General features: G+C 43.4%; 2 protein-coding genes across 3 annotated transcripts; one reads left to right on the top strand and one right to left on the bottom strand.

Annotated features, from left to right (window-relative positions):
* Positions 1–23471: 23471 nt before the first annotated feature.
* On the bottom strand, positions 23472–24473 carry LOC141259230 (testis-specific serine/threonine-protein kinase 1-like). Its single transcript, XM_073674841.1, has one exon. It carries the CDS (start codon positions 24471–24473, stop codon positions 23472–23474), a length of 1002 nt encoding a protein of 333 aa, XP_073530942.1.
* Positions 24474–31075: 6602 nt separating this feature from the next.
* On the top strand, positions 31076–122819 carry DGCR2 (DiGeorge syndrome critical region gene 2). 2 transcript variants are annotated; one of them, XM_073674785.1, is made up of 11 exons: positions 31076–31402; positions 54042–54074; positions 62616–62738; positions 87080–87205; positions 88102–88321; positions 96324–96400; positions 96523–96693; positions 104080–104283; positions 109751–109903; positions 111708–111944; positions 119424–122819. In XM_073674785.1, the coding sequence occupies exons 1-11, from the start codon at positions 31324–31326 to the stop codon at positions 119681–119683; spliced, it is 1683 nt and encodes a 560-aa protein (XP_073530886.1). In that variant the 5' UTR covers positions 31076–31323; the 3' UTR covers positions 119684–122819. The 2 variants fall into 2 exon arrangements, with proteins under 2 accessions (XP_073530886.1, XP_073530894.1); XM_073674793.1 differs by lacking the exon at positions 54042–54074 and having other exon boundaries at positions 31078–31402.
* The last annotated feature ends 20053 nt before the right edge of the window (positions 122820–142872 follow it).

Genomic DNA, 142872 nt, shown 5'->3' with positions numbered 1-142872 from the left:
AAAGTAGAGAAGAAGTTAGCTGATTTTAGGGCTGCTAAAGGCTCCTCTATCCTAGGTAATGGTTACGCGTCTTTATGGGTGATACGGTTGACCTTTCTATAGTCCACACACATTCTCATGGTACCATCTTTCTTTTTTACCAGAACCAAGGGGGCTGCCCAGGGGCTACAGCTATCTCTAATGACCGCAGCTTCTTTCATTTCTCTCAGCATGCCCTTTGCGTTCTGATAATGTGCAGGGGGTACAGGCCTGTGTCTCTCTTTTATTGGTGGGTGGCTCCCCGTGGGGATATGGTGTTCTATCCCTCTTACTCTGCCGAAGTCTAGCGGGTGCTTACTAAAGATTCTCTCGTACTCCTGTACCACCCGGTAGACTCCTTGTTTTTGGTGCAGGGGAGTGGAGTCAGCACCCACATGGAGTTCCTGGCACCAGTCCTCCTTGTGTTTCTGTGAGCCATTACTCTCCACCGGGGAAGATGGAGGCAAGGGTTCCACGATCCTGATAGCATTGTGTTGGACGGCAAACAATTTAGCTAGTGTAGCGTACCGGGGCAAGTATACTTCCCTTTCCCCGATGTTTAAGATCCAGACGGGCACCCTTCCATGGTGGACATCAACCACCCCCCTGGCTGTCAAAATGGTGGGCCTGCTGTCCGAGTACACGCGTTCTACCATGGCTTGGTAGTCTCCTCCTCTTAACCCGATTGCAGTCCGACACCAGATCATCATTTCACTTTTGGGAGGCATGGCAATGGGGAACGGGTCACTCATCCTCACGCTACCGATCTCACCACCAGACAGTTCTACCTGTTGCCGCCTCATCAGGGCTCTAATCTCTTTCTGGAGGACCCTCTGTTGGCTGGAGCTCACATTCATCGCCACCTGCTGCAAAATCATAATTACTTCTGAAAGACAGTTTTCAATCACGTTAGTACCCACAGTTATTTTAGGGTGACTCTCACGGCGATCAATGTCCACAATGATCACTCCCTGTGCCGGCAGTTCAACCTTACCAACCTTGATGGTCATCTCTCTGAACCCCACTTGCGGCACAGGTTGGCCATTGCTGGCGATGATGCTTAAGTCATCGTCTGGATAACGGGTTATATCCGCGTCATTCCAGTACCGCTTGAAAAGTACGTAGGGAATGGTAGTCACTTGAGACCCGGTGTCCAGCAGTGCACTCATGGGGATACCATTCAGCACTACGGGTAAGACAGGGCGTCCACCCACGTACTTATCACGCCAATTAGACGGGCCTGGTGACCTTATGCCTGGGGGTCGGCCCTCTGCCCCAGGTCGGGCCCATTTAAAGTACAGTACCTTGCTAGGTGTCCTGGCTGACTGCAACGGCGGCAAATCGGATGTCCATCCTCAGTGTAACGGTCGGCGGGCCTCCCTCTGAACGACGGGATCCTCCTCTGTCGACGCCACGGGACAATCTCCGGACTGGAAGCCAACTTGATGGGTCCTGATGGGTCCACCTGTAACGACTGTACGGTCCTGGTCAATGCAGCAACACTTCTGGTTAGTTCCTGGACCTGATGGTGCAGGTCTGCAGGCGGGGATGGGCTTGAGACCTGCGCATCAGACCCAACAAGGTCTGCAGGGTAGGGCGCCGCCCCCTGGTGGTAAGTAATGGCAGGGCGCCGGGAAGCTACAGCGCCACTTGGTGGGGGTTCTCGGAGCACCCGGATGGCCCTATCCTTGAACTGCGCAAAAGTCAAATCGGGGTTCTGTAGGGCCATGAGGCGCAGCTGGGTCCTGTGGGCGCTGGACAGCAGACCCTCTATGAACTGGTCAGTTAACAGCTTATCGGTGTCCTGCACGCTACCAAGGTCAGCTTGTTTGATAGCTCTCAGGGCTTCTTGCAGGTTCAAGGCATAGTCTCTGATACTATCCTGGGCTCGCTGCTTACAACCATAGAACCGCATTTTTATTTCTGCTGAGGTACGGGTATCAAAGGTACTCCGCAACCTGGCCAGAATGTCCTTTACAGTCCTTTTCTCCTCATCTGACCATGATTTCTGTAGCATCGGCGTCTCTGCCCCGTACTAGGCAGAGACGCCGTCCCTCTCACCTTCCCGCTCCTGGCGCGGCGTCCTCCAGCGCTTCTCTCCCCGCTGCTTCCGGCACGCGCTCCTTCCCCGGCAGTGTGCTTAGGGCGCGCGCGCGCTCCCCCTCTCTTAAAGGGACCGCGCGCGCCGTCCTAAGGAGTCCCCAGCCAATTGCCGGAGGACCTCCCATATTTAAGGCACCTCCTCCAAAATGGAGGTGCCCGAGGAATGTTGTTGCAAAGCCTTCACTCTGCTTCAGCCCTCAGGTCCCGTTACCAGTTACCTGCCAGTTACCTGCCAGTCACCTGCCAGTTTCCTGCTTGATACCTGCCTGATACTCTATCTGCTTTCATTCCTGCGGTCCGACAGTCTGCCTACCAGCCCTGCCAGTCTGTCTATGGATCAGTCTGCCCGCTCACCTGGGAGCGTTCACCTGCTACCTGTCTGCTAGCCTACCTGGAGGCTCCGCCGTCATGTGCCGTGACCACCTGCCTGTCCAGAGACTCTTGCCCGCTCACCTGGGAGCGTTCACCTGCTACCTGTCTGCTAGCCTGCCTGGAGGCTCCGCCGTCACGTGCCGTGACCACCTGCCTGTCCAGAGACTCTTGCCCGCTCACCTGGGAGCGTTCACCTGCTACCTGTCTGCTAGCCTACCTGGAGGCTCCGACGTCACGTGCCGTGACCACCTGCCTAGAGACTCTTGCCCGCTCACCTGGGAGCGCTCATCTGCTACCTGCCTGCTAGCCTACCTGGAGGCTCTGCCGTCACTTGCCGTGACCACCTGCCTGTCTAGAAACTCATACCCTGCTGTCACTTGCCGTGACCACCCGCCTGTCAAGAGACTGTCCCCGTCACTTGCTGTGACCTCCTGCCCTTCTACCCAGAGACTGTCCCTGTCACTTGCCGTGACTACCTGCCCGCCTTCCCTGGGAGCCACCCGCTTCCTTACAAGGACTGCCCCCTTTGTATAGTAGCTCAGAGTTTCCACCTCCCAGACCCGTTACAATTTCACTTCCCGCTGGGCTGCACCGGTGAGCTGCCCCATCAGAATGCTCACCTTCTGTTCCTCTGTCAGGGGATAAACTTTAAATAGACTGTGCAGTCTTTCCTTAAAGTCAGTCAATGTATGGGATTCCCCTGAGTATTGGGGCAGCCAGGCTGCTCCGGGGATGTAGGGTATAGAGAACGGCATCACCGCTGCTGCAGCCACACTGGTGGTAGAGGGTCCCTCCGCGTCGGTCATCCTCTTCCCCCCTAGTTAACCGTGGCCTACCTTCCGTTGATCCTCTTCCGTAGGCCGTGGCTGCGCTGGTGCTGCTCCGTGCGAGGACCTTGCGTCGCGTCCTGGTGACGTCAGGGTCGCTCTCTCTCCTTCCAGGACCTTGCGCTGCATCGGTGCGTAGGGCGGGGCTTCAGGTCTCGCGCGGTTTGGACGTCCACGCCCCTCTTCTTCTCGCGCAGCGTCTTGCAGATGGTGTCCGATGGCGGGAAAACGGCTGAAGATGGCGGGAAACTGCCGAAGATGGCGGGAGACGGCCGAAGATGGCGGGAAACGGCTCTGGATAACGGGAAACCTCCCTCTCAAGGTACGCAGACAGTCTTTTCAGGCACGTAGTACCCGTTTGTGGTGGGTTGGTCACAATCCTGCCGACTACGCCAAAAAGCTGACTCGCCCCCTGGGCCGTGGGGTACTCAGGGCCGGGCCTCTGGATGCAGATGGGGAGTAGTAGTGGTGACCCGGTCCCGTGCTCAGGGTTTCAGGCTTAAAGGGGAACCGTCTTTTGATATATATATAGGGGAAGTTCCGACTACGCCACCCGTGGATTGCGGTCAGGGATAACTGCCGCTGCAGTGCAGACCGCTGGGGCAGATGTAAGTGTGCAGCACTGAATAATATAACTCCCCACGGGAGGAGTGTGGCCCTAGGGCAGTATAGAAGGATGATGCAGGGGATGATTCCGACCGCAATAGCCAGGAAACGGAGGCCTCTTAAACAGTTCAGGGTCTTTATTTGAACAGGTGAAACGACCCAAAAACAGTCCTGGCTAGAAGGGGGGGCCTGGATGTCTGAGAATAAGTGGGAAGCCCTTCTGGTCAGGGTGAGGGTGTAGGCCTACCGTGCTCTCTGCGCTCTTTCTGGCTATTTCCCTCCTCGTGGTGTAATAGCCAACGTTCCTGAGCTCGCCGCGTCTTCTCGCCCGTATGTCTTGCAACTTGGGTCCCTTTCTACTCTTGGCCTGGTGCAGCTCTGCTGGTCCCTTCTGCTGTGGCGGAACCTCCGTGCTTCTTAGGCCAAGGGACATACAATCCCCTGCGGTCTGGTTATTTGCTGTAGGACTTGGAATCCTAACAGCCTCAGACACCAAAGTCCGGTAGTCCAGTTTCTCTCTCAGCCAGGACAGGCTCACGTCGCCTTCCGTCCCTGGCTCGTGGCTCCTCTACTGCCACACGACCTCCTCAGCTTCAGCTGAACTGGCTCTCCCTTCTCTGGGACGCCTCTCACTTCAGAAACAGGTCGTCCAGTTCTCTCTAACCCTGCCCCAGTTCCAGCTTTTATAGGGGCAGCCTGCTCCCCCTACTGGCCTGGGACAGGAGGTGCTGCATGCTAATGGTCCCTAACCAGAGAACCTCCCCCTTGCTCTCAGACACAGCTTTATTATACATTTGTGGCATCCAGGCCAGGGTGACACACCTTCATGGTAAAATAGCTGCTAGGAAGCCACTGCTAAGGACTGGCAACAAGCAGAAGAGACTTGTTTGGGCTAAACAACACAAGGAATGGACATTAGACCAGTAGAAATCTGGGCTTTGGTCTGATGAGTCCAAATTTGAGATCTTTGGTTCCAACCACCGTGTCTTTGTGCGACACAGAAAAGGTGAATGGATGGACTCTACATGCCTGGATCCCACTGTGAAGCATGGAGGAGGAGGTGTGATGGTGTGGGGGTGCTTTTCTGGTGACACTGTTGGGGATTTAGTCAAAATTGAAGGCATACTGAACCAGCATGGCTACCACAGCATTTTGCAGCGGCATGCTTTTCCATCCGGTTTGCGTTTAGTTGGACCATCATTTGTTTTTCAACAGGACAATGACCCCAAACACACCTCCAGGCTGTGTAAGGGCTATTTGACCAAGAAGGTGAGTGATGGGGTGCTACGCCAGATGACCTGGCCTCCACAGTCACCAGACCTGAACCCAATCGAGATGGTTTGGGTGAGCTGGACCGCAGAGTGAAGGCAAAAGGGCCAACAAGTGCTAAGCATCTCTGGGAACTCCTTCAAGATTGTTGAAAGACCATTTCCAGTGACTACCTCTTGAAGCTCATCAAGAGAATGCCAAGAGTGTGCAAAGCAGTCATCAAAGCAAAAGGTGGCTACTTTGAAAAACCTAGAATACAAGACATATTTTCAGTTGTTTCACACTTTTTTGTTAAGTATATAATTCCACATGTGTTAATTCATAGTTTTGATGCCTTCAGTGTGAATGTACAATTTTCATAGTCATGAAATTACAGAAAAATCTATAAATGAGAAGGTGTGTCCAAACTTTTGGTCTGTACTGTATGTGGTGAGACGTGCCTTCCCTGTGCTCCCGTGGCACTTATCCTGAAAGGACAATTTTGAGGCAGAGGAGTGGGCCAGCGATAGACTCACCAGCTGCCAGTGGGCAGAGGCAGAGAGATGTGACTGGAGATGTGGCTGTGCGGCTGGAGCAGTTTGCCCATAGGCTTGCATTCTCCAGTCCCCTGCTCAAGAGGTCAGTGTCTGCTACACAGGGGATGCGGGGAACACCTGGTGAGGGGTACCGATTTATGGCATTAGGAGGATGAGGAGTCTGAGTCCACTGAACTAGGAGCAATAATGGGCATAATGAATCTACTGCAGCATCTAAAGGGAAAAGTTGTATCCTTGAAGAGATTTCCCAAAGGCCCCCGCCTTCCCTGCAAGATGTCCTCAATAGAACATAATATATTGGTGACAGTGAAATGAAAAAATGACTACCAATAAGAAGAAATTCCAGCTCAGCTCATTAAAATTGTATAATCTTTATTGATAATATGAAAACAGAATTGTAAAAAAACAGGGCAAAGACCTCAAGAAAGAAGGGAAGAAAAAAAAGACTACAATACCTACATGATAAAAAATAGAATAAATATGATTGTTTCCAATATAGATCCCGCAATATGGTCAATTCAAAAATGCTAAGTCTGGAACAGACTAGAGAAATGTAAACAGTCTGCACCAAAAAATAAATCAATATGTAGAAAACCAGTGTATCCCTAAAGTCACATAATGGCAGGTAATAGTATAATCTTGCTGGGCTGATATATGGGAAAAACTATGCTGAACTGAACACATAAAGCATGGGTCATCACAGAACAGATCAAATATGAACTAGTAAGAACCCAAATTAATCAATAAATTCCATAAGTAAGGAAAGTATAGTACTAGTGATGATCTGTAGGGGTCTTTGCCCTGTTTTTTATATTTCTGTTTTTATATTATCAATAAAGATTATACAATTTTAATGAGCTGAGCTGGAATCTCTTCTTATTGGTACAGTCATTTTTTCATTTCACTGTCGCCAATATATTGTTTTCTATGATTAATTGAAGTGTCTAGCATTTCCTTTTTTGGACGTATTGTAATAATGCAGCTAATAAATGCAAATTTACTCTTAATACAGCTGGAAGATGCTCTCCCGCCAGTCCGCAGAGATATACTGATTCACACACATGCAGTCGCACTGTTGATTGCCAAGGCTGATGACTTGGAAAACCATCAGAGACACAATTACATTAGACTGGTGGGGGTCCCTGAAAAGGCAGAGGAGAGAGCTCACTAGGTCACCACGAGACCGGGCCCTGTGGATGGAGGACCCCCCAGGCCTATTTTGATCAAAATCCTGCACTACAAGAACTGAGACATCATATTAAAGAAAGCAAGAGCAGGACATTATGCTCAGGGGACAGAAAGTCTTTTTTCCAGACTTTTCAGTGGAGAGCCAGTGCAAATGGTCTCAGTTTCTAAACAGAAAGAGGAGGAAGAAGATACTGGGCCAGCAATACTTGACGATTTACCTAGCCAAGCTCAGGGTGGTTGCCCTTGGCATTACCACATTCTTTGACTTCTAATGCACTTAGATGGCTGGACAGTCATGAACAACAAATCTGGTGAGAGGAGCCAGACGGGCCTGAGACAGCTCTAATGCTCTATGACGCTGAAAGATCCTTCTCACTACCAGTTATCTACAGCCGGTCTAGGCGTTGCAGGACTGGGGCCTCACTTAACCACTTCGCGCCAGAGCCTGTTTTTGCCTTCGTGACCGGGCCAATTTTTTCAATTCTGACCACTGTCACTTTATGAAGTAATTACTCTGGAAAGCTTCAACGGATTCCCCTGATTCTGAGTGTTTTTTTGTGACATATTGTACTTCATGATAGTGGTAAAATTTCTTCTATATCACTTGCGTTTATTTGTGAAAAAAATCGGAAATTTGGCGAAAATTTTGAAAATGTTGCAATTTTCAAACTTTGAATTTTCATGCCTTTAAATCAGAGAGATATGTCACACAAATAGTTAATAAATAACATTTCCCACATGTCTACTTTACATCAGCACAATTTTGGAACCAAAATTTTTTTTTGTTAGGGAGCTATAAGGGTTAAAAGTTGACCAGCGATTTCTCATTTTTCCAACAAAATTTACAAAACATTTTTTTAGGGACCACATCATATTTGAAGTCACTTTGAGGGGTCTTTATGACAGAAAATACCAAAAAGTGACACCATTCTAAAAACTGCACCCCTCAAGATGCTCAAAACCACATTCAAGAACTTTATTGACCCTTCAGGTGCTTCCCAGGAATTTTTGGAATGTGGAAGAAAAAAATTAACATTTAACTTTTTTCACAAAAATGTTACTTTAGACCCAATTTTTTTTATTTTCGCAGGGGTAACAGGAAAAAATGAACACGAAAATTTTTTGTGCAATTTCTCTTGAGCGCGCTGATACCCTATATGTGAGGGAAAACCACTGTTTGGGCGCACTGCAGGGTTCGGAAGGGAAGGAGCGCCGTTAGACTTTTTGAATGTAAAATTTGTTTGAATAATTAGCAGACGCCATGTTGCGTTTGGAGAGCTCCTGATGTGCCTAAACAGTGGAAACCCCCAACAAGTGACACCATTTTGGAAACTAGACCCCTTAGGGAACTTGTCTAGATGTGTGGTGAGCACCTTGCACCCCCAGGTGCTTCACAGAAGTTTAAAATATTGAGCCATAAAAATAAAATTTTCACATTTTTCCCACAAAAAATGTTTTTTCATCCCCTAATTTTGCATTATCATAAGGGTAACAGGAGAAATTGCACCATTAAATTTGCTGTGCAATTTCTCCTGAGTAAGCCGATACCCCATATGTGGGGGAAAACCACTATTTGGGTACACTGCAGGGTTTGGAAGGGAAGGAGAGCCATTTGACTTTTTGAATGTAAAATTTGTTTGAATAATTAGCGGTCGCCATGTCGCATTTGGGGAGCCCCTAATGTGCCTAAACAGTGGAAACCCACCCCCACAAGTGACACCATTTTGTAAACTAGACCCCTTAGGGAACTTATCTAGATGTGTGGTGAGCACATTGGGAGACATAATAAACAAATCAGTAGCAGGTGAAGAATTGGTTTTATTTAATTTTTACGCCGTTCCTCGTGCGGTATAAGTGATGAGATTACTTTATTCTTCGGGTCGGTGCGATTACAGAGATACCAGATTTATAATGGGTTTTTATGAATGACAGCTGTCACACACTAAAAGACACTTTTTTTTGCAAAATCTAGTTTTTGCATCGCCAAATTTTGAGAGCTATAATTTTTCCATATTTTGGCCGACAGAGTCATGTGATGGCTTGTTTTTTGCGGGACGAGTTGACATTTTTATTGGTACCATTTTTGGGTACGTGGCATTTTTTGATCGCTTTCTATTCCGTTTTTTGGGAGGTAAAATTAACAAAAACCAACAATTCAGGAATTGTTTTTTGAGTTTTTTTCTTATGACGTTCTGCGTGTGGTAAAAGTGATCAGGCAGCGTTATTCTTCGGGTCAGTACGTTTACAGTGATACTACACTTACTATATATTTTTTTATGTTTTGGCGCTTTTACACAATAAAAATATTTTTTGCATCACTTTATTCTGAGCGCTATAACTTTTTTATTTTTCGGCTGATGGAGCTGTATGGCGGCTTTTTTTTTGCGGAACAAGATGACGTTTTCAGTGGTACCATTTTTATTTCCATTTTGCTTTTTGATCGCATTTTTTTCCACGTTTTGTTTTGCGATATGAGGAAAAAGCATAGTTTTTTGCTCCGTTTTTTATTTATTTTTATTACGGTGTGCACAGACGGAGTTAATTAGTGTGACAGTTTTATAGCTCGGGTTGTTTCGGATGCAGCGATACCAAATATGTGTATTTTTTTTGTTTTTGCATAAATATACGGATTTATCGGTTTAATATTTTATTTATTTATTTTTATTTATTTTTTGATTTTTTTTAACAGTTTCAAAACATTTTTTTTACTTTTTTTTTTAAATTTTTACTTAGTCCCTGTATGGGACATTAATTTTTATTTTTCTGATCACTGATCTCATGTAATGTAATAGACATGTATTACATTACATGAGATCTTTGCTGACTGTTTCACAGTCAGTGTGTCCTGCCAGGCTTCAGCTGCAGGCTGAGCCTAGCAGGACACCATATATGGCAGATCTGGAGGTGGTCATGTGACCTCCAGCTGCCATAGCAACGCCAGGTCCTGGAAGGTATCAGGGGTCGTCGGAGAGTTAAGTATACGACCCCCTCTCCTCTTGCTATCTTCTATATGCCGCAATCACTATAGATCGCGGCATATAGAAAATAGCAAAGGGTTAACATCACTGGGACCTGATCCAATCAGGTCCTGATGATGTTCCCTGTAAGAGCTATCGCTCTGCACCGCACCCGCAGCGCTTGCAGGACCCGCGGCGCCCTGAGCGCTGCGGGACCACCTACCGTTTTTAAACGTCGGCGCTGCACAGAGCCCAGGCAGCGCCGACGTTTATCTACAGTGGGCCGTCGCGAAGTGGTTAAAATTGTATAATCTTTATTGATAATATGAAAACAGAAATGTAAAAAAACAGGGCAAAGACCTCAAGAAAGAAGGGAAGAAAAAAAGACTACAATACATACATGATAAAAAATAGAATAAACATGATTGTTTCCAATATAGATCCCGCAATATGGTCAATTCAAACATGCTAAGTCTGGAACAGAGTAGAGAAATTTAAACAGTCTGCACCAAAAAAATAAATCAATATGTAGAAAACCAGTGTATCCCTAAAGTCACATAATGGCAGGTAATAGTATAATCTTGCTGAGCTGATATATGGGACAAACTATGCTGAACTGAACACATGAAGCATGGGTCACCACAGAACAGATCAAATATGAAATAGTAAGAACCCAAATTAATCAATAAATTCTATAAGTAAGGAAAGTATAGTACTAGTGATGATCTGTAGGGGTCTTTGCCCTGTTTTTTATATTTCTGCTTTTATATTATCAATAAAGATTATACAATTTTAATGAGCTGAGCTGGAATCTCTTCTTATTGGTACAGTCATTTTTTCATTTCACTGTCGCCAATATATTGTTTTCTATGATTAATTGAAGTGTCTAGCATTTCCTTTTTTGGACGTATTGTAATAATATGTCCTCAATGCAGCTAATAAATGCAAATTTACTCTTAATACAGCTGGAAGATGCTCTCCCGCCAGTCCGCAGAGATATACTGATTCACACACATGCAGTCGCACTGTTGATTGCCAAGGCTGATGACTTGGAAAACCATCAGAGACACAATTATATTAGACTGGTAGGGGTCCCTGAAAAGGCAGAGGAGAGAGCTCACTAGGTCACCATGAGACCGGGCCCTGTGGGTGGAGGGCCCCCCAGGCCTATTTTGATCAAAATCCTGCACTACAAGAACTGAGACATCATATTAAAGAAAGCAAGAGCAGGACATTATGCTCGGGGGACAGAAAGTCTTTTTTCCAGACTTTTCAGTGGAGAGCCAGTGCAAATGGTCTCAGTTTCTAAACAGAAAGAGGAGGAAGAGGATGCTGGGCCTGCAATACTTGACGATTTACCTAGCCAAGCTCAGGGTGGTTCCCCTTGGCATTATCACATTCTTTGACTTCTAATGCACTTATGCTTAGTAAACCACATACACTGTCAGGTGGGAGCCGTTATACTGAGTACTGAGTTTGCCGAGAGATGCTACTGCGTACGAGCGGGCGCCAATTTGGTAGAGGAAAAAGAAATTTGCCTGCAACAATATGGCCCCCGCTGCTCGAGCTTGCACAGTAGCATTTCTCAGTTGTCGAGAGATGCTACTGGGCATGCACTGGCCGCCGCGGCCATTTTGGGGGAATGTAAATTTCAATATGACACACAAATTAAACAGTCAGTATTTAAAATAGTAAGCAGGTCATTGAAAGCACAGTGACCTGTCAGAAGGCACAGATAGGCATACATGAATATGACTCGCCCCCTGGGCCGAGGGGCTCCCGGAACCGGGCTTCTGGCGGTTGTAGTCTCCGTGGCGGCGACCCGGTCCTGTGGCTCAGGGTGGTCAAACCAGTGGCAGTCTATTTATGGGATTTTTATGGTTAATTGTCCGACTACGCCACCTGTGTATTGCGGTCAGTGCGGACCGCCGCTGCAAGGCAAACCGCTGGGGCTGATGGTGTATGCAGCTAAGGTAGTGTGACTCCCCACGGGAAGAGTAGAGCCCCAGGGCAGTGTAGTAGATGGTGGGGGTGATAGTGCACGGGCGTCCCAGCACTAGTAGTGCTGGTGCGGCGATGAAGCACAGAGACGTGGGGTTGCAGTTCAAGTTCTTTACTCACAGTTCTTTATATTCCAAGTCACTCCGCCGACAATGACTGCCCAAGCCGTGCTGCGTCCACCAGGCAGGGGGCTCGGTCAACCCCCAGGTAATTCCAGAGTGTGGCACAGGACTCCCTTCTATTCCTTTCTCTGGCCGTGCCCCACCAGTGACACTACTTTTGTCCAGCTGCCTCAGGTCTTCTCTTGGGAGGCTGGGTGTCCACTTCCCTGACCCTATGTGGTGTGCCTTTCTAGTAGGTGTAGTGAGGGGTCGCACCAAGATATGATCATGACCGCCGGTTCTTGGCTGAGGATTAGTCGCCTCTACCAACTTGGGATCCGGTACCCTGTTCTGCCAACCCGTCACCCGCAATCTCCTGGGCCTTTTGGGTTCCTTCTATCTTCGTGTCTCTGGGCCTCTCTTAGTGTTCTGTTCCTTCTTACTTCCCTTTCTGTTCCTCTCAGTTTCTGTCCTCTCTGCTGGTTCTGGCCTCCTCTCCAGGCCTGCCTCGTGGAGCTGGGCCCAGACTGAGCCACAGCTCCCTGTCAGCCCTCTCTGGCTGAACTCCTTCTCTCTCTTCTCCTGACTGAACTGACTTCTTCTTCCAGTGCTGGCTGGGCCACACAGGCTAGGCCTGCCTCCGGAGCAGAGCTCCACAGAGGCCCTGCTCTGTCACTTCCTCTCTCAGACTGAACACTGATCTAAGATGGTGCCCACCTTATATACCTCCCTCTCTGTGTATTAGCCCAGGTGACTTGCAACCAATGGGCTCCTACCTATGCCCAGAAACCCAACCCCTATCTGCTCCTACATCACTGGGTTTTCCTCCCCCCCTCCCCACTCCAGCCAGGGACAGATTCTGTCGTGCCTGCGTTACTGTCTAATGGGAGCACCGTTGAGCTGTCCCCCGGAAATGGGGTGTGTGTGATGCATGCAGCCTACCGAGTCCCGGTCCACACACCATCCTTACCCGGGAGTGGGATATCACACCTCTGGTTGAGGTGCAATACCCCTGTAGCGAACGAACCCTCGGGGTGCTACAAATACATAATGAGAGCACCAGAGCACATGCATATCATTATGTCAGAAATGAAAGTAAAGACTGTAAAACAATCACTGGACAGATTTCATCACCCAAGGTATCATTTTGCTCAGTGTAATGTCGCCCACCTGACAGTGTATGTAGTTTAGTAAGCACAATCCTGCTGACCGATGCGCTTTAATTCTACTATGCAAAATTTATACTATTGTGACTGGTATTTATGGTCCAAATCTCTGTGTCACTAACATCAACTTCTACATTAGTGTGGCGTGTCTTCCCGCCAAGACACTAACAGAATGGTATATGGTGTTTCTTCATTCGCAGGTGCATGCACCTAATGGTTAAAGCTTGGCTTGAGCCCCATCCCTTACTGGTAAGGGCAGGTTTACAATATAAAGAGGGGGGGAGTTATAGGTTTACAATTGGAAGATGGGAGGGTGGGTTTGGAATGCCTCTGTATAAAAATTTAAATTCTTATCAGAGCCGGGAGAACGGTAAACTCACAGGGATCATCTTCTTTGATCGACATTCTTATAGATGAGTACTATGATTGACTTCTTGGAATATTCATTGGTTAAGCAACAATTCTAAAAGATTTGCATTCCTTGATTATATTAAAAGATTCAACCCCGCAATAATAGGGTCAGGAGACCCATCTAACAAACGACACTATCAATCAGATACACAGATCCTAGATGGGGGTATACCTTATATTCATTTCATTCTAACTGCTCAAGTGGGGCTAGCCTAATTGTATGTAAAAGTATCCCATTTACGCATATTGACTCATTTAAAGACCCTGACGGTAAATTTGTTGGGGTTAGATGTAAAATCCAGCACTTTGAATGTATAATTGTTGTAATCTATAGAGATAGGCAAACCCAAACAGTAAAGTTCGGGGTTTTCAGGGTCTGTACCGAACACCTAGTGTTTAGGCACGTACCCCGAACATGAACTCCCTCAGGCTCGATTGATCCCACTTACTGCACTACCGTGTGAGAAAGTTTTCACGCAGCGCCTGTGCCGTGAGTTCACTGGGTTCATCAATTGATGAATTGCTGTGAACTCTTTCACGGCAGCTCAGCACTACACACTGCCTGTGTGAGGGATATGGTTGTTGTTTATTTTTGTTTTTTTGTTACAGGTGACAATGGCTTCTGGGATTAGGTTTTAGGCGAGTATAAATTTGCTTTTCTATTTATTTATTTTTTTACAGGGGACAATGGCTTCAGGGAATAGGCGTTTTGTGATATGTGATTAAATAAATGAGTCAAACCGTGTGGACTTTTATTTCAAATAAAGCATTTTTACATGTCGTGTGTTTATTTCCAAACGTTTACTATGGGGTTAGTAATGGGGGCATCTAATAGACGTCTCTCCATTACTAACCTAGGTTTCATGTCAGCTGCCAATACAAGGCTGAAATGAACCTCAACCCTATTCCCCACTTGCCACCACGCCAGTGCAAGTGGGAAGAGCAAGGCTAAGCGCCAGATTTGGCGCATCTTATTGATGTGCCATTTCTGGGGCAGCTGAGGGGTGATGTTATTAGCCTCGGAGGGGCCTAGTATCCATGGTCCCTTTCTGGCTATTAATAACAGCCCACAGATGTCTGGTTAGCCTTTGCTGGTTAGATTTTATAGGGGGACCCTACGTCAATATTTTTCTGGGGTCCCCCTGTAAACTAGCCAGTAAACGCTAATCAAGCAGCTGTAAGTAGTTATTAAGGGAGAAACTTGGGGAATTATTTGATGTCAATTCTGGTTTGGTTCCCAAAAATGTGGTTTGGGACGATGTGAAGGCCTTTCTAAGGGGGGTACTGATCAGAGAGAGTAAACTGGTGAAAAATAATTTGCAGAAAAGAGGTGTTGAATTGGAAAGTAAGGCCTGAGAAGCCGAAACATTGTTCACCCAGGATAATAATCTATTGAATAGAATGGTTTGTAAAGAGGCACAAAAACAACTAAAATTATTTTTCAGCAATCTGACAACAAAAGGATGTTTTTAAGGCCACGGTCCCACTATCAGTGTTTGGTCAGTAATCGGCCATGAGTGGGTGATAAATGCAGAATTGGTTCATCTGTTTCTATTATACCTTTTCTCTGATTGTTCATCACCAGGTTTTGGCTCCCACTCCTGAGAAAAAATACTGACCGAATACTGACAGTGGGGCCACAGACTAAAACAGCAGTTTTATGAGGAGGAAGAAACTACTGGATGCTTCCTAGCCAAAATGGCCAAGCCCAGAGAGAGAATGCTATTATACACCGGTTAAAAGATAGACAGGGAAGGATTAACACCCAAACTCTTGAAATTTTACAGACTCTACATAGGTTTTTATACTAATTTGTATTCATCTGGGATGAAGTACTCGGTAGAAGCGCTGTGGAGATTAATAGCGCTATAGAGATGAGTAAAATAAATACATTTGCTCCTGTGCACTGAAAAGTTGATAATTGTGAAATCAGTGTGGGTTTCCCATTCTCAGAGCACAGGTGATAACTTATCTGAAGTGGAATACTGTACCCCTTTAAACTCCCAGCTTGACAGATAGAATCATTGACTTAACCTAATCCCTTGCAATTTTACATAACTCACAGAAAAGGCTTCAATGGTAATTTTGGGTTGTGGACACCCTATGATGTATAACTACGCTGCACTAACATGTCTGTATAGCTGAGGGAGCAATGCGGTCATGGTGGTAAATTGTATAGTGCGTAGACCAGTAGCAGCATCTTGGTTGGACTTACCCTTAAAGGGGTATTCCCACCTCAAGGGTCCAAATATGCAGTTGGTGTAATAATGATAATATTAGGAAATAGCTCCAATTAGAAATGTAGTATAGTTCATCTGATTAGCTATTTCACTTACCCCATGTGCAGGGCATTGCAGTAGCTTAGGTATCTATGGTTATGACTACTAATAGCAAACTGTCACTATATGAGTGGTCAGAATCATTGATACCTAAGCTACTGCAATGGCCTGCACATGGGTTAAGCGATATCGCAAATCTGAAGAACTACTCTATACTTAATATTAGCAAATACTTCCAATTAGAAATTATTACACCTATTACATATTGGGATAGAATCTTGGAGATGTGAATCCCCCTTTAAGCCATGATAGAGAACACCAGGTGGTCCTGCTTTGGTAAATAATGAGATTTGTTGTTTGGTTGATCATGTGACATCGCTACACTTTAGGGTTTGCCTTTGTTCTTTTCAGTTTCCATTTTACCCATACTAAAATATAATTCTCCTAACCAGGGTCAGGTATTATGGATATTGTGGCTTTAGGAAGCGGTATTGGGAAATTAAACTTTCCATTAAAGGATTTGTGTAGCGCCGGCGTCCCTGCCCTCTGCTAGGCAGGGACGCTGTTCCCCTCACCTCCCTGCTCCGTGCCCGGCGTCCTCCTCCCGCTCTGCTGGCAGCGCGCGCTCCTTCCCGGCCACTGTGCTTAGGGCGCGCGCGCGCGCTCTCCCTCCCTCTTAAAGGGGCCGCGCGCGCCGTCCTAAGGAGTCCCCGGCCAATGGCCGGAGGACTTCACCATATATAAGGCACCTCCTCCAAATTGGAGGTGCCCGAGCAATGTTGTTGCACTGTTCACTACTCTGCTTCAGCCCTCAGGTCCCGTTGCCAGTTACCTGCCAGTTACCTGCCAGATTCCTGCCTGATTATCTGCTACCTGCCTGCTAGTCTGAGGTCCGACGGTCTGCCTTACTACTCCTGTCAGTCTGTCTAAGGACCAGCCTGCCCGCTCACCTGGGAGCGCACATCAGCCACCTGCCTGCTTGCCTGAGGTCCGACGGTCTGCCTTCCAACTCCTGTCAGTCTGTCTATGGACCAGCTTGCCCGCTCACCTGGGAGCACACACCTGCTACCTGCCTGCTAGTCTACCTGGAGGCTCCGCCGTCACGTGCTGTGACCACCTGCCTGTCCAGTGACTCCTGCTCGCTCACCTGGGAGCGCTCATCTGCTGCCTGTCTGCTAGCCTACCTGGAGGCTCTGCCGTCACGTGCTGTGACCACCCGCCTGTCCAGAGACTTCTGCCCGCTCACCTGGGAGCGCTCATCTGCCGCCTGTCTGTTGGTCTTCCTGGAGGCTCCGCCGTCACATGCTGTGACCACCCGTTCATCCAGAGACTCTCGCTTGCTCACCTGGGAGCTCACGTCTATCATCAGCCGCCACAGGTCGTACCAACCCTTTACCTAGAGACTGCCCCGGTCACTTGCCGTGACCATCTGCCCGTTCATCCAGAGACTGCCCCGGTCACTTGCCGTGACCATCTGCCCGTTCATCCAGAGACTGCCCCGGTCACTTGCCGTGACCATCTGCCCGTTCATTCAGAGACTGCCCCGGTCACTTGCCGTGACCATCTGCCCGTTCATCCAGAGACTGCCCCGGTCACTTGCCGTGACCATCAGCCCGTTCATCCAGAGACTGCCCCGGTCACTTGCCGTGACCTCCAGCCCGTTCACTCAGAGACTGTCCCGGACACCTGCTGTAACCTACTGCCCGTCTTCCCTGGTTGCCACCCGCTCCCTTACAAGGACTGCCCCCTTGTATAGTAGCTCAGAGGTTCCGCCTCCCAGACCCGTTACAGTTTGCTCGGGCCATGGAACCCGGTGGCACCCAAGCTCCCTCGCTCTCGGACCTGTGTCATGAACTGTCCCGTCAAAGGTCCCAACAGGAGTCCATCCTGGGTCACCTGCGGAATGTCAATACTCGCCTGGACACTCTGACTGCTCCACCAGCAACCTCCGCCAGTGCCGTGTCTCGCAATCCGGCAGCCCCGCTGCCCACTAATACCATGGTATCCTACCCCGGACCCCGGCTTTCTGCACCTCCTCGCTTCGGAGGCGACTCCGCCCAGGCTCGGGGCTTCATAAATCAGTGCACCCTGCACTTTGAACTATTGTCCCACCAGTTTAACTCCGACCGGGCCAAAATTGCATTCATCCTGTCCCATCTCACCGGGGAGGCCCTGGCCTGGCTAAATCCTCTATGGGAGAGAGGAGACCCCCTGGTGTCCAACTTGCCTGCTTTTCTCACGGCTTTCCGGAAAGTCTTCGACGAACCCGGACGGAAGACCTCATCCGCATCATCACTGCTACGCCTCCGTCAGGGAAGTCTCACCGTGGGCCAATATGCCATACGGTTCCGTACCCTTGCCTCGGAGCTGGCCTGGGATAACGACGCTCTGGTATCCGTCTTCTGGGAGGGTCTGTCCGGCCGTATTAAAGATGAACTTGCCGGTCGGGACATTCCTACCACTCTCGATGACCTAATAACTCTTGCCACCCGGATTGACCTACGGTTCCAGGAGCGTGCCAAAGAGGTCACCCGTGAGAGGAGGTTACCACGTCTAGCTCCTACTTTTCAGAAACCCGTCACTCCCTCCGTCTCTACCCAGGTACACTCTCCTGAGCCTATGCAGGTCGACCAGACCAAGATGGTCAAAACCCGTCAGGACTTACGCCGTGCCGAGGGGAGCTGCTTCTACTGTGGCAGTAAGGAGCACCGGATCCGTGCCTGCCCGGAGAGGTCGGGAAACGCCTGTGTCTAGGTTCGCTCAGAGAGGTCGACCTAGACAAGAATAAATCCTCTCCATCTCTGCTGCTGTCAGTCTCAATCATCTGCGGGGAGAACCGTTATTTCGAACTTGCCCAACTTGACTCTGGAGCAGCCGGGAATCTTATTTCACAGTCCCTGGTAGAGAAATACCGCATCCCCACCAAACCTCTGGCTGTACCCTTGTCTGTTGCTGCCGTGGATGGGGGCCTCTTACCACGCCCCATCCAACTCATCACCGAATCCATTACTCTGCAGGTGGGAATGCTGCATTCTGAGAGTATCTCCTTTCATGTTCTGCCTGGACTCTCTCACGCCCTCTTGCTAGGCCTACCTTGGCTCCAGAGACATGCACCCGTGCTTGACTGGCAGAACGGAGAAGTCCTTCGCTGGGGACAGGACTGCCATAAGACCTGTCTGGTTCCCGTCCATCCCGTCCGTCCTTCTCCTACCCCAGCTAATCTACCTGGACTTCCGATTCCTTATTGGTCTTATGCTGATGTCTTTAATAAAAAGAAAGCAGAGACACTACCTCCTCATAGACCATACGACTGCCCTATCGACCTGTTACCTGGTACTACTCCTCCCCGTGGGCGTATTTATCCTTTATCCGCTGCTGAGACCCGGTCGATGTCCGAATATATTGAGGAGAATCTGGCCAGGGGATTCATCCGGAAATCTACCTCCCCGGCGGGAGCAGGCTTCTTTTTCGTCAAAAAGAAGGACGGCTCTCTCCGTCCCTGTATAGACTATAGAGGCCTTAACCAGATCACGGTGAAGAATAAGTACCCCCTTCCGCTCATTCCGGAGTTATTTGATCGTCTGAGGGAGGCTAGAATCTTCACCAAACTGGACCTCCGTGGGGCGTACAACCTGGTTCGTATCTGTCAGGGGGATGAATGGAAGACGGCATTCAACACCCGGGACGGCCACTATGAATATCTGGTAATGCCCTTTGGTCTCTGTAACGCTCCTGCCGTCTTTCAAGAGTTGGTCAATGACATCTTCCGGGACCTTCTCTACTCCTGCGTAGTGGTGTACCTGGATGACATCTTGGTCTTCTCTCCGGATCTCCAGACTCACCGGAGGGACGTTCGTCAGGTCCTGCTCAGGCTCAGGCAGAATCACCTCTTCGCTAAATACGAGAAGTGCCTCTTTGAGCAGACCTCGCTTCCGTTTTTGGGCTACATTATTTCTCAGACCGGCCTACGAATGGATCCAGAGAAACTGTCTGCCATCGAGAAATGGCCTCGACCGGAGGGGTTGAAGGCCATTCAGCGATTCCTGGGCTTCGCCAACTACTACCGCCTCTTCATACCACACTTCTCTTCCCGGACTGCCCCAATTTCCGCGCTCACCCGTAAGGGTACTAATCCCAAAGAGTGGCCGCCCGAAGCAGAGGAGGCCTTTCTTTCCCTAAAACAGGCCTTCTCTTCCGCCCCGGTGCTGCATCGCCCGGACGGCAACAAGCAGTTCTTCCTGGAAGTTGACGCCTCCTCCTCTGGAGCCGGAGCGGTACTTACTCAAAAATCATCTTCCGGGAGAATGGTAACTTGTGGCTTCTTCTCCAAACTCTTCTCCTCTTCTGAGCGCAACTATTCCATAGGAGACCGAGAGTTATTGGCCATCAAACTGGCATTGGAGGAGTGGCGTTACCTACTCGAGGGGGCTCTTCACCCGGTAATAATTTACACTGACCACAAGAACTTGGCTTACCTCCAGCATGCCCAGAGACTTAACCCGCGCCAAGCCCGGTGGTCCTTGTTTTTTGCTCGCTTTGATTTTGTTCTTCATTTTCACCCGGCTGACAAAAATGTCAAAGCAGATGCCTTGTCCCGATCCTTTCTGGTGTCCGATCTCGAGGAAGAACCTAAACATATCATCGATCCCGCCAGAGTAATGCAGGTGGCTCCCGTGAGCCTAAATCGTCTCCCTCCCGGTAAGACGTTCGTATCAGTACCTGATCGGGAGAAGATCCTACACTGTGGTCACTCGTCTAAACTAGCTGGCCACGCCGGTCAGAAAAAGACCCTCCAGCTTATTGCCCGGCACTACTGGTGGCCTACCCTGCACAAGGACGTAATAGACTTTGTTTCTGCCTGTGTGTCCTGCGCCCGCAACAAAGTCCCGAGACACCTGCCAGCCGGTCGCCTTCTTCCGCTTCCTGTGCCTGCTGCCCCCTGGCAGCATATTGCTATGGACTTCATAACTGATCTCCCCGTCTCTGCCGGTTGTACGGTCATTTGGGTGGTCGCTGACCGCTTTTCCAAGATGGCTCATTTCGTTCCCCTGCCAGGCCTCCCGTCTGCACCCGAGCTGGCTAAAGACTTTATCCGCCACATCTTCCGTCTTCATGGCCTGCCCCTCCACATCGTGTCGGATCGTGGGGTACAGTTCACCTCACGTTTCTGGAGAGCCACTTGTAAACTGCTAGACGTCACCCTGGACTTCTCTTCCGCTTACCACCCACAGTCCAAGGGTCAAGTGGAGCGGATCAATCAGAACCTGACCAGTTACCTCCGGCACTTCGTTAATGCCCATCATTCTGACTGGGTGGATCTCCTACCATGGGCCGAGTTCTCCTATAACAATCACGAGAGCGAATCCTCCTCCAAATCCCCGTTTTTTGTAGTCTTCGGTCAGCATCCTCGGATTCCTTTTCCTGTCTCCACCTCTGTGGACAACCCGGCTGCGGAATCTCTCGTTAACAAATTTTCCTCCATTTGGGAGAGTACCCGATCCGCACTCCTTCAGTCGTCCGAACGGATGAAAAGACACGCTGACAAAAAACGCCTGGATCCTCCACAATTTCGTCCTGGAGATAAAGTCTGGCTCTCATCTAAATATGTCCGACTCAAGATACCTTCTTACAAGTTAGGGCCTCGGTTCATCGGTCCTCTGGAGGTCATCAGTCAGATCAACCCGGTGGCCTATAAATTAAAACTCCCGGCCAACTTACGGATCCCTAACTCCTTCCATGTATCTCTCCTCAAACCTGTGGTACTTAACTCTTTTTCCAAGTCTACAGGTACGCCTCCTGCTCCGGTTTCTGCTGAGGACGAGTTTGAGGTAGAGAACATTCTTGCCACCAAAAGGGTAAGAGGAAAGACCTTTTTTCTAGTAGATTGGAGGGGGTTTGGTCCTGAGGAGAGAACGTGGGAGCCCCGGGAGAACATCTATGCCCCTCTTATCCTAGCTAAATTTCTGTCTGGCCTAAAAAAGGGGGGGCCTAAAGGGGGGGGTACTGTAGCGCCGGCGTCCCTGCCCTCTGCTAGGCAGGGACGCTGTTCCCCTCACCTCCCTGCTCCGTGCCCGGCGTCCTCCTCCCGCTCTGCTGGTAGCGCGCGCTCCTTCCCGGCCACTGTGCTTAGGGCGCGCGCGCTCTCCCTCCCTCTTAAAGGGGCCGCGTGCGCCGTCCTAAGGAGTCCCCGGCCAATGGCCGGAGGACTTCACCATATATAAGGCACCTCCTCCAAAATGGAGGTGCCCGAGCAATGTTGTTGCACTGTTCACTACTCTGCTTCAGCCCTCAGGTCCCGTTGCCAGTTACCTGCCAGTTACCTGCCAGATTCCTGCCTGATTATCTGCTACCTGCCTGCTAGTCTGAGGTCCGACGGTCTGCCTTACTACTCCTGTCAGTCTGTCTAAGGACCAGCCTGCCCGCTCACCTGGGAGCGCACATCAGCCACCTGCCTGCTAGTCTACCTGGAGGCTCCGCCGTCACGTGCTGTGACCACCTGCCTGTCCAGTGACTGCTGCTCGCTCACCTGGGAGCGCTCATCTGCTGCCTGTCTGCTAGCCTACCTGGAGGCTCTGCCGTCACGTGCTGTGACCACCCGCCTGTCCAGAGACTTCTGCCCGCTCACCTGGGAGCGCTCATCTGCCGCCTGTCTGTTGGTCTTCCTGGAGGCTCCGCCGTCACATGCTGTGACCACCTGTTCATCCAGAGACTCTCGCTTGCTCACCTGGGAGCTCACGTCTATCATCAGCCGCCACAGGTCGTACCAACCCTTTACCTAGAGACTGCCCCGGTCACTTGCCGTGACAATCTGCCCGTTCATCCAGAGACTGCCCCGGTCACTTGCCGTGACCATCTGCCCGTTCATCCAGAGACTGCCCCGGTCACTTGCCGTGACCATCTGCCCGTTCATTCAGAGACTGCCCCGGTCACTTGCCGTGACCATCTGCCCGTTCATCCAGAGACTGCCCCGGTCACTTGCCGTGACCATCAGCCCGTTCATCCAGAGACTGCCCCGGTCACTTGCCGTGACCTCCAGCCCGTTCACTCAGAGACTGTCCCGGTCACCTGCTGTGACCTCCTGCCCGTCTTCCCTGGTTGCCACCCGCTCCCTTACAAGGACTGCCCCCTTGTATAGTAGCTCAGAGGTTCCGCCTCCCAGACCCGTTACAATTTGTATCAAGATCGGATTGGTGATGACCTTCTGATCGCTGTTGTTCCACTGCTTGGATGTCACCATTTCAGAAAAGGAGGCTCTGTAGTGCCCACCTAAATGGAGCGATGGTTGAGAATGTGCACCACCTTTTGTATTCATTGTCTATGGGAGATAGCCAAATACAGTTCCATAGACATTGAATTGAATGACCGCTGCATTCAGAGTGGGCACTATAGAGCCCATCTCTGGATCGAGGGTGGTCCCAGCAATTTATCATCTGATCCTAAGAACAGGTGATATCTTGCTATCTGGTTTGTTCCCCTTTGGAAAACAACAACAAATAAACTAATCATTCAGAAAACACATTTTTTGTTTGAATTTTTTATTAAGCTACATGGCATTGACCAGATAACACTATAGGATTCAAACTGAAGTGTTCCTACATTGCTGCATTTTGCATTTGATGTGCTTGTGTCTGATGCTGTCATATCTTCATCTTCTTGCCGAAGATTTTCTTGGACATTTGCCACCACAGAGATTTTGGCATTGTTAGAGAGTCATCAGAAGCTTTATCTGGGTTTTTGGAATCTTGTTTGAAAACAGTCTGGTCCGCAGGCTTCACATCCCTTTTACATACTGGGGTACTGCCTGATGCTTTAGCTTTTGAGGTGGGTTGGAGCCATTTATGGTTCAATATGTCATCAATGGTAAGACGTAGCCTTACATTTGGCTGAAGCATTTGGTAAATGATGTCTTTACATTCACTTGAAAAGCGTTTAGAGCTTGGGAAATCTATGTGCTGTTCCTTCTGTACAAGCAACATCTTCTTTATGTTGGAATCATCATAAGGCATTGAACCCGAGACCATTATAAACAGTATCACACCAAGGCTCCAGATATCACAGACCTTGGGCTCATATGGTATTCTTTGCAAGACCTCTGGAGCAGCATAAGCTGCTGTGCCACAAAATGTTTGACTGAGGATTGACTTATGGTTCTTGTCTATACGTTTAGCAAAGCCAAAGTCTGAAAGTTTAATGTTGAACTCTTCATCCAATAGAATATTCTCACACTTAAGATCCCTGTGGACAATACCTAAATCATGGCAATACTTTACAGCTGTGGCAAGTTGATGAAACAGTTTGCGTGCCACATCTTCTGGCAATGGTCCTCTGTTCTTAATGAAGTCAAACAAATCACCTTTGGCACCCAACTCCATTACAATGTAGACTTTACCTGTGGAAGTCTCAAAGATTTCATATGTCTTTACGATATAATGATGGTTCATGACGGTCAAGATCTCTATTTCACGAGGAATGAACTTCCACAAAAAATCTGGTGGAGCCTTTGTAAGATCAATAATCTTCACAGCAACACAGCATTTCATGTGTTCGGAGAATGCTGCCATAACTTTGCCATATGAGCCTTGCCCTAAACCCATGCCAACTGTATATCCTTTCTTTTTCAGTATAGCAGCGTCATCCATGATGAGGGTGGGCTGAGATGTTATCACACTGCATTGTAATTGCTGATTTTCCTACTGCTTGTATGTGTTCTACAGTATAGTGATGTCACAATTCTCTGTACTTGGATGATTTCACAATGCTGGCAAAAAGTAAACTGTAACACAAACATATTGGGTGACATGGTGGCTCAGTGGTTAGCACCCTAGCCTTGCAGCACTGAGGTGAAAGTAAACAGTAACACAATCAATATTGGGTGACACGGCTCAGTGGTTAGCACTGTTGCCTTGCAGCACTGGAGTACTTTTATCTATATAGAGTATAAATAAAACCACAATAGGGAAGAGAGTGGGCTGCACCTAACAAAAACTGCTTAAGCTAATTAAAGTCAAATACATGAGTATAATGGAATCAGCGCCATATTTTTATTGAAGACACTAAAAATGACAAAACATGATAAAATACAGTACAGACCAAAAGTTTGGACACACCTTCTCATTTAAAATTTTTTCTGTATTTTCATGACTTTGAAAATTGTACATTCACACTGAAGGCATCAAAACTATGAATTAACACATGTGGAATTATATACTTAACAAAAAAGTATGAAACAACTGAAAATATGTCTTATATTCTAGGTTCTTCAAAGTAGCCAACTTCTGCTTTGATGACTGCTTTGCACACTCTTTGCATTCTTTTGATGAGCTTCAAGAGGTAGTCACCGGAAATGGTTTTCACTTCACAGGTGTGCCCTGTCAGGTTTAATAAGTGGGATTTCTTGCCTTATAAATGGGGTTGGGACCATCACTTGTGTTGTGCAGAAGTCTGGTGGATACACAGCTGATAGTCCTACTGAATAGACTGTTAGAATTTGTATTATGGCAAGAAAAAAGCAGCTAAGTAAAGAAAAACGAGTGGCCATCATTACTTTAAGAAATGAAGGTCAGTCAGTCTGAAAAATTGGGAAAACTTTGAAAGTGTCCCCAAGTGCAGTTGCAAAAACCAGCAAGCGCTACAAAGAAACTGGATCAAATGAGGACCGCCCCAGGAAAGGAAGACCAAGAGTCACCTCTGCTTCTGAGGATAAGTTTATCCGAGTCACCAGCCTCAGAAATCGCAGGTTATCAGCAGCTCAGATTAGAGACCAGGTCAAAGCCACACAGAGTTCTAGCAGCAGACACATCTCTACAACAACTGTTAAGAGGAGACTTTGTGCAGCAGGCCTTCATGGTAAAATAGCTGCTAGGAAACCACTGCTAAGGACAGGCAACAAGCAGAAGAGACTTGTTTGGGCTAAAGAACACAAGGAATGGACATTAGACCAGTGGAAATCTGTGCTTTGGTCTGATGAGTCCAAATTTGAGATCTTTGGTTCCAACCACCTTGTCCACCCGTCCTTGTGCGACTCAGAAAAGGTGAACGGATGGACTCTACATGCCTGGTTCCCACCGTGAAGCATGGAGGAGGAGGTGTGATGGTGTGGGGGTGCTTTGCTGGTGACACTGTTGGGGATTTATTCAAAATTGAAGGCATACTGAACCAGCATGGCTACCACAGCATCTTGCAGCGGCATGCTATTCCATCTGGTTTGCGTTTAGTTGGACCAGCATTTATTTTTCAACAGGACAATGACCCCAAACACACCTCCAGGCTGTGTTAGGGCTATTTCACCAAGAAGGAGAGTGATAGAGTGCTACGCCAGATGACCTGGCCTCCACAGTCACCAGACCTGAACCCAATCAAGATGGTTTGGGGTGAGCTGGACCGCAGAGTGAAGGCAAAAAGGTCAACAAGTGCTAAGCATCTCTGGGAACTCCTTCAAGATTGTTGGAAGACCATTTCCTGTGACTACCTTTTGAAGCTCATCAAGAGAATGCCAAGAGTGTGCAAAGCAGTCATCAAAGCAAAAGGTGGCTTCTTTGAAGAACCAAGAATATAAGACATTTTTTCAGTTGTTTCACACTTTTTTTGTTAAGCATATATTTCCACATGTGTTAATTCATAGTTTTGATGCCTTCAGTGTGAATGTAAAATTTTCATAGTCATGAAAATATAGAAAAATCTTAAAATGAGAAAGTGTGTCCAAACTTTTGGTCTGTACTGTATTTCATCATGTTTTGTAACTTTTGGTGTCTTAAATAAAAATAATAAATTTGGTGCTGATTCAAGTATACACATGTATTTGACTTTAATTAGCTTAAGCAGTTTTAATGTGTGCTTCAAATAGGCACAGATTATTAATTGATGTACATTTTGGGATATTTCCTTCTTCTCTCAGTTTAAAGAGAGTGGGCTGGGTTGGTTGTATGTATGCTAGGATAACCCTAGAAATCTCTAAGTAAATTCCCTACCTAACCGCGGAGGTTAGCATCCTACATAAGATACACAAAATATAGCACCCCCGCTCATCGCTGTCTTTCTCTAATGACCCAAGTTCCCCTAGCAGTCAGATAGAAGGCATGTCACCAGTCTACCCCCCTAAAGGCTGCTCAATAGAAAATAAGTTAGTATTATGTGCAGATGTTATATATACTAATATAGCAATTGTACACTAAGAGGAAATGTAAATATATTGATAATGCCACTTAACTATTGTAAATCAGGACAGAAAATACGGCTGTATCGATAATGGTATCACATACAACTATAGAACTGCTTGCTGCAGAGACTGACAATCATACAAATACTACGGAGAAAGTTGCTAGCTGGCTATTGTAACCATCATAATAAAGGGGCAAATGTATCCACAGTATAGCTCCCAACCGTCCGAGATTCAGCGACCTGTCCCAATTTGGGGGAGATGTCCTGGGACGTCAGGGTTGTATTTCGACTTCCACTCACTCTGTGCAATGTCTTCATTGCTCCTCATTGTGGGGCAGTGTTGGCATATCTGCTCTTTATATACTTACATTCAATTAAATAAACAATCCCTCTCATTTCTTGAGATCTGAGCTCACCGAGAATTGAACCTGCAACCTGCGTAATTAGAAGCAGCAGCAAAAGCTATGACCCACAGCCTGCACTGATAGATGTAGGAGAATTTTCTCCACTTGAATGTGCAGTGTATTCTCCTACGTTACAGGCAGATAGTACTGATACATCTGTACATACCAGTGCATTTCTGTACACCTGTATTCTAAAGGGGAACTATAAGGCTATGTTGACACATGTTGGTGTTTTTCAGCGTCCAAATCTGCAGCAAAACCCAACTCTGGGGGCAGTTTTTGCTGCGTTTTTGTGTGTTTTTCACTGTCCTTTTTTCTATTTATGCATGTACATAAAGTTCTGTGAAAAAAAAAAATCATTCTGGTTTTGGCATGGTGGGGGAGGTGAATTGTTCAGAAATAGTTTAGACACTGGCAATTCATTGAGTTTGTATGACACTTTACTTTCACACTATGGGGTCTGCCATTCAATTGCACAGGCATTCTTAAATTTCACACCTCCCTGGGCCACAGGTATTGTTCAATATATATATGGATACAGAAGTGCACAGCAAATATGGAGTCCAATAATATTAAAGAAGGTGCTAACCCATGTGATATAACCAAGAATGCAAGTAAAAGAGAAAAGAACCACATGCACGGAGCAGCACACTTCTATATATAAAAGGTATCATTTTATTCCAGAAACCTCATAGACAAAACATTTAAAAAGTATATAGACACAAAAGGGGTCTGGCCCTCATGACTGCTGAAGTTAATAGATGGTCACCAAAACAGCTAGTGCAATAAATAGACAATGTTCTGTATATCAAGCAATAAATACATGCGTATATAACATATCAAAATACACAGATAGAATTTACAGAAGAGAGTCCATGAACACTGTGAAGGATGAACCAAAAAAGCAATAGCCACAACGTGATTTTTTTGGCCACCTAATCATCAAGGTTTGTGCAATATAAGAGCCCAATGTCTAACATAAATAAACGGGTAATATCAAATCCTTAATGCTCCTGCAAAATGGCACAATAGTCTTACAAGGTATTCTTATATAAAATCCCAATAATGCAAAAGGTCTCTTATTATCAATATACAGGGATAAATGTCTGAAATAAATATTATCTATAGCCTATATTCAGCGTAAGGTATCACTTGATCCGACCCATCTGCATATATCTAGATAAAACACATCCGCATATCTAATATATATATTTGTCTTATCCCGTCTGTCTGTCCTTCTGTCCAGGGAATCCCGCGTGGCTGATTGGTCCGGCCGCGGCCAATCAGCGACGCGGGATTTCAGAAAAAAGATGGCGGCCGTTAGCGGCTCATCTGCCGCTAGGACCGCTTATCTCCCGACGGTAAGTGTGAATTGAGGACTGGGGAGCGGCGCCGCCGGTCAGGATGCTTCTGCTGCGAGCAGCCGGTCATCTCCCAGCTGCTCGCAGTGGAAGTACCCGCACAAGCAGCGCCGCTCCCGGGCCCACACTAATACGACGCTGATTGGTCGCTGCCGACGGCCGCAACCAATCAGCTATATTAGCGCCAAGTCTAAACACCGCTCTGCTGATTGGTCGCAGCCGCTGGCCGCGACCAATCAGCGATATTGGCGCCAACTTTAAACACCGCTCTGCACAGAGGTCAGCGGCGATGCCGAAGTACCCTGACCGGCGGCGCCGCTGACCTCCATGCGGCTACCGTCGAGAGATCAGTGGCTAGGGCCGCTTATCTCCCGACGGCAAGTGTGAAGGGATGACCGGGGAGCGGCGCCGCCGGTCGGGATACTTCTGCTGCAAGCAGCCGGTCATCTCCCGCAGCGCCGCTCCCCGGTCTTCACTAATACAATTCCCTGATCGGTCGCGATATTGGCGCCAAATTTAAACACGCTCTCCAGCCCTCACTAACACGGTTCGCTGATTGGTCGCGGCCGCCGGCCTCGACCAATCAGCGATATTGGCGCCAAATTTAAACACCACTCTGCTGATTGCGCCCGGTGTACTGCATACATATTCTAGAATACCCGATGTGTTTGAATCGGGCCACCATCTAGTACAGGATATAATACCCAGCAGAAAGAGATGTAGACGGGTGAGCCCCGTCAGTGTGGCTAGTGCTAAAGTATACCAGTCATGTGGAAAGGATGAAGGACCAGAACCCCATGCCCCACACCTATTGCCGCGTCTCCGCGCAGCTTCCCCTGACGAAGCTTCTGTAAATACTTTATTTGAAATACAACAGACCCATTATTTAATCATTTAAATGAACCAATATACTCACCCCAGTTCTTATGGTAATCCAAGGGCTTAAGCAATGTCCCACCAACTTTATTTAGCTCCAAAAAGAATTCATTGATATACAAAAAAGCATGTAAAAATGTATGTAAATCCGCATGTGTTTTTTTTTCTGCCAGGGAGAGACAAAAACGCTCAGGAAATTTCTGCTTCAAATCCTAAACGTGTGCACATACCCTAAGGGTATGTGCAGACGATCAGTAAACGCTGCGGATTGGACGCAGCACACTTGCGCTGCGTGCAGGCCGCAGCGACCAGATGTTACAGCATAGTGGATGGGATTTGTACAAATCCCATGCCCACTATGCGTTCCCGTGCTCCTGAGGATCACCCGCGGAGATGGACATGCAGCGCGTCTTCATAGACGCTGGTCTCCGCAAGAGAAGTTCTACCAGTGCAATGTATAGGATGCGGTGAAGCCCACCTTCAATGAACACATGCGGCTTCACTTGCGTGCAGCACTTTGAACGCAGCATCAAGTATACAGTGTTCAAAACGGTACCATTCCTGACGGTGTGCACATACCCTAACTCTGAGGCCGTGTTCACATGTAGCATTTTGCTTTTTCATCAGGTAATAGGCAGCCTGCTTGCATTGGTGAGATAATCGTGAAACAAGGGCTTTTAGCAATGCTGGTTCACAATTATCTCGCAGTGTAAATGCCTCGTCACCCGCTAATCCAGATGGAAGAACTTCACAATTGCAACTTAGCAACTTTTTAAAAAGTCATAACTGATAAATTGTTGAAAACATCTGCATAAAAAAACAACATATACAAAATGGAGAATGACGAACTAGTAGAAAATAGGTGCAAAGACTTTCACACAAAATAAAATAACAGCCCAAAATTAGGAAAAACTTGACGAAAAAAAGATGCAAAATCAATAACGAATGGGCCTCCTAACTGTATGTGGAATAGGAGCCGAGCAATGAACGGGATCCGGGCGGCTTTCTTCACTCACGTTTGTTGCTATAATGGGGTAGAGTTATCAAATCCGTCTAAAAAGACTGTTTCCCATATTAACCAATCACAACACAGCTTTTATTTTAACAGAGTGATGTAGAAAATGAAAGCAGTGTGGTGATTGGTTGCCCTGGGAATCAAACACTTTCTTTCGGGCAGCTTTGATAAATCTATGTATTTTGTGGAAACTATGTTACTGCATGAGACGCTGAGGTGACTTCCTGTTATGGGGCCGCCATTTTCCGGTTGGCTGATACTTTGGAGCTGATGCTTCAGCCATGACAGCAGTCACAGTCAGATTTCTTCAGTAGGCAGCCGTCCCCTCTGGCTCCATTTCTATACACGACAAGGTCGTTATAATAATCGCACGGCCATTAGCCCCGCCCACACTCCGGTGAGTCCTGGCGTCACGTGACCCACCGTAGAGCCCGCCCCCGGAGCGCTGTGATTGGCTGGGTTGTGTTCTGTTTGTTGTGAGGGGACGGAGGCCGCCATCTTGTTCCCGGAGATCGGAGCAGCGGTGCGTTACCCGTTACCGAGTAGGATTAGGGGACGTGTGTCCTCCAGGAAGATTAGCGTGCTGATATAAGGTTGCGGTGACGGTGCAGAAGCTTCCCTCCTGCGGCGAGTGTCCGGTTTTCGTTGCTCTGGAGGGAGGATGAACGGAGGATAAATGGTGCCCAAACCGGACAGCGGCACCTTCCTCGTCCTCTTTCTGCTTGTGCTGACCCTGACCGAGCCACTGCGTCCAGGTGAGTCCTCGGCGGGGACTCGGCCGTGCACGGCGCTGTGTGACTGGGCAGAGATACTGGACGAGGCCGGGGCTGAGGGATGGCGGCGAGGGCGTGTGCTCGGCCTCACACCGAGCTCTGGTCTGCAGCAGGCACCGGCGGCCTCTGTCACTGGAAGGTCACTGGTGCAGACCGGGCACAGCTGAGCCGCCTCATGGCGGAACCCCCTGCGGACAGCGGCGAGCATCCCCGTACCCCTATCACAAGGTGCTGCCACAGGTGACTGGGCATAGTGGGCACCGCTCTATACACCTGCATGTGGCTGCCCCATGTTATAGGGTTGTCCAGGGTTAGAGCAGGTGATGATATAACCCCCCATAATATAATGGCCCACCTTCCTAATCCTCCATCACTATACCGCTGCTGCCGATCACTGGCTGGGTACGTCATGTGACCGCTGAGGCCAGTGATTGGCTGGATCGTTCATGTGGATGGTGTAAAGGGTTATGCTTAATTGGTAAAAGGTTGCAATTTGCTTGTCATTAAAAATCCTTGCTTTTAGCCTAAGGCCATGTTCACATATGTTGGGTTTTTCAGCATCACAAATCTGCAGCAAAACCTAATCTCTGGCAGGAAATCAGCTGGGTTTTTCTGTGTTTTTTGGTGCAATTTTTCAGCATTTTTTTCACTGTCCTTCTGTCTTTGCATGTCCATAAAGTTCTGTGAAAAAAAAGAACCCCATTCTATTTTGCCATCAAAAACGCTGATGCAAATTTTGGTGTGTTTTTTTTTCACCACCCATTACTTCCTATGGGTGAAAAAAACACTGAAAGAAGTGACATGCTCTTATTTTCCAAAAACCCAATCAAGGCACAAAATACAACCATGATGTGTGAACAGAGAATTCTGGTTTCTCATAGACTTTGCTGGTACTGCAAAACGCAGCTGAAAATTTGCAAAAAAAATCTGCAGCAAAAAACTCCGAAAACCACAACATGTGTGAATATAGCCTAATACTCTCTCCGTTCTTGATATGTTCACATGTTGCAATTTTGCAACGTTTTTTTTTGTGTTTTTTTATGCCCATTTTCAATTGCGTTTTACAGTGCCAGCAAAGTCTCTATTTTTTTTTTCTTGACTGATTTGGAAAACTGCTGCGTTTTTGCAATCTTCAGCATGGCACTTAGTGCAGTGTTTTTCACCCATAGAAAGCAATAAATAGTGCAAAAACGCAGATATTAGGTTTTGCTGCGTTTTTGGTGTAAAAACTTGAGGAAATTTATTAAATATTTTTTTTCTTTTTTATGCACTAAACTTTATTAGCATGCACAAGAGACAAATATACCTGACAAAAACTTCAGCAAAACCTGCTTTTTTGAAGCTGCTTCTTTACTGCCAAGAGAGCAGGTTTTTCTTGCGGGAAAAACGCTGCAAAAACGCAATGTGTGAACATAGCCTTACTTTATAGTCTTAAGGTTCATTGCCTGGGTTACCAGTCATCTCTGCAGTCAATCAGTGATGGCCAAACAGGTGCAGGGTTGGCAAGCTCTAATCCCAGAGTGCCAATGTGGTCCTCCGATGCTGTAGCACTGGCTCATATAGTTGGAATTCAGGCCAGCAGATTAACACCGCTACTGGTCCAAACGTGCAGGAAACCGGGAGTCTGGGGAGAGGTGCGCTCCTGAAGAATGAAAATGAGAAAAACCCCTTCTAAAGAGTGCGTTATTGATGCTGGGACCTGCTTTATCTCCAGAACGATAGTTTCCTTTTGGGGGTTCCTAATATTACTGAGCTGTCGGAGGAGTTTTCTCTGGCAGTGCCACATTCTGCCGGACTGTATGGATGTGTCTTAGACTAAATGCAGAGTGGTCCACAATAATGCTTGTGGGGGAGGGGTGGTGGTAAATGTTTAAAGCCAGGTTTTATTTTTGCTGTCTTGTCGCTATCATATGCTGGACATAAAGGAGTTGTGCAACAATCCCAATTCATCACATAGCCACAGGATGAGGGATTAGTTACTTATTTTCTGGCAATCCTACAGTACATATCAGTGAATTAGGAGGTGTACGAGCATGCACAATGTCGTCACACAGCACTCCGCTTTCTCCATCATCCCCATAGACTTTGAATGGAGAGACAAAGCACATGCTAAACACTCTTCCATCCGTGGACCATGGTTTTCGTCATCAGTGAGGATAAGTTGTGATTGTAGCACAACCTCATTATATAGACCAGCATATTATGGTGACGGATACTCTGTAACTGCCAATGATATGGCTTTGACCCGAGTTGTGCTATGATTATGCCACTAGGACCACGGTAGTCACATGTGGCTCTTGAGCCATTGGTTGTGGAACATTTTTAGGAGTCTTATGATGTGCTTTGATCCACTGATCGTAAAAATGATTGTAAATGGCAGTGAGGCTGTGTGCCCACTATGCGTTTTTGATGCGGATTTTTCCGCAGCGTAAAATCTTGCAAAACGCTTGGTAATCCGTGCCCCATGATCCCCAATGAAAATCTGCATGTTCTGTGCCCATGCTGCAGAATTTTTCCGCAGCGGATTTTCCTTGTGGAAAAATCCGCAGCATGTCCATTATTTGTGCGTTTCTGCTTGCGGATTTGAGGTCACAATGCATTTGAAAAACGCAAGTCAAATCCGCATGTTAAAACGCTTGTAAAATTCGCAAGCTTTTTTACATGCAGAAATTTTCTGCATCGTGGGCACATACCCTAAGGGTTTTTTTTGTATGGAAAGATGTTTCCACCCACTGAATAGTTGTGTACGTGACGCTGGATTATACTATGTCATATCACTGGTCAGTAAACAATTAGACTTCCTTATCAAGATATCTACTGTATAAGTACATTTCCTTGTAGTCTAGGTTCTTAGATGCTGCAATGTAGTATACTAAAACACGGAATACAGGTTCCTTTTCCTTATAGTAATGTCTTCTGAGTTCCCTGTTGGTAAGAGAGTTGTAAAGCAACCATCGAAAAACATCTGATCATTGGTTGAAACGTCAACATCTTAGTTTATGTATGTATATGTTACTGTAAAAATCAGAAGGCCGGTAAAACCTAGGATTTACCGGTCAATCTGGACATTTACCAAGGCCGTCGGTAAAAGCTCAAAATGAAAAGCAAAATTGGACTTTTACCTGTGAAGTCTTGGTAAATGTTAACATTTACCGTCGAGCGTGGTAAAAGTCGGAAATATCAGGTGTGAAGATGGAACATCTGACTTGAACCAAGCGCAGTTGGTAAATGTGCACATTTACCACGACTTCTTGGTAAATGTAGCTGAGAAGGGTGTAATAAAAAGTGTAAGCCATCGCGGGAAAGGTGTCTGGTTAGGCAGATACGGCGATGAAATTGAGGACACAGTGTTCAAAGTTTTTATAAATGTAATAAAGAGTAAATGGGGGAAAATATGGTAATAACAATGAACAAAATCTGCTACCCTGTAAGGTATGTATGTATATATATATTCTATATATACAGATGTCAATCCTGACTATCCTTAACGTATGTACGTTCTATATATACAGATGTCAATCCTGACTATCCTATGATTATTGTTCCGATCATACAAAAAGTGCCCACTTTCCTACATAAATGTTTTCTATTTGCATTTTCCTATTTGTATTTGTTCATTTGCATTTGCATTTTGAAGAATAAAAATATTTCTAACGATTAAGGCCTTCATCAGAGTCGGAAATTGCGTTTAGTTAACTTTTACCACCATCATCTGCTGGTAAGAGTCAGAATTCTGTGACTCAAAGTTACTTTTACCAACACATGCTGGTAAATGTAAAGATTTACCGATTCGCCCAGGTAAAAGTCCAAAATCGTTCATTTATATGGAATACATCTGACTTTTACCAACGCTGTTGAGAAATGTTATGATTTACCAAGACTTCACCGGTAAAAGTCCAATTTTACTTTTCATTTTGAGCTTTTACCGACGGCCTCGGTAAATGTCCAGATTGACTGGTAAATCCTAGGTTTTACCGGCCTTCTGACTTTTACAGTAACATACATAGATATGTTGTGAGGGAAATTGTCTGCCTTTAGTGTTTGTAAACCCAGAAGGAGCCAATTGTTGGAGTGAAAAGTCTCCACTCCATCTTCAGTACAGTCTTGGATTTGGGTTGTCTATTGAGCCTCATTAAAGAAGCATTCCCATCAAAATGTTTATCCTCTTAATATATTGCAATCATCATATTATATAATAGCGCTTTGTACTTACTATTGCTAATTTTGCCTTTCTACCCAGTTATTTCTTCTGTTTTCCATTAGGTCTATGACATCAAGTGATTTAAAACTGACTGGTTGAATCCTTCAAAGCTCTATGTAGAAATAGGAGGTCAGTTTTCTCTGCATAAGTCATGAATAGTGTTGAGCATTCCGATACTGAAATATCGGGTATCGGCCGATATTCGCGGTATCGGAATTCCGATACTTAATTCCGATACTTTTACAATATCGAATACCGGAATCGGAAGTTCCCATAATGCCTGCGCTCTGCAGTGTCTCTGAAGTATGACAAGTGGATGGCAGCGCTCAGCTGAGATCCAGTCTGTCATCAGAATGCCATCCCAAGCGTGAGAGAATTCTCCTGATTGTTTAAAAGCCGGCGGGCTGTAAAAAGCCGCCGGCTTTTAAACAATCACACAGTCCCATACTGCTTCCCCGCAGCCTCCCACCCCGATCCTCCGCTCCCCTCGCCACCTCCCATCCCGATCGTAAGTTAGGACCGGGCGGGGAGCGCAGCACCAAGGAGCGGGGAGCGAAGGACCCGGGCTGGGAAGCCGGCAGTGAAAAGACTTCACCGCCGGCTTTCCCGTTCTGTGCTGCGCTTTCCCGCCGGTTATTTCAAATGAACAGCTGAGGTATCAGGTGATGCCGATCAGCTGTTCATTTGAAGTAGCCGCGGTGCCCTCAGAGGGTTCATGTGAGTTCATGCTTGACTGCATTGCATGAACTCACATGAACTTTCCCACGGCCGCACAGGTCAGCCTCACCTCCCAGACCCATCATGATTGGTGTGTGTGGGTGTCTGTGCGTGTGTCTGCGAGTGTGTGCGATGTCTGCAGGTGTGTGCGTGCAGGCAGACATAGGCCGATGTGACACTACTACTCCCATCGGCCTATGTCTGTCCCCCGTCCACTCGTGCCAGCAGGATCAGCTCGATGGGAGCAGTAGTTCCCATCAGCCTGATCCTGCTATTTAAATTGCCCTACTGTGTCCCCAATAAATTTTAAATACATGTCATTGGTGGCCAGTGGTTGCCTACAATAAATTAGTTCATACATTACCTGTCCCCGCCGATCGCCACCTAAAATAAAGTAAAAAATAAAAAACTACACCTATACTCACCTAGACACCTAATTCCCCGAAGCCATCGATCTCCTGTAATAAAATATAAAATAATAACCCACAACCTTATCCTTACCCCTCCGTAGTAGTCCACGAGTGTCCCACGAAGATCTCCAGTTTAGAGCAGCCACATAGAATGTGACCGCTCTGAACCGCTGCCGCCGCTAGAATGATGGGGCCGTAAAGCAGCCCCGTCATTGTATAAGCGGGTTCGCCGGAGTTTAGGCAGCGCTGCTCCGGTTAGCTCCTTTACGGCCCTGCTGTATCGTGAGAAATTCCCACGGTACAGCAGTGCCGTAAAGGAGGTCTCCGGAGCTGCGCTGCCTGAATGCACTCCGGTGACCTCAGTCAGTGGCTCCCACTGCCGGGAGCGGACGTGTTCCCGGCAGCGTGAGCTTACAGCAGCCATGCACAGCTGTCACCATCTCCAGATGTGACAGCTGTGCATGGGAGATCAGCGCAGGAACGTGGACAGGTAACTATTTTTTTTTAGTAAACTAAGAATTAAATAAAATGGTGTGTTTTATTTCAAATAAATTATTTTTTTCTGGGTGTAGTGTGTTTTTTCTTTTTAACACTTTGTAGGTTAGTAATGGGGGTGTCTTATAGACGCCCATCATTACTAACCTGGGCTTCATGGCAGCTGGCGCTGACATGAACCCCACCACTATTACTCCCTGCCACCGCACCAGGGCAGCGTGGAAGAGCGAGGTTAAGTGCCAGAGTTGGCGCATCCTATGGATGCGCCATTTCTGGGGCAGCTGACGGCTGGTGTTTCTAGCCTGGGAGGGGGCCAATATTCATGGCACCCTTCCTGGGCTATTAATATCAGCCCCCAGCTGTCTGCCTAGCCTTTGCTAGCTATTAAATAGGGGGGACCCCACGTCATTTTTTAGGGGGGTCCCCCATTTTAATAGCTAGTAAAGGCTAGGTATTCTGCTGGGGGCTGATATTAGTAGTCTGGGAAGCTCCGTGGGTATTACCCACTTCCCAGGCTTCAAACATCTGCCCCAGCCGTCTGCTTAACCTCCGCTAGAGCCTAAAATTATGGGGGATCCCACGCCAATTTTTTTAAAAATAAATCCTTTATTTTAACACTAAATGACACTTGAGGGGTTAATAAAGATGCAGTCCCTAAATTATTATTTATTTTTTAATTAATTTTTCCCAAAAATTTTGACGTGGGCTTTGCCATATTTTTGTATGCCAGCCAGGTACAGCATCCAGCTTCTATGTACGACCCATTTTCCGGGGTGGCTGCGGACTGCAATTTGCACCGGGGGGGGGGGGCGCAGAAAGCTTGGGCCTCCCTGCGCTGCAGATTCCATCCCCCAGCTGCCTAGTTGTACCTGGCTGGACACACAAATAGGGAGAAGCCCCACGTATTTTTTTTTTTTAATTATTTCATGAAATTCATGAAATAATAAAGAAAAAAAGGGCTTCCCTATATTGTTGTGTCCGGCCAGGTACAAATAGGCAGCTGGTGGTTGGGGGCAGCCCGTTCCTGCCTGCTGTACCTGGCTGGACACAAATATAGTGCGAAGCCCCACGTCAATTTTTTTTTAATTATTTCAGGAAATTCATGAAATAATAAAAAAAAAATTGATGTGGGGCTTCGCCCTATATTTGTGTCCAGCCAGGTACAGCAGGCAGGAACGGGCTGCCCCCAACCACCAGCTGCCTATTTGTACCTGGTTGGACACAACAATATAGGGAAGCCCTTTTTTTCTTAATTATTTCATGAATTTCATGAAATAATTTAAAAAAAAAATACGTGGGATTTCGCCCTATTTTTGTGTCCAGCCAGGTACATCTAGGCAGCTGGGGGCTGGAATCCGCAGTGCAGGGAGGCCCAAGCTTTCTGGGCCCCACCCGCTGCAAATTGCAGTCCGCAGCCACCCCGGAAAATGGCGCGTTCATAGAAGCGCCATCTTCTGGCGCTGTACCCAACTCATCCAGGGCCCTGGTGCGGTGGCTCACTGGGTAATAAAGGGGTTAAGGCCAGCTTGGCATTATCAGCTGGCCCTAAGCCCGAAATTCATGGGGTCATGCCAATATTAGACATGACCACCATGAATTTCTAGTAAAGTATTTAAAAAAAACACAACACCCAGAAAAAAGTCCTTTAATTGAAATAAACACACAATTCTTTATTGTTCTAAATTAAACTATACTTACCATCACGCCCATTCCAGCTGAAGCCAACGATCTCCTGCAATAAAAGAAAAATAATAAAGCAACCTCATCCTTACCTTTCCATGGTTCCCACGACAGCTTCAGCTCTGCTACATCGAGATGACCGGCTGGACCGCAGCAGAACGCTGCCATCCAGCCTGTCATCCCGCAGACACTGAGAAGCGCAGGCTTGCTTGCGCTCCTCAGTGTCTCTCTGTGACGGCATAAAGATGAGCCGAGGTCATGTCCAATGAACTCGGCTCACCTCATGCACGTCACTGACAGCGTGGCAAAATTCTCCTGCACTCAGCGCTTCAGCGTGAGAATCTTCCCACGCTGTCAGTGACGTGAATGAGGTGAGGTCATGTCCAATGAACTCAGCTCACCTCATGCACGTCACTGACAGCGTGGGAAAATTCTCACGCTGAAGCGCTGAGTGCAGGAGAATTTTCCCACGCTGTCAGTGACGTGCATGAGGTGAGCTGAGTTCATTGGACATGAACTCGGCTCATCTGGATGCCGTCACAGAGAGACACTGAGGAGCGCAAGCATGCCTGCGCTTCTCAGTGTCTGCGGGATGACAGGCTGGATGGAAGCGTTCTGTTGCGGTCCAGCCTGTCATCTCGATATAGCAGAGCTGAAGCTGTCCTGGGAACCATGGAAAGGTAAGGATGAGGTTGCTTTATTATTTTTCTTTTATTGCAGGAGATCGTTGGCTTCAGCTGGAATGGGCGTGATGGTAAGTAGAGTTTAATTTAGAACAATAAAGAATTGTGTGTTTATTTCAATTAAAGGACTTTATTCTGGGTGTTTGTGTTTTTTTTTTTTAACTTTGACTATGGGGTTAGTAATGGGGGTGTCTTATAGACGACTCTCCATTACTAACCTGGGCTTGATGTCAGCTGGTATTATAAGCCGACATCAACCCCAGCCCTATTACCCCACTGCCACCGCTACAGGGCAGTGGGAAGAGCGAGGCTAAGTGCCAGAATTGGCGCATCCTATGAATGCGCCATTTCTGGGGCGGCTGACGGCTGGTGTTTCTAGCCTGGGAGGGGGCCAATATTCATGGCACCCTTCCTGGGCTATTAATATCAGCCCCCAGCTGTCTGCCTAGCCTTTGCTAGCTATTAAATTAGGGGGGACCCCACGTCATTTTTTTGAGGGGGTCCCCCATTTTAATAGCTAGTAAAGGCTAGGTATTCAGCTGGGGGCTCATATTAGTAGCCTGGGAAGCTCCGTGGGTATTACCCCCCCCTTCCCAGGCTTCAAACATCTGCCCCAGCCGTCTGCTTAACCTCCGCTAGAGACTAAAATTACGGGGAACCCCACGCCAATTTTTTTTTAAATAAATCCTTTATTTTAACACTAAATGACAAGTACAGTAATCAACGCTATCACTGTACTTCATATATATGTGACTGACATGTTTCTATCTAATCTATGTGTGATGCTCTATTCTGTTATAAATTGTTGGGTACAGATGCTGAATTGCCGGCCGGCTTTTTTAAAGAGACGGTGCATGAAAACACTATTATTTTTTTAAATAAATCCTTTACACTAAATGACAAGTACAGTAAGCAACACTGTCACTGTACTTCATATATATGTGACTGACATGTTTCTATCTAATCTATGTGTGAAGCTCTATTCTTTCTGTTGTAAATTGTCGGGTACCAGTGTATGCCGCTGCTGAATTGCCGGCTTTTCATGTAATACATTCTACATTATTCTTAGTTGTTTTACTTCATGTAGAATTAACCTACAAGGAAAGAAAGGGTTTATTTTCATTCCGATATTTGTGTCCCATTGACTTGCATTGGTTTCCGGTATCGGAATCGGCGATATCCGATACTTTTTGTGTATCGGTCCGATCCAATCCGATACGATATTTCCTGATATCGGAAGGTATCGCTCAACACTAGTGATGAATAACTGTAAAAGTCTACCGCAGGAGGAGGAGCGGAGCAGCTGGGTCAGGAGTTGGAGGGGAATTCTAAATGCAGGGACAAGAGATTTCCTGTTCCTTTTATAGACCAGGGAAAAGAGAAGAAGTAACTGGGTTGAAAGGCAAAATGAGCAATTGTAACTAAGTACACAGTGCTATATAATATGATGACTGCAATATATTAAGAGGATAAAAACTTTTATGGGAGTGCTTCTTTAACTGGAAACCAAGGGCTTTTTAAAGGGGTTCTCCAGTTCCACTCACTTCTGTTTCGAGCACTCATGCCCGTCCAGCAGCTATCATGCATATATGCTTGTCCTCAGAAAATGAAGCAGGCATCTGCTGTAACAGCGTCATCACCGCTGCTCCCCTTCTGATGCGGAAGTGGCAACAGAGAAGCCATTTTGTTAAAGGGATAGTCTATGCGCACTACAACCTTGCCCCAATATCCTGGCTTAGATTCTTTGATGATAACCAAATGGGCCATACTTGTCTGCTGTCATCCCCATGGGTCCAGCACATTTTTCTTTGGTGTGTGCCGGCATCAGAAGTGATGGTTTCACAGTTGTCCTGTCACAGGACTGCTGTGACCTATCTTTTGGTGCAGCAATTAGACGATGTGAACAGCGCTCAGCTGATGTTTTTTTATTTATGACGTTCTATGGAATTCACCAGACTGGTGAACAGTCAAGTAATCTCTTACTATGCCAGTGCTGACCACGGAGCTGCATGCACTGCATTCATAGGGGATACAGCAAATGAGTGTGGCACATTTTGTTATTTTCACAAAATCCAAGCCAAGGGCCAAGGTGGTGCTCCTAATCTGAGTGAGGAAGAGCAACCTGCAGGAACAATGCTGATAACTGGTATGGCTGGGCAGTCATCTAGAGCTTGATATATTGTTTTTGGTTAAGCCCACCATCAACATTAGATTAAAGTCATCCAAACCCGTTGACAGTCTGTGTATGGGGGCCTATCTACTCTCCATCGACAAGTGATGTTTAATGAGTGGGAGGGGGTAAGAAGTATCCAGCGTGTCTGATTTCTGGTGGCATTTTTTATTTCTGGAAAGTAATAATTGCCAGAAAACATACAGAATTTAGAAAGCCAAGTACTCCTGTGTATCAAGGAGTTGAGAGATTACTGTCTGGCTAAGGTATCGTTAGTCCGACTGCTAATCTAATGTGTGTAGGGGGTTTAAGTGTCAATGCGGTCTATGATTAATTTTGTGATGTTAAAGGAAGTCTGTCACCCCCAAAATGCATTTTAAATGGGCTGTACTGTGTTGTAGGGAATTTAGCCCCTCCAACAACCATAGTAGCTATGTATCTGTTACTGGTACAGTACCTGAGAAAATTACTTAAAGGGAATCTGTCTACGGTTGAGCAAGTATGTTATGTTCCGAGTATGTTCGGGCCGAGCTCCGGGTATTTACAGCTGCTCGGTGATATGGTTGAATCCCTCCCGTGTGCATGATTTGCAACTGTTTGACAGTTTTATTACATGTGAGGAATGTCTAACAGTTGCAAATCATGCATACGGGAGGGATTCAACCATATCACCGAGCTGCTGTAAATACTTGGAGCTCGGCCCGAGCATACTCGGCGAAAGGGTTAATAGAACATACTCGCTCATCACTAAATCTGTCACATCCCCCCCCCCCCCCCTGGATGAACCTAACCTATTAATATGGACATACAGGTTCTAGAAGACTTAAAATAGTCATACCTGTATACCTCATATCTGCTGTCTTTTTCTTGAGAAATCCTCTAATACTTTGTTAATCTGTTTTTCCAGGCTCTGGGGCGTGCGGTGCCTGGAAGGAAACTCCTGCCTCTGGTCTTCTTTCAGGCACCGCACGCCCCAAAGCCTGGAAGAATGCGTTACCATAAAGGATTAAGAGGATGTCTGAAGAACAAGACCACAGATGTGAGGTATGACTATTCTAGAACCTGTATGCCCATATTAATAGGTGAGGTACATCCAAGGGGGTGACAGATTTCCTTTAATTCTTAAAGAAATGAGGATCCTTTGGTATATCCTTGGCGTTGCCATGAGTTTGATGCACTTTTACAGCTCGTCATTTGTATTTTGTTTGTTTTTTCTCTGCTTCCGGATGCTGCTGGCTGCTACACTAGTAAACCCAAAAGTGCAGCGAGCGGCGTCAGGAAAATGCGCACAGCCACTGCGTACACGCAACGGCAGCATCCAGACAGGGCTCGCTCTGGGACGCGAACAGTCTCATTCAGAAGCTGAAGAAGGGCCCCAATATGCAAATGAGGAGGCGTAATGTTGCACCAAACTCTTGGCCACGCCAAGGATGCACTGAAGCCTCCTGATTTGCATATGAATTGTTTTCTCAGGCACTGTATCAGTAATGGCACAATGCTGGTATGGTTGTTAGAGGGGCTAAGTCCCAAACAGCACAGTACAGCCCATTTAAAATGTATATTGGGGGTGATGGACTACCATAAAGATGTTCTCAGTTTAAGAAGCAAAGTAAAGCAGATTGTAGATAGTTTGAACAAGAATCTACCGCGCTTCAATGATTTTTCTTGGTGCCGTGAAATTGTTTTACAGAGGACCTGTCACCAGTTTTATTATATTAAACTGACCACATCACCTAATAATGGCTGCACAGCTGAAAAAAACATCAATTAAAAAATAAAAACTATCTTTGTTGCAGAGATAAGAGCTTGTAAAATTTAGGATATCATTTATAAGCAAAGGGGACGTTACCAGAAATTCTTCTCTCGGGTACATTTACTTTTTTCACTTGAATGATATTGTCAAATATTAAGCAGGAGGTGTTATGCAGGAAAAAATAATATCCCCACAGAAAAGCTTAGAGTACACCTTCCTTCTCCTGTAACATGTGATGATAACCCTGATCTCTGCACCTACTATGTAGTAGAGAGCAGAGCTTAGTGAGATTTGAAACACTTCCAGCTTTTATGTCATGGCAGTCAGTGTGGGGGGGTGGGGATACAGCTGAACTTTCAGCACTGTGATGGTAGAACTGCATTGGTGTTTGTAATTGCACTCAGCCCCCCCCCCCACTGCTTTGTTGTATAATTCCCCCTTTCTCTCACACTGATTGCCCTGAGTTGAAAAAGGTGCTTTTAATCACATTCAGCTTTGCTTTACTTTACATAAATAATGGTCAACATCACAAAGGTGGAAAAGTACATGTCCCCCCCCCCCCCCCCCATCACACCAAAATGAATTTCTGGCAATGACGACTTGGTTTTATCAAATATATCCTTTTTATAAGCGAAGATATCTCCCCAACACAGAGGAGAAATTAAAAAATAGAAACATTTTATTCAGCTCTGCAGCAACTATTACATGATGTGGCCACTGTCACATGCTGAATCTGGTAAAAAGTCTTCTTTAACTCAGAAACCCCTGAAAATGTGAATAATCTTTTTTCAATCTCTCATTTAAGCTTATGTCAAGTATACTTGTGTTGTATGCTACATAATAAATAGGTTTTATTCTTCTGAAGTGGTAACAAATAACTCCTCTTATGTGCTTTTTTTTTTTTTTTTTTTTATACACATGGGTATAGAAGTTTTCTGCTTCTAAGTGGTGTACAGATTGTATTTTAAATGTCAAGGATTTAAAGGGGGTATTCCCATCTCCAAGATCCTATCTCAATATCTAGTAGGTGTAATAGTAATAATATTAGCAAATATCTCCAATTAGAAATGTAGTATAGTATTTTTGATTCACTATGTCTCTTTTCTCATGTGCAGGCATCGCAGGACCTTAGGTATCCATGGTTACGTCTACTGATAAAGTCACAGTTGCTGCTAGCTAGTTGTTAGTGGTCGTAACCATGGATACCTAAAGCCCCCATCTCACATAGCGAGATCGCTGCTGAGTCACGGTTTTGGTTACGCAACAGCGACCTCACCAGCGATGTCGCTATGTGTGACACTTTGCAGCGATCAGGCCCCTGCTGTGAGATCGCTGCAAAATGTCCTGGACCATTTTTTGGGTCTTTGCCCTCCCGCTGGTCAGCACACATCGCTGTGTGTGACCAGCGATCAGGCTGGTAACCATGATAAACAGCGCGTTACTAGGGGCACACGCGCACGGTGAGCGGTAACCTCCCGCTCACCGTAGCAGAGTGGTAACCATGATAAACAGCAGGTTACTAAGTGTGCGTGTGCCCCTAGTAACCCGATGTTTATCATGGTTACCAGCCTGCTTCTGCTTCAGCAGCTGGCCTGTAACCAGGAGCAGGACATCGTGGAAAGATTCTTTCCACGATGTCGCTGCTCCCCTGATCGTTGGTGAGCCTGCCTGTTTGACTGCTCACCAGCGACCACATAGCGACGCAGCAACGATCCCTGACAGGTCGTATCGTTGTTGGGATCGCTGTAGCGTCGCTAAGTGTGATGGGGCCTTAAGGTCCTGTGATGCCTGCACATGAGGAAAGAGAGATAGTGAATCAAAAATACTATACTACATTTCTAATTGAAAGTATTTGCTAATATTATTATTATTACACCTACTACATATTGGGATAGGATATTGGAGATGGGAATACACCTTTAATACTCAAAATTTACCCACTTTAAAAGGGAGACTGGAAAAGCCATTTGTTTCAAGACCCTAGATGGAGCCCAGCCATCTTGCACTCTTGAAGACATTAACTGTTCATTTCTGTCCGAAGTTGGAATAGACTTTACCTTCTTGCAATACTATGTAAAATCACAAATACTAGTAAATGTATCCTATTATTTTTCCTGCCGTTTCCATTAGAGGGGAGCAGGAAACAACATTTTGCCATTGAGGCTGCTGACAGTGGCATCTGCTCCATCACTAGGAATATAAAAACCTGGGCAGTGAGCTGGAAAATTGTACATGCATCCAAGATTTACAGAACAGTTTGCTCACATTGCATTCTGTCTAGCATAAAGTTTGAACAAATTAGACTGGATGAGCATTATGCTGACAGCGAAAGTAAACTGTCAGCGTAATGCTCAGTCAGTCCGATGTGATCTTGGTGCTGCTAGGTCTTCCTGCAGGTTCTATTTCAGCAAGTTTCTGGATTGGAAGATGACTGAATGCAGAGCTTTTAGACATGAATGTGATTGTCAGCTCATACAGGGTTGTCCAGGATTTTTATATTGACGGCCTATCCTTAGTATGGGTCCTAAATATCTGATCGATAGGAGTGACACCTGGCGCTTCTACCAATCAACTGTTCCTGATGTCTGCAGGATGTGCTCAGTTGTTGGGCTGCACAGCATAGCGCCATCAACTGTATAGTCGCCGCAGCAGGGTAGTGCACACCCCCCCCCCACCCACCCACCCACCCTAAGAATTCGAATAGGGGGTGGATGCGTAGCACCCTGCTGCGGCCACAATACAATTTACAGAACACCATGCAATGTGAGCGATCCATGTACAATTTTCTAGTTTACTGACCAGGTTTTAAATTCCTACTGATGGTACTGATAACACTTTCAGTGCACTCAATGGCGACATGTTGTTTCCTCTGCAACTGAGCACTGCCAGCATCGGGAACATCTGATCAGCGGGGTTACCGGGTGTCTCCCTCATCATCAATCTGATATTGATTACCTATCTTACTGACAGGGCATCAGTATGTTGTGACTGGACAATCCCTTAAAACATGTTTTGATACACAGCTTTGGAAAAAGCACCTCTGCAGTTCGTGATGCAATTTTGTTTAGTCAAAGCCAGAAGTGGAAATCTGCATGAATGAGAAGTGGATCATTTGGAATCCACTTTTGGCTTTTGCTTGCACAGTTGCAGTGAACACGCTGTGCATTAGAGATCTTCAGTGCTCATGCACAGCACTACTGTTTAATCTGCTGCGGATTGGCCCTGTGGGAACATATCCTCTGGCTTCCTTTACACACACATGTTTTGGGTTCAGTCATAGTTTGCTTACGCTTATCAAGTCCTATAGAGATTAGTCTATAGGAGAACGCTTTAAAATTGGCCTCAGCTGGAGCATAATGTGTTTGGGGGAAAGAAATGTTACAAATTCAAAAAAACACAGCAAAAAATGAGTTTAAAAGGGAACTCTATCTCAATGACTTACAGCTAACATCTGGCTGAAGTATTTTTTTGTTTACATTTTTTTGTCAAAAAACTGGGAAAATATCACGAAACTGCCACAAAACGTCTTTCTTTAAAATTAAAACTGCCAAAGATGTGGTTAAAACGCTGCAAAGGTACTCTATTGGGCTAAAATGTAAGACCTGTTCACATCTTGTATAGTAGCCTTTGTTGGCAGGACTGCAGCATATAACCACTATATAGGCCAGGGGTCCTCAAACTACGGCCCGCGGGCCACATGCGGCCCGCGGAGGACTTTTATCCGGCCCGCCGGCTATGGGCGGAGGAGAGGGGAGCGGTGTCAGCGCCCGCCCTTCTCCCCCGCTTGCTCAGGGCCTCGGCAGGCGGATACTTACCTCTCCCCGTGCCTCTGCAGATCCGCTGTCTTCCTGCTCTGCGCTTCCTGTGACGTCTCAGGTCAGAGGGTGCGGTGACGTCTTTACACTGCGCCCTCCCGAGTGACGTCACAGGCAGCGCAGAGCGGGAGGAGACCTCCGCGACGGTGGAGTCGAGACCAGAGTAGAGCAGCGGCAGCAAGTGAGAAGTGAGGTGAGTATTGGATTTTTTTTTTTTTTTTTTTTAATGTATGGAGGCATAGGTCATTATATGTGGGGGTGACATCCTGCAAGGGGTATAATATGGGGGGGTGACATCCTGCATGGGGCATTATATGGGGTGGGTGACATGCTGCACGGGGCATTATATGGGGTGGGTGACATGCTGCACGGGGCATTATATGGGGTGGGTGACATGCTGCACGGGGCATTATATGGGGTGGGTGACATGCTGCACGGGGCATTATATGGGGGGGTGACATGCTGCATGGGGCATTATATGGGGGGTGACATGCTGCATGGGGCATTATATGGGGGGTGACATGCTGCATGGGGCATTATATGGGGGGTGACATGCTGCATGGGGCATTATATGGGGGGGTGACATGCTGCATGGGGCATTATAAAGACAGGGGAGTGATATCCTGCATGGGGCATTATATGGGGGGGTGACATGCTGCATGGGGCATTATATGGGTGGGGGGGTGACATGCTGCATGGGGCATTATAAAGACAGGGGAGTGATATCCTGCATGGGGCATTATATGGGGGGGTGACATGCTGCATGGGGCATTATAAAGACAGGGGAGTGATATCCTGCATGGGGCATTATATGGGGGGGTGACATGCTGCATGGGGCATTATATGGGGGGGTGACATGCTGCATGGGGCATTATATGGGGGGGTGACATGCTGCATGGGGCATTATATGGGGGGGTGACATGCTGCACGGGGCATTATATGGGGGGGTGACATGCTGCACGGGGCATTATATGGGGGGGTGACATGCTGCACGGGGCATTATATGGGGGGGTGACATGCTGCACGGGGCATTATATGGGGGGGTGACATGCTGCATGGGGCATTATATGGGGGGTGACATGCTGCATGGGGTATTATATGGGGGGGTGACATGCTGCATGGGGCATTATATGGGGGGGTGACATGCTGCATGGGGCATTATATGGGGGGGTGACATGCTGCATGGGGCATTATATGGGGGGGGTGACATGCTGCATGGGGCATTATATGGGGGGGGTGACATGCTGCATGGGGCATTATATGGGGGGGTGACATGCTGCATGGGGCATTATAAAGACAGGGGAGTGATATCCTGCATGGGGCATTATATGGGGGGGTGACATGCTGCATGGGGCATTATATGGGTGGGGGGGTGACATGCTGCATGGGGCATTATAAAGACAGGGGAGTGATATCCTGCATGGGGCATTATATGGGGGGGTGACATGCTGCATGGGGCATTATATGGGGGGGTGACATGCTGCATGGGGCATTATATGGGGGGGTGACATGCTGCACGGGGCATTATATGGGGGGGTGACATGCTGCACGGGGCATTATATGGGGGGGTGACATGCTGCACGGGGCATTATATGGGGGGGTGACATGCTGCACGGGGCATTATATGGGGGGGTGACATGCTGCACGGGGCATTATATGGGGGGTGACATGCTGCATGGGGCATTATATGGGGGGTGACATGCTGCATGGGGTATTATATGGGGGGGTGACATGCTGCATGGGGCATTATATGGGGGGGTGACATGCTGCATGGGGCATTATATGGGGGGTGACATGCTGCATGGGGCATTATATGGGGGGGGTGACATGCTGCATGGGGCATTATATGGGGGGGTGACATGCTGCATGGGGCATTATATGGGGGGGTGACATGCTGCATGGGGCATTATATGGGGGGGTGACATGCTGCATGGGGCATTATATGGGGGGGGTGACATGCTGCATGGGGCATTATATGGGGGGGTGACATGCTGCATGGGGCATTATAAAGACAGGGGAGTGATATCCTGCATGGGGCATTATATGGGGGGGTGACATGCTGCATGGGGCATTATATGGGTGGGGGGGTGACATGCTGCATGGGGCATTATAAAGACAGGGGAGTGATATCCTGCATGGGGCATTATATGGGGGGGGGGTGACATGCTGCATGGGGCATTATAAAGACAGGGGAGTGATATCCTGCATGGGGCATTATATGGGGGGGTGACATGCTGCATGGGGCATTATATGGGTGGGGGGGTGACATGCTGCATGGGGCATTATATGGGTGGGGGGGTGACATGCTGCATGGGGCATTATAAAGACAGGGGAGTGATATCCTGCATGGGGCATTATATGGGGGGGTGACATGCTGCATGGGGCATTATATGGGGGGGGGTGACATGCTGCATGGGGCATTATAAAGACAGGGGAGTGATATCCTGCATGGGGCATTATATGGGGGGGTGACATGCTGCATGGGGCATTATATGGGTGGGGGGGTGACATGCTGCATGGGACATTATAAAGACAGGGGAGTGATATCCTGCATGGGGCATTATATGGGGGGGGGGGGGTGACATGCTGCATGGGGCATTATATGGGTGGGGGGGTGACATGCTGCATGGGGCATTATAAAGACAGGGGAGTGATATCCTGCATGGGGCATTATATGGGGGGGTGACATGCTGCATGGGGCATTATAAAGACAGGGGAGTGATATCCTGCATGGGGCATTATATGGGGGGGTGACATGCTGCATGGGGCATTATAAAGACAGGGGAGTGACATCCTGCATGGGGCATTATATGGGGGGGAAGGGACATGCTGCATGGGGCATTATAAGGGGGAAACAGCCTGCCTATTGGGGACATTTACCTGCCTATTGGGGACCTATGCTGCCTATTGGGTACAGTTACCTACCTATTGAAATACCGGTTGATTTAACTTTACTTGTTCTTCATTTTAAATATTGTATTTGTTCCTGTATTGTTTTTTTTTACTACAAAATAAGATATGTGCAGTGTGCATAGGAATTTGTTCATAGTTTTTTAAAAAAACTATATTCCGGCCCTCCAATGGTCTGAGGGACCGTGAACTGGCCCCCTGTTTAATAAGTTAGAGGACCGCTGATATAGGCATACAGTAGGACAGGTTGCCTCAGCTCTGTTTCTCGGAGTCGTCGCCCCCCCCCCCCCCCCATCTAGCATTTTGTGTCTGGTTATACATCATTAGTATTAGAAAAGCTCCCCAAATCCTCAGATTGTGGGGATAGTTCCTGCATGCAGTCTTCAGGGTTCTCCAGGTTCAAAGGTCTTCCATAGGAGAGAAGCGGATTCAAGCTCCTTTTTATCACACACAAATATGGACTGTTGAGTATGGAGATCCCCGAATGCTGTGTTGAGATTGTGGTAAACGTACCTGAGACTGCTGTCACAGATAAATGAAATAGATATGTATACAGGTTCTGCCGCTCTTTACATGTCAGAAATTGCCCTTGCCTTGTCAGATCTCCTCGCTCTCGCCCCTGACTCTCATTGATCTTATTGAGTTCTGGTGTCATCGCTCCTGTCAGAAAAATTGTTTGATATCAAAGAACCTGTAGTAAGGAAGATATAGTCAGTAACTTAATGGGGCTGGGGGGTTTGTCTTTGTTCCCTAATATGCCCCCATCATGAGTGTTAGTGGCTAAGAGCTTCCAATGTGCAGCTCCCAGGCGTAGTTTGGGGAGTTTGTACTCTCTGCCTGGCATCCTAGCAGCACAGTCTGTCAGCTGCTGTCCGCCAATCCTCCTGGCAATACAGAGCGGACCAAAGCAGCACTGAGTGACAGACAGCAGCTCCCGTGCTTAGCTCAAATATCTATTAAATACATTTTTTGTTTCAAACTGTATTTATTGGATCGTAAGCACACAATGGCAGCAATCTGCCCAATGCCCCATGTAGGGGGAAGGAAATATATTTACAGAATGACAAAAAAGAAAATTGATCATGACTAACCATAAAACTGCAAGATAATGTCTAATTGTAATCTTAATGTTATCTAATTTACCACACGCTAGATCATGGAGTAGCTATAACTGTGCATATGATAGTAACAATAGTATGTGGTATCCATGGAGTCCAAATCTTCTCAAATTTAGTAATTTTATTTAAGTAAATAGCTGTTTTTCACAGTACATAATTTTCTTTACAAGTTATCACCGTATCCATCAAAATAGAGGTCTGACTCCAGCACTGTGCCCCTGGAGATGAGCCGCCATGACAATAGTTGTAGTAATTTAAAGGTAGTGTGTTTTCAAAATTTGGGAGGTTTATTAGTGATATTCTAGAGGGAAAATATAGCTGTAATGCTTGTGACTACTGAAATTACCTGGGAGACCCTATTCCAAAATCCTTGGGCAATAAGGCGGGTCTGCCATATGTGGCGATGTGTGCCAGTGGCATTACAGCCTCCGAAACAAAGGTCTGATACACCATGCAGATTCTGCTGAGAATAGTAGGGACCATATCAACACAGTGCAAGATTTGTTATGAAGTTTCCATCAGTTTTTTTGCTTGTTAAATATTAATATATAAACCTTTTATTTTTAAAATAAAATTGACTATATTAGCATTTATTTTTATTTCTTTTCTGCAGCGACTGAGATCTTCCAACTTTATTTTTTGGTGTGTATGTCAGAGCACAACACCTATACACCGCGAATACTGGTCAGCTGCCCAATTCACTGCTGTATGTGGAGTCAGGAGCCATCTTATTGCTGCCTATCATTGTGTGAGCTACAATTTCCCTGTCACCGCTGCCTACAACGATGACAGTAGGTCCAAGCACCAGGACCAAGGTGATAAGAACACGTCGGCAGCCTGCTTTTGTACTACTAATGCCAGCCTACTGATTTTTCTCACCGCTGGAAAAAGTTATCTTTGCAGCCCTGCTCCTAGCAGTGACAGCAGGGCTGTCTTCCAGCTACGACAACAGGTCAGTAGCCTGGCATTAGTAGTACATACTAGGCTGCTGACATGTTATCACTGCTGCAGTGTTCAGAGCTCAGCGGTGTAATCATCACTCTGTGCTCCGAACACTGCACACTTCTCAGAAGAGATGACTTTGTCGCTGGCTGTAGTGCTCTGTACATTCAACTTCAATGTACAGAGTTCAGTATCCAGTGATGGTAATCTCTTCTGCTGTGCTTTGCCGGCGCAGCAGTAAAGCCTCATTTAGATGTCCATGCATCAGACGTCTGAAATAGACTTTACTTTACACTGACTGAATAGAGCTTTCTTTAAAAAAAGATAAATCTATTTAAAAAAAAAAAAAATTACAATAAATTTATTTGGTATTGCTGCATCTGTAAAAGTCTGGCCTATCAAAATATAAAAATTACCCCTTACAGTAAATGGCAATAAAATAAATACAATAAACAGAAAAATAATCAAAACTCAAATTATTATTTTTTCCATTCACCACACATCCCTCAAAAATGTAATAAAAAGCGATCAAAGCATTGCATGACCTCGATAATGATATCAATAAAAACGTTAGCTCACCACGCAAAAAACAAACTCCAATACATCTCAATCGACAGGAAATTAAATGTATATGGAGGTTGTGGGCACAAATAATGCCGTTCACTCTGCAATGATGACATACGGATAGTGCTCAGCATGACAGGAGACAGTCCAAAAAATTTGCCTTGGAAGGAAGAAAAAACAAAAGTGTCTTTGATCTTTAATTTAAAATAAAACTGTAGCAGTTCTAGAATAACCGCTGGTGCATATTAGGTGATGGTTGTTTCGCGCTACTCTGCAGAAGCGCCTATATGCACAAGTTTCGTCCCGCAGTTATCCTTGCTACATTTTTATTTTAAATGAAGAAGATGCAAGACCCTTATGGTGAGATTACACATGTCAACACAAACCATGGGAAACAGAATGATTGTTAATAAGATCACGTGGTCAGCAGCACGTTCCCCATTTACATGATGATTTTTTTTTTGCGTAAATGATCTGATCACCAGGGTAGTAAGCATTTTATTACTTTGTCACATAATTGCTGGAATGTTTACATGACCTGATAATTGGGCCAATTATCTGCTTGTATAAATAGGTCATAACTGCTTTCAACTTTTTCTTTTCAAATTTGCAATTGCACTGTAATAAAAAATAAAAAAATATTTGTATGCCCTTCTTATAGTTACGTATTCATCTCCTAATGCAGCTTGAAGCTTTATGGGAGCAGCGTCTTCACTGTACGCGTGTTCCTGAGACTGTCAGTAAGCGCACAGAGCTTGTGTAAGCCGAGGCTGTAATAACCCAAGCACTGGGCACCCAGCCCTACACTGCTTCAACACCTCTTCAGCATCAGCAGGGGAAGGTCATTTTTGGTAGATAATTTTACACAGATAACTATAAAAAGGCTGATCAAAATGAGTGCCAAATAAATGACCCTTTCATTTTACCCCCTCTGAAATGAATATGTTCAAAAATTCTGACTTTATTTTTGGTTTAGGGAATAACTACTTTTGACATATGATCACTTTCATAACACTTTTAAATTACTAACATACCTTGTAGTTTGAGTTGATATCGCTAACCTGGAATCTAAACAAGTAACACTTCTGTTTTATACGTTGTTCTCTAAATTCCCAATGGATCATATCTTTTTTGGTAAGTGTCTTTTAAATTTTAAATTTCAGGTCCTCGAGTAGTTCTCGCAAGACTGCAATCAGGTGAGCATGCCTTAGTGTTGGTAGTGAGTAGATAGTGTATCTATTTTGGTGAATAACTGTCGCTAAAAAAAAATGACATAATTTAACAGTTGCGGCTGCCCAATAAGGCCTCATTCAGACATATGATTTTTGCACATAATTGAAAACGAACTGATTTTTTTTTGGATGGGACTTTGATCAGAGTGTGGTTCGAGCGTCCTCAGTTTTTCTCGTACGTGGAGAAAAAAAAAAAGTTTCTCCACCTTCTTCTTTCTGACATTCTGTGATAATTGGACCACATTCGGATGTCATCTGAATGCGACTTGAATTTTCCACGGACCCATAGACTGGCATTGCCAATTGTGATCTGACCCTCGGAACAAAATTGGACATGTTTCTGCGATTTTTCTTCAAACTGCTTGGTCTGTGAAAGATCACGGACATGTCATGGTCTATGGGGCCATTTACAGGTAAGAGTGCTCAGTGAAAACCACGGATAACACTCTTACACAAAAATCAGACATCTTAATGAGGCCTAACGTTGTATTTGTGTGCCTGTCTTTCTTCCCGCCCCCCAACCAAATTTTTGATTCTGAAGGTAGGGTCCCATGGTGTGGCTTATGCATGCTGCTGAAGATCACTGCCTTGGGTTGGGGTCAAATAAATGTGCGAGTTTGCAAGTAACACTCTAGTGACGCTGCAAACTTGTGTGGCATCTCCCTTACAGGTGGGCTTGACTTTAGCTGCCACGCCCTGGGATTCTACCCTAAAAAGACCACAACAGTGGCTCATATATGCAAACAATATATTTTATTAAAGGAGATTCAAATTCTTTTTCCTTATCCCTTACTAAATATGTATGTAATCTAGTGTAAATGTATTAAAAAAAACGCTTACAGATCGCCCATGTGGACTGAAATGATACTAGCCAGCTCACTTGGTGTTCCTTTCTTAATGTAAGTCTATGGAGCCTCATTTTAAGTCTCATAGACTTAGATTATAAACTCACTGTGTGAGCCGGCAAAGCTAAAAGAGCGGTTATGTGGTCCAGAAGAGGACCTGAGCGGCTCTGGAAATCAGGGAAGATGGTGATTGGTAAGTATCCTAATACGCTTACACTGCATTATATACAGTACAGACCAAAAGTTTGGACACACCTTCTCATTTAAAGATTTTTCTGTATTTTCATGGCTTTGAAAATTGTACATTCACACTGAAGGCATCAAAACTATGAATTAACACATGTGGAATTATATACTTAACAAAAAAGTATGAAACAACTGAAAATATGTCTTATATTCTAGGTTCTTCAAAGTAGCCACCTTTTGCTTTGATGGCTGCTTTGCACACTCTTTGCATTCTCTTGATGAGCTTCAAGAGGTAGTCACCGGAAATGGTCATCACTTCACAGGTGTGCCCTGTCAGGTTTAATAAGTGGGATTTCTTGCCTAATAAATGGGGTTGGGACCATCAGTTGTGTTGTGCAGAAGTCTGGTGGATACACAGCTGATAGTCCTACTGAATAGACTGTTAGCTGCTTTTTTCTTGCCATAATACAAATTCTAAGTAAAGAAAAACGAGTGGCCATCATTACTTTAAGAAATGAAGGTCAGTCAGTGCGAAAAATTGGGCAAACTTTGAAAGTGTCCCCAAGTGCAGTTGCAAAAACCATCAAGTGCTATAAAGAAACTGTCTCACATGAGGACCGCCCCAGGAAAGGAAGACCAAGAGTCACCTCTGCTTCTGAGGATAAGTTTATCCGAGTCACCAGCCTCAGAAATCGCAGGTTAACAGCAGCTCAGATTAGAGACCAGGTCAATGCCACACAGAGTTCTAGCAGCAGACACATCTCTACAACAACTGTTAAGAGGAGACTTTGTGCAGCAGGCCTTCATGGTAAAATAGCTGCTAGGAAACCACTGATAAAGGACAGGCAACAAGCAGAAGAGACTTGTTTGGGCTAAAGAACACAAGGAATGGACATTAGACCAGTGGAAATCTGTGCTTTGGTCTGATGAGTCCAAATTTGAGATCTTTGGTTCCAACCACCGTGTCTTTGTGCGATGCAGAAAAGGTGAACGGATGGACTCTACATGCCTGGTTCCCACCGTGAAGCATGGAGGAGGAGGTGTGATGGTGTGGGGGTGCTTTGCTTGTGACACTGTTGGGGATTTATTCAAAATTGAAGGCATACTGAACCAGCATGGCTACCACAGCATCTTGCAGCGGCATGCTATTCCATCCGGTTTGCATTTAGTTGGACCATCATTTATTTTTCAACAGGACAATGACCCCAAACACACCTCCAGGCTGTGTAAGGCTGAGTTCACACGATGCGTATTTAATGCGTTTCCGCGGTGTTTTTGCAGTTGCGTAATTCCGCGGAAACGCATTAAAAACGCATGGTAGAAGGGCAGCAATGTTCCCCAAATGAAATCCGCATGTGCTGTGCCCATGATGCTTATTTTTCCGCAGCGTAAACGCTGCGGTCAAAAATCCGCGGCATGTCAATTAATTTTGCGGAAACGCTGCTCTTTTGCTGCCATTGACTTGCATTAGACCGCATGGAATCCGCATCACTGTATATGTTGATGCGCTTTTCATGCGGTCTAATGTGCGGATGGTACCCGGGTGCGGATGAGAGGACTCTCATCCAGACCCAGGTACCATTAAAAAAAAAAAAAAGAATAAAATAAAAAATATATATATTCTCACCTTCTGACGGCCCGCGCAGCGCTCCTGCTTGGTTCCCGGCACTTCGGGGTTGAATGAAGAAGGACCTTCGCTGACGTCAGAGTCATGTGACGGGTCACGTGACGCTGACGTCGGAAGGTCCTAAAGTCTTCACTGCCGGCAGCCGGGACCGAGCGAAGCAGGACACCGGGGGCCATCAGAGGGTAAAGTATATATTTATTTTTTATTTTTTGACATTCACACACTATATAAATCCATGCCGGTTGCATGGATTTATATAGTGTAAAGTTGACAAGCACTTTCCAAGTGATGCTAAAATCGCTTGGGAAGCGCTTGTCAACCCGCATGCGGAAATGAAAGTGAAAACCGCTTCATTTCCGCATGTCCCTGGCAGGAAACCGCATGTACAATCCGCATGCGTTTTTTCCTGCCAGAGATGCAGAAACGCTCAGGAAAAAATCCTGAGCATTTCTGCATCGTGTGCACATACCCTAAGGGCTATTTGACCAAGAAGGAGAGTGATGGGGTGCTACGCCAGATGACCTGGCCTCCACAGTCACCAGACCTGAACCCAATCGAGATGGTTTGGGGTGGGCTGGACCGCAGAGTGAAGGCAAAAGGGCCAACAAGTGCTAAGCATCTCTGGGAACTCCTTCAAGATTGTTGGAAGACCATTTCCGGTGACTACCTCTTGAAGATCATCAAGAGAATGCCAAGAGTGTGCAAAGCAGCCATCAAAGCAAAAGGTGGCTACTTTGAAGAACCTAGAATATAAGACATATTTTCAGTTGTTTCACACTTTGTTGTTAAGTATATAATTCCACATGTGTTAATTCATAGTTTTGATGCCTTCAGTGTGAATGTACAATTTTCATAGTCATGAAAATACAGAAAAATCTTTAAATGAGGTGTATCCAAACTTTTGGTCTGTACTGTAAATAACAAGGATGGTTTAGGGGGAAATTTGCAGAGGCTTCTTTTAGGTATTTTTTTTCTTCTGGTAACAGTGCACATATTTGTAGACTGAAAAAGGTGTACTTCTTGGGCTTCCCCCCCCCCCCCCCCCCTTTTTTAGGCCATGTTCACACGTGTTTTTTTTTTCAGCGTTTATTGATACATTTTTTATGCAAATTTTCTGCTGCGTTTTGCAGTACCAGCAAAGTCTATGAAATTCCAGAAATCTCATGCACATCATGGTATTTTTTGTTCAGGATTTTGTGCTTTGTATGTTTTTTTTTGCAAAATAGAGCATGTCACTTCTTTCAGCGTTTTTTCACCCATTGGAAGTAATGGGTGGTGAAACAAACGCTGAAAAAAACGCACCAAAAACACATGTCAGGTTTTTCAGTGTTTTTTGTGCTATAACCAGAATGAGATTTTTTTTTTCACTGAACATTATGTACATGCATATTAGAGACAAAAGGGCAGTGAAAAAACGCACCAAAAAATAATCAAAACAGCAAGAAAAATCCTGAACAACATCCTGGCAAGAGATCAGGTTTTACTGCAGAAAAATGCAGAAAAAACTATAGTGTGTGAACATAGCCTTATATTCTAAGCTACAAGAAATGCTTGTAAAATTATTCTTTATTTTTTTTCTGTGTATGCATGTATGGCACAATACTCCTTGTACAGGTCTTCCTGGTCGATAGATGCTCCTTTTTCACTCTGGCCACGAGATACGGCTCTTGAACAGAGAAGTGTTCTCATTTATGGCTGTGCCCCCAATGTCATAATTGACTTCTGTTTCTCTGTTCCATTTCAGCAAAAGAGAAACCGAAATCCTTTGGATAACTGAGTCAGTATGGTCCTTCTGGTTCCTCTGGGATTTATTTGCAACAGATCGATCATTCACATGATTTCCATTTTACTGTTCTGCAAAGCCGCAGATGGGAATAGATCCTGATTAGTGATGAGCGAGCGTGCTTGGATATCGGGTGTTATCCAAGTATCTTGGGCGTGCTCAAGTAATATGTTCAAGCCCCCGCGGCAGCATGTTTCACAGCTGTTTGAGAGCCGCAACACATGGTGGGATTCCCTAACAAACAGGCAATCCCTGTATGTGTTGTGGCTGCCTAACAGCTGCGAAACATGCAGCTGCGGGGACTCGAATTTATTACTTGAGCATGCTCCTGATACACCATTCCCCTGCACAGCACAGCTCAGACAAGTGTATAGTGGCCAAGGTCGGGTACTTCACATCCGCCTCTATTCAAATGAAAAAGGCTGGATCTGCAGTACCCCGATATAGAGTTGTTGTAGCTGTGGTGTTTCACTCCCCAACTGATCACATCCGGCTACCACAGTCACCAGGAACAGCTGATCAGCTGTCACCCCCCTCTGATATGATATTGATGACCTATATGGAGTGTAAGCCTTCAGTATGAAAGTATTGGACAAGCCCTATAAATATTTGGGAATGGTTCCTCATTTTTGTGATTTTTATTTACTTTGGGACCAGTGCAAAGAACAGTGTCTGAATGTGTGAGACGTGTATTATGGTAACCAGTAACTGATGTGCCCTGCTGATCCATTCAGATCCATGGCTCTGAAACTCCACGTTGCTCTGTGCTATCTCCTATAGTGCCATCGACTTCGATAGAGCGGGAATGTGTGACCTGTTGCTCTATTTAACTCCTGACTTCCCTGTGGTCTTGATGTCAGGAAGGGACATGTTCCCTGGTGTGTGTGTGTGTTGGTTTCAAATTTTGGGACCCACTGATTTAACATAGGATTCCCTTTGCTTTGCATTCTCTTTTGTTTATAGCGTTTGACAGTTGGACTCCATCCGCTCTTTTGGGAAATCCCATGAATATGCGATGTATGTTGCATATCATAGAGAAGATTCCTGAACAGCTTGGTTAGAACTAAAAGTGATTGTGAGGATTGTGATATTGATGATCAATATCAGATCAGTGGAGGTCTAACGCCTGACACCCCAATCGATTTTCATTATGTTTTTACCACTTCAGGAGCGGCTGAATGTTAGTAGTGGGAACAAGGGAAAGCTAATACAGTGCATGGAGCCTTGCTGCTCCTTCTCCATACACTATTTATCTGACTGCTGATAACAGCTGATCGGTGGGGGTCAGGCATCTCCTAACAATGTTGCCGTCACTATGCGGCTGAAAACCTCAGCAGCCCTGTGCTGCTGTGTTTCTTCCACTGTTTCACTGCAAAATCCCTTTATCTTGCAGGGAAAAAGCTGTTTTATGTGCAAGACTGAGCGGACGATCCTAATGTCTTCTCTGCTTTGTGTGTGAACGCAACCTTAGAATAAGTCAATATGTGAGGCCTGGATAACCTTAGCATTGGTCATTTCTATTTTTGAAAAGCATTCGGCTGCAGGGAAAACTACATGTCTGGACCTTTTTTTTTTCCCTCTTATGTGGCATATAATTCCACTATCTTTGCACATTGGGAGCCTGGCATGTTGATGGCCTTTTGCTGGGCATTTAGATCTGAGCAAATTGGCATCATTAGACTGGCTGATTGGAGTGCAGTGTGCAGACACTAGTACAGTTATATCCTTATATTCAATTGTTACATGATATTCTGTTCTGTTTATAAAACTTATTTTATTTATCAGTCTTGTGACAGCTGCTGACCAACTGTCTGCACCTAGTGGATTTGTATGCAGCAAGTTCTAGTTGTCTATAGTGCTTTCTGGCTGGTTACCCACAAACCCATATTTTATAGGGACAAACACTTGATTGTCATGCTGTAAGGATTTCTGAAAATGTCTGGTAGAAATAGTTTTTTCAATATCTGATAGAAAAATATGCGGCTTTAACTACCTCCTGTCCAAAGACAAGCAGACTAAACTTATGTTCACACAAGCATCATGGCAAACCGTAGTAGGTGTAATAATAATATTAGCAAATATCTCCAATTAGAAATGTTGTATAGTTTTTCTGATAAACTACATGGCTAATCTCATGTGCAGGACATTGTAGTAGCTTAGATATCCATGGCTATGACCACTAACATCTAGATAACTGTTCCTATATGGTTGTAACCATGGATATCTAAGCTACTGCAGTGCTCTACACATGGGACAAGCGACATAGCAAATCAGGAGAACTATGCTACATTTCTAATTGGGGGTATTTGCTAATATTATTATTACTTCTAGTACGTACTGGGATAGGATCTCGGAGATGGAAATACCCCTTTAGGCTGTGTGCCCACGTAGCGTTTTACAAGCATTTATGCTGCGGAATTTCCACAGCATAAACGCTTGGTAATCCGCCCCCCCCCCCATGGTCCCCAATGACAAGCCGCACTTTCATTGCCCATGTTGCTGATTTTTCCGGAGCGTTTATGCTGCGCTCAAAAATCCGCAGCATGTCCATTAATTTTGCGGACACGCAGCGTAATCGCCGCCATTGACTTGCATTGGACCGCGTGACATCCGCATCACTGCATTTGCACATGCGGATATCACATGGTTCAATGTGCGGATGGTACCCAAGTGTGGAGGAGAGAAGACTCTCATCCAGACCTGGGTACCATAGAAACTGTAAAAAATAAAGTTTATACTCGCCTTCCGATGTCTTCCCGGTGTTTTGTCTGCTCCGTCCGGTGTCTTGCAATGTTCGCGTTGATGTGAAGGACCTGCCATGATGTCACTGAGTCATGTGACCCATCACATGGCTCAGTGACGTCACCGCAGGTCCTTCACACCCCCGCAAGCAGTGAAAGACAGCGGACGGAGCAGACAAAACACCGGGAAGACATCGGAAGGTGAGTATAAACTTTATTTTTCTTTATTTTTCACCATTCTTATTCTTTTTTTTAACTAACTTGGTCACACTACTATAAATCCATGCCGGTTGCATGGATTTATGTAGTGAGAACAAGTTGTCAATCACTTTCCAAGTGATGCTAAAATCGCTTGGAAAAGCGCTTGATAACCCGCATGCAGAAATGCATGCAAAAACGCTTCACAAACGCTTCTACCTGGCGGGAAAACCGCATGTAAAATCCGCATGCGTTTTTCCTGCCAGGGAGAAGCGTAAAAAATATGCAGCATTTCTGCATCGTGGGCACATAGCCTTAGGGATTCTGTCAGTGGTACACGTTGTACAACCCTTGCTATCAAAAGTGATGGGACGCCTGGTGGTGCCTCTGAACTCAAGCCTTGAAGACAACAGTCTCACTTTATTTGCCGAGTTTGGTATTCCCTGAAAATTCAACCTCCTCTTTAACATAGAAACTTGCTAAATGTGTATTAAGTTATTGTAAGTAATGTAAAGGTTTCTGGAAGTTTAATTGGATCATCATCGATTAAGGCCATGTTCTCATGATGCGATTGTGCTGGTTTCTTTGCCTCAGTTTTCTTGAAATTTTAGTAAAAAAACATAACGATATTACAGCGATTTTGGAAAATAGCAAAAAAGCGCAGATTAATTGCATTATGTGAATGTGTCTTCAATGTATAACAGTGCATCATAATAATTAAAGCCATAAAATATTGGATTGTGTGACTGCTATACTTATATGGCTACAAACTGCTGTGTGACCAATAGATCCAGTCTTCTGGACATCGGTGACTCCTGCCTGTGTGTCATGGATGGAACAAGTTGGCTTATATCACAAATTCAATCTAACTTATTAGGCTTTTTTTTTTTCAAATCTAATCAACTCAGTCAACTTATTGGCATAGCATGCTTGGTTTATTGAGATCAGGAGGCGGTTTGCTTTTCGGGCAAACAGTCCATGAACTACATCAAATTGGTATGGTGAGATTAGTATTGCGGCTGTGCTTGAGGCTTTTTTTATTTTGTTTTAAACCTCTGAACATTATTGTATATTAGATTTTGAATTTATTGTTTACTCTAAATAAGTTATTTTTTCTTATTCTAGAACTGCGCTGCACACATGTGCAGTTTGCATGCCACAGTGGAGCGATCCAGTGTATTCCTCTACAGTGGCAGTGTGATGGTTGGCCAACCTGCGAGGATGAAAGCGATGAGGTTAACTGTCCGGGTAAGTGCACAGACAGCTTCAGGCCAGTCTCCTAGTTTCAGAAATTCAAAATCTTAAATTGTAATTGAGGGCCTACTTGTTTATTGCCTATCTATTTTATTCAATGTTTATGGGGGCTTTTAGGGGACTACCACAGGGAGAGAGATGACAATAACAGGTTGTGATCTTTCTTCCTCCATTAATGAGGTTAATGAGCTAAGCTATATTTTTAAACCAAGTAATAATGATTTATTAGCCTTAAAGGGGTCATCCATTTTCAGTAAAGTAGTCCCGAACTATGTAAAAATAAATGTCTAAAATAAGTCTGCAGGTACTCTCCTTACCAAGGTCCAGTGTCAGATCCCCAATGCTGGTCTAGTCCTGGTGTTTAGGTTTTGAAGTCACGTCAACAGGGCGCATCATCCACTCTAGCCAGTCACTGAGGTCCGCAGTAATGCCTAGATTGACAGCACTCAACATAGTGCACCTCTACTGCCAAAACACCGGGACTGGAGAAGTAGTGGAGAGCCAGTGCTGGATCCAGGGAGGGCAAGGACCTGCTTAGTTTGTTTTAGGTTTTTCACACAGCTTAGGGCCCACAACCCCTTTTAAGCCTCATTCAGACATCCATTTGAAAACAATTATGTTTGGATCAAAAGGCCCTCAGTCATTCTGCACATCACTGTCTGAATGTTGAGGCTTTAAATAATCATCCAATCAGTGGATAGGTGTTAACAGTTCGATTGTTGTGGTTCCTCCTGCTGGGACCCCCACCAGTTGTCAGCACAGGGGACGTCTTGCTTATATAAGTGCCATAAATTTTGAATTGAGTGACAGGACACAGGTATTATTGATTGCTCCATAGAACTTCTGTCGGTAATCTTGGGATTAGAGAAGAATGGGGGACATTTGTAGAATGGAATACCCCTTCCATCTCAAAACTATCAAGCCGACTTTCTAAACCATATACAGTACAGACCAAAAGTTTGGACACACCCCCTCATTTAAATTTTTTTTTCTGTATTTCCATGACTACGAAAATTGTACATTCACACTGAAGGCTTCAAAACTATGAATTAACACATGTGGAATTATATACTTAACAAAAAAGTGTGAAACAACTGAAAATATGTCTTATATTCTAGGTTCTTCAAAGTAGCCACCTTTTGCTTTGATGGCTGCTTTGCACACTCTTGGCATTCTCTTGATGATCTTCAAGAGGTAGTCACCGGAAATGGTCTTCCAACAATCTTGAAGGAGTTCCCAGAGATGCTTAGCACTTGTTGGCCCTTTTGCCTTCACTCTGCGGTCCAGCTCACCCCAAACCATCTCGATTGGGTTCAGGTCTGGTGACTGTGGAGGCCAGGTCATCTGGCGTAGCACCCCATCACTCTCCTTCTTGGTCAAATAGCCCTTACACAGCCTGGAGGTGTGTTTGTGGTCATTGTTCTGTTGAAAAATAAATGATGGTCCAAATAAACGCAAACCGGATCGAATAGCATGCTGCTGCAAGATGCTGTGGTAGCCATGCTGGTTCAGTATGCCTTCAATTTTGACTAAATCCCCAACAGTGTCACCATCAAAGCACCCCCACACCATCACACCTCCTTCAACATGCTTCGCGGTGGGAACCAGGCATGTAGAGTCCATCTGTTCACCTTTTCTGCATCGCACAAAGACACGGTGGTTGGAACCAAAGATCTCAAATTTGGACTCATCAGACCAAAGCAAAGATTTCCACTGGTCTAATGTCCATTCCTTGTGTTCTTTAGCCCAAACAAGTCTCTTCTGCTTGTTGCCTGTCCTTAGCAGTGGTTTCCTAGCAGCTATTTTACCATGAAGGCCTGCTGCACAAAGTCTCCTCTTAACAGTTGTTGAAGAGATGTCTGCTCCTAGAACTCTGTGTGGCATTGACCTGGTCTCTAATCTGAGCTGCTGTTAACCTGCGATTTCTGAGGCTGGTGACTCGGATAAACATCCTCAGAAGCAGAGGTGACTCTTGGTCTTCCTTTCCTGGGGCGGTCCTCATGTGAGCCAGTTTCTTTGTAGCGCTTGATGGTTTTTGCAACTGCACTTGTGGACACTTTCAAAGTTTTCCCAATTTTTCGCACTGACTGACCTTAATTTCTTAAAGTAATGATCGCCACTCGTTTTTCTTTACTTAGCTGCTTTTTTCTTGCCATAATACAAATTCTAGCAGTCTATTCAGTAGGACTATCAGCTGTGTATCCACCAGACTTCTGCACAACACAACTGATGGTCCCAACCCCATTTATAAGGCAAGAAATCCCACTTAATAAACCTGACAGGGCACACCTGTGAAGTGAAGACCATTTCCGGTGTCTACCTCTTGAAGCTCATCAAGAGAATGCCAAGAGTGTGCAAAGCAGTCATCAAAGCAAAAGGTGGCTACTTTGAAGAACCTGGAATATAAGACATATTTTCAGTTGTTTCACACTTTTTTGTTAAGTATATAATTCCACATGTGGTAATTCATAGTTTTGATGCCTTCAGTGTGAATGTACAATTTTCATAGTTATGAAAATACAGAAAAATCTATAAATGAGAAGGTGTGTCCAAACTTTTGGTCTGTACTGTACATCAGTTAGAGAAATTGCAGTGCTCATCCTCCATTGTGTCAGGATAAAGCTTTTTCTTATGTCTAGCCTCAATGTCATACCAGATGATTCTTCCCTTCATTTGTGGAAGGGGATACATTAGATCGTAGTACTTTATGTTCCCTGGATAACATTGTCACCAACACAGCCAATACAGATGATTTAGCAACCCTACGGACTAAAGTGTATGTAAAATTAGGGAATACATTAAAGGTCATGATGAACTCTTAGGTATACACTGAGCAGTACCTACAGTTAGGTTCATATATATTTGGACAGAGACAACATTTTTCTAATTTTGGTTCTAGACATTACCACAATGAATTTTAAGCAAATCAATTCAGATGCAGTTGAAGTTCAGACTTTCAGCTTTCATTTGAGGGTATCCACATTAAAATTGGATGAAGGGTTTAGGAGTTTCAGCTCCTTAACATGTGCCACCCTGTTTTTAAAGGGACCAAAAGTAATTGAACAGATTAAATAATTGTAAATAAAATGTTCATTTCTAGTACTTGGTTGAAACGCCTTTGTTGGCAATGACTGCCTGAAGTCTTGAACTCATGGACATCACCAGTCGCTGTGTTTCCTCCTTTTTGATGCTCTGCCAGTTCTTCACTGCGGTGGTTTTCAGTTGCTGTTTGTTTGTGGGCCTTTCTGTCTGAAGTTTAGTCTTTAACAAGTGAAGTGCATGCTCAATTGGGTTGAGATCAGGTGACTGACTTGGCTATTCAAGAATATTCCACTTCTTTGCTTTAATAAACTCCTGGGTTGCTTTGGCTTTGTTTTGTGTCATTGGTCGTCGTTTCATACTACAGATGGACAATCAGTTTGGCTGCATTCGGCTGGATCTGAGCACAGTATGGCTCTGAATACATCAGAATTCATTCAGCTGCCTCTGTCCTGTGTCACATCATCAATAAACACTAGTGACCCAGTGTCACTGGCAGCCATGCATGCCCAAGCCATCACACTGCCTCCGCCGTGTTTTACAGATGATGTGGTATGCTTTGGATCATGAGCTGTACCACGCCTTTGCCATACTTTTCTCTTTCCATCATTCTGGTAGAGGTTGATCTTGGTTTCATCTGTCCAATGAATGTTCTTCCAGAACTGTGCTGGCTTTTTTAGATGTGTTTTTTTTAAGCAAAGTCCAGTCTAGGCTTTTTATTCTTGATGCTTATGAGTGGCTTGCACAGTGAACCCTCTGTATTTACTTTCATGCAGTCTTCTCTTTATGGTAGATTTGGAAATTGATACGCCTACCTCCTGGAGAGTGTTGTTCACTTGGTTGGCTGTTGTGAAGGGGTTCTCTTCACCATGGAGATTATTCTGCGATCATCCACCACTGTTGTCTTCCGTGGGCGCCCAGGTCTTTTTGCATTGATGAGTTCACCAGTGCTTTCTTTCTTTCTCAGGATGTACCAAACTGTAGATTTTGCCACTCCTAATATTGTAGCAATTTCTCGGATGTTTTTTTTCTGTTTTTGCAGCTTAAGGATGGCTTGTTTCACCTGCATTCACCTGCGCTCCTTTGACCGCATGTTTACTTCACAGCAAAACCTTCCAAATCCAAGCACCACACCTCAAATCAACTCCAGGCCTTTTATCTGCTTAATTGAGAATGACATAACGAAGGGATTGCCCACACCTGTCCATGAAATAGCCTTGGAGTCAATTGTCCAATTACTTTTGGTCCCTTTAAAAACAGGGTGGCACATGTTAAGGAGCTGAAACTCCTAAACCCTTCATCCAATTTTAATGTGGATACCCTCAAATGAAAGCTGAAAGTCTGAACTTCAACTGCATCTGAATTGTTTTGTTTCAAATTCATTGTGGTAATGTCTAGAACCAAAATTAGGAAAATGTTGTCTCTGTCCAAATATATATGGACCTAACTGTATAACTGGTTTTAAGCCGCTCTTTTTATTGAATACGCCACTGGACAGCCCCAGATTGGAAATTTGTCTAAATATAACATAGTAGTAAAAACCCTCAGAAGGGTTCTTAACCCCTTAAGTGACCGGACATATCCCATTTATTTTGAGATTGTGTTTTCGTGACACATTATACTTTATAATAATGGTAACCTTGGGTTGATATGTTTTGCATTTATTTATAAGAATATCAGAATATTTACAAAAATGTAAAAAATAAAAATAAAAATGCAATTTTCAAATTTTGAATGATTATCCCTTTAATTCAGCTAGTCATACCACACAAAAAGATTAATCAATAACATTTCCCTCATGTCTGCTTGACATCGGCACCATTTGTAAAATGTTGTTTTTTTTTTGTTAGCATTTTAGAAGGCTTAAAAATGTAGCAGTAATTTTTCATTTATTTTCAAGGAAATATGCAAAACTTATTTTTATAGGGGCCTGTTCAGTTTTGAAGTGACTTTGGTGGTCCTATATATTGTAAACCACCCAAAAGTCATACCATTTTAAAAACTACACCCCTCCAAGTATTCAAAACTGCTTTCATGTAATTCATTAACCCTTCAGGTGCTTTTTAGGAATTAATGCAAAGTGGCTTTGCATGCACGTGGCTTCTTACTCTCCCATCATTGAACATCTGAAGTCGGGTGTAACCGTGCTGGCTTCAGAGAGGCGCACTGTGCAAGATCGGAGGTCTCTGCACTTCTGATCATGTGCAGTGCGCCTCTCTGAAGCCGGCACGGTTACACCCGACTTTAGACTATCAATGAGGAGAGGGAAGAAGCTGCACGGACGTGTGAGTTAAGTATAGCGCTAGCGATGACGCCGTCACATAGAGGTTATGTTATCACTCCCATAGGTGGCTAACTGGGCCGACTAGTCAGGGGACACAAACGCCCCCTCGACTAGTTCTATTTAATGCTGGAAACAAATCATCCTTTTTAACACCTCTGTATTTAATGTTAGATTGGGTTCACAGGATCTCAAAGGCCCAAGAGACCACTTGACACAAATTCACTTCTCATCAAGTCAAATATCGTCTGCGCCAAAAATCCCACCAATTTTAAAAACCTTCCAAATTTGTATTGCCTTTCGTCTACAACTTTGAAAGCAATTTCAGTTGATCACTATTGCCCTCGGAAAAAAATCATCAAATATAAATGAGGCCTTTCTGCCAAGCTAATTGTATCCAGGAGCAGATCTCTGCATATTCGCTCCAAGAAGGGATGCAATCTGCAGATTGTGCCCTCACCTGACTCTAGCATCGGGCTTTGGCAACATAGTCATTGTTAATACAAATGTGCTGGAACTAATAAGTTAAGTTATTTTACCAGCTAGATTTTTCATAGCAAGATCCTGGAAGACTGCATTGAACCGATAGATTCCAGAAACTCAGTATGTCCACATGATCAGTATTTGCAGCAGAAATATCTGCAACAAATGCTTAAGTGTTTACACAAGAAAAAGCTGCGTAACATGCACACATTTTTGCTGAGTTCCCCCCCCCATTCATTAGAATAGCTGAAAAACGCTGAAAGAATTGACATGCTGTTGATTTGAAACTGCTTCAAACCTGCAAGGAAAAAATAATCAGTGTGTGCATGAGACTTCAGGAATTTCCTTCACTTTGCTGGTAATAGGAAATTCTTCAGTTTTTGTGTCTAAACTGCACAGAAAAAAATGGAACCCAAACGGAGCAAATGGTTAACGTGTGCAAATACCCTAACTTTGGTGAAAATTTTGACATGGACCTTGCAAAATAAACAACATAAAAACACAAAAGACCAGGAACTGCTATTTAGTGATGTTTGGCTCTGTATCCCACGTACATCTCAATCCTAAAATGTCAGAATTCACATATGGATTTCATTACCTCTTTAACCAGGTGACTGTGTCTTGCATAAATACTTAATGTATCTTGGTTTAGAAACGGGTTGTAAATTGATGATGTTGTACCCATACCATGTCCTCTCACCTTTCTATAGGTCTGATGCATGACATGCTGAATATATGTAATCTGTGGTAAGATAAAGGTATTGTTGTCCAGATAGACCATGGAGTTTGTGTTCTCTCCCACCTCCATGCTTCCATGTCACCTGTATAAATGGTCTTACTGTGAGGTGACTTCTAAAGCTTACTCCACGATATGTATACAGTTATGACATTTAATTCTATACTATGCTTATAATTAAAACCTTAATAAAATCTATAGCTCGTATTAATCAATAAAGCGTAAACTTCATTTCCACTGATCCAACTTGTTCTCTCCTCTCGGGTGCAAGATGCAAGAACAGATCACATAGTTTGCGATGAGACGGTTCACATTCATCAGGAACATCAGTTGTTGCTCCCGACCCTTCAAGAAGTCACATCATACTTAGCATTTTCTGATTTATCTCGATCTGTCTCAACAGTTTAACCCCTTTAAAGCCCATGGCGTACTAATACGCGTCTGTGCCCTGGGACTTAAGAGCCTTACCCGTATTAGTACGTCATCGCGCGCGCACACAGGCTGTGCGGGCGCGATCGCCGCCGGGTGTCAGCTCATTGTCACAGTTGACACCCGGTACTATGTGCAGGGAGCGGTCCCGCACCGCTCCCGGCACATTAACCCCCACAATGCTGTGAATGAAATCGATCGCAGAATTGCGGTGGCTAAGGGGAGGTGATCGCGATACTCCCCTCCTCTTCCGGCCTCCAGTACTGTCGCGATACTCCCCTCCTCTTCCGGCCTCCAGTACTGTCTGCCGCGGCTTCCCGGGTGTTGCCATGACGACCCGATGTCGTCATGACAACATCCAGGTCACCAGACAGCAGGAAGATTTTTTGGTCATGCGCAGTGCATGACCAAACAATCTTCTCACTGTGCAGAGCTGACTGCCTGCATAGCACAGGGATTGTGCTCCATCCCTATGCTATGCAGGTGATTAGAATAAAAAAAAGTGAAAGTCCCAGAGTGGAGTGGGACAAAGTAAAGTAAAAAAAAAAAAATTGTAAAAATATTAAAAAAAATAAAAAAAAATCCACCAAAAATAAAAATATAATGTACCCATCAATAAATATTATTATGAAAAACCATAAAAGTACACATATTTGGTATCGCCGCGTCCGTAACGACCTGACCTATAAAACTGTCCCACTAGTTAACCCCTTCAGTGAACACGGTAAAAAAAAAAAATGCAATGCTTTATCATACCGCCAAACAAAAAAATGGAATAACACGCGATCAAAAGGACGAATATAAATAAAAATGTTACTGCTGAAAACGTCATCTTGTCCCGCAAAAAACAAGCCGCCATACAGCTCGATCATCCGAAAAATAAAAAAGTTATAAATAAAGAATAAAGCGATGCAAAAATTTTTTTTTTTCTATAAAATAGCTTTTATTGTGTAAAAGCGCCAAAACATAGAAAAACTATATAAATGTGGTACCGCTGTAAATGTACTGACCCGAAGAATAAAGCTACCTTATCAATTTTACCACACGCGGAGTAGAATAAATTTTTTAAAAAAAATAAAATAAAAAAAAATTCCTGAATTGTTGGTTTTTGTTTATTCTGCCTCCCAAAAGCTGGAATAGAAAGCGATCAAAAAATGTCACGTGCCTGAAAATGGCACCAATAAAAACGTCAACTCATCCCGCAAAAAACGAGCCTCATATGACTCTGTTGGCCAAAATATGGAAAAATGATAGCTCTCAAAATATGGCGATGCCAAAACTAGATTTTACAAAATGTGTCTTTTAGTGTGTGACAGCTGTCAATCATAAAAACCCGATATCATTCTGGTTTCTCTGTAGTCGCACCGACCCGAAAAATAAAGTCGTCTAATCACTTATACCGCACTAGGAACGGCGTAAAAAATAAACGCTAGGGCTGGGGTTGGGGTTAGGGTTGTGCTAATGTTAGGGTAGGGTTAGGGTTGGGGTTAGGGTTGTTTTTTTTTTTTTTTTCAAAGGTAAAAAAAAATAAAAAATGACGATATGGCAACTAGTGTTGAACGCAAGTGCTCGCTATTTGAGATTGCATCGGGTGCTTGGATATGCATTGAGTATCGCGGGTGCTCGAGTCTCCGCCCCATATGCTTAGCGGCCAAAAAAACCTAGCGAGGATTGCCTGCCATGCACGAGCGATCCCCCGCATGTTTTTTTTGGGATGTCTATTAACCTTGAAACATGCAGGCGGGGACTCGAGCATTTCACTTGAGCACCCGTGATACATGGTGCATACCTGAGCACCCGATGCAAACTCAAGTAGCGAGCACTTGCGCTCAAGACTAATGACAACTTATTCAATATGATGACCTAATGTCATCAAATTCTGTGTCGTACCTCTGGATTCAAAATGTTCACTATACCCCTTGATAAAATCCTTGAGGGGTCTAGTTTCCAAAATGGGGTCACTTGTGGGGGGGTTTCAAGTATTTAGGCACATCCGGGGCTCTCCAAACGCGACTTGGCGTCCGCTCTCGATTCCAGCCGATTTTGCATTCAAAAAGTCACACAGTGCTCCTTCCCTTCTGAACTCTGCCGTGTACCCAGACACTGTATTTTCCCCACATATGGGGTATTGGCGTACTCAGGAGAAATTGCACAAAAGTTTTTGGGATCCATTTTCTCCTCTTACCCTTGTGAAAATAAAAAAATTGGGGCTAAAACATCATTTTTGTGGAAAAAGCAGGGCTGTGGAGTCGGTAAGCCACAGTTGCGACTCCGACTCCTGGATTTTATCAGGTTCCAGCTCCGACTCCGGCTCCGACTCCGACACCTTCATAACTGGCCAATTCATAACAATAAATTTACTGTTGTAAAATATTAACATCGTGCTTATTCAGTTTCTCACCATTATATAAGTAATCAGACCACTTAGAGCAAAAACTATATGTATTAGAATACAATTAGAATATAGCAAATAACTTTTATAAACTTTTCTAAACTCTTGTAAGTAAATATGCAATAAACACTGTTATGCAGTTAATAAGAAGAAATCTATAAATTTGTCCTCCGAAAAAGTATTGCCTCTGTCAGATCCTCCTTCATGGATGCCCTCAAATCTGATCTAATTATTTTGAGAGCAGAGAACAACCTCTCTACACTAACTTGGGTTGGTGGCAAAGCAGTAACCACTCAGGCAACATCTCTGACAATGTCAGGATACAGAGGAATCGCTTGTTGCACTGTTATTTTTGATGAACGGTCAAATTTCTCAATTTCTTTTAGTGCACATGAAAAATTCTGCTGAAATGTACTGGCTGTGTTCTTTGATGGGGATGACTCTTCTTCTATGCGGGAACGCTCTGCACGGTCCTTGTGATCCAAATATTTTTCGAAATTAAATTCTTCATCAGTTGATGATGAGGGTGAAGATGTGGCAGGACGACCAAATTCTTCTTGTTCCTCCTGACTGTTCTGCAACCCTTTCATCCTTACTGCTATTTCAAACAGAGCTTCTTTTCCTTTAGTTAGCTGTTGATCATCTAGAAGAATCCGATGCATTGGGTCTACATAAACAGCTGCCAAAAGAATGTTATTTTGTAATAGTAGCTCCTCTCTCCATTTCATTGATGTAGCAATTCCACTTGCAATTAACCCTCCTCTTTGGGACAGGTGAAACATCAGGTTCTTCCACTCCTTTAAGAAAATACCTGGAGTTAAGTCCTCTGCTTGTAATTTTTTAGTCACTGTAAATGGGTGCTGTAGCAATTTTTCCAGCTCAGTCACCTGATTCCACTGACTTTCATTTAGCGTCAGTTGAGGGTTAGCCATGTCTACAAGAAAGGTTTTCAGTTCAACCAAGTGCTGAATCATTAAGTACCGCCCCATCGTGTGGCTTGATCCATAATTGCCCCTTTTCCAGAACGTGTCTTAAAAATTGAGTCAACTATAGGGGTTCTGGCAACACTAGCCAATTTTCTCACCTTGCCAATCAGTGCAGCAGCATGTCCTTCTTGCAGACTGTCTCTTATAGCCAGCTGTAGCGTATGCACAACACAGCGCATGTGATGAATGAAAGAACGTATTGACAGTTTCAACAAGATCATCTAAACTATCATGTTGCTATTCATCTGAAGCAACTTCAGTTTGCTCCTCAGTTACAATACTGTGTTCCTCTATTTCAAACATTTCTGTGTCTGTGGACCCAGAATGTTCTTCTAGCTGCTGGTCACCATCATTACTCTCATTCATTAGCTTAATAGTACTTATATTTGAAGCATTGTCAGTTACGACAGAAAGAACTTGCTCTTTTTTAAGTTCATAGTCTTGCAGAACCTTTTCCACCAAGACCTGGAGAAACTCACTGGTGTGATGAGCTTTGCTGTCTTTTACTGCCAATGTCTTGGTAACTATTTCATTTTTGTCACAAACAAATCGGACATTGATGGCAAAATAGTTCACTCTGTGACGTGGGCAAAATAGTTCACTCTGTGACGTGTGCAGGCATCCATTTTAAGAAACAGAAAGCGTCCCTTGAGAGTTTTTTAAGTTCTTCCTTTTGTTTAAAAGCTTCTTCGATTACTAATTTTCTAATACTCTCTCTCTCTCCAGAGAAACACCAAGCTTGCGGGCCATTTCCCCATTCAGACACATAAAAGCTGGTCGTGAAAATAATGAAATAGGCACACTATCCTTTACAACTAGCTCTTTGATCTGTTTTTTAAATTTATCTACTGTCATTGTCACAGTAACTTTGTCACTGACAAAATATCTTGCAACTGATGGCTGCAAAGTTCTCTGCTCCTTTGTTTGGCTGGAAGAGCTGGGCACTGGTTCATTGGTTTGGATGCAGTCTTTCTCATCCACTGCTTTCAGTACTTCTGGATGAAAGCGCTGTAAATGTCTCTTTAGATTAGAAGCTCTGGTAGGAGCATTTTTATCTTTGCCTGAATATGCACTGATCTTGGCTTCACAGCATTTGTTTTCGTCTGGATCATTTGTCATACACTGACAGACATAATGTTTTCTATCTTGAGTGATGGTGAAATGTTCAAATACAGCTGATTTAATGTGACGCTTCTTTGACATTCTCAGGTTTTTAATTCTGCATTCACAATCCAAATGACAATTGTTTTTCCTAAAAACAATTGTACAAAATCATTGCCAGGTCGTACAACTGATATAGTGGTCAGTAATACTGTTATTCCTCATGTACTCACAGTTAACTGATGCAAAGTTTGTTGAAAGGATAATACTTCTTACAGTCTTCCTCTTCTGAGTAGCAGCTGTGAGATGCTTGGAAGACGTACACCTAGTAAACATCTAGTCTAGAGGAGAAGCTTTACTACTAAGAATTTGCAACACATTTTCACTTTCAGTTTCATACATTGTAAGTAGGGGGGTTGGGGCAGCATGAGGTTAACCAAGTATAAGATTAGATAAGGGCAGTGGAGAACAGTGACACACAAGAAGTAAGAAATGTCTCTATCTCCATCAGAACTGCTTATCACTGTTGTTCATAGTTTGATAGAACATATATATTTGAGTAACATTTATAAAATTCATATGAAAGTTCAATTATGAAATATTAATACATTTTTTTTGAAGCTGGAGTCGGTACATTTCTACCGACTCCTACTCAGACTCCACGACTCCGACTCCACAGCCCTGGAAAAAAGTTTGATTTTTTTTTTTTTATTTTCACGGCTCCATGTTATAAACTTCTATGAAGCACCTGAGGGTTCAAGGTGCTCACCACACATCTAGATAAGTTCCCTGAGGGGTCTAGTTTCAAAAATGGTGTCACTTGTGGGGGGTTTCCACTGTTTTTAGGCACATCAGGGGCACATCCGCTAATTATTCAAGCAAATTTTACATTCAAAAAGTCAAATGGCGCTCCTTCCCTTCCGAACCCTGCCGTGCGCCCAAACAGTGGTTTTCCCCCACATATGGGGTATCTGCTTACTCAGGAAAAAATGGACCCCAAAATTTGTTGTGCAATTTCTCCTGTTACCCCTGCGAAAAAAAAAAAAAAATTGGGTCTAAAGTAACATTTTTGTGAAAAAAGTTAAATGTTAATTTTTTTCTTCCACATTCCAAAAATTCCCGTGAAACACCTGAAGGGTTAATAAAGTTCTTGAATGTGATTTTGAGCACCTTGAGGGGTGCAGTTTTTAGAATGGTGTCACTTTTGGGTATTTTCTGTCATAAAGACCCCTCAAAGTGACTTTAAATATGATGTGGTCCCTAAAAAATAAATGGTTTTGTAAATTTTGTTGGAAAAATGAGAAATCGCTGGTCAACTTTTAACCCTTATAGCTCCCCAATAAAAAAAAAAAAAAAATTTGGTTCCAAAATTGTGCTGATGTAAAGTAGACATGTGGGAAATGTTATTTATTAACTATTTTGTGTGACATATCTCTCTGATTTAAGGGCATAAAAATTCAAATTTTGGAAATTGCTAAATTTTCTAAATTTTCTCCAAATTTCCATTTTTTTCACAAATAAACGCAAGAAATTTTACTACAATCATGAAGTACAATATGTCACGAAAAAACAGTCTCAGAATCAGGGGGATCTGTTGAAGCGTTCCAGAGTAATTACTTCATAAAGTGACAGTGGTCAGAATTGTAAAAATTGGCCCGGTCATGAACATGCAAACCACCTTGGGTTGTAAAGGGGTTAATAGTTGAAACTGATGAAAAAGCCTGATGAAACTGATGTTTTGACATAATTTGTGGCTCAAGAAAAAAGATTAAAGAGAACCGGTCATCACGATTATGCATGTTATAGTAAAGGTATGGCCATAATCACGCTGTTGTACAGGTGAAGAAATACGCATCCTGGTTGTTGTTTAATCAGCATTTGAAGTTTAGGTTTCATAAGCTTTTGGAGCACAGGGGCAGGGCTGTGAGGGTAGGGTCTTCAGCGCCTGCCCTCTAGCCTCTGTATCTTCCTCATATTGAGGTTTTTGCTTTCTTCAGTAAAATTGCGCCAGTGCCGGCCCAAGTGCAGATTGAGATCTCGGCTCGTCATTGAGCCAAAATATAAATCTGCGCATACGCTGCCACCGGTGCCATTTTACCAAAGACCCTCCAGGTGATCAATCTGCCGGCTCTAACTTTAAAATAGGAGAAAGCAATGGACACCCGGGGCAGGACCCCAAGGTCCTACCCACAGTCCCGCCCCTAAGCATCGAAAGCTTATTTCACCCACACATCAAATGCTGATTAAACAATAACCAGGATGCGGATTTCTTCACTTAAAGGGGTATTCCCATCTCCAAGATTCTATCTCAATATGTAGTAGGTGTAATAATATTAGCAAATACCTACTATTAGAAATGTAGTATAGTATTTTTGATTCGCTATGCCACTTACCTCATGTGCCGGCAATACAGGACCTTAGGTATCCATGGTTACGTCCACTGATAAAGTCAGTTAGCTAGCTGCTAGTGGTCGTAACCATGGATACCTAAGGTCCTGTATTGCCTGCACATGAGGTAAGTGGCATAGCGAATCAAAAATACTATACTACATTTCTAATAGTAGGTATTTGCTAATATTATTATTATTATTATTATTATTATTACACCTACTACATATTGAGATAGAATCTTGGAGATGGGAATACCCCTTTTAACCACTTCGCGCCAGAGCCTGTTTTTGCCTTCGTGACCGGGCCAATTTTTTCAATTCTGACCACTGTCACTTTATGAAGTAATTACTCTGGAACGCTTCAACGTATTCCCCTGATTCTGAGACTGTTTTTTCATGACATATTGTACTTCATGATAGTGGTAAAATTTCTTCCATATAACTTGCGTTTATTTGTGAAAAAATCGGAAATTTGGCGAAAATTTAGAAAATTTAGCAATGTTCAAACTTTGAATTTTCATGCCCTTAAATCAGAGAGATATGTCACACAAAATAGTTAATAAATAACATTTCCCACATGTCTACTTTACATCAGCACAATTTTGGAACCAAAATTTTTTTTGTTAGGGAGCTATAAGGGTTAAAAGTTGACCAGCGATTTCTCATTTTTCCAACAAAATTTACAAAAACATTTTTTTAGGGACCACATCATATTTGAAGTCACTTTGAGGGGTCTTTATGACAGAAAATACCCAAAAGTGACACCATTCTAAAAACTGCACCCCTCAAGGTGCTCAAAACCACATTCAAGAACTTTATTAACCCTTCAGGTGCTTCACAGGAATTTTTGGAATGTGGAAAAAAAAAATGAACATTTAACTTTTTTCACAAAAATGTTACTTTAGACCCAATTTTTTTTATTTTCACAGGGGTAACAGGAAAAAATGGACCCCAAATTTTTTTGTGCAATTTCTCTTGAGCGTGCTGATACCCCATATGTGGTGGAAAAACACTGTTTGGGCGCACTGCAGGGTTCGGAAGGGAAGGAGCGCCATTAGACTTTTTGAATGTAAAATTTGTCTGAATAATTAGCAGACGCCATGTTGCGTTTGGAGAGCTCCTGATGTGCCTAAACAGTGGAAACCCCCCACAAGTGACACCATTTTGGAAACTAGACCCCTTAGGGAACTTATCTAGATGTGTGGTGAGCACCTTGAACCCCAAGGTGCTTCACAGAAGTTTATAATATTGAGCTGTAAAAATAAAATTTTCACATTTTTCCCACAAAACCGTTTTTCATCCCTTAATTTTGCATTATCATAAGGGTAATAGGATAAATTGCACCATGAAATTTGTTGTGCAATTTCACCTGAACACGCTGATACCCCATATGTGGAGGCAAATTACTGTTTGGGCGCATGGCAGGGTTTGAAAGGGAAGGAGCGCCATTTGACTTTTTGAATGTAAAATTTGTTTGAATAATTAGCAGACGCCATGTCGCATTTGGGGAGCCCCTAATGTGACTAAACAGTGGAAACCCCCCACAAGTGCCACCATTTTGGAAACTAGACCCCTTAGGGAACTTATCTAGATGTGTGGTGAGCACCTCGCACCCCCAGCTGCTTCACAGAAGTTTATAATATTGAGCCGTAAAAATAAAATTTTCACATTTTTCCCACAAAACCGTTTTTCATCCCTTAATTTTGCATTATCATAAGGGTAATAGGATAAATTGCACCATGAAATTTGTTGTGCAATTTCTCCTGAACACGCTGATACCCCATATGTGGAGGCAAATTACTGTTTGGGCGCATGGCAGGGTTTGAAAGGGAAGGAGCGCCATTTGACTTTTTGAATGTAAAATTTGTTTGAATAATTAGCAGACGCCATGTTGCGTTTGGAGAGCTCCTGATGTGCCTAAACAGTGGAAACCCCCCACAAGTGACACCATTTTGGAAACTAGACCCCTTAGGGAACTTATCTAGATGTGTGGTGAGCACCTTGAACCCCAAGGTGCTTCACAGAAGTTTATAATATTGAGCTGTAAAAATAAAATTTTCACATTTTTCCCACAAAACCGTTTTTCATCCCTTAATTTTGCATTATCATAAGGGTAATAGGATAAATTGCACCATGAAATTTGTTGTGCAATTTCTCCTGAACACGCTGATACCCCATATGTGGAGGCAAATTACTGTTTGGGCGCATGGCAGGGTTTGAAAGGGAAGGAGCGCCATTTGACTTTTTGAATGGAAAATTTGTTTGAATAATTAGCAGACGCCATGTCGCATTTGGGGAGCCCCTAATGTGCCTAAACAGTGGAAACCCCCCACAAGTGCCACCATTTTGGAAACTAGACCCCTTAGGGAACTTATCTAGATGTGTGGTGAGCACCTCGCACCCCCAGCTGCTTCACAGAAGTTTATAATATTGAGCCGTGAAAATAAAATTTTCACATTTTTCCCACAAAAAATCTTTTTCATTCTCTAATTTTGTATTATCATAAGGGTAACAGGATAAATTGCACCATGAAGTTTGTTGTGCAATTTCTCCTGAACACGCCGATACCCCATATGTGAGGGAAAACCACTGTTTGGGCGCACGGCAGGGTTTGAAAGGGAAGGAGCGCCATTTGACTTTTTGAATGTAAAATTTGTTTGAATAATTAGCGGACGCCATGTCACATTTGTGGAGCCCCTAATGTGTCTAAACAGCGGAAACCCCCCACAAGTGCCACCATTTTGGAAACTAGACCCCTTAGGGAACTTATCTAGATGTGTGGTGAGCACCTTGCACCCCCAGCTGCTTCACAGAAGTTTATAATATTGAGCCGTGAAAATAAAATTTTCACATTTTTCCCATAAAAAATGTTTTTCATCCCCTAATTTTGCATTATCATAAGGATAACCGGAGAAATTGCACCATGAAATTTGTTGTACAATTTCTCCTGAGTACGCCGATACCCCATATGTGGGGGAAAACCACTGCTTTGGTGTACGGCAGGGTTCGGAAGAGAAAGGAGCGCTATGTTGGCTGGGATAGGCAGCAGACACCATGTCACATTTGAAGAGTCGCTGACATGCCAAAACAGCAGAAACCTCCACAAATGACCCCATTTTGTAAACTACACCTCTCAAGGAATTCATCTAGGGAAGTAGTGAGTATTTTTTAATTTTTAAATTTATACCATTGGGCAGTGAAAAAATCATAATTATATTTTTACCACAAAAAAATGTTTTACCCTCAGATTTTACATTTTCACACAGGGCAATGGGTAAAAATGGTGCCGAAATGTGTCACACAATTTCTTCTAAAAGTGTCAATACCCCATATGTGGCTGTATCGTACCGCTTAGCCATACGGTGAGATCTGGGGGGGACGGAGTGCTATTTGACAATTGGAGAACAAATTATTGTAGAATAGGCATTTGGATTTGGGAGCACAAAATTTTCTGAATTTCTTTTGGGGGGCAAGGGTCATTTTGCTTGTCCAGAGCCTTTCTGCTACCAGTAACTTGGAAGTCCCTTATATTTTTAACAGATGACGGACCTGAGTGGGGACTATCTTTTTTTGAGGACTGAGTTGAAGCTTTTATTGGGAACATTTTACGTAACATTTATCCGGCGCTCTAGGCTGAGCACTTACATCGGGGTTTCCATCTAAATTTCCAAGTGATGTAATTCAGATGAAACCCCTGCAGGATCCATTCACTGTAATGAGGCAGCAGAGTTACTCTGGACACCGTCTGGCCTCTGTGTAGCGGTGTCCTTTTTTTCAGAAGTGCACAAAACTGTGGCCAACCGCACTTTTATGCACGCCTAAAACAAATGACACCGTGGGATCCCAGGCTAGACGGCGTCCACAGTGGCCTATATCTGTCTCATTACAGGGAATCTTCCGTCATGGGTTCCGGCTGAATCATGTATTTCAGAGATTTACACGGAAACTCTGGTGTAAGTGCTCAGCGCAGAGCACAGGATAAATGTGGGCAGAGCCTTACTGGGATCTTTGGGGACATAATAAACAAATCAGTAGCAGGTGAAGAATTGGTTTTATTTATTTTTTACGCCGTTCCTAGTGTGATATAACGGATTAGATTACTTTATTCTTCGGGTCGGTGTGATTACAGAGATACCAGATTGATATCGGGTTTTTATGACTGACAGCTGTCACACACTAAAAGACGCTTTTTTTGCAAAATCTAGTTTTTGCATCACCATATTTTGAGAGCTATAATTTTTCCATATTTCGGCCGACAGAGTCATGTGACGGCTTGTTTTTTGCGGGACGAGTTGACATTTTTATTGGTACCATTTTTGGGGACGTGACATTTTTTGATCGCTTTCTATTCCGTTTTTTGGGAGGTAAAATTAACAAAAACAAACAATTCAGGAATTGTTTTTTGAGTTTTTTTTTTATGCCGTTCTGCGTGTGGTAAAAGTGATCAGGCAGCGTTATTCTTCGGGTCAGTACGTTTACAGTGATACAGTAAGTGTAGTATTTTTTTTATGTTTTGGCGCTTTTACACAATAAAACTGTTTTATAGAAAAAAATATTTTTTTTGCATTGCTTTATTCTGAGCGCTATAATTTTTTTATTTTTCGGCTGATGGAGCTGTATGGCGGCTTTTTTTTGCGTAACAAGATGACGTTTTCAGTGGTACCATTTTTATTTCTATTTTGTTTTTTGATCGCATTTTTTTCCACTTTTTGTTTGGCAATATGATGAAAAAGCATATTTTTTTGCTCCGTTTTTTATTTATTTTTATTACGGTGTGCACAGAAGGAGTTAATTAGTGTGACAGTTTTATAGCTCGGGTTGTTTCGGACGCGGCGATACCAAATATGTGTACTTTTTTTGGTTTTGTAAAAATATACGGATTTATTGGTTTAATATTTTATTTATTTATTTATATTTATTTTGTGATTTTTTTTATTAATAGTTTAAAAACTTTTTTTTTTTACTTTTTTTCACATTTTTTCTTAGTCCCTGTATGGGACATTAATTTTTATTTTTCTGATCTCTGATCTCATGTAATGTAATAGACATATATTACATTACATGAGATCTTCCCTGACTGTTTCAGTCAGAGTCTCCTGTCTGGCTACAGCTGCAGCTGAGCCAGACAGGACACCATATATGGCAGAGCTGGAGGCGGTCATGTGACCTCCAGCTGCCATAGCAACCCCAGGTCCTGGAAGGACTCGGAGGTCTTCGGAGAGGTAAGTTGACGACCCCCTCTCCTCCTGCTGTCTCCTATATGCCGCGATCACTATAGATCACAGCATATAGAAGACAGCTAAGGGTTAACATCACTGGGACCTGATCTAATCAGGTCCCGATGATGTTCCCTGTCAGAGCTAACGCTCTGCACCGGAATCGCAGCGCTTGCAGGACCCTGGGGGTCCTGAGCGCTGCGAGACCACCCACCGTTTTTAAACGTCGGCGCTGCACAGAGCCCGGCAAGCGCCGACGTTTATCTACAGTGGGCGGTCGGGAACCGGTTAAGGTATCTGTTGAATCTGTAGAACAGCGCCATTATGTCCATGCCTTTACTTTAATATGCATAATGTTATCATCAAAGTTGGACCCTTTTATTTTCAGATATATCTGAAACTGGATTTAGACTGGGTAGTGAATAACGTTCGCTTCTTTCTTCTTAAAACAGCTCCACACTTGTCTACAGCTCATGTGTGGTATTGCAGGTCACACCTCAGTGGAACAGATCTGCAATACAGACACAACCCATGCACAAGTGTTGCGTTGTTTTTGGGAACTTTTGAAAGAAACATTTTGCTTTTAATTTAATTAGTGCTTATATGAAGAAGATAATCCTTTTTGCACAGGTGTCTTATTAACCGTGGTCTGTTTTCAGTGTCCTCAGCTTAATATAGATACAAAGGTCATTGATATCTTGTGTCCTACGAACAGCAATCCACAGCGAATTTGGATTCTGCTGTTTCATTTCTTCTTTGCAGGACGTCATTGAAAATGGTTTTTAATTTCTTCCCGTTTTGTTTATGCACACTTCTGCCCAATGGGTGCTCCTATCAGTGATATAAACCGCACCATTAAAATGAAATGCTGGTAGACATGGTTATCCAACAACATTACAGAGGACCACTTTTGGTTGCACGTTACGTTAGTATTGACATATGATCATTCCATACACTTTGGTTTTGCCAAAAGATACTTATATTAATGAAGTATAAAGCAAGTGGTGTTAACTGAAATATACCCCACATCAGTCACAGCTAGGAGGTTTCTCGTAGCCTGTACACAATACATAGATATTCCTCCACATATCTTTTGCATGTCCTGTTACATAGGTGGCATATTTGTATCTTTAGTGAAAATTTAGTTTGACCCCTTTGCAACCATAATTATAAGTTAACATCATATGGTGATATGAGCATGGGGACATTTTGCTCTCTACCCAGCAGATGTGTCCAGTATCTGTTTTTTAACAATTTAAGTGTTACTGTTAATCGCTAACAGCATATAAATGTCTGGCCTGCGATTTCTGGGTGCCGGTGGGTTAACATCTCAACTGGCTGCCATATTGGCCTGTCGCTGGGCTTTGTAGGAGAACCTCAATTTAACTGAATACTGCAGTGTGTATATAAGTGATCAAAGGATCATAGATTTAAGCACCCTAAGTGGGATAAGAAATAAATACTACAAAATATTAAAAACATAAGTTGATATAACCCTCCTTTTTCCAGTATAAAATAAAAAAAATGTTTAGTGGAAAAATCAGATTTACCAAAATCTGAAATTAATTAAACTGTGTGTTAAATGCTGAAATTTCTTTTCAAATACCAGAATTGCCCTATTCAGCTGCCACATTTCCTCTAAAAAGAAATTAATGCTATAAAGCAATGAAACCATTGTATGTATCCCACAGTGGTATCAGGGTAAAATCGTAGCTAACCAAGCTAAAAACAAGCTCACACGGCTCCATTGTCAGAAAAATGAGTATTATGGACCTCAGAAACTGAGAAAAAGAAGACACAAGCCAAGTTTTTTAATTTTTTTTTTTTTTTTTTTTTTTTTTTTACACAGTATGAAAAACCTCTAAAAGCCTATTCCTATCTACTTAAATGGGTATTGTCGGTTAATGCTTGGAAATAAATTTGCAAATACAAAATTTGCAATTTACTACTTATTAAAGTTTTCTGCCGTTCTTGAGATATTAACCCTTTTCTTTACAGCTTGTTAACTTTGAGAACATCCACCACTGCTAGTGCTTACAAGCTGTTTACCATTGAGCTTGTGAGCACTGTTTTGAAGTCAGGTTCACTGGAGCATGCTGTTGCCTCCTAATCCCATCCAGCGTCAGCACGGTGGTCGGTCTCCTAGGCAACAAGCAAAAGCAAACTGTTAATATCTGAACGGCGGTGAGTTTTTACTTTATATTGCCAAAGTTCTATCCTACAATATCCATCCATCATGAAAATGAGAATAACCTTTTAAGGCTTCTATTGCTGTAACTGTATGTACTTGGAGAACTATGTTATAAAGTCATTCTAAACCACACGATAAATGCCGTAAAATGACAATATAACAACGGTGGAAATGCATTTTTTCTTTTGCCATATTACTCCACTTTTTCTCATTATACATTTATTTTGTATGGTAAACTGAATGCTGTTATTCATAACTACAACTCATCCCACCAAACAAAAGCCCTCATACCCTGTCTAGAGAAAAGGAAGGAAAAAGTCAAAAGCGTAAAAATGGAAAATCACCCGTTTATGTAGAGGTTATTTTTAATGATTTTGAAAATACACCTAAAATTGACGTCTTTTGTAGTCACTGCTATTATATAGCTATATTGCAAGTGACAGAATTACATCCAAATTATTTCAGGCTGACTACAGTTTCGCTTGGATCTTTGGTGTTAACAAGTTGTTGAAGATGACGAGCAGTATCTGTCAGACAGGAAACAAATTCCAGAGCAGTGTTATGAGGGCAGCGATATTTCACTGCTCCTGAAATAGGGGCATATGGCTAATGGCTTGCCTGATACTGATACTTCACCCAGCACAAGTGGCATTAGGGTCACTCTGCACAACACATTCCTGTGGGCTAAATCCAGAACCACACCTGCCTCTCTGCAGCTTGCAGCTGTGTCTGCCAGCCATATGGACCTGTATGTCAGAAGAATTCAGGAGCCTTGTTTCACACACATTTTTAGTGAGGGAAATGTATAGTTATTTTACGTGGCTAGTTAAAAGGGTTGTCTCAAGTTTAGACGTTATCCTCTATACATGTGATAGGGAATAACTTCCTGAATGCGGGGGCCCCTAACGATCCTGACAACTAGGGCTTTGAAGAGCACCATGTGAATGGGGCATGGCTAGATCATCCGCACTGGCGCGCCATTAATTCTTAATGGGAGTGCCGAAGAAAGCAGAGCGCAATGTCTGGCTGGTCTTTGGCACCCACAACAATGAAATGAGCGGCGGTGTGCATGATCAGCCACTGCTCGTCCTGGTTCACGAGATCGGTGGGGGTCCCAGTGATCGGTAAGTTATCCCCTATCCAAATTTCTAAACTTGAGAATCCCCTTTAACTGTTATACGCTCTATATACAACCCCTGGCAAAAAATTATGGAATCACCGGGCTCGGAGGATGTTCATTCAGTTGTTTAATGTTGTTGAAAAAAAGCAGATCACAGACATGGCACAAAACTAAAGTCATTTCAAATGGCAACTTTAGGGCTTTAAGAAACACTAAAAGAAATCAAGATTAAAAATGTGGTACTCAGTAAGGGTAATTTTTTTTCACACCAAGCAGAGGGAAAAAAATTATGGAATCATTAAATTCTGAGGAAAAAATTATGGAATCATGAAAAGTAAACACACAAAAGAACACTCCAATACATCACTAGTATTTTGTTGCACCACCTCTGGCTTTAATAACAGCTTGCAGTCTCTGAGGCATGGACTTAATGAGTGACAAACAGTACTCCATCAATCTGGCTCCAACTTTCTCTTATTGCTGTTGCCAGATCAGCTTTGCAGGTTGGAGCCTTGTCATGGACCATTTTCTTCAACTTCCACCAAAGATTTTCAGTTGGATTGTTATCCGGACTCTTTGCAGGCCATGACATTGACCTTATGTGTCTTCTTTCAAGGAATGTTTTCACAGTTTTTGCTCTATGGCAGGATGCATTATTATCATCTTGAAAATGATGTCATCATCCCGAAACATCCTTTCAATTGATGGGATAAGAAAACTGTCCAAAATATCAATGTAAACTTGGGCATTTATATCTCCTTAGTGCCATTACCTGACATGCAGCCCCATATCATCAATGACTGTGGAAATTTGTATGTTCTCTTCATGCAGTCATATTTATAAATCTCATTGGAACGGCACCAAACAAAAGATCCAGCATCATCACCTTGCCCAATGCAGATTCGCGATTCATCACTGAATATGACTTTCATCCAGTCATCCACAGTCCACGATTGCTTTTCCTTAGCCCATTGTAACCTTGTTTTTTTCTGTTTAGGTGTTAATGATGGCTTATGTTTAGCTTTTCTGTATGTAAATCCCATTTCCTTTAGGTGTTTTTTTACAGTTCGGTCACAGACATTGACTCCAGTTTCCTCCCATTCATTCCTCATTTGTTTTGTTGTGCATTTCCTGTTTTTGAGACATATTGCTTTAAGTTTCCAGTCTTGACGCTTTGAGGTCTTCCTTGGTCTACCAGTATGTTTGCCTTTAACAACCTTCCCATGTTTGTATTTGGTCCAGATTTTAGACACAACTGACTGTGAACAACCAACATCTTTTGCAACATTTTGTGATGATTTACCTTCTTTTAAGAGTTTGGTAATCCTCTCCTTTGTTTCAATTGACATCTCTCGTGTTGGAGCCATGATTCATGTCCGTTCACTTGATGCAACAGCTCTCTCCTTTTTAGATGCTGAGTAACGAGCAGATCTAATTTGATGCAGGTGTTACTTTTGGAAATGAAAATTTACAGGGTGATTCCATAATTTTTTCCCTCTGCTTGGTCAGAAAAAAATTACCCTTACTGAGTACCACATTTTTAATCTTGATTTCTTTTAGTGTTTCTTAAAGCCTTAAAGTTGCCATTTGAAATGACTTTAATGTTGTTGAAAAAAAGCAGATCACAGACATGGCACAAAACTAAACAACTGAATGGACATCCTCCGAGCGCGGTGATTCCATAATTTTTGCCAGGAGTTGTAAAACAAACTGATGAGATTCACTAAGACGCTTTTCATTGCTTTAAGTTTTTTTTAAAATTGGGTTTCCATATATTTTTGACAAAATAGTGTAACTTTGTGTGCTATTATATCAATTAAAAAATGAATGGTATAACACGTGTCATGTGGATCATAATAAATAATGATCATGTATCCTGTACAAATGCAGCAGTGGGCGCATGTGAGAGCTGTGTGATTTGTATGGAATTTCACCATTTTTTTAATTGTATTTATTCTACTTTTGTTTAAGGACTGGGGGGAGACCAAAGAGGGTTTCATGGAAAAGAGAGCGTGGAGACACGACACGGTCGTGTCCGGAATGGAGAGGGGACTCGATTCCAAACGGTTAACTTGGCCCAGCCTGTGCGCTTTAGTAGTAAGTTTGTGTTCATGTTTTTCATTCTTTTCATTGCCTTTTGATATAATAGCACTCCATTTTCATCTTGTATCCAGGAATGTATATTTCTGACACATCCAAACGTTACAGATAAAACTCTTGTTAATGTTTTAAATAGTGTGTAATCCAAAAAATACAGAACTAGACCATTATATTGACCTCTTGTTAATGGGAATCTGTTACCAGGATTTGACGGCCCAAGAGCATGTAGCTCTTTCAAAGAGAAGTCCAGCAACCATTCCTCTGTTTACTAAGAAATCAGTATTTTAAATGATATGTAAATGAGTTTGTAGACCTGCAGCCTCTGTCACTCCAGCTCTATTCTCAACCCATTGCCCGCTCATGCTGCTTTACTGACAGCCTCTAAGGTGCGTGACTTCAGGCATAGGAGTAACCGTTCAAGAAGAGGACGCAGCGCTGGATGGGGAATAGAGCTGGAGTGACAGAGGCTTCAGATACACAGCCTCATTTGCATATCGGTGAGCACATCCATTAGTCTATTATTTCTCATGTCCATGTGGCTACTGTAATCTTTCAGAAGCTTGTTAACACATGCTTGAGAAACATGGTTGATCCTATAATCCTACACAGAAAATGTAATAAAAAAACTCACTAATTAGTAGAAAACATGTATCAGTGTCTGGCTATTTGGTAAAAAATGTTGATGACACATTCCATTAATTAATAAAATAAAGTAGTAAAGCTTGTCAAGATAGATGAAAATAAACACTTTAATGATGCACATGGGATAAACCTTTAGTAGATTTACACTTTTTCAGATCATCTTTTCTGTCGCATAAAGAAAATAAAATTTTAATATGTAAAATGTGTAAAAGATGTTCACATTGTAGTGGTGTGTACCCCCCTCCTTTTAGGTTTCCTAGGGAAATGCCCGTCAGGGTGGCATCACTACGATGGCACAGCAAGCTGCTACAAGGTGTACTCCTCTGGTGAGAACTACTGGGATGCTGTTCAGACCTGCCAGAAGGTGAATGGCTCTCTAGCTACATTTACCACAGACTCTGAACTAAAGTTTATTTTGGCTCAAGAATGGGAAATGGAAGAAAGGCCATATTTAAGAAAAGACCAGAGAAGGTGAGGTATATGATTTATATGTAAATATTTATGGCATACTGTTTTCTGATTAGTCTGGCAATTATGTTTTGTGTATTTTTTTCAATGTGATGGTTTTTAAGAAAGATACTTCAAATAATACCCTGCATGAATATTCCATTTCACTTTAATTGCGTCTTAGAATATTTGATAAACCTGGACGCAACCCCAATTAGTATCACTGCAACTTTAACGCTACATGAAGTACACATATGACATGAGCACGCGTGCTCCACAATGTATCCTAGTAGATTACTCCCTCATATGCCACCATCAATGGTGACAGCAGCACATGAGGAGATGGCTCCCCATCGCCCAGAGACTCCAGTTCAAAACCCTAACCTTGGCATACAAAGCCATCCACAACCTGTCTCCTTCATACATCTGTGACCTAGTCTCCCGGTACTTACCTGCACGCAACCTCCGATCCTCACAAGATCTCCTTCCCTACTCCCCTCTCATCTCCTCTTCCCACAATCGCATACAAGATTTCTCCCGTGCATCCCCCCTACTCTGGAACTCTCTACCCCAATACATCAGACTCTCGCATACCGTGGAAACCTTCAAAAGGAACCGGAAGACCCACCTCTTCCGACAAGCCTACAACCAGCAGTAACCACCGCTCCACCATACCGCTGCACGACCAGCTCTACCCTCACCTACTGTATCCTCACCCACCCCTTGCAGATTGTGAGCCCTTGCTGGCATGGTCCTCTCTCCTCCTGTACCAGTCGCTGACTAGTGTTGTTCAAGATTATTGTAATTATTATAATTGTTTTTGCTTGTAAACTACAGGCGTTGTCATATTGAGGCTGCTGCACTGATTAATATGATACCTGAGGTGAACAAATATGTCTTGTGGTTCTCGTGTAATAAGTGCTTGCAGTTCTCAGTTAATGATATGCTCCTGCTCCGGGTGGGACTATAGGCAGGGTCTTTCCTTGGTGCTCTAGGCCAGATCAGCAAGATACGACCTGCCCACAGGCCGCGCCAAAGCACAAGTATGTTCTTCATCATACAGTGAGACTGATAGGGACGTGCATGTGGGCAGGTTTTTTCTTGCTGATCTGGCCTAGAGCACCAGGATAAGACCATGCCTACAGTCCTGTCCTGGAGCATGGGCATATCATTAACTCAAAACTGCAAACCCTGATTACACAAGAACCACAAAACTGATTTCTTAACATCAGGTATCATATTAATCAGTGCAGCAACCCCAACATGACCACGCCTGTAGTTTACTTTACAAAATCCAACTGACAGGTTTGCTTTAACCCCTTTAAAGCCCATGATGTACTAATACGCATCTGTGCCCAGGGACTTAAGAGCCTGACCCGTATTAGTACGTCATCGCGATCGTGCGGGCGCGATCGCCGCCGGGTGTCATCTGATTGTCACAACTGACACCCGGTACTATGTGCTGGGAGCGGTCCTGCACTGCTCCCGGAACCGCACTGCTCCCGGCACATTAACCCCCGCAATGCTGCGATCGAAGTCGATCGCAGCATTACGGTGGCTAAGGGGAGGTGATCGCAATACTCACCTCTTCCGGCCTCCAGCGCTGTCTGCCGCAGCTTCCCGGGTGTTGCCATGACGACCCGATGTCGTCATGTCAACATCCGGGTCACCAGAAAGCAGGAAGATTGTTTGGTCATGCGCAGTGCATGACCAAACAATCTTCTCACTGTGCAGCGCTGACTGCCTGCATAGCACAGGGATGGTGCTCCATCCCTATGCTATGCAGGCGATCAGAATAAAAAAAGTGAAAGTCTCAGAGTGGGACAAAGTAAAAAAGAAAAAAAAAACTTTCAGAAAGTGAAAAAAATAAAAAAAAATAATCCACCAAAAATAAAAATATAATGTACCCATCAATAAATATTATTATGAAAAAAAAAAAACCCAAACAAACAATAAAAGTACACATATTTGGTATCGCCGCGTCCGGAACGACCTGACCTATAAAATTGTCCTATTAGTTAACCCCTTCAGTGAACACGGTAAAAAAATAAAATAAAAAACGAAGCAAAAAACAATGCTTTATCATCATACTGCCAAACAAAAAATGGAATAACACGTGATCAAAAAGACTAATATAAATAAAAATGTTACCGCTGAAAACGCCATCTTGTCCCGCAGAAAACAAGCCGCCATACAGCTCCATCAGCCGAAAAATCAAAAAGTTATAGCTCTCAGAATAAAGCGATGCAAAAAATGAATTTTTTCTATAAAATAGCTTTTATTGTGTAAAAGCGCCAAAACATAGAAAAACGATATGAATGTGGTACCGCTGTAAACGTACTGACCCGAAGAATAAAGCTACCTTATCAATTTTACCACACGCGGAGTAGAATAAAAAAATAAACAATTCCTGAATTGTTGGTTTTTGTTTATTCTGCCTCCCAAAAGCTGGAATAGAAAGCGATCAAAAAATGGCACGTGCCTGAAAATGGCACCAATAAAAACGTCAACTCATCCCGCAAAAAACAAGCCATCACATGACTCGGTCGGCCAAAATATGGAAAAATTATAGCTCTCAAAATATGGCGACGCAAAAACTAGATTTTACAAAATATGTGTCTTTTAGTGTGTGACAGCTGTCAGTCATAAAAACCCCAATATGATTCTGGTATCTCTGTAATCGCACCGACCCGAAGAATAAGGTCGTCTAATCACTTATACCGCACTAGGAACGGCGTAAAAAATAAACGCTAGGGCTGGGGTTGGGGTTAGGGTTGTGCTAATGTTAGGGTTGGGGTTAGGGTTTTTTTTTTTTCTTTAAAAGTAAAAAAAAAAAAGAAAAAAAAAAAAAAAAAGATGACGATATGGCAACTAGTGTTGAACGCAAGTGCTCGCTACTTGAGTTTGCATCGGGTGCTCGGATATGCATTGAGTATCGCGGGTGCTCGAGTCTCCGCCCCATATGCTTCGCGGCCAAAAAAACCTCGTGCCATGCACGAGCGATCCCCGCATGTTTTTTCTGGGGTGTCTAATAACCGTGAAACATGAGCATTTCACTTGAGCACCCATGATACATGGTGCATACCTGAGTACCCGATGCAAACTCAAGTAGCAAGCACTGGCGCTCAAGACTAATGACAACTTATTCAATATGATGACCTAATGTCATCAAATTCTGTATCGTACCTCTGGATTCAAAATGTTCACTATACCCCTTGATAAAATCCTTGAGGGGTCTAGTTTCCAAAATGGGGTCACTTGTGGGGGGTTTCAACTATTTAGGCACATCAGGGGCTCTCCAAAGGCGAGATGGCGTCCGCTCTCGATTCCAGCCGATTTTGCGTTCAAAAAGTCACACAGTGCTCCTTCCCTTCTGAACTCTGCCGTGCGCCCAAACACTGTATTTTCCCCACACATGGGGTATCGGTGTACTCAGGAGAAATTGCACAACAAACTGCATGGTGCAACTTCTCCTGTTACCTTTATGAAAATGCAAAAGTGGGGGCTGAAAAACATTTTTGTGGGAAAAATGTGAAAATTTTATTTTCACGGCTCAATGTTATAAACTTCTCTGAAGCACCTGGTGGTTCAAGGTGCTCACCACACATCTAGATAAGTTCCCTGAGGGGTCTAGTTTCCAAAATGGTGTCACTTATGGGGAGTTTCCACTGTTTAGGCACATCAGGGGCTCCCCAAATGCAACATGGCGTCCGCTAATTATTCAAGCAAATTTTACATTCAAAAAGTCAAATGGCGCTCCTTCCCTTCCGATCCCTGCCGTGCGCCCAAACAGTGGTTTTCCCCCACATATGGGGTATCTGCTTACTCAGTAGAAGCTGCGCAACAAATTTTGAGGTCCATTTTTTCCTGTTACCCCTGCGAAAATAAAAAAAAAATGGGTCTAAAGTAACATTTTTTGCGAAAAAAGTTAAATGTTAATTTTTTTCTTCCACATTCCAAAAATTCCTGTGAAGCACCTGAAGGGTCAATAATGTTCTTGAATGTGGTTTTGAGCACCTTGAGGGGGGCAGTTTTTAGAATGGTGTCACTTTTGGGTATTTTCTGTCATAAAGATCCCTCAAAGTGACTTTAAATATGATGTGGTCCTTAAAAAAAAAAAAAAAAAGGTTTTGTAAATTTTGTTGGAAAAATGAGAAATCGCTGGTCAACTTTTAACCCTTATAGCTCACTAATAAAAAAAAAAAATGTTTGTTCCAAAATTGTGCTGATGTCAAGTAGACATGTGGGAAATGTTATTTATTAACTCTTTTGTGTGACATATCTCTCTAATTTAAGGGCCTAAAAATTCAAATTTTGAAAATTGCAAAATTTTCAAAATTTTCGCCAAATTTCTGTTTTTTTTTCACAAACGCAAGTGATATCAAAGAAATGTTACCACTATCATGAAGTACAGTATGTCAAGAAAAGACAGTCTCAGAATCAGGGGGATCCGTTGAAGCGTTCCAGAGTAATTACCTCATAAAGTGACAGTGGTCAGAATTGTAAAAATTGGCCTGGTCATTAACGTGCAAACCACCTTGGGTTGTAAAGGGGTTAAGATCAATATATCTTAGTTCCTCAAGTGTACTTGAACATGTGAAGAGAGGAGAAAGGAGAAAAAAGAACAAATAATAAAAAAAATCCCTCTACAAAAATCCCAATTTTCTCAATAAAAAAAAAAAAAAATTTGGAAAAAACACATTTGCTATCACTACATATGTAACGACACCTACAAGAACACAGTATCACTATTTATTATGCAAGATGAATGCTGCTGAAATGGTTATAAAAAACAGCCTCACAAATGACAAAAATCTGATCAAAAAAGATGTTCATATCCCAAAATAGCACCAATAAATACTACTTCTTGTTACTCATAAACAAGCCCACTGACAGCTCTCAGTGGAAAGCTGAAAAAGTTTTTTGCTCTAAGAATATGATGCAATAGTTTGTTAAACAGTGATTTTCTTGTGCAAATTTAGTAAAATGGGAAAAAATTTTTTTTGAAATTTGTTAACACATTAATCGTCTTGACCCTTGCTGTACAAACTATACAGCTCTTTATCCTGTGTGTTACGCTGTAAAAAATCAAAGACTCCATACCAGAATTGCTGGATTTTACTCAGAATAGAAATAACACAGGGAAAAAGTAGAAGAGAGGTGAAAAAAGCCATGGAAAGTCATGACACCAGCTGAAATTGATCATTGATTAGAAAGCAATCCTGCCACTTGATGAAAAAAAACAGCTGGTTCAACTGATGGCCTATAAAAAGGTGTCTCATTACTCATCAACAACATTTAGACAAGCCTGTGAAATACTGGGAGAATATAGTCAGATGAGACCAAAATTGAACTCTTTGGATGCCATAATACACACCATGATTGGAGGCCAAAAGGCACTGCACATCACCCCAAGAACACCATACCAACAGTGAGGTTTGGAGGTGGGAACATAATAGTGTGGGGCTGTTTTTCAGTGAGAATTTCATGTCCAATAGCACCTTAAGAAATATATTTACTTAGAAAACTGGTGACATGTTCAATACTTATTTCACCCGCTACTTAATTTTTGAAACTTGTAAAAATAATTTAAAAAAAAAAATTGCGTGTGTTGCAATTTTAGGAAACCTGTGACGTTTTTTCAATTTTTTTTCCCTTCGATTTGAGCTGTGTGAGGGCTTGTTTTTGTTTTTTGTTTTTTTTTTTGCAGCAATTTGATGTTCCTATTAATACCATTTTGGGGTAGATACATCTTGATCACTTCTTTTTGCATTTTTTTTTCAATGTGGCCGGGACCAAAATACCGCTGTTAGGGTATGTTCACACTAGGCATTTTTTCAGCTTTTTTTTCTGCAACAAAACCTGATCTCTTGGCAGGAAAGAAGCTGCAGCAAAAACGCAGGTTTTGGTACCTTTTTGCTGCATTTTTCAGGATACCAAAGTTCAGCTTTGCTTCCACCACAGAAGCATGAGCACAGGTCAGCAATGCAAGACATATGTGAAACCATATTAACCAGAATTACAAATGTACAGTATTTAATTGTTCAGGAATAGTTTACCTAAGAGATTGGCAGAGCATTGAGTTTGTAGGACACTATTTACATTCACACTTTGGTCTGCCATTGAGTTGCTCAGGCATTGTTCAATTTCACACCTCCGTAGGCCACAGGTATTGTTAAATCTCACACCTTGGACGGCCAGTGTTTACATTGTATGCATCACTAATATAATTTAATTAAACTGTTCTAATCCAAACTGGCATCTCAAGTGAGGAAGACAAGAAGGTAAACTTGGGAAAATCACAAAAATAAATGCATTTCACATACTGCTGTACTTACTTTTTTTCACTAAAAACGCTGCAAAATCTGATGAGTATGTTCACACTAGGTGTTTTTTCAGTGTTTTCATGGGTGAAAAATGCTGAAAGAAGTGGCATGCTCTATTGTGCAAAAAAACGTGCAAAGCACAAAATACTGATGACACAAAAAACAGTGTGTACATGAGATTTCTGAAATCTCAGACTTTGCTGGTACTGTAAAACACAGCTGAAAATTTGCATAAAAAAAACACTGAAAAAAACGCCTAGTGTGAATATACCCTAAGGCTGTGTTCACACGATGCGTATTTCATGCGTTTCCGTGGCGTTTTTGCAGTTGCGTAAACGCCGCGGAAACGCATGAAAAACGCATGGTAGAAGGGAAGCAATGTTCCCCAATGGAAATCCGCATGTGCTGTGCCCATGATGCGGATTTTTCCGTTAACGCTGCGGTCAAAAATCTGCAGCATGTCAATTAATTTTGCGGAAACGCGGCGATTTCGCCGCCATTGACTTGCATTAGAACGCGCCAATTCCGCAAGACAGCATTTGTACTTGCGTAATTGGTGCGTTCTAATGTGCGGATGGTACCCGGGTGTGGAGGAGAGGAGAGTCTCATCCACACCCAGGTACCATTAAAAAAGCTGTAAAAGAAGAATAAAATAAAAAATAAATGTATTCTTACCATCTGTCGGCCCGCACAGCGCTCCCGCTTGGTTCCCGGCACTTGCAGTGAGTTGTAGGACCTGCGGTGACGTCAGAGTCATGTGACGGGTCACGTGACGCTGACGTCGGTAGGTCTTTCAATTCAAAGTTGCCGGCGAGGGAGAACAGATTGAGCAGGACAGCGCGGGCCATCGGAGGTAAGTATATACACTCTCTCGGTTCACACTGTATAAATCCATGCTGTTTGCATGGATTTATATAGTGTGACCTAGTTATCAAGCACTTTCCAGGTGATGCTAACATCGCCTGGAAAGCGCTTGTCAATCTGCATGCGGAAACGCATGTGAATCTGCATGTGGATCCGCATGTATTCTGCAGGAAAAACGCATGCACAATCTGCATGCGTTTTTTCTGCCAGGGAGATGCAGAAATGATGCAGAAATTTTCTGCTTCATTTCTGCATCGTGTGCACATACCCTTATGGTGTTTTGATTTTTGTCCTCTTTACAGTGTATACCAATCAGGTTATTAGTTTTACAGATATGGTGAAACCATGTCTTTTTTTTTTTTTTTTTAAATATCTTTATTTTTAATGTGGAGAAAGTGTGTGTGTGGGGGGGGGGGGAGTGATTCAAGATTTTATATTTTCGGTTTTAATTTCTATATTTTTAAAAACAGTTATTTACTTAGTCATTTCCCTTAGGGTACTTGACCCTGCGATCGATCACTTATACTATATACAGCAATATCAGAGTGTTGCAGTATATATTAAAAATTGGGGTTTTCTATAGAATACTTTTGCCTGCCCTTACCTCCTGGTAGCCATAGACAAAGGCCACAATTAGACCTCTGTCTCATGTAATTGCGTTATTAAATCCATTAAATGTTCTTGGGAAAGAAGATTTATAGAAACAGTGTTAAATCCTTGGCTCTCCTAAAAATCTCTGCATATTCTTATTTTATAATGGTGTTATTTCACAGCTCTAGCGCTCTACAAACACAATTTGGGCAGTAATATTTTTTGTATTTGTATCTATTTTGTAGACTTTGGGTAGGTTACCAGTTTGTGATAACAAACAGGAACCATTCTGTGGAGGGACACTGGGAAGTCTCTTACAAAGGTACGTGGCTTCATAACAATTATATAATATGTAGACCACCTAAAAAATTGCTTCTGAGCTTGACGCCTGTTTTTGTTTTACTTTGTTTTTCTCTATAAGTTTGACAGAATTTTGTCTTTTAGGCTCCTCTGAAGTGTTCTTACCTCCTGTCCCCATATTTGGAATGTATGAAAATGAGAACATCCTTTGTGCCCAGCTGCAGTATTTCTATCTGCCGTCTCTCCGCCATCATGGACTCCATAGCTGGTATGCTGAGAACTGCTATGAAAAGTCCTCATTTCTTTGCAAACGCAGTAAGTAGGTTTTCCTGATTTCTAGTGGTAAATCTGAATTTCCTTGTTTATAGGAAACCATGTCATCATCATAATTTTTTAGACTGTAAGACACACCCTACCAGAGACTTACATAATCAGAAGTATAAAGAGAGGAAAAGTATATTAACTAAACATGTGAAATGGTCAATACTCTACAGAGTAATGTATAAAAGTCAGAATGTCAACGAGTGTCCCATCCCGCTGTTACCCAAGCATGTACATACTAGAGAGCCAGATTTTGTGGCCACCATGGTACTCTCTGGTTGGTTCTCCTTTATTGCTGGGTGATCAAAACTTGTACAGGATGCCAGTCTCCAGAGGAACTGCAGTTAGGCTGTGTGCCCACGTAGCGTTTTTCAAGCGTTTATGCTGCGGAATTTCCGCAGCGTAAACGCTTGTGAAACGCTAGGTAATCCGCACCCCATGGTCCCCAAGGGGATTCCGCATGTTCTATGCACATGCTGCAGATTTTTCCGCAGCGTTTATGCTGCGTCCAAAAATCCGCAGCATGTCATTTAATTTTGCGGAAGCGCAGTGGAACTCCCGCCATTGACTTGCATTGAGACGCATAGAAACCGCGACTGTACATTTTTACAAGCGGCTTCTATGCGTCTCTATGTGCGGATGGTACCCAGTTCTGGAGGAGAGGAGACTCTCATCCAGACCTGGGTACCATTCTACCTGTAAAAAAAGAATAAAATAACAAAGTTTATATTCACCTGTCCGGCGGCTTCTCTCTGAATGCCGGCATCGCTTGAGTACCTGCGGTGACGTCACAGTCATGTGACCGCAGGCCGTTCACCGCTCTGTCTCGCGAGATGCCGGCAGCCGGGAACCAGACAGGAACGAGCGCTGCAGCCACGCCAGGGCCTCGGGGGTGAGTATAGCTTTATTTGTTTTCATTTTTACGGTTCACACTGTATAAATCCATGCCGTTTGCATGGATTTATACAGTGTGACCTAGTTGTCAAGCACTTTCCAAGTGATACTATCGCCTGGAAAGCGCTTGTCAATCTGCATGTGGAAACGCATGTGAACCCGCATGTGGATCCGCATGTATTCTGCAGGAAAAACGCATGCACAATCTGCATGCGTTTTTTTTCTGCCAGGGAGATGCAGAAATGCTGCAGAAATTTTCTGCTTCATTTCTGCATCGTGGGCACATAGCCTTAGAAAACAAGAGGGTGAAGAATTTGCCCAAAGGTCATGAAAAGAATATGAGGAAAAATATAAATCTGTTCCTTCTACATGGAAATTGTCTTTTCCCTAAACGAAATAAAGCCAAGTTTTGCTTAGTTTCTATGGTCATATGACTGTCTGTTAGTTTGCTGTGGACAGTATGTTAGTATAATTTTGGCTTGCAGGAGTTCTGGGGGAAAAAAAAGCCCCAAAGCAACCAAATATTGCCAGTTGTTTTATTATAACCGCTGTTGACCCCTTAATAGTCGCCAATGCACCTTTTTACACTGATTATTGGATCTTATCCAGCGCACACTTTCCCCCTCCTCTGCATTCATTGGGAAAGCGCGCAGTGGATGCTGGGCTGTGACTTTCGGTGAATCCCTGCCCGCAGCCCTTGCCGTGACATCAGCGGATGCCAGAGCCAGCTGCAGCTGGGGTCACGTGATGCCTGGTGAGCGGTTGGTGATAGCGCCACTCACAGGCAACAATGACAATGGAAGGGAATTACAAAAACACTTCTTTCCACTGTTTAAATCAATGGGGGCATTATGTATAATAGTGGACAACCTCTTTTTAAATAGAAATTCCTTTATGCGATTAAAAAATACACACAGTATATTCAAAATTAAGTAAAACACATTTTATTTCATATATTTTTCATAAAAACATTCACCCAACTGTCATAGCCTGAAAATTAATTTAACAATTGTCAAAAGAAATGATGACCAAAAACTTTAAATTACAGTATTGTGCCAAAGTTTTAGGCTCATGTAGAAAAAATGGTGCAGTGTAAGAATTTTTTTAAAAAGTAGAAGTGTTTAATAGTTTATTTTTATCAATTAACAAGAATGCGAAGTGAATGAGCAAAAGAGAAACCTAAATCAAATCACTATTTGGTATCAATTCTTGTAAGTACACTTGTACAATTATGAAGGAACTTGTCAGAAAGGTTGTTCCAAACATCTCGGAGAACAAACCACACATCTTCCTGGATGTAGATTTGCGCAAACTCTTTGGTTTCTTCATGTAATCCCAGACAAACATGATGTTGATGAGATCAGGGCTCTGTGGAGGCCATATCATCACTTCCAGGCTCACTGTTCTTTTTTTACGCTGAAAATATTTGTTAAAGAAATTGGCTGTGTGTTTGGAGTCATTGTCCTGCTGCAGAATAAATTTTGAGGCAAGCAGACGCCTCCTTGATGGTATTGTATGATTTGGAAGTATTGGCCTATATTTCTCAGCATTGAGGACACTATTTAATCCTGACCAAATCTTGAACTCCACTACCTGATATGGAGCCCCAAACTTACAAGCAACCTCCACTATGCTTCGCTGTTGTCTGCAGGCATTAATTATTGTACCGCTCTCCAGCCCTTTGACCAACAAATTGCCTTTTGTATAAGCCAAATATTTAAAATTTTGATTCGTCAGTCCATAGCACATGCTGCCATTTTTCTGCATGTTGCTCTGCCCCCCAAGTATAGTTGAGTGAGTCACTTGTCCTTGTTTCCATGTTAAAGCCTTTTTAGCCTTTAATTCTTCTATGAAGACCACTTCTACTAATAATAATAATTTTATTTCTATAGCGCCACATATTCCGCAGCACTTCACAATTAAGCGGAGTCATGTACATACAATAATGACATAGTTCAACAGTTACAGGAGGGGTGAGGGCCCTGCTTACAATCTATAAGGAAATGGTGAGGGAGGGTCCACAATAGATAAAAAGTGCTTGTCATGTATGGTCCAGCCATTAATATAATAAAGCATTTCAAATAGGCAGCACGGTGGCTCAGTGGTTAGCACTGCAGCACTGGGGTCCTGGGTTCAAATCCCATCAAGGACAACATCTGTAAGGAGTTTGTATGTTCTCCCTGTGCTTGTGTGGGTTTCCTCCGGGTTCTCTGGTTTCCTCCCACACTCCAAAGACATCTTGATAGGGAATGTAGATTGTGGGCCCCAATGGGGACAGTGCCGATAATGTCTGTAAATTGTCTGAATTGTAAAGCGCTGCGGAATATGTTGGTGCTATAGAAAATAAAAAGATTATTATTATTATTATTGTCAGTCATCAGCCAGTATCTTTCAAAGTACATTTACCAAGTACTATTGGGTGCATGGAGGATGATGAGACAAGTCAAGTGACTAGGAGGGACTAGATTCTGAGGAAAAATTAAAAAAAAAGAACATGGAAGAGTTAAATAAGTGAGGTGATAGGCCTGTCTACAGAGATGTGTTTTTAAAACATGTTTAAAAATATGGGGGCTAGGTATTAGTCTGGTCATCTGGGGCACTGCATTCCAGAAAACTGGCACAGCACGAGAGAAGACTTGGAGACAGAGATGGGAGGTTCAGACAACGGAGGATGTTTGTCTTGGATCAGTTGCAGAAAGGAGAGCATGGGTAGGGTGATGCAGAGATGAGGGAGGAGATGTATGGTGGTGCACAACTGTGTAGAGCTTTGTGGGTGAGAGAGAGAAGAGGGAGGAGATGTATGGTGGTGCACAACTGTGTAGAGCTTTGTGGGTGAGAGAGAGAAGTTTTTATTGTATTCTGTAGCGATGGGTAACCAGTGCAATGACTGGGACAAGGTGGAGGCATCCGTGAAGCGTGTGGAGAAAAATACGATCCTGGCTGCTGCATTCCGGTCTCCCTCTAACCAACATTTCTGCCCTCCGTCAGTGCTATCAGTAGAAAGTTGCAGTAGTCTAAATGAGAATGAATAAGCGTGACAGTAAGAGTTTTTGCCATTTCAAAGGTGAGAAAAGGTTTGATTCTGGAGATCTTTTTAAGATGCAGGTAACATGAGTGAGCAATTGAATGAATGAATAAAGGAAAGTTCTGTGTCAAATAAGACCCAAAGACAGCAAGTGTCCTGCTGCAGAGTTATGGTTGAACCACCCAAGGCAATTTCAATGTCCGGTATTGGTAAGTTAGTAGAAGGAGGAAACACGAGAAGTTTTGGAGCTATTCAGGTTCATTAGAAGTTACAATCTCACCCAGAACATTTGTAGTGGATCCAATTGAGATCTCAGGCCTGGAGAAGATGAACACTGGATAGGGTGGTAATCGGCGTTCCTCAATTCCCCTGTCGTGCCGTGTAAGACTCCCGTCCTGACAAGGGCAGTGCCCAAGTGTGACCTATATATAATTAAACCCCAAAAATAAATATACATAAAGCTCTCCCAATGTGTTTCTGCCTCAATGTCGAGGCCTCATCAGGAGCGTGTACTTGTAAAAGAGTCCAAAGCTGAGGGGGGGTATCCAGAGAAATCTATAGAAGGGGCACTGCAGTGGCAGTCAAAATCTCCAACATACCGTGCAGAGTTCTGCACAACCTTTTAGATAGCACTTTTGTTTTGTATGGTTTATTTGAGCAATACCTCTTTTAACGATGCCTATTAAAAGTTAGAGATTTAGTTTCAGATAGAAATAGGAGATGATGTTAGCAACAGCAGACAGACAATCCCTGGTATTTTGTATTAAGGTGGGGGGTGATGTCAGGAGAATAGGTGTATAATTGGGTGTCCTCAGCAGATTTGGTTTCCAGTAGCATCTATATGCTTATGATTTGTCTAAAGGAGAGTGCCTAGGATTGAGCCTTGAGGTATCCCAATAGTAAGGGGAGTATTGGAGGAATAAGAGCCGGCATAAGGTACAGTTCAGTAGAAGAAGGAGCGTTCAGAAAGGTAGGAGGAGAACCAGGAAAGAACGGTGTACTTAAGGCCGATAGAGCGGAGCATATTGAGGAAGAGCTGGTGATCCACAGTGTCAAATACGGCAGAGCGATGCAGGAGAATCAACACTGAGTAGTAGCCCTTAGATTTAAATGTTAGTAGATTTTTAGAGACATTAGTAAGGGCAGTTTCAGTAGTGTGTAAAAAAGAGGAAACTGGATTGTAAAGGGTCAAGAAGAGTGTTATCTGAGAGATGGCAGATTAGGCAAGAGTGAACCAAGTGTTCCAGGAGTTTAAGAGATGAAGGGAAGATTAGTGACAGGTCTGTAGTTAGCAGTGCAGTTCTGGTCGAGGGACTTGTGGTGTGTGTGGTTTTTTTTTTTTTTTTTTTTTTTTTTTTGTTTTACTAAAGGGTTTGAGACTGTGTGTTTTGAATGAAGAGGGAAAGATACCAGTAGAAAGAAGGTTGAATATTTTAGTCAGCAGTGACAGCCGGAGAGAGGGACTGGAGGAGGTAATAGGGTCACCGGTACAGGTTGTAGGGTAAGGAGCTTGGTAACTTCTTCGGTAACAGTTTCAAAGGTGTAAAGTGAGCTTGAGGTGCGGGAGGGAAGGGTATCCACCCTCTGAGGAGATTGTGTGAAAATGTCCTGACTGATGTGGTTGTGATGATGTGGTTGTTTTTTTTCCCTAGGAAATAAGTGGCCAGATAGTCAGCGCTGAGGTTGGTGACGGGGGCCTGTACTTTAAGGTACAGGAAGGAATGGAAAATTTCGAAGAGCCGTTTGGATTGTCGGCTAGTGATGTGATGAGGGTGGTAAAGTAGACTTGTTTGGCCAAATGGAAAGCAGAGTTATAAATTTTGAGCATGAATTTATAGTGGATGAAATTTTCTGCTGCCAGTGATTTTCTCCACTAATGCTCCGTGCACCCTGAGCAATGCTGGAGTAAACGTGTTGCAGCGTGTGCCAGGGTTGCTGTCGTCTGTGTCTGATTGTTCTGCATGTAGCAGGAGCTACTTCATCCAGGGTACTTTCCAATGTTATATTATAATGTAACAATGCCAAGTCTGGACATCAGCGGGAGAGAGAGGAGATCGAAGCTAAAGATGACTGTAGATTGTTCATAAGCTGCTGGGTATTGATGGCACGTAGATTTCTGTATGTGTGGTAAGTGTGGGTGTCCTGAGCGAGGAGACAGTCCTTGACAGAAAAGGAAAGAAGGTTGTCGTCTTAAAGCCTGAGAGGGGGGTTAGTAAAGTCATACCCTGAGCAGAGCCGGGAGAAGACCAGGTCCAGAGTATTCCTATCCTCATATGTAGGAGGGTTGGTAAGCCTTCAAAGGGCGAAGGAGGAGGATAGAGAAAGAAGATGAGTGGCAGATTTCTGGCCAGACTTATTCTTGTTTGAATTATTTATCAGATTAATATTTTCATAATTTATTTGGAGGGTGCATTTTAGCTATATGTCTAGATCATTAGAATCATTGGATCTTATACTGTACCTGTTATATTTTTTGATATATGAATTTGTGTGTATTCAGAATCTATTGGATTTACATGCCAGAACTCTATAAGGGGTTATTTTTGTCCACATGTCTTTTTCTCTGTCCTACATGTCTTTTTCTCTGTCCTACATGTCTTTTAACTATGTTTTTAACAAGTGCTGTTATGTCTCTACTACAATAAAATTTCTACAATGTTTTCAATACACTGCCTCTATATCTGATTATTGATTATGCTTGGTGCCTGCTTTGCCCTTTGCTTCTCTTTTCTAATTGACTTTTTAGGGACTTTGGCTCAGGTGTATGTTTAGCTATAAGGTGGTGCTGGGTCATATCTCTGTACACAGTGCTATATAATATGATTTCAATATATTAAGACGATAAAAACTTTGATTGGAGTGCTTCTCTAAACAGTTTTAAGCCTCTTACACAGCTGTTTCTGTCTCAGTTAATGACACTGTGAAAATGATGATCATTATCACCTGTTAATTATATGAGTAATTATACCAGAGTATAATTCCACATAATCCCGGACTTTGTACAAGTGTATCTAAAAGAATTGATGCTGTTAAGAAGGCAAAGGGCGGTCACACCAACTATTGATGTGATTCAGATTTCTCTTGCTCTTTCACTTTGCATTTTGTTAATTGATAAAAATAAACTATTAACACTACTAGCTTTGAAAGCATTCCTGCGTCTACAGCATTATTTTCACATCTGATTAAACCTCTTTCACATGACACTTACACCGCTTTAAGTAAGCTTTATGTAACCTCTTCAAGGAAATAATGACCTTCATTAATGACAACGGGGGTTGGTTATTAAAATCTGCTATATATGTAAACAGGAGATTTCTTTAGTAAAAGCAAGCTATACTAACAGCAACCGATCACTAGTAAAGCCTTAAAGGCTAAACCATTTAAATCACATTAGTGTATCTACGTAAATTGTAAAACCTTAACAAGGTGTCTTTATTCGTTTTTCTTTCTATTATTTCTAGGTCAGACTTGTGTTGATATCAAAGACAATATTGTGGATGAGGGCTATTATTTCACCCCAAAAGGTGATGATCCATGTCTCAGCTGCACCTGCCACAATGGGGAACCCGAAATGTGTGTGGCTGCTCTATGTGAGAAACCACAGGGATGCCAGCAATATCTCAAGGATCCAAAAGAATGCTGTAAATTCACTTGCCTAGATCCTGGTAAGAGTGGCCACGAACGAGCATGAATGAAAGCCATATGGGTAGCATTGTCTGTTCAGAAATGGCTCTGCTCAGTACTGTACAGTCATGGCCAAAAGTATTGAGAATGACACCAAAATTATATTTTCACATGATCTGCTGGCCTCTGGTTTTTATTAGTGTTTGTCTGATGTTTATATCACATACATAAATATAATTGCAATCAGATTATGAGTACCAATAGGTTATATTGACAGTTAGAATGAGTTAATGCAGCAAGTCAATATTTGCAGTGTTGCCCCTTCTTCTTCAAGACCTCTGTAATTCTCCCTGGCATGCTCTCAATCAACTTTTGGACCAAATCCTGACTGATAGCAGTCCACTTTTGCATAATCAATGCTTGCATTTTGCCAGAATTTGTTGGTTTTTGTTTGTCCACCCGTCTCTTGATGATTGACCACAAGTTCTCAATGGGATTAAGATCTGGGGAGTTTCCAGGCCATGGACCCAAAATCTCTATGTTTTGTTCCATGAGCCATTTAGTTATCACCTTTGCTTTATGGCAAGGTGCTCCATCATGCTGGAAAAGGCATTGTTGGGTGCCAAACTGCTCTTGGACGTTTGGGAGAAGTTGCTCTTGGAGGACATTCTGGTACCATTCTTTATTCATGGCTGTGTTTTTAGGCAAGACTGTGAGTGAGCCGATTCCCTTGGCTGAGAAGCAACCCCACACATGAATGGTTTCAGGATGCTTTACAGTTGGCATGAGACAAGACTGGTGGTAGCGCTCACCTCTTCTTCTCCGAATAAGCTGTTTTCCAGATGTCCCAAACAATCGAAAAGGGGATTCATCAGAGAAAATGACTTTGCCCCAGTCCTCAGCAGTCCACTCCCTGTACCTTTTGCAGAATATCAGTTGGTCCCTGATGTTTTTTCTGGAGAGAAGTGGCTTCTTTGCTGCCCTCCTTGAAACCAGCCCTTGCTCAAAGAGTCTCCGCCTCACAGTGCGTGCAGAAGCACTCACACCAGCCTGCTGCCATTCCTGAGCAAGCTCGGCACTGCTGGTAGTCCGATCCCGCAGCTGAAACAGTTTTAAGATACGGTCCTGGCGCTTGCTGGTCTTTCTTGGGCGCCCTGGAGCCTTTTTGACAACAATGGAAGCTCTCCTTGAAGTTCTTGATGACGCGATAGATTGTTGACTGAGGTGCAATCTTTGTAGCTGCGATACTCTTCCCTGTTAGGCCATTTTTGTGCATTGCAATGATGGCTGCACATGTTTCTTTAGAGATAACCATGGTTAACTGAAGAGAAACAATGATACCAAGAACCAGCCTCCTTATAAAGTGTCCAGTGATGTCATTCTTACTTAATCATGACTGATTGATCGCCAGCCCTGTCCTCATCAACACCCACACCTGTTTTAATGGATCAATCACTAAAACGATGTTAGAGGCTCCTTTTAAGGCAGGACTGCAATGATGTTGAAATGTGTTTTGGGGGTTAAAGTTCATTTTCTGGGCAAATATTGACTTTGCAAGTACAGTAATTGCTGTTAAGCTGATCACTCTTTGACATTCAGGAGTATATGCGAATTGCCATTACAAAAAATGAAGCAGTAAACTTTGGAAAAATTACTATTTGTCTCATTCTCAATACTTTTGGCCATGACTGTATAACGGTTTGCAATAAAAAACAATTGGGGAAAAAAGAGAGCAAAAATAATCCCCTGAATTACAGGCTGTGAAACTGCTTCAAAATTGTATTTGTTCTGGTTGTCAGTGGGAATCGTTATATAAGACCTTGTTTTTAGCTGTGTAGCCTTATGATAATTGCTGCTATTACTTATTCATTCAGTCTTAACGATCTGTGAACGCGTCTCTACTCAAACATTACATGCTTGCTTGGGTTGCAGTTTCTATATGTTAGGGCTTCCACATTACATAAATTAAAACGGACACACAGTCAATATTGCTGCCAAGGTGTTTTAACCAGAAGCAACATATCATCATTTATTTTCTTTTCTGCCTCTAGTGATTTCATATATTTTAATTGGCTTGATATATTGCTATGACATACTTGATATACACTTATATCATATACACAGGAGAGGTGAGGTGGCTGCCTTACCCAAATGGAGAATAAATGCTTAAGTCACCTTCTGCACTCCCCTTCCACTTTATCGGAGATATGTGAACAGTTAAGCCTGATATATAATATGACTGTGTGTGTGTATTTATATATGTACATATATATTTACATTATGTATAGTGAAACAAGAAAGTGCCACCATATTTTCATAACCTCGATATGTGGACACCTCACCAAGCACAGGGTTGGTGTGACAGGTTTGGCTTATTTAGGTGATAGGGGTTCATTTGGATTTTATTTTAAAGCGGCCCAGGTAGCCTGGAGACAGTGTTACTGCACACTAAAGTAAGCATAGCAAGAGTACTGATTAGCACAAGAATGATTGTTAATAATTCACTCCAATTACAATCCTACAATACACACTGAGCAGGAAGAGCGTATTTGGCCTCCGATTTTAGTGTAGGGTGCAGGTCGCTTGAACCCCAATGAGCAGCTGCTGGCACATAGCTCTGTACAGAAATCTATTATGAAGAGATTGGGTGAATCGTATATAATCGGGAAAGAAAAATAAACTCTAGGCCTCAGAGGTACAAGTGCTGTATTAGGCCTATTAAAGATGAGCTAATTGAGTAACATAGTTAAAGGGGTTATTTGGGACTTTGCATATTCTTTGCTATAGGGGTAAGAACCTGCAGGTAGTTGCTTACTACCGACCTGTCCTGCCTGGCGCTGATCTCTGCCGGCTCAGAGCTCCTGCCAGCGATTCTGTGGCTTCCAGTGACATCGCGTTGATAGAGCAGTTTCTTCTCTTCAGCTCTGCTCTGTTGAGGAGGTGTCTCGTGATGTTATCATGCAAATTGACTGCCTCTTCCCCACTGCTTAACTGCAGGGAGCTGTCTGTTAATCGGCATGACATTGGCAGTGAAGCCCCGTTGACAGAGCGGAAGAGGAAGATCTGTTCTGTTGAATTGAGGTCAAATGAAGCAGCAGGAGCGGTCCGTGACCAGTCTGAGGGGGCAGAAGAGGCAGTTAGCAACTACTTGCCAGTAAGTTCTTAGTCCCAGAGCAAAATATAAGAAAAGTCCTGGGTAATGCCTTTTGATATGGATCTGTAATCCAGATGTGCAAGCAGTGTTTTATCAGTAAGGATTGCCTGCTCCTATGTAAGAAATTATACATAATACTGACCTTTTGAAAAAGGGATTACAGTAATCCTTGCTGCGTTTATGAAACATGCACAGAAATCTGATGAAAAATACGTTCACGTGAAATAATAACTTACATTTTTTTTTCCTAGCGGAAGTTTTTACTAATTTTAGTAAAAATACTTCCACTTCAGATCTTCCTAATATTGACGCTTTAGGGTGGTGATTAACTACGGTAAATGAATGACTAAAATGATCAGCCTCTTGTAAAGGTTCTGTGGACAGTGTGTCACGCTGTTTGTGTAGCTGGTTACGTCTTCAGCTTGCTGTACAAAATGAATTATTGCTCTCAGGGAACTTGAGAGCACTTTGTAATTGCAGTGTCTTCAATTCTGCTATTGCTGTAGCTTCAGAAAAGCTATTACACAGCAAGGAAACCAGGGGGACCCTTTCTTTCTCATGCCTAAAATACTTCTCTTATCGTCAGAAATTTTTGGGAAGTTGCCCACATACAGTAGAAGAATAGGATCAGCCCATATGCAGTTACATCTATATTTGTGTATATCCTCAGTGACGACCAGAACCTCAAACCTTTCAGTCATACTTTACCAGACCATACAGTGTCTCTTTCCTCTCTGTGTATTAGTCTTCCTGGGGTCCCTCATGGGCCTGGTGATGTGTGTGTGCAGTAATGTTTATGTAATGCCAATAGATTCTCAGTGATAGAACTGTGTATAATGTTGATAGTTACAAGTACTTGGCTATAACGAGCAGTAGGAGCAGCAGCTTCTGACACAGGGCATGCAGTAAATGTAGAGACTTCTAAGCTTGCATGCCCTGTAGTCTCTTATCCTTTCTGTGGTGTTGAGGTTCCTACTTCATTTGGAACACGAGTCCCTTCCTCACACTATATTCAACAACATTGCTTCAGATTTGATAGAAGGAAGAAGACTGGCAGCAAAGAGATGAGCACACCTCTTAGGCTGCGTGCCCACTATGCGTTTTTGCCACGGAATTTCTGCAGTGAAAACGCTTAAAAAAACGCTTGGTAATACGTGCCCCATGGTCCCAAATTATAATCCACATGTGCTGTGCACATGCTGCGGAAATTTCCGCTGCAGATTATCATTGCGGAAAAATACGCTGCATGTCCATTAATTTTGCGGACACGCAGCGTAATTGCCGCCATTGACTTGCATTGAATCGCTTAATATCCGCATGACTACATGTGCACATGCGGATATTAAGCGATTCAATGTGCGGATGGTACCCAGGTCTGGAGAAGAGGAGACTCTCATCCAGACCCAGGTACCATAGAACCTGTTAAAAAAAAGAATTTAAAATAAAAAATAAAGATTATACTTACCTTCCGATGGTCCCCTGGTCTCCTCAGTGATACTTCCGGTGTGTTGGGCGGCTCACGATAGTCTAAAAGGACCTTCCATGACATCATTTAGTCATGTGACAGGCCACGCGACCGCTGACGTCGGCGGCCACGTGACCTATCACATGACTAAGTGACGTCATGGAAGGTCCTTTCAGACCATCGCGAGCCGTACAAGAGACCGGACGCGGCGGAGAAAAGACAGGGGACCATCAGAAGGTAAGTTTAATCTTTATTTTTTTACCATTCTTATTCATTTTTTTTTTTTTTTTTTTTTTTTAACTATTACTTGGTCACGCTATATAAATCCATGCCGGTTGCATGGATTTACATAGTGTGAACAAGTGGTCAATCACTTTCCAAGTGATGCTAAAATCGCTTGGAAAAATGCTTGATAACCCGCATGCAGAAATGCATGCAAAAACGCTTCACAAACGCTTCTACCTGGCAGGAAAAACACATGTAAAATCCACATGCGTTTTTCCTGCCAGGGAGAAGCGGAAAAAATATGCAGCATTTCTGCATTGTGGGCACTTAGCCTTTAGGCTAAATCAGCCCAAGTGGCGCACCGCTGTACAGTGTGTGACTTGTGTCCGCTACAGGCCCCACACTTGACCCTGGCCAGAGATCTGCAGGGAGAATAACTTTCATTTTAGATGTTTTATGGGAATGATCTGGGACCCCAATATGCAATTAAAGTGGTGGTTATAGTGTTTCTCACTTGTTGCAGTCCTGCATATTTTTCCAGCTCTACTACAGCTAATAGGAGTGAAGATTATTGAATCTTTGTCAGAAATTGTTTTTCCTACTACAATATGACAGCAAACATAATAAGCCTAAAATAATCCATCTGTTCTCTCTGAATGTCTAGATGGAAGCAGTCTCTTTGACTCCATGGCCAGTGGTATGCGTCTGATTGTGAGCTGCATCTCTTCTTTCCTTATACTTTCTCTCCTGCTCTTCATGGTCCATCGGCTGCGCCAGAGACGGAGGGAACGCATAGAGTCCTTGATTGGAGCCAATTGTAAGCAATGTTCCTGTAAATGTGTTCTTTATTACCATTTGAAGATAAAACCTACATTTTACATTCAAGCCACTGACATCACCAATATGATCTTCTAATCAAAGTAGGTAAAAAAACTAGATCCATTCTTCCATCCTAGCGCCCTCATAGCGGTCATTACCTGGCAACCCTAGAAGGAATATAGGCGTTTACTACTACTTTATTATTGAGCTGTATGTCACAAGCACCTAAGGTCCCACTAAAGCAGAGCGGCCTGGATAATTTTACTGTCTATGCAGGGAATGCAGCTCTGTGTCGTTTAAAACCTTGAATTATAAATATAAAGTATTGTATGAATAATTGACGCCCCTAATTATGTATTCCCTGCATGAAGGCACCTGCCATATTGTAGACCACAAAGAAGCAAAAACTGACCAGTTTCTCCTAATAGAATGAAGCGAATGTGAACAAGTGCTAGCTGCTATGACTGCATAATATACCAACCAAAGAATACAGCAGCACTCTGTGATCAAACATGTATGCAAACATTGAATATTTGAATGTAAAAACGGCACTAATGACAAATAGGATATACTTACATAATTTGTATGTGCCCACCAGCCACAACAAGGTGTGCCTTTTTTTGGTGGGACCCTAACTTTCTATCAGCATGCCTATCAATTTAATGGGCAAGTAGGACACGGCACTAATTAAAAACGGCGTTAGGCCAGGTACACATCACCATATTTTCCATACAAGTACGATCCGATAAAACATTGGATCGCACTCTGACCAGTGTTATTCTATGAGTCTGCCACATGTCCGATATTTTTTTCCCCCTCAGACTGGTTCACAGCATGTCTCAGTTTAATCCTATAGTTGGATCGCATTCGGCCATGCAAGTCGATGAGTGCGTGGAAATGATCAGACTGCACTCTGACACCTGAGTGCAGTCTGATTTCTGCGCACTGACACAGTGGAGAGAATGGAGACATTTTTTTCCTCATCCGAGAGGCTCTGATCTGCATAATTGCCTTTATTCTCTCAGATGGGAGAATCTACGGCCGTCTGACCTTAGCCTTAGGCCACGACCCCAATATTAATATTTGGTCAGTATTTTTTCTCAGGAGTGGGAGACAAAACCAGGAGTGGGTGATAAATGCAGAATTGGTGACTTGTTTCTATTATACCTTTTCTCTGATTGTTCCTCACCTGGTTTTAGCTCCCACTCCTGAGAAAAAATACTGACCAAATACTGATAGTGGGGCCGTGGCCTTAGACTGATAGGAGGAGTGTTCAGTAAAACAATGGAGGCTGTAACCACCTCCAATAGTATACTACAAAAAAACAAGAATGGCCAGCACCTCTGAACACCACTACAAGCATTTTGTATAAAAAAATAAAAAAAATCACATTCATGCTTGTGGCTAAAAGTGTGATCACAATTCGATGTACAATGCCCAAATACCTCATAAAATTGAAGACTAAAAATGTTAAAGGGAACCTGTCAGATTTATGCTGCTACAACCACGACAGCATAATTCAGACCCTGACTTCATTATGGCATCGTTTGAAAAGTCGATCGGGAACTATGCGTCTGTGTATAGGGACTGACTTAGTCTCCAGCTGGATTTTTAAAGTATGTTTTCAGTGAAAACTTGTGGCATATGTTGTAGTCAGGCAGTATGGATCTCATAACTGGTTACATTTTAAGAGTAACTTTGAGAGTTTAACTTCTGCAATTGAGTATACCGAAATAAGCCTGGTCATTTACAGCATCTTATATGTATTATGCCTGTAATGAGTATCTTCCTTTCTCCCACAGTACATCATTTTAACTTGGGCCGTAGAATGCCAGGGTTTGATTATGGACCTGATGGCTTTGGGACTGGCCTGACACCACTCCACCTTTCTGATGATGGCGAGGGTGGAGCCTTTCATTTTCACGAACCACCTCCTCCATATACTGCATATAAATACTCTGACATCCATCCCCCGGACGGTCCACCCCCACCATATGAAGCTTCAATATGTCCAGATATCATCCTTTGCTCAACAACAGGTGAGTATTTTATATTATACATTTTGGCAAGCCAATGGTAACATTATAAATACTACCTGTGTACTAAAAAGGGTAACCGCATAGTAGGTATATGATCCCTAGAACAAAGAAGTGAAGTGGGTCATAATTATGGGTACAATTTAGTTTCCATGTACACTAACAAGTGTGAAGTTAATCAAGGTTTTTTCATGGATTTAGGGAGAGCAGTTGTGTAACGTTTCTCTGGTCTTATAGTTAATGTATTTATTGTTTATTTAATGTATTTGTTATACAGGTGCATCTCCCTAAATTAGAATATCATCAAAAAGTTAATTTATTTCAGTTCTTCAATACAAAAAGTGAAACTCGTATATTATATAGAGTCATTACACACAGAGTGATCTATTTCAAGTGTTTATTTCTGTTAATGTTGATTATAGCTTACAGCCAGTGAAAACACAAGTCATTATCTCAGTGAATTAACAAAAAACACCTACCGAGGCTTCCTAAGTGTTTAAAAAGGTCCCTTAGTCTGTTTCAGTAGGCTCCACAATCATGGGGAAGACTGCTGACTTGACAGATGTCCAGAAGGCAGTCATTGACCCACTCCACAAGGTCCCAGAGTTTCAATTTTCATTTGGAAATCAAGGTCCCAGAGTCTGGAGGAGGACTGGAGAGGCACACAATCCAAGCTGCTTGAGGTCTAGTGTGAAGTTTCCACAATCAGTGATGGTTTGGAGAGCCATGTCATCTGCTGGTGTAGGTTCACTGTGTTTTATGAAGACCAAATTTAGAGCACTCCATGCTTCCCTCTGCTGACAAGCTTTTTGAAGATGGAAATTTCATTCTCCAGCAGGACTTGGCACATGTCCACACTGCCAAAAGTACCAATACCTGGTTTAAAAACAACAGTATCACTGTATTTGATTGGCCAGCAAACTCGCCTGACCTTAACCCCATAGAGAATCTATGGGGTATTGTCAAGAGGAAGATGAGAGACACCAGACCCAACAATGCAGACGAGCTGAAGGCCGCTATCAAAGCAACCTGGGCTTCAATAACATCTCAGCAGTGCCACAGGCTGATCGCCTCCATGCCACGCCGCATTGATGCAGTAATTGATGCGAAAGGAGCCCCGACCAAGTATTGAGTGCATTTACTGAGCATACATTTCAGTAGGCCAACATTTCGGATTTTAAAAAACATTTTTCAAGCTGTAAAGTAAAGCTATAAAGTATTCTAATTTACTGAGATAATGACTTTTGTGTTTTCATTGGCTATAAGCCATAACCATCAACATTAACAGAAATAAACAGTTGAAATAGATCACTCTGTTTGTAATGACTCTATATAATATGAGTTTCACTTTTTGTATTGAAGAATAGAATGGAACTATTTAAATAAGTAGAGACCATAGTAACCAAAAGGGTCCTCCCAAACTAGATATGAACAACAATACGAAACACCAGGTAGCTGTAACCCAAAAAGCAGTCAGTACAACAGTAATGCATATAAAACATAATGACATTTATTTAATCAGTTAAAAAACAGAACTAATTGTTATCATAATGGTGAAAAGTGAATGATAAAAGACACAAATGTGTGACAAATTTGGCACTTATATGTAACAAAGTATAGTACGTGCGTTTCGCGTAGGCTTCGTCAGGGGGCGAAACACGCGTAGGGGCTCCTGTTTCTGACCAACTTGGCACTGCAGCACTTTATGAGTGAGTCTACTGACTTTATATGCCACTGTGCTTTTCTGGACACGTGGCCACTTTGGCTAGTATTGGGGTTTTATTAACACTCATTGTTACAGGGACTTTATAATTATCTCTATACATACACCCTGACCATCCCCCATATATGGAATGTCATTTTTTTTGATCTTCTAGGTGTCTAGACACCCTATGTGCAATACTATACTTTGTTACATATAAGTGCCAAATTTGTCACACATTTGTGTCTTTTATCATTCACTTTTCACCATTATGATAACAATTAGTTCTGTTTTTTAACTGATTAAATAAATGTCATTATGTTTTATATGCATTACTGTTGTACTGACTGCTTTTTGATTTGCAACTCCCTGGTGTTTCATATTGTTGGTCATTTTTTTGTATTGAAGAACTGAAATTAACTTTTTGATGATATTCTAATTTAGTGAGATGCACCTGTATGTTCTTACATTTAATGAAGCCGATGTAATGGTTTACCATAGTAGCCAGATGTGTCGTGTTAGTGAATGAGTAATTATGAAAAAAGTATGTCCACGGAACCAGAGATGAGTAAGCCATTAGGATGATAAAGGCTTTTTGTAAAATCTGTAGATGCACAAGTGCTTATTTGGCCCCTCCCTTTTTTTTTTTTTTTTTTTTTAATGGGGAAAAAAGGGGGTGGAGGGTTGCAAAGATGTACATAGTTATGTGTCATACAGGTGATATTTATCATCCTTATTTGAAGTCGTAGTTGATACATAGGTGGTGGTATTAACATGTAATTACAAAAACACACTCTAAATTCTGGTTACGGAGCCACATGCAGTTGTGTTGTGGCTGAACCCTCAGCCTTTGGCACAATGATACCCTACAGTGGAAGCACTGGAAATGGGGTTTAAAGGTGTTGAATGCAAATGTGTGCCATAGAACATAACCCTCGTATACTCGCCTCTCACAGTTGTGCTGTCCCAGCAATGTATGCGTGACCTTGTTATGCCAAGTCAGCTTGTAAACGGCTATGCTTATACTTCTCTTTAACCCCTTTAAAGCCCAAGACGTACTAATACGCGTCAGTGCCCTGGGCTTTAAGAGCCTGACCCGTATTAGTACGTCTTGGCGATCGCGCGCGTACACAGGCTGTTCGGGCGTGATCGCCGCCGGGTGTCAGCTGATTGTTACAGCTGACCCCCGTACTATGTCCCGCACCGCTCCCGGCACATTAACCCCCGCAATGCTCCGATTGAAGTCGATCGCAGCATTGCGGTGGCTAAGGGGAGGTGATCGGTATACTCACCTCCTCTTCCGGCCTCCAGCGCTGTCTGCCGCGGCTTCCCGGGTGTTGCCATGACAACCCGATGTTGTCATGGCAACATCCGGGTCACCAGACAGCAGGAAGATTTTTTGTCATGCGCAGTACATGACCAAACTATATTCTCACTGTGCAGTGCTGACGCCTGCATGGCACAGGGATGGTTCTCCATCCCTATGCTATGCAGGCGATCAGAATAAAAAAAGTGAAAGTCCCATACTGGGACAAAGTAAACAAATAAAAAAACGGTCAGAAAGTGAAAAAAAAAAAAAAATAATAATAATCCACCAAAAATAAAAATATAATGTACCCATCAATAAATATTATGAAAAAAAAAAAACAAACAAACAATAAAAGTACACATATTTAATATCGCCACGTCTGGAACGACCTGACCTATAAAATTGTCCCACTAGTTAACCCCTTCAGTGAACACTGAAAAAATAAAAAACGAAGCAAAAAACAATGCTTTATCATCATACCACCAAGCAAAAAATGGAATAATACGCGATCAAAAAGACCAATATAAATAAAAATGTTACCGCTGAAAACGTCATCTCGTCCCGCAAAAAATAAGCCGCCGTACAGCTCCATCAGCCGAAAAATAAAAGTTATAGCTCTCAGAATAAAGCGATGCAAAAAAATTATTTTTTCTATAAAATGGCTTTTATTGTGTAAACGCAGCAAAACATAGAAAAACTATATAAATGTGGTGCCGCTGTAAACGTACTGACCCGAAGAATAAAGCTACCTTATCAATTTTACCACACGCAGAGCAGAATAAAAAAAAAATTAAAAAAAACAATTCCTGAATTGTTGGTTTTTGTTTATTCTGCCTCCCAAAAACCGGAATAGAAAGCGATCAAAAAATGTCACATGCCTGAAAATGGCACCAATAAAAACACGTCAACTCATCCCGCAAAAAACAAGCCATCACATGACTGTCTGCCAAAATCTGGAAAAATTATAGCTCTCAAAATATGGCGATGCAAAAACTAGATTTTACAAAATGTGTCTTTTAGTGTGTGACAGCTGTCAATCATAAAAAACCGATATCATTCTGGTTTCTCTGTAGTCGCACCGACCCGAAGAATAAAGTCGTCTAATCACTTATACCGCACTAGGAACGGCGTAAAAAATAAACGTTAGGGCTGGGGTTGTATTAGGGTTGGGGTTAGGGTTGTTTTTTTTTTTTTTTTTTTACTTTTGAAAAAAAAATGACGACGATATGGCAACTAGTATTGAGCGCAAGTGCTCGCTACTTGAGTTTGCATCGGGTGCTCGGGTATGCATGGAGTATCGCGGGTGCTCGAGTGACATGCTCGAGTCTCCGCCCCATATGCTTTGCGGCCAAAAAAACCTTGCGGGGATCGCCTGCCATGCATGAGCGATCCCCGCATGTTTTTTTTTGGGTGTCTAATAACCGTGAAACGTGCAGGTGGGGACTCGAGCATGTCACTCGAGCACACGCGATACATGGTACATACCTGAGTACCCGATGCTAACTCAAGTAGTGAGCACTTGCGCTCAAGACTAATGACAACTTATTCAATATGATGACCTAATGTTATCAAATTCTGTGTTATACCTCTGGGTTCAAAATGTTCACTATACCCCTTGATAAAATCCTTGAGGGGTGTAGTTTCCAAAATGGGGTCACTTGTGGGGGGGGTTTCCACTATTTAGGCACATCAGGGGCTCTCCAAACGCGACATGGCATCCGCTCTCGATTCCAGCCGATTTTGCGTTCAAAAAGTCACACAGTGCTCCTTCCCTTCTGAACTCTGCCGTGCGCCCAAACACTGTATTTTCCCCACATATGGGGTATTGGCGTACTCAGGAGAAATTGCACAAAAGTTTTTGGGGTCCATTTTCTCCTCTTACCCTTGTGAAAATAAAAAAAATTGGGGCTAAAACATCATTTTTGTGGAAAAAGTTTGATTTTTTTTTTTATTTTCACGGCTCCATGTTATAAACTTCTGTAAAGGACTTGGGGGTTCAAGATGCTCACCACACATCTAGATAAGTTCCCTGAGGGGTCTAGTTTCAAAAATGGTGTCACTTGTGGGGGGTTTCCACTGTTTAGGCACATCAGGGGCACATCCGCTAATTATTCAAGCAAATTTTACAATCAAAAAGTCAAATGGTGCTCCTTCCCTTCCGAACCCTGCCGTGCGCCCAAACAGTGGTTTTCCCCCACATATGGGGTATCTGCTAACTCAGGAGAAATTGGACAACAAACTGCATGGTGCAATTTCTCCCGTTACCCTTATGAAAATGCGAAAGTGGGGGCTGAAAAACATTTTTATGGGAAAAATGTGAAAATTGTATTTTTACGGCTCAATGTTATAAACTTCTGTGAAGCACTTGGGGGTTCAAGGTGCTCACCACACATCTAGATAAGTTCCCTGAGGGGGTCTAGTTTCCAAAACGGTGTCACTTGTGGGGGGTTTCCACTGTTTAGGCACATCAGGGGCTCCCCAAATACGACATGGCGTCCGCTAATTATTCAAGCAAATTTTACAATCAAAAAGTCAAATGGCGCTCCTTCCCTTCCGAACCCTGCCGTGCACCCAAACAGTGTTTTTTTCCCCACATATGGGGTATCTGCGTGCCCAGGGGAAATTGCACAACAAATTTTGGGGTCCATTTTTTCCTGTTACCCCTGCGGTAATAAAAAAAACTTGGGTCTAAAGTAACATTTTTGTGAAAAAAGTTAAATGTTAATTTTTTTCTTCCACATTCCAAAAATTCCTGTGAAGCACCTGAAGGGTCAATAAAGTTCTTGAATGTGGTTTAGAGCACCTTGAGGGGTGCAGTTTTTAGAATGGTGTCACTTTTGGGTATTTTCTGTCATAAAGACCTCTCAAAGTGACTTCAAGTATGATGTGGTCCCTAAAAAAAAAATGGTTTTGTAAATTTTGTTGGAAAAATGAGAAATCGCTGGTCAACTTTTAACCCTTATAGCTCCCTAATAAAAAAAAAAATGTTGGTTCCAAAATTGTGCTGATGTAAAGTAGACATGTGGGAAATGTTATTTATTAACTATTTTGTGTGACATCTCTCTGATTTAAGGGGATAAAAATTAAAATTTTGAAAATTGCAAAATTTTCGCCAAATTTCCGTTGTTTTTTTTTCACAAATAAACGCAAGTGATATTGAAGAAATTTTACCACTATCATGAAGTACAATATGTCACGAAAAAACAGTCTCCGAATCAGGGGGATCCGTTGAAGCGTTCCAGAGTAATTACCTCCTAAAGTGACAGCGGTCAGAATTGTAAAAATTGGCCTGGTCATTAACGTGCAAACCACCTTGGGTTGTAAAGGGGTTAATCACATTATCACTCTAACTGCACAATACAGTCAGTATTTCTGTCTCACTCAAACAATACATGCTATTTTAAACAGACATACACAAGAGTACCCAACTTTTGGAGATCTGTGCCATTATGCACATGACAATCTTAGTCTTGTGCTAAACATAATCTGTCTTCATACCTGTACTTCAAAGCCTCCAATTTCACTTGGAAGTTTTTTTTTTCCACGTGTTTTAATCCTGTACTAATCCTCTAATCTGATGGGAAAATACAATCATGACTGGTTATATTGGACTTTCTGTACGTATGCAGGTAACCTCCTCTAAAAGAAAGCTTCTATCCCTGAACACACGGATTCTCCATAGCAGAGCATAGAAGCCGTATGGCTCCATACTAAAGGGACTGTACAGACTGCATATGGTTCAGATAGTCGTTAGGCACCTCGGCTGTTTTTTATAGAAATGCTGGAAAAGAAAAATCTTGCACGTTGAGGCAAACCTTAGATGTAATAGTGATTGGAGCCTCAGTCTCAAGAGAATGTGAGCGGAGGGGGTAACCAGGGCTGTGGAGTTGGAAATTGGAGTTGGTATAAAATGGACCGACTCCAACTCCTAAAATATATAATAAATTTTGTACAGTAGTAAAATGCAGTTTGTGGGGAATATTTTTTCATAAGAATTTGGGAAAGTTATGAAATGTCCTATAAATGTCTGTCCTATTCCTGATCTAAGGGTCTAGACTTTTAGCTGAGATGAATCTGTGCTGCGGTAAATTTATCACTTAAACATGAGCCATGTATGAGGGAGTCGGAGTCGTGGAGTCGGAGTTTGAGTCAGTGTCATGGAAATTGAGGAGTTGGAGGTTTGGCTTACTGACTCCACAGCCTGGGGGTAACTATAGTGGGTGCTGGGGCTTCAGTTGCACCCACAGTATGTAGTCTAGGGGGTCCCGAAGGTCCCTTTGCTCCATCTGAGAAGACTAAATTCTAAGTAAGACCTGTGATTGTTGAGGGTCCATGTTGGGGATTTCTTATTGGGGCATACAAGCTTCAAGTTAAGTCATTGAATTAGCGTTACTTGTTGACATGACATGTTAATTTACGGTTTTGTTTTTTTTTTCACTTATTTTTTTTCTTTTCTCCATTGTGAACTCAGATCAAGTAACAAGACAGTCAGCTGGGTTGGGGCAAATCTCCACTGCAAGCAGTAGCAACGCCTCTTCACCACAAACTACAGAGGAACCGCTGCCACCTGCGGTGCCACCACTTCCCCAACCACAAAGTGATACAGAAGACTCTGAAGACAGAAGCACATCACTACTTGTGGCCCCTAATATTCTTCAAAATGAAGCCTTCCCCGCTGCTGGTCAATCTGTGTCCTCACCGAGTAACTGTTCTCTAAACACTGTAGTTTGAGATTGGAGTGAAAAATCATGAATCTGAGAACGCCATACTTACTGTGCTCCTGCCATCACAAACCTGATTGAACTGATGAATGCATTAGCTGAAATATTGTGCAAGAAGGTTCCCTGATCACACATCCTTATTTTAAAAAAAAAATAAAAGTCATTAACCCTTTTGCTACCTAAGGTGTTTCTGCCATTGTACACAAAGCTACTGAGGCAAATCGAGTGTTAAATAGGCAAGTTACACCACGATCTTCAATTGAGTGCGTTCTCATGTAAATATTACATTTCAAGTGCTGCACTTTCTCCATTCCCCCTGGAGTGTATGTGTGAGAGTGTGAGGAAGACGTCGTCTTCTGTAGAGTTTTTATACATATTTTTGGATTGTATTCGACTTTTAGTTTCTCTGAATTCAATAACTTGCAATAATTGAGCAAGAAACTGCTTTCATGGGACCCTCAGATTCTGTAGGTTCAGCTCCAGTACAATGCAAAACCCTGACAGAAGCACAGGCACGGATGACGACAGTTTTTTTTTGGAATACTTTTTCAGAGCGGAGTTTGAACAGTTGCCATTGAGTTTTGGGCAGAATTGGATGTACAATATTTAGCGCCATCACCACATCCTGCACAGAACATCGTGAGACTTGCAAGAGCGTGGATAATCTCTACTCTTGGGACCAGATGCTTTTCAGATACTACTTTTCCCTACTTATGAACAAAGACTTTGTACTTTCACATTCACATCAATGTCCATATTTTACTTTAGTTCAGGTGATATCCAGTGGTCTCCATACAAAATGCTTTATCACCATATCATAGCATGATGACATATGATATGCTAGTTATTACATTGGAATGGAGGGAAGGGGCTGGGGTTTTATATCTGCAAAAAATAACATTTTTAAGGAGGTTTCCTAGTTTGATGACTTGTTAGTTTTCCTCCTTTAGTTGGAAACCTCCCTGTTCATCTAGACTAGAAGAGAAATGTAATGGCCTTGATCTTGAAACACTAGGCTAGACTAAATGAAATAATTTATCACCGATTGGCAATTTGATTTGCCTTTTAAATGTGCATTTGCCTGTTTTTACCATGTCAGCAATGTTAAAATGAGTTGTTTTTTTCCATACTGGCACTTCATTTCTAATAGACACCAGACCTAAGCTGCATGATCATTGTGGATTGCGCTTCTTAAATTAAGATTTTGTTTTTTATATATTTTTGCTTATGATTTGAGACCTATTCAAGAAGTCTTCTCTTTTGCACGCAGTTACAGCTTTTCCTTTGGCCGCCCAATCAACAAAACGTGTTATTTCAGCTTGTTTTCTTCTGTGTACTATGGTCAGATTTTGTAACTTTTCCTACTAAATATTTTTTAAAATGTGATTCTTCTCCCGATCTTCCCAGGACTATATGTTAACTAAAGCTATACTAGTTTACTTTTGCCATACTTATCTTTGGTCACTGCTAGAACTAGTAATTAATTGAGGATAAATCAAACTTAGATTTTTCTAAACACTATGAAATTCCAGTGCAATATTCTAAATATTCCCACACCGAACTCTTTGTGATTTTTACACCCTTTATTCCAAGTACTAATATACACTACACCTAATTTTTATTTTCCTTATAATCACTTTACAATTTTTTTTTATCTAAACTTTCAAGCTGTGTGCTTTGTTGTACTGTTTATGGAAGAATCTCTTACACATGGCCAAGTATTAAAGTATAAAATTGTCTTTTGTTAAAGATACACTCCAATTTAAAAACAGATTAAGTTGAAACATTTACCCTTTACATCCACCATCACTCCCTTGTCATACAGGTGGGTAGGTAGCAGGGATCTAAGGAGCCACTTGAAGGCTGCTCGCATTAAAGTGCATATTTAGCTGTCCTTTTTGCTTGCAGAAGCACTAGATTCTGAGATACTGTTTTTATATGTATATTTCTTCCTAGCAGAACAGTGGAATAAACCACAAATATGTATTGTAACAGCATAGATTTTGTTAGCAAGTTGACAGACTTGAGTCCATAGTGAGCACCTTGTTTTCCCCTTCACAAGCTAGTAGCGTTAAATCAGATTTCTAGTGTAAGGGTCTTGGACTGGGTGTACTATATGTGGTACAGAGATTTAGACACCCGTAGGCACTAGGCCTGAGTCTGAAGGCAAAGTTCAACCACAGAAGAGAATTACAGTAAAAGAGGAGTGGATAGGTCCTCAAGGGAGAGATTTTTCAGTTTTTAAGTGAACTTACCCTTTAATGGGGCTATCCGGTGAAAACAAGTTAACCTGCAGATAGATGGCTTGCTGATCATGGGGGTCTGAGCCGTAGGGCCAGGTGAAATCTGTAGAACGTGGAATTCTCCCCACAGGGCATCTTGAGCCAAGTTACTACATGGAGCTGCAGGTTGGATGCCTGCCCACCGCTCCACTCATTTTTTATGGGCTGCTATATAAAGGCAGAACACGGAGCTGAACGCTTCCATAGAGAATGAATGGAGCGACGGTCGAGAATGCGCACTGCTGCTCTATTCTAATGTGGATATACGTGGACTGTACTGCCAATCAGTGTGGGTCCCATCGGTTGGACCCCACCAAATCGGCATGTTGCCACCTTTCATGTGGACAGATCATAACATGTTTCACTGGACAACCCCTTGACAGAAGAAATTGCTCCTTATGTGCTGGACGGTATGGCCATGCCAGCACAAAGTCATATGCCAAGAAAGGATATTAACTATATAAGAGCAGAGAGTAAAGTAGGTATCACCTCTTTCCTGATTGTTCTGGGTGCCTTTATAGATTTTCCTTGGCTGTTTTTACCCAATTGGTGAAGGGATTCATTACAAGCCACTATCACAGGGCAGGAGGCCCAGAAATGTGTGTCCATAAGACCGCTGTTTCTGCTATGTTGATTTTAAGATTTTGTGACTGATTTTACCTGTGGCAATGTGTAAATAATTTTGATATACATGTAGATATGACACTTGATGCTGTATCTTTTAGGCCGTGACTTAAGTTTAATTTTTTTTTCAGGTTAAGCTTCATTTAACACAATCTACTGATTTTTTTTTTTTCTTTTCCTCATTACTGTGAGAAACATTTCATTCAGATGCCAAAATAAAACTGTATTATGGAATTTTCATATTGTTTGATTTATTGTGTATGTTACTATACTAGCCTGTTTTTTAAATGCTTCTCCCTAGAACTATTTTTTTTTAATCTTTTGGCCACCTGTGATTTAAACACTTCACCATATGCGCCGTATATACGGGTGTTAGCTGTACATCATTGCGGACACCTTGCAGTATCGCTCCTGATCGATCGCAGGAGTTTAACCCCGTCTGATGCCACTGTCAATAGCGATATCCGCATCTCTCTGCTTGTAGAGAGAGGGGGCTTCCTCTTTCCTGCGATCGTGTTGTGCCCTGGTGAACCCAGGCCGAATAATGGCCACGGGGTCACCCAGGTACAATGGCCTAGAAGATCCTGCCTTGAGCAGGACCTGACGCGTTTCCTGCCTGTGTCTGACAGATCTAATACCCTGCAATGCAGAGTGTTAGATCAGCGATCAGACCAGGAAAAGTTGATGTCCCATCCTGAGACTAGGTAATACACAAAACATGGAATAAAAAGTGATCAAAAAATGGTATCAATAAAAACAATCTTGTCCCGCAAAAACAAGCCCTTATGTAGCCCCATGACCAAAAAAATAAGTTACAGCTATCTGAGTACGACGATGGAAAAATTTTTGTAAAAAATGTATTTTAGTGTGTGAAAGAAGCAAAACAAAAAACTGTATAAATCTGGTATCGCTGCAATCGTAATGACCCGAAGAATAAAGTCTGATCATTTTTACCGCACGATGAGTGGTGTGAAAAAAAAAAATTGAATTTTTGGTTTTTGTTCACTCGGCCAACCAAAAATCGATAAAAAAAAAATATCAAAAAATGTTATGTAAAATGGTATGAATAAAAACGTCAACTCATCCAGCACAAAACAAGCCCCCACATAGCTCGTTCCACAGAAAAATTAAGTTATATCTCTCAGAATATTGCACTGAAATAACAAATAATTTTTTTGAATCAGTGTTTTAGCATGCAAAAATGGCAAATTTTAAGAACATTTTAGAACACTGGTGTCGCTGTATTGGAGCTGACAAAACCCAAGAAAAAAGCAAAAATGCACATATATCGTACAGCAAGTAACTCATTAAATTGTAATAATACATGTAAATAACATAGGATACTTTAGTAGTGATGCGTGAACGTGCTCGGATAAGGTGTTATCCGAGCATGCTCTGGTGCTGAGTAGCTTCGATGTGCTCGAAAACTGTTCGAGACGCCGCGGCTGTTAGGCAATCCCTGCATGTGTTGCGACTATCAGCCGTGAGACATACAGCCGCTCGCGACTCTAACATAATTTTCAAGCACGCAGTTCACACATCACTGGTACTTAACGCTATTTTGATCATAAAAGCCATCACACCACGGACCACAGCAAGGTGTACCCATCCTTACGGTTTTAACTTGTCTCTGGTGTTAAAACCTTACCATGTGGCAAATGAAGTCCATGTGAATAAGGGCAGGGCCAGACGCCAATCCATGAGAAGCTATGCAGGTGGAATAGTTGGCTGAAAAAGGAGAGTCATGCCACTGTATGTACAAAATAAGAGACCAGCAAAACAAAAACAGCGTTTTTGCTGTGCTTTTTTGTTCTGCAGGCAAAACCTCTCTTGGCAGTAAAGCTGCTCACAAAAAGGTTTTGCTGTGTTTTTTTTTTTTTTTTTTCCCTGCTTTTTTATTGTCTCTTGTGCATGCTGATAGTTAAGTAGTTAAGTGCCCCCCCCAGCCCCCCAAGAACGACTCAATCTATAAAAGTGTCACACTAGTTAACCCCTTCAGTGAACACCGTAAAAAAAAAAAAAAAGGGGCAGACTATGCTTTTTCATACTGCTGGAAAAAAGTGTAATAAAACACGATCAAAAAGACAAATGTACATAAAAATGGTATAGCTCTTATCCCGCAAAAAACAAGCCGCCCTACAGCTCCATCAGCGGAAAAATTAAAAAGGTATAGCTCTCAGAATATAGCGATGAAAAAAGTCATAAGTTACTTACCGGTAACGGGATTTTTCGGAGACCATGACAGCACCACGAGAGAGGGGATCCGCCCACCAAGGACAGGAAACCTACAGACTTAAAAGGGACGGCCCTCTCTCTCGCCTCAGTTTGGATTACAGAGCATTGAAAGGACCACCAGGTTAGTAGACATGGTAAACAATCATAAAAATAATATTTTTATACAACACCACTGAGAAAATTATAATTATAACTGAGGAGTGCTCCCATAAAGTGAAGGGAGGGAATATAAGGGTGCTGTCATGGTCTCCGAAAAATCCCGTTACCGGTAAGTAACTTATGACTTTTTTCATGCCAACCCCAACTCGAGGCCCTTCTGTAAAAACTCCTAAATTTTCCCAATTGGCACCCCCTAACCAACTGTAGAACCAGAGAAAGATAAAAATTTCTTCCAAGTTCTGGCGTAAATCCTGGTAGTGACAGGTTTTCTACTACGCATTAATGTAGCCACTAGGTTTTGGGAGAATCCTTTGCATTCTAACAGAGACCTCTCAAGTTCCACACCGTCAAGTGGAAGCCAGGAGCTCAAGGATGGACTATTGGACCCTGGCCGAGGAGATCCGGAATTTCGGGCAGGACCCAAGGATCGGAGATGGACATGTTCCTCAGGCATGAGAACCAGGGCCTCCTGGGCCAAAAGGGGGCGACCAGAAGGACCCTCGCCTTGTCCTCTCTGATCTTTTTTAGGACCATGGGTAGAAGATTCAGTGGGGGGTGGGGGGGGGGCATAGGCCAGACTGAAATCCCAAGTCACTTGGAGAGCATCCACTGCCAGAGGGTTTTCTCTGGGATTTAGGGAGCAAAAGAGCTCTGTCTTTCGATTTAGCCTTGTGGCGAAGAGATCTACCACCGGAAGCCCCCATTTTCGGACTATTTGGGAAAAAAATGTCCTGCTTTAGTTCCCATTCGCCTTGCCTCAGAGAGAAACGGTTTAAGTAGTCTGCCTTTATGTTCTCTTTTCCTTTGATGTGGAGGGCCGTTAAGGAAAGGAGATGGCATTCCGAACTCAGAAAAAGACGATCAGTCACTCTCATTAGTGATCCAGAACGTGTACCCCCCCCCTGATGGTTCACGTAAGCTACCACTATCCTATTATCTGAAAGGATCTTAACGTTTTTATCATGAAGGAAAGGCAAGAAATGATTAATCGCTTTATCCACTGCTAGTAGTTCTTTAGCGTTGGAGGAAAGGCCCTTTTCCATGTCTGACCAGGACCCCTGGGCAACCATGTCCCCCAAGATGGGCCCCCCACCCGCAGGAGCTTGCATCGGTTGTAATTATTTTAGTGACTCTAAATACCCAGGGAGCACCTCGTGATAGGTTCGCCTCATTCACCCACCACCGCCTGGAGTGGTATTGTGCCCACAGAACCCCGGGAAGGCAAGATGACAGGATACCCAACAAGGACATCGCAGCTCTAAGGGACATGACTGGGTTTGATAATGCTTTTGAAAAACTGAGGCGAGAGAGAGGGCCGCCCCTTTTAAGCCTGTAGGTTTCCTGTCCTTGGTGGGCGGATCCACTCTCTCGTGGTGCTGTCATGGTCGACCGATAAATATTTTTTTTCTATAAAAGTTTGTGTAAAAGTGCTAAAACATAAAAAAAATGACATGTGAGGTACCGCTGTAATTGTTCTGACCCGAATAATTTAGTTGCCTTCTCAATTTTACCACATGCGAAAATTCATAATCCAGCAAATTCTGCGCTCTCTAGTCCAAATCCCCCCCCCCCCTCCCTTCTGAGCCCTAGCGTGCCTAAACCGCAGTTAGCGTTCACATGTTTGGCATTTCTGTAGCAATGAGAGCCTGCCTAGTTTTCAGGTGCATGTCTCCAGAAGCATGAGCTGGTCACTACAACATACTGGTCACTACAACAGCAGATTGCAATTTTCACTCAGCAACATCCACTGCTGCTTGTTTCTGGAAACCACCCATAGAGTCAAAATCGTCACTATACCTGTAGAGAAATTCCCAAAGGGGTATAATTTCCAAAAGGGGGTTAATTGAGGGGGTATTCTGCTCTTCTAGCACTTGGGGGCTCTCTAAATGGAGTCTATTCTAGAAAAATTAGCGCTCCGTCCCTGCCGAGTCTCGCTGTGTGGCTAAGCAATACTGTACAGTCAGATATGGAGTATTTCTATATTCAGCAGAAATTGTGAGGCACATTTTTTGTGCCATTTTTTTACCCATTTCCCAGTGTGAAAATGTCAAATCTTCGGCTAAAACAACATTTTGGTGGTAAAAATTTATTTTTCTCTTCACTGCCCAATGGTATAACATTTTGTAACCCATTTGTGGTGTCAATATGATCACTCACTTCACCACTAGATGAATTCATTGAGAGGTGTAGTTTGTAAAATGGGGTCTCTTATGGGGGTTTCTGCCAATGTGACATGGCACCCTCAAACCAGTCCAGCAAAATATGAACTCCAATATGTCGCTCCTTCTCTTCTGAGCTTTGCACTGTGCCTCAAAAGTAGTTTTCAACCACATGGGTTATGGAGGTACACAGGAGAAATTGCACAACAAATTTTGGGGTCCATTTTCTCCTGCTATCCTCATGAAAATGAAAACATTTGGGGCTGAAACTTTTTTTTTCATTTTCACAGATCAACATGTAAAATTCTGTGAAGCACCTGTGGGCTCAAAGTGCTCACCACACGTCTAGATAAATTCCTTGAGGGGTCTCATTTCCAAAATGGGGTCACTTGTGAGGGTTTTCCACTGTTTAGGCACAACAGGGGCTCTGCAAACATGACATGACACCTGCAGACCATTTCATCAAAGTCTACGTTCCAAAACGTCACTCCTTCCTTTCTGAGCCCTGCCGTGTGCCCAAACAGCAGTTTTCCCCTACATATGGGGTATCTGCGTTCCCAGGAGAAATTGCACAATAAATTGTATGGTGCAATTTTCTCCTGTTACCCTTGTGAAAATAAAAAATTTGTGGCTAAAAATTTTTTTCCCCACAAAAATGTTTTTATTTTCATGGCTCAATGTTATAAACCTCTGTGAAGCACCTGACGGTTCAAGGTGCTCATCACACATCTAGATAAGTTCACTGAGGGGTCTAGTTTCCAGAATGGTGTTACTTGTGGAGGGTTTCCACTGTTTAGGCACACCAAGGGCTCTTCAAATGCGACATAATTTTCGTTAATTATTTCATCAAATTTTGTATTCAAAAAGTCAAATGGCGCTCCTTCTCTTCCGACCCCTGCCGCGCACCCAAACAGTGGTTTTCCCCCACATAATGGGGTATCTGTGTACTCAAGATAAATTGCACAACAAATTTTGGGGTCCATTTTCTCCAGTTACCCTTGTAAAAGTAAAAAAAAATTGATCTAAAGTAACATTTTTGTGAAAAAAAAGTTAAATGTTTATTTATTACTTCCACATTCCATTAATTCTTGTGAAGCACCTGAAGGGTTAATAAACTTCTTGAATGTGGTATTGAGCACATTGAGGGGTGCAGTTTTTAGAATCGTGTCACTTTTGGGTATTTTCTGTCATGTAGATGCCTCAAAGTCACTTCAAATGTGATGTGGTCCCTAAAAAAAATAGTTTTGTAAATTTTGTTGTAAAAATGATATCGCTGGTCAACTTTTAATCCTTATAACTTCGTAACAAAAAAAAAATGTTTCAAAAATTGTGCTGATGTAAAATAGACATGTGGGAAATGTTATTCATGGACTATTTTGAGTGATATGTATCTTTTAAGGCCATTAAGATTAAAAGTTTGAAAATTGCAAAGTTTTCGCTAAATTTCATTTTTTTTCCCTGCAAATAAACGCAAGTCATATCGAACAAATTTTACCATTATAATGACATACAATATGTCGCGAAAAAACAGTCTCAGAATCAGTGGGTTCCGCTGAAGCGTTCCAGAGTTATTACCTCATAAAGTGACAGTTGTCAGAATTGTAAAATTTGGCCTGGTCTTGAAGGTGAAAACAGGCCTGGGGGTGTGAAGGGGTTAAAGGGGTATACCCTTCTCTAAGATCATATTCAAATATGTAGTAGGTGTATTAATATTAGCAAATACCTCCAATTAAAGTAGGAATGTAGTATGGTTCTTCTGATTTGCTATATCACCTACCCCATGCAGTAGCTTAGGTATCCATGGTCACGACCACTAACAACTGTCAATATATGAGTGGTCGACTCGTAACCATGGATACCACAGCTACTGCAGTGCCCGGCACATGGGGTGACATAGCCAATCAGAAAAACTATACTACATTTCTAATTGGAGGTATTTGCTAATATACTAAATATTGTGATAGGATCTTGGAGAATACCCATTTTTAAGTGTCTTGTAAAAATGCCTGAGCTCCCCTGTTTCTGTCGCTCTTTTCTGTTCTCTACTATGTTGCTCCATTGATACAACCCCTGGCAAAAATTATGGAATCACCGGGCTCAGAGGATGTTCATTCAGTTGTTTAATGTTGTTGAAAAAAATCAGATCACAGACATGGCACAAAACTAAAGTCATTTCAAATGGCAACGTTGGGGCTTTAAGAATCACTAAAAGAAATCAAGATTAAAAATGTGGTACTCAGTAAGGGTAATTTTTTTTTCAGACCAAGCAGAGGAAAAAAATTATGGAATCACCCTGTAAATTTTCATTTCCAAAACTAACATCTGCATCAAGTTAGATCTGCTCGTTAGTCTGCATCTAAAAAGGAGGGATCACACCTTAGAGAGAGCTGTTGCACCAAGTGGACTGACATGAATCATGGCTCCAGCAAGAGAGATGTTAATTGAAACAAAGGAGAGGATTATCAAACTCTTAAAAGAAGGTAAATCATCACGAAATGTTTCAAGAGATGCTGGTTGTTCACAGTCAGCTGTGTCTGGGGGGAAACTGGAGTCAATGTCTGTGATCTAACTGTAAGAAACCGCTTAAAGGAAATGGGATTTACAGTGGGTACGGAAAGTATTCAGACCACTTTAAATTTTTCACTCTGTTTTATTGCAGCCATTTGGTAAATTCTAAAAAGTTCATTTTTTTCTCATTAAAGTGCACTCTGCACCCCATCTTGACTGAAAAAAAAACAGAAATGTAGAAATTTTTACAAATTTATTGAAAAAGAAAAACTGAAATATCACATGGTCATAAGTATTCGAACCCTTTGCTCAGACGTTCATATTTAAGTCACATGCTGTCCATTTCCTTGTGATCCTCCTTGAGATGGTTCTACTCTTTCATTGGAGTCCAGCTGTGTTTAATTAAACTGATAGGTCTTGATTTGGAAAGGCACACACCTGTCTATATAAGACCTCACAGCTCACAGTGCATGTCAGACCAAATGAGAATCATGAGCTCAAAGGAACTGCCCAAGGAGCTCAGAGACAGAATTGTGGCAAGGCACAGATCTGGCCAAGATTACAAAAGAATTTCAGCATTTCTCAAGGTTCCTAAGAGCACAGTGGCCTCCATAATTCTTAAATGGAAGAAGTTTGGGACCACCAGAAGTCTTCCTAGACCTGGCCGTCTAGCCAAAGTGAGTAATCGTGGGAGAAGAGCCTTGGTGAGAGAGGTAAAGAAGAACCCCAAGATCACTGTGGCTGAGCTCCAGAGATGCAGTAGGGAGATGGGAGAAAGTTCCACAAAGTTAACTATCACTGCAGCCCTCCACCAGTTGGGCCTTTATGGTAGAGTGGCCCGACGGAAGCCTCCCCTCAGTGCAAGAGATATGAAAGCACGTATAGAGTTTACTCAAAAACACATGAAAGACTCCCAGACTATGAGAAATAAGATTCTCTAGTCTGATGAGACGAAGATAGAACTTTTTGGTGATAAGTCTAAGCGGTATGTGTGGAGAAAACCAGGCACTGCTCATCACCTGCCCAATACAATCCCAACAGTGAAACATGGTGGTGGCAGCATCATGCTATGGGGGTGTTTTTCAGCTGCAGGGACAGGACGACTGGTTGCAATTGAAGGAAACATGAATGTGGCCAAGTACAGAGATATCCTGGATGAAAACCTCTTCCAGAGTGCTATGGACCTCAGACTTGGCTGAAGGTTCACCTTCCAACAAGACAATGACCCTAAGCACACAGCTAAAATAACAAAGGAGTGGCTTCAGAACAACTCTGTGACCATTCTTGACTGGCCCAGCCAGAGGCCTGACCTAAATCCAATTGAGCATCTCTGGAGAGACCTGAAAATGGCTGTCCACCAACGTTCACCATCCAACCTGACGGAACTGGAGAGGATCTGCAAGGAAGAATGGCTGAGGATCCCCAAATCCAGGTGTGAAAAACTTGTTGCATCATTCCCAAGTAAACTCATGGCTGTACTAGCTAAAAAGGATGCTTCTACTCAATACTGAGCAAAGGGTCTGAATACTTATGACCATGTGATATTTCAGTTTTTCTTTTTTAATAAATTTGCAAAAATTCCTACATTTCTGTTTTTTTTCAGTCAAGATGGGGTGCAGAGTGTACTTTAATGAGCAAAAAAATGAACTTTTTAGAATTTACCAAATGGCTGCAATGAAACAAAGAGTGAAAAATGTAAAAGGGTCTGAATAATTTCCGTACCCACTGTACATACAGAAAAGCTAAACATAAGCCATCATTCACCTAAACAGAAAAAAAACAAGGTTACAATGGTCTAAGGAAAAGCACTCGTGGTCTGTGGCTGACTGGATGAAAGTCATATTCAGTGATGAATCGCGAATCTGCATTGGGCAAGGTGATGACGCTGGAACTTTTGTTTGGTGCCATTCCAATGAGATTTATAAAGATGACTGCATGAAGAGAACATGCAAATTTCCACAGTCATTGATGATATGGGGCTGCATGTCAGGTAAAGGCACCGGGGAGATGGCTGTCATTACATCTTCAATAAATGCCCAAGTTTACATTGATATTTTGGACAGTTTTCTTATCCCATCAATTGAAAGGATGTTTGGGGATGATGACATCATTTTTCAAGATGATAATGCATCCTGCCATGGAGCAGAAACTGTGAAAACATTCCTTGAAAGAAGACACATAAGGTCAATGTCATGGCCTGCAAATAGTCCGGATCTCAATCCAATTGAAAATCTTTGGTGGAAGTTGAAGAAAATGGTCTATGACAAGGCCCAAACCTGCAAATCTGATCTGGCAACAGCAATCAGAGAAAGTTGGAGCCAGATTGATGAAGAGTACTGTTTGTCACTCATTAAGTCCATGCCTCAGAGACTGCAAGCTGTTATTAAAGCCAGAGGTGGTACAACAAAATCCTAGTGATGTATTGGAGTGTTCTTTTGTGTGTTTGTTTTTCATGATTCCATAATTTTTTCCTCAGAATTGAGTGATTCCATAAATTTTTCCCTCTGCTTGGTCTGAAAAAATTACCCTTACTGAGTACCACATTTTTTATCTTGATTTCTTTTAGTGTTTCTTAAAGCCCTAAAGTTGCCATTTGAACTGACTTTAGTTTTGTGCCATGTCTGTGATCTGCATTTTTTCAACAACATTAAACAACTGAATGAACATCCTCCGAGCCCGGTGATTCCATAATTTTTGCCAGGGGTTGTATTAGTTCCTTATGGAGCACAGTATGTGAAATCTCTACTTTTAGCTCACATGGGATTTCTGCAGAGTCTTCTCTGGGGCGTGCACTTTCACCACTCCCTCTTAACTGCTGTCAATCTCAGCTCAACCGCTGATTTAGCAGTCTCAGATGCTGCCGAGATGTGATAAAAACCTTTATATCATCAGACATTTCATATGGGCAGCACAGTGGCTCAGTGGTTAGCTCTTTAGCTTTGCAGAGTTGGGGTCCTGGGCTCAAATCCCACCAAGGTCAACATCTGCACGGAGTTTATATGTTCTCCCTGTGTTTGTGAGAGTTTCCTCTGGGTTCTTCCCACACTCCAAAGACATAATGATAAGGAATTTATATTCTAATAGGGACAGTGATAATAAGGTCTATAAGGTGCTGTGGACATTAATAGCTCTCTGGGAGCAAGTAAAATAAATACTGAGCTCCAAAAGCAATAAATGTGAATACATCTACAATTGAGGTACACAGTGCAAAATGTGAAAAAGCAGCAGAATTGGGGGGAATGCGGGGATTTTTGCAAAGTATTGCTACTCGATATATAAAAATTTTTGAGCACGTGACAACTCTTTTAAAGGCACCTGATATGTAGAAATTGCATACCCTTGCGTTACCACTAGATGGTGGACTTGTGCTGTACACTGTAAACAATGGTGAGTCCATAGTTTGATTTTTCATTGTAAAAGATAAATCCATGATGTTGGAGTAATTAAATGGCTTTCAAACAGTGTCTTATACCAATTGACTGTATATTTACTTAGTGCGTACTTAGTTTGTCAGCTTAGAAGAGAATATTTTCAGAAAATACTAACGCATACCTTAATTAAGTTCTAGAAAACATTTTCGTGTTAACAATCATTTTCAGTTACTGAAATTTCAGCAGCAATTTTTTCCACATGTGAATATTCCTTTAATTAGAGGCCTAGTATGAACACCAAAGTTTTCAGTTCAGAATCCTTTAATAGCACATTCTTTGCAAAGCAGGGCTGCGTTTTAACCATGTTGTTAGTTGGATTTGACATGACAAAATAATGGCACTTACGTAAGGCATAGAAGTGTATGGTTCGTTAGTGCAGAGCCATGCAGGCCCTGCATGATTCTATGTACAGGTGCATCTCAGTAAATTAGAATATCATCAAAAAGTAAATTTTTTTCAGCTCCTCAATACAAAAAGTGAAACTCATATATTATATAGAGTCATTACAAACAGAGTGATCTACAGTTAGGTCCATATATATTTGGACAGGGACAACATTTTTCTAATTTTGGTTCTAGACATTACCACAATGAATTTTAAACAAAACAATTCAGATGCAGTTGAAGTTCAGACTTTCAGCTTTCATTTGAGGGTATCCACATTAAAATTGGATGAAGGGTTTAGGAGTTTCAGCTCCTTAACATGTGCCACCCTGTTTTTAAAGGGACCAAAAGTAATTGGACAATTGACTCCAAGGCTATTTCGTTGACAGGTGTGGGCAGTCCCTTTGTTATGTCATTCTCAATTAAGCAGATAAAATGCCTGGAGTTGTTTTGAGGTGTGGTGCTTGCATTTGGAAGGTTTTGCTGTGAAGTAAACATGCGGTCAAAGGAGCTCTCTATGCAGGTGAAACAAGCCATCCTTAAGCTGCAAAAACAGGAAAAACCCATCCGAGAAATTGCTACAATATTAGCAGTGTCAAAATCTACAGTTTGGTACATCCTGAGAAAGAAAGAAAGCACTGGTGAACTCATCAATGCAAAAAGACCTGGGCGCCCACAGAAGACAACAGTGGTGGATGATCGCAGAATAATCTCCATGGTGAAGAGAAACCCCTTCACAACAGCCAACCAAGTGACCACCACTCTCCAGGAGGTAGGCGTATCAATATCCAAATCTACCATAAAGAGAAGACTGCATGAAAGTAACTACAGAGGGTTCACTGCACGGTGCAAGCCACTCATAAGCATCAAGAAGAAAAAGGCTAGACTGGACTTTGCTAAAAAACATCTAAAAAAGCCAGCACAGTTCTGGAAGAACATTCTTTGGACAGATGAAACCAAGATCATCCTCTACCAGAATGATGGAAAGAGAAAAGTATGGCGAAGGCGTGGTACAGCTCATGATCCAAAGCATAGCACATCATCTGTAAAACACGGCGGAGGCATTGTGATGACTCGGGCATGCATGGCTGCCAGTGGCACTGGGTCACTAGTGTTTATTGATGATGTGACACAGGACAGAAGCAGCCGAATGAATTCTGATGTATTCAGAGCCATACTGTGTGCTCAGATCCAGCCAAATGCAGCCAAACTGATTGGTCGTCGTTTCATACTACAGATGGACAATGACCCAAAACATAAAGCCAAAGCAACCCAGGAGTTTATTAAAGCGAAGAAGTGGAATATTCTTGAATGGCCAAGTCAGTCACCTGATCTCAACCCAATTGAGCATGCATTTCACTTGTTAAAGACTAAACTTCAGACAGAAAGGCCCACAAACAAACAGCAACTGAAAACCACCGCAGTGAAGGCCTGGCAGAGCATCAAAAAGGAGGAAACACAGCGTCTAGTGATGTCCATGAGTTCAAGACTTCAGGCAGTCATTGCCAACAAAGGGTTTTCAACCAAGTACTAGAAATGAACATTTTATTTACAATTATTTAATCTGTCCAATTACTTTTGGTCCCTTTAAAAACAGGGTGGCACATGTTAAGGAGCTGAAACTTCTAAACCCTTCATCCACTTTTAATGTGGATACCCTCAAATGAAAGCTGAAAGTCTGAACTTCAACTGCATCTGAATTGTTTTGTTTAAAATTCATAGTGGTAATGTCTAGAACCAAAATTAGAAAAATGTTGTCTCTGTCCAAATATATATGGACCTAACTGTATTTCAAATGTTTATTTCTGTTAATGTTGATGATTATGGGTTACAGCCAATGAAAGCTCAAAAGTCATTATCTCTGTAAATTAGAATAATTAACAAAAAACACCTGCAAAGGCTTCGTAAGCGTTTAAAAAGGTCCCTTTGTTTTAGTAGGCTCCACAATCATGGGGAAGACTGCTGACTTGACAGATGTCCAGAAGGCAGTCATTGACACACTCCACAAGGACCCAGAGAAGTGTCTTGTAAACTACAAAAATGTTTGCATAAGCAGCAGAATGTAAATTGTAGTCATATAAAAGTCTGTAGCAGCAAGAAAGACAGTTTTCACATGCTAACTTTTTGGTATCAATGGCTTCCTCTTCATCGTCCTCTATTTCATGTGCAATTTCATCCACAGGAGGGCATTGATTTTTGAGAGCAGAATAGTTTTCTTTAAAACTAACTAGCTCAACTAAGTTGAATAACATTAACTTCAGCCAGCGTAGCTACAGTCTGCAAAGCCTCTGATGGAATGTCAGTATAGCTAATTCGGTCAAACTGTCTGGGGTCAAAGTACGCTAGATCTTGAATCAGGTTTTTGTTTTTTTAGAATTTGTTTTCAATGCTCATTGTTACCTGGTCAATGACAACATAAAAAAACATGATGCTGAAAACTTTTCAGGGGGTCAGAAGAAGGCTCATCCTTTGCTAACTCACCAGACATAGTCTTTCTTCTAGCTATTCTTTTCTGTGGTAATGCTTTTTCAACAATAACATTTATTGAGTGTTCGTCAAGTGTAGAATCTACATTTTCTCAATAAATGAATTGACTGTTTTAATAAGGTCAGTTTCGGAATCACTGAGCCTAAGGATCTGAATTCTGGCACTTTCGATCATGCGCCATGCCTGTAAAACATCCAGTCCACGAGTTTGGAGGTAATCTGAAATCGGATTAGCAATTTCAAAAATTTGCATAAACAAAAATGCAACAAGCAAGGTTTCATACTTTGTCCAGCAGTGAAGTAGATTAATTGCCTCAGTTATTGCTTTGTCATCAAAAGTTGGGCAAGTTGAAATGTAATGCAAGCAGTACAATAGTGTGCTGTACAGTTGCCTCGATTGGTCATGGTAGGATCCAAAAATTATATGCAAAGCCCTTGGTTTGCTCCACCAGCGAGTGTCAACAATTTTCTTAAGTTTAGACAATTTGTCATGACCGTCAGTCTGTGATCTAACATGTTGAGTCCATACACCAGATCTTTTATAGGATTCTGAGAAAAAGACAGCTGTCTTCTCTAAAAGGCCAAAGAATGATTTTACCTGATAGGCGGATTTTGTAGCATCAACAATGACCATGTTAAGTATATGCGCATAACACCAAGTAAACACAGAACAATCAAAAGAACAACCAACAATATTGGTAACACTCAAAGAAAACTTATCTAATTGTTCTTTCATTCCTGAGAAAAGATCTTGCCCAGTTGTGCTAGTGACATTAATTAGAGAAAAAAGTCTTTCATGGACCGTCCTGTCTAGAGATGAGTGGTGTTCGACTCGAACTGTTCGCCAATCTCAAATTCGAGCTGTTTTGGGCGGTGTTCGAGTCGTTCGACGAACTCGAACGATTTGCAAAAAATTCGGCTGTTCGAGGTTATGTTCGATAACTGTTCGTGCACCAAAAGCATAACTGGATTTTTTCACAGTAATGCTGTTAATCAATGTTAATAGACAGTTTCAGTGTAGAGTGGGCGGGGGGAGGAGCAGGGGATGGATCTCTGCAGAAATAATGCCGATCTCCATTTTTTTTTCTTTCCAGCATTTACAGTGGGGCGGTGCAGTCTGTCAGCCTATCAGCAGCGCACACACGCAGCCAAGTGCTTTTTTTTCACACAAGCAAGGGCATGTGTTATTGGCTGTGTATGTCACATGTCCTTGCCCTATAAGACCCAGCCATTTTCCCCGTCGCCACCATTTTCTCACTGCTGCAGCTGAGTGTTAGACGGCACCACTGCTGCTGTGGGCGCTATACAGTATAACTGTGTGAATTGCGAGCGAATTTCCAGTTACATAGAGAGATAGGTTTAGGGAGTAGGGACTAGTTCTAATTGCAGCCCTTTTGAGGGCTAGGTTACAGCAGTTCATAACACTTTTTGCCAGGCAGGTCTGTGCCAGTGCTGTGCAAGTGTTTTTCACAGCATTTGGCGAAATGTAGCTCAGCCAATCCTTTTGGGCCTGTAGCAGTGTCTGTTAGTCATTGGAGTAGCCTATCTGTGTTGCAAGCTACACCACCTGTGTATCTAATACCAATTTTTTACTGCATCTAAGCCAGCCAATCCTTTTGGGCCTGTAGCAGTGTCTGGTAGTCAGTGGAGTAGCCCATCTGAAGCAAGCTACACCACCTGTGTATCTAATAACAATTTTTTACTGCATATAACCCAGTAAATCCTTTTGGGCCTAGTAGCAGTGTCTCGTAGTCAGCGGAGTAGCCTACCTGTGAAGGAAGCTACACCGCCTGTGTATCTAATTCTAATTTTTTACTGCATCTAACCCAGGAAGTCCTTATGGGCCTAGTAGCAGTGTCTGTTATTCAGCAGAGTAGCCCACCTCTGAAGGAAGCTACACCGCCTGTGTATCTAATTCAAATTTTTTACTGCATCTAACCCAGGAAATCCTTTTGGGCCTAGTAGCAGTGTCTCGTAGTCATTGGAGTAGCAAGCTACACCGCCTGTGTATCTAATAAAATTGTTTTACTGTATCTAACCCAGCCAATCCTTTTTGGATAGTACCACATTTTGGCCACTCATCTCTGCTCGGTTTCCATCCATCGTTTTTTGTGCAAACAACTACAGAGTTGCCAATTAGTTAACCACCAAAATAAGTGGCAAAAGGCCTGCTGCTGGTGGAAAGGGGAATAGGCGTGTTGGAAAGGGAAAAAAAGGTTGTGTCCGTGGGGTAGGTGGTAAAGCAACAGTAACATCTGCAGAAGAAAGACCATCTTCCAGCCAAACTAAGATGTCTACTTCTTTTCGTGGACAATGTGTTATGATCCCTTTCTTACGGACATGCCCATCGCTACAAATTCCAGATGAGGCACAAAAACAGCAGGTGCTTCAACGGATATCAAGTGCTCCTTCAAGTGGGCTCTCCTCCACCAACATCACAAATACTCCAGTCCTCAGAGGTGTCACCCCAATCGCACTTGCTTCGTCACAGCTCCCACGTCTGCAGCTGCCCGTCTGAGTATGAGGTAATACAGATGGTTGAGTCTGCAGAGCTGTTTACTCATACTGTAGCCTGGGAATCAGAGGTCTGCTCCAGAGCTTCTGTGAATCCAGACGAGGAAATGATCTGCACTGATGCCCAGAATGTTTGAGTCGAATCCAGACCCAGATGAAGAAGGTTCTGAGCATAATGTAGACCCTCTGTTACGCTCGCGCCCGGACTGACTGGCGTGAGCGTGATTAGTGATCCCACTGTACCATGAACCGAGGAGTGCCTGGAGGGGCGTAACTAAGAATCAACCCGATCCGACCAAGGTCGCACGGCGGCTTAGTCGACTCCGTGGACCAAGGAGGAACCGAGCAGAGGGACCAGGTGCGACTCCAGGTCAGACCCCGGTCACAGCTATTGACCCACACACCGGGGAATGCAGGAACAGGCAGGTTAAACTGGCATACAGGCAAGTGGGTATTGGCAAGTACGGCTGGTATGCAGACAGGTGGGCACTGGCAAGCACGGCTGGTATGCAGACAGGTGGGCACTGGCAAGCATGGCGGGTATGCAGACAGGGAGATACTGGCAAGCACGGCTGGAGTGCAGACAGGGAGGTACTAGCAGGTTGGAGCGCAGGCTGGATAGGGTCCAGTACAGACTGGGAGACAGGTACAGAGCCGCAGATGCGGTAGACAAGCAGAGTAAAGCGAAACCGCCGGAGCGGAGGACAAGGCAGAGCAGAGAGGAACTGCTGGTGCGGTGAGCAAGCAGAGCGGAGCGAAAACTGCAGGTGCAGTGAGCAAGGCAGAGCAGAGCGCAACCGCCGGAGCGGTGGACAAGGCAGAGCAGAGAGAAACCGCAGGTGCGGTGGACAAGGCAGAGCAGAGCAGAACCGCCGGAGTGGTGGGCAAGGCAGAGCAGAGAGAAGCCGCCGGAGCGGTGGGCAAGGCAGAGCAGAGAGAAACCGCAGGTGCGGTGGACAAGGCAGAGCAGAGCGGAACTGCCGGAGCGGTGGGCAAGGCAGAGCAGAGAGAAGCCGCTGGAGCAGTGGACAAGGCAGAGCAGAGAGAAGCCACCGGAGCGGTGGGTAAGTCAGAGCAGAGAGAAACCGTTGGTGCGGTGAGCAAGGCAGAGCAGAGAGAAGTCGCCAGAGCGGTGGGCAAGTCAGAGCTGAGAGAAACCGCCGGAGTGGTGGGTAAGGCAGAGCAGAGGGAAGCCGCCGGAGCGGTGGGCAAGTCAGAGCAGAGAGAAACCGCCGGAGCGGTGGGCAAGCAGAGCAGAACAGGGCTGAAGGTGCAGGCCGAGAGGATAGGGCTCTGTTAACATGGAACAGACTGGAAAATACAGGAGGATGGCTAGAACACAGGAGGAAGATACGGAGGAAGGGAAAAGGGACAAGCAGAACCAGATACACACACGGTACTTCCTATGAAGTAGCGAGTGGACTCAAAACTCACAAACAGAAGTACAGAGACAACGAGTTGGAGTTAGGTGCAGGTTCAGATACTGCAGGAAAAGGGAAGGTACGGACATAGAGACAAACAGGTAACAGGCTAGGATACAGTTCAGACAGGAACTGCTACTGCAATGAGATACAAGAACGAGCCTGGGTATACAGCCCCCAGAGTGGCGGAAACAGACTAGAAGTCACAGGCAACAGGCCTGGGTATACAGCCCCCAGAGTGGCGGAAACAGACTAGAAGTCACAGGTAACAGGTCTGGGTATCCAGCCCCCAGAGTGGCGGAAACAGACTAGAAACAGGACAGGACCTGGCAATTCAGCAGCAAAGACTAACTGAGTGAAGGTGTTGCTCAGGCACCTCCTTCTGGGTGGAGGGGGTTTAAATATCCAGTGACTCACAGCAATAGGCTGGAGACGCATTAGGGGTACGCCCACAGCAGCTATGAGAATCAGGAAGTAACCAGGCCGCCGCCCTAAGCAGTCAGTCAAGAGACATGCACACAGCATGAACTGGAGCAAGGTTTGTAGGCTGGACTGACAGGTAAGATTGCGGTCTTGCATAGTGGGAGGTGGTGCACTATGCAAGCACGCCGCCAGGGATGTTACACCCTCGTTCCCAAACTGTAACTCCTGTTGGTGGAGACAATGAGGAAGACGATGATGAGACTCAGATACCTGATTGGAGCGACAACTTGACTTTTTGGTCAGGGCAGGAAGAGGTTGGCTCTGAGGACGACGGGTGTGAGAGCACACAGGGTGATGATGACGAGGTTGGAGATCCCACTTACTGTCAAACCCACAGTCAGCCAGTCAATGAGGTCAGCAGAGGAGGTGGAGGAGGATGCTAGTGACGACGAGGTTAGGTTACACCTTCCTGGACAGAGATGGAGTACTGGAAGCACGTCAACAACAGCATCCTCAACCACAACTCTGCCTCTGACCACAAGTCGTGGTGGCTCTTCAGGTCGCATGGGCTCTAAGCCTTGCATAGCCTGGGCATTTTTTGAGATCGCAAAGGATGACCCAACTCATGTTATTTGTAACATTTGTCACCAAAAGCTAAGATGAGGCCGAAAAATCCATAGTTTGAGTACTTCATGCATGAACCGTCACATGGATATGAAGCATAAGTTGCAGTGGGAAGCTCACTGTGCTACAATGCGGCCTAGCGGGCCGGGCCAACCACCGTCTGCCCCATCTTGTGCATCCGCGGCCTCTTCATCCTCTGTGACTGGGGGGGACAGCAGTCATACATGTTTTTGGACGCAGACCTGCCACCTCTTTACCCGCAACAGCCAGTGTGATTGGCAGGTCGTCAGTTCATTTGGAAGTGGAAACACCTGCTGGTGTTGAGCGTTCTCCGACATCGAGAGCACCACCTTTGGATCAAGGCAACATAACATGTCCGCCTGCATCTTCCTCACAGACCGGCAGTTTGCCGGGGACACCCTACTCAACCCCGTCAAAGCACAACAGCCAGCTCTCGGTCCCTCAGATGTGGACAAGTAAGAGACCATTTCCTCCTAGCCATGACAAAGCTAAGAGGTTGAATTTCACCATCTGCAAGCTGTTGGCTACCGAAATGCTGCCTTTCCGCCTGGTGGACACAGAGGATTTTCGAGACCTTACGTCCTTCGCAGTGCCCCAGTACCAGATGCCCAGTCGCCGCTACTTCTCAAAGAAAGCTGTGCCTGCGCTACACCAGCATGTCGAACACAACATCACTGCTTCCTTGAGAAACTCTGTGTGTGACAGGGTGTATTTCACCACAGACAGTTGGACGAGTAGGTATGGACAGGGGCGTTACATGTCGCTGACTGGGGACTGGGTAACTATGGTGACAGCAGGACAAGGGGCTGCTGTCCAAGTCTTGCCGTCCCCACGAGTTGTGCGTCTATCCTCTTTATCTAGAAGTTCCTCCACTGCTTCTGCCTCCTCAACCTCCTCTCGGTCCTTCACCTGCACCCAAAGCCTGTCTGGTAATGCCACCCACGTTCTAACTGCACAGAAGGAATCCTGCACACCTCCTTACTAGGCTGGCAGCAGGGCTCAACGGCATCAGGCGGTGTCTACTTCGAAATGTCTGGGAAATGTGAGTCACACAGCTGAGGTGTTGTGGTCAGCTCTGGAGACCGAGTTTCGTGAATGGTTGTCTCCACTGAACCTGCAGCCAGGGAAGGCCGTGTGCGACAATGCTGCAAACCTGGGTGCGGCCCTTCGCCAGGGCAATGTCACACACGTGCCTTGTATGGCTCACGTGTTGAACCTGGTTGTCCAGCAATTTTTAGCCCACTATCCTGGACTAGATGGCCTTCTGCAGAGGGCACGGTCGCTGTGTGCTCACTTCCGACGTTCGCATCCCGCAGCTCAACGACTTACATCTCTACAGAAGTCGTTGGGCCTGCCAGTTCACCGTCTGAAATGCGATGTGCCAACACGATGGAATTCAACTCTGCACATGTTGCAGCGACTGTGACAGCACCGACGAGCCCTGGTGCAATACGTTATGACGTATAGCCTGGGCTTACGAGATCCAGAGGTGGGGCAAATCACGCTGCAGGAGTGGTCTCAGATCAGGGACCTATGCACCCTTCTGCACAGTTTTGAAATGACGACGAAGATGTTTAGTGCTGATGATGCCATTATCAGCATGACTATTCCAGTCATTTACATGCTGGAGCACACTTTAAACAGTATTCGGAGTCAGGTGGTGGGACAAGAGGAGGGGGAGGAAGTACAGGAGTCGTATGCGGAAGGGATAACATCTCCAAGGTCCAGACGGTCGGCAGCACCAAGGCTGCAGGCATGGGAGGGTGGGGGAGAGGGATTAACGAGGACGCATGGTAGCAGCCAAACTGTTGAGGAAGGTGCAGGAGCCGAGGAAGAAGAGGAGGACGAACTGGCGATGGGCATGGAAGACTCATCAGATGAGGGAGACCTTGATCACATTTCTGTTGTGCGAGGTTGGGGGGTTGAGGG

Source organism: Phyllobates terribilis, unplaced genomic scaffold (genome assembly GCF_046119375.1).
Source record: "Phyllobates terribilis strain yellow unplaced genomic scaffold, ASM4611937v1 Scaffold_1__5_contigs__length_1240528914, whole genome shotgun sequence".
Lineage (NCBI taxonomy): Eukaryota > Metazoa > Chordata > Amphibia > Anura > Dendrobatidae > Phyllobates > Phyllobates terribilis.
This window is presented reverse-complemented; position numbering and strand designations above follow the sequence as displayed.

What these genes read in the sequence shown, in the direction of transcription:
- LOC141259230 (XM_073674841.1), bottom strand. Translation starts at nt 24,473, where the DNA reads ATGGATGACGCTGCTATACTGAAAAAGAAAGGATATACAGTTGGCATG.
- DGCR2 (XM_073674785.1), top strand. Translation starts at nt 31,324, where the DNA reads ATGGTGCCCAAACCGGACAGCGGCACCTTCCTCGTCCTCTTTCTGCTT. An exon ending in GACCGAGCCACTGCGTCCAG is followed by an intron (nt 31,403 to 54,041) that starts GTGAGTCCTCGG and finishes TTTAAATTTCAG; the next exon opens with GTCCTCGAGTAGTTCTCGCA. An exon ending in ATTCACTTGCCTAGATCCTG is followed by an intron (nt 104,284 to 109,750) that starts GTAAGAGTGGCC and finishes CTGAATGTCTAG; the next exon opens with ATGGAAGCAGTCTCTTTGAC.